At 44.0% G+C, this 144179-nt stretch overlaps 4 protein-coding genes, 1 long non-coding RNA gene and 1 other non-coding gene across 8 annotated transcripts; 5 read left to right on the forward strand and 1 right to left on the reverse strand.

Moving 5' to 3' along the window:
- Positions 1 to 39902: 39902 nt before the first annotated feature.
- LOC134396908 (uncharacterized) lies at positions 39903 to 43636 on the forward strand. The gene is made up of 3 exons (XR_010025303.1): positions 39903 to 39998; positions 41733 to 41945; positions 42799 to 43636. It is a non-coding gene; the product is annotated as an uncharacterized LOC134396908 (long non-coding RNA).
- Positions 43637 to 48018: 4382 nt separating this feature from the next.
- On the reverse strand, positions 48019 to 55622 carry LOC134396027 (butyrophilin subfamily 1 member A1-like). Its single transcript, XM_063122353.1, has 4 exons — positions 55461 to 55622; positions 51449 to 51538; positions 50279 to 50362; positions 48019 to 48840 (listed from the first exon to the last, which is right to left on the reverse strand). The coding sequence occupies exons 1-4, from the start codon at positions 55531 to 55533 to the stop codon at positions 48317 to 48319; spliced, it is 771 nt and encodes a 256-aa protein (XP_062978423.1). The 5' UTR covers positions 55534 to 55622; the 3' UTR covers positions 48019 to 48316.
- TRNAT-UGU (transfer RNA threonine (anticodon UGU)) lies at positions 52782 to 52849 on the forward strand. The gene has a single exon. It is a non-coding gene; the product is annotated as a tRNA-Thr (tRNA).
- A 10584-nt stretch (positions 55623 to 66206) lies between the features above and the next one.
- On the forward strand, positions 66207 to 101036 carry LOC134395523 (zinc finger protein 208-like). The gene is made up of 7 exons (XM_063121688.1): positions 66207 to 66292; positions 69524 to 69608; positions 71454 to 71580; positions 72384 to 72494; positions 74074 to 76412; positions 90123 to 90999; positions 100621 to 101036. The coding sequence occupies exons 2-7, from the start codon at positions 69534 to 69536 to the stop codon at positions 101034 to 101036; spliced, it is 3945 nt and encodes a 1314-aa protein (XP_062977758.1). The 5' UTR covers positions 66207 to 66292; positions 69524 to 69533.
- Positions 101037 to 127096: 26060 nt separating this feature from the next.
- LOC134396026 (zinc finger protein 300-like) lies at positions 127097 to 128263 on the forward strand. Its single transcript, XM_063122352.1, has one exon. It carries the CDS (start codon positions 127206 to 127208, stop codon positions 128145 to 128147), a length of 942 nt encoding a protein of 313 aa, XP_062978422.1. The 5' UTR covers positions 127097 to 127205; the 3' UTR covers positions 128148 to 128263.
- Positions 128264 to 132657: 4394 nt separating this feature from the next.
- Positions 132658 to 141428, forward strand: LOC134396024 (zinc finger protein 250-like). Of its 3 annotated transcripts, none has more exons than XM_063122347.1 (5): positions 132658 to 132768; positions 134919 to 135003; positions 136362 to 136488; positions 138272 to 138379; positions 139701 to 141428. In XM_063122347.1, the coding sequence occupies exons 2-5, from the start codon at positions 134929 to 134931 to the stop codon at positions 140696 to 140698; spliced, it is 1308 nt and encodes a 435-aa protein (XP_062978417.1). In that variant the 5' UTR covers positions 132658 to 132768; positions 134919 to 134928; the 3' UTR covers positions 140699 to 141428. The 3 variants fall into 3 exon arrangements, with proteins under 3 accessions (XP_062978417.1, XP_062978418.1, XP_062978419.1); XM_063122348.1 differs by having other exon boundaries at positions 139704 to 141428; XM_063122349.1 differs by lacking the exon at positions 138272 to 138379.
- Positions 141429 to 144179: the final 2751 nt, after the last annotated feature.

Below are 144179 nucleotides of genomic sequence, written 5' to 3' on the forward strand. Positions count from 1 at the left end.
TGAAGAAGTGATGTCTTATATACATCTTGAATAAAAGTGCTTGCCATTACCTTTTTTATAAATCGTTCTAGTTCATATGTATTTAGAACTGATTAAAAAATACTTAACGAGCAGTTTGAAAGGGGGCCTACATTTTCCATCTGGACCGAGCCTATTACCAGCTTTGCCCGGCCCTGCAGCCGCCACTTCTGCTTTGTAAATGGGTTTTGGGGGCAAGTTACTTGTTTCATTTCACCTCAGCTCTGCAAAATGAATACAAGAAAGCGACATCCTGGATGGCAAGGAGGACAGGCGAGATGTTGGAAGACAATGCTGGGCGTGTCATGCAGCTGGCCCTATAGACCCCCTCGCCCAAAGCTAGCCTGCTCCCCACACACGCAGTGGAAGATGTCACCATCCCCCTATCATTGAAGCGAGATTTAACTGACAGTGTAGACTATATGGAGCTGGGTGGGGTGGGGCCCTCCAATAGCTCTTACTTATCTATCTGGACAGGGATAACCTGGCTTCAGTTGGCTACGCTCTGGTAACCTCCAAGCTAGATTACTGCAAGGCACTCTAAATGGGGCTGCCTTTGAAGACTGTTTAGAAGCTGCAGCTTATGCAAAATGCAGCGGCCAGATTGGTAACAGGGACCAGAAGGTTTGATCATATAAGACCCACTCTGGCCCGCTTTCATTGGCTGCCTGTATGTTTCTGAACCTGATTCAAGGTGCTGGTCTTAACCTATGAAGCCTTACACGGCTTGGGACCGCAATACCTGACGAAATGCCTCTCCCGATATGAACCTAGCCGTACACGACACTCAACATCTAAGGTCCTACTCTGGATGCCTACTCTGAGGGAAGCTTGGATGGCAACAAGGGAGAGGGCCTTTTCAGTGGTGTCCCCCCCCCCCAAATTATGGAACGATCTCCCCGATGAGTCTCACCTGGCACCAACATTGTTATCTTTTTGGCACCAGGTCAAGACTTTTCTCTTCTCCCAGGCATTTAACTGTATATACTGAGGTGTGTGTTTTTTTCTTAACTGACTCCAGAATAGTCATTTTTGAATGGATATTGTCTGTTTTTATGCTTTTGTTGGTTTTAAATTTTGTATATTTGCTTTTAATGTTCACTGTTTTTAATCTTTGTAAACCACCCAGAGAGCTTTGGCTACTGGGTGGTTTATAAATGTAAATAATAATATTTCCAATGCCTGAGCTTTCAATATTAGCCAAGAGAACCTCCTCCTCCTTCCATTCAGTAAGAGGCAAGCCTCTAAGGACCAGGAGTAGAAGCGTCTGACCAATGGATACTGGAATCTCACCAGATAGTGCAGCATAGTGGTTAGAGCGTTGGACTGGGACTCATGAAACTAGTCCCCACCAAGCCAAGCAGCTCACTAGATGGGTGATGTTATCCTCCTGATACCAGTATGAGATTAACCTACCAGTCTAAATGGAGCTATCTGGGGTGGGAAGGCATCTTGTCCTTTCCCTCAAGCAATAATTTATTTCGGCTTCCAGCAAGTTGGCCATGTTAGTCCTTAGAGGCAACAGGAGTCTTGAGGCACCTTAAAGTCAACCAAAATTATGATGGCACAGACTTATCTGCACTGGAGTCCGTGGTTAAAACAGAAATCTAAATCCCACGCACCCCCCAAAGTAAATGCTACGCCAGTTTTCTCCCACCTCCAAATGTGGCTGCCTGTATTCCCCAGTCAGGATGCTGGGAGTTGTGGTCCAACATACCTGGAGGTCACCAGGTTGGGGAAGACTGTACTATGCTTTCTGATATGCATAAAAACTCAAAAAGGGCTAAAGCATTAGAATCTCTAATCCCAGAGAGATATTTAGGAGAAAAGGGTGGGGTGATGGTCTTTCATCAAAACTAGGTCATTGAGGTGTGCCCAATATTAGGGTGACCATATGGAAAGGAGGACAAGGCTCCTGTATCTTTTGACAGTTGTATTGAACAGGGAATTTCGAGGCAGTAATAATGAGAACCTTAAATCTCCCCAACTACCCTCATCGCTCTTGGCCAGCCTTAGGGAGGCCAAGCAGGGAGCTAAAAGAGCAGGAAGTGTCCTTAAATTTTTCTTCAAACTTCAATCATAGAATAGCAGAGTTGGAAGGGGCCTACAAGGCCATCAAGTCCAACCCCCTGCTCAATGCAGGAATCCACCTTTAAGCATCCCTGACAGATGGTTGTCCAGCTGCCTCTTGAATGACTTTAGTGTGGGAGAGCCCACAACCTCCCTAGGTAACTGATTCCATTGTCGTACTGCTCTAACAGTCAGGAAGTTTTTCCTGATGTCCAGCTGGAATCTGGCTTCCTTCAACTTGAGCCCGTTATTCCGTGTCCTGCACTCTGGGAGGATCGAGAAGAGAATCTTGCTATAAAATACTGGGAGGATCGAGAAGTTTTTCCTGATAAAGTGGTGGGCTTTTTTAATTTTTTAATTTCAAGTTTGATGTGATTGCTTGTAGATAGAAAATCAGCAGAATATGGCAACATTACCAAACACATTAATCACAAAAATAATGTACAGACTTTGAGCACATATATATATTATGGGGCAAGGACTTCCAATTCATCCTAGCACCAGCCCTGATTATGGGGCAAGGACCTCCAATTCGTCCTACAACCAGCCCTGATAGCACTGCAGTATCCACCACTTGATACGCAGCTGCCACATCTTGCCTAACGGTAGAGCCAGCCCTGGCTGGAGGTTGTTCTAGCACAGTATATCCATAATCAAGGGCACAAGCTCCTAAGTCAGCCCTGTTTGTTAGCAGATTGTGGAGAACCTCAGACTTGGGACCACAATACCTGACGGAATGCCTCTCCCGACGTGAATATACCCGGTCACTACGTTCAACATCTAAGGTCCTCCTCCGGGTGCTACTCCGAGAGAGGCTCGGAGTGCGGCAACGAGAGATAGGGCCTTTTCGGTGGTGGCCCCCAGACTATGGAATGATCTCCCTGACGAGGCTCGCCTGGCACCAACGCTGCTATCTTTCCCGCGCCAGGTTAAGACTTTCCTCTTTGCCCAGGCATATGGTGGCACATCTTAATCAGCCACATGTTTAGTTTTTTAACGGTTTTTAATGTTTTATGTGCGTATGTTCTGTGTTTTAGAATTTTAAATTTTGTATACTTGTTTTTATCTAAATTTTAGAATGTCTGTAAACTCCCCAGAGAGCCCTGGCTATGGGAGCAGTATATAAGTGCAATAAATAAATAAATAAACCTCAGACTCAGCTGTACCCTTTTAGGCACACTGGCAGCAAAAACATTAGGAGACTGTGTACAACTCATGCGACTTGTTTTATTGACAGCTTATTTTCCTGTTGGAACAGAGACACAAAAATGGAACTGATGAAGTTCAGTTAAACCTGATGACTCTGACTCTGAAGTCTCCTTCCACTGAGAGGAATGCTGCAGACTCCAATCCTAGTCGGTTGGGGAACGTGTAAGACTTATGTTCCGGCACAAACACATTCACGCTCTGGGCATCGAACAGGATGGTGATCTAACAAGAAGAGATCAAGGTTTAGCCCATGGCAGTTTCCTGGGAGACAAGATTCAATGCTTCCTGCAGCCTTGCTCGAGAAATCAAGCAAGCAGCATTAAGATTTAGCACAGGAGTGTTCATTGTTAAGCTTGTGGGACCAATGCATTAACAGACATAATATTAAAGAGACGAACCAATATCCCAGAATTCCCTGTACCCACTCCAGGTTCTGTGGGGAGCAACCAATACCTCCCAAAACCACAGCTCTGCCTTTTTCTCAGTCCAACTCTATCTGCTGGTAAAATGTCAGTCTACTTTTTGTTTTCTGTTTACACACATACCTGTATTATCCCATTCCTTAGCAGGGAGCAGGGAGAAGAAGTGTATCCCCTTTCCAGAACAGTCTCTCAGTCCATTTCATATTTTAACGGTCCCAAATGTTTTGAATTACTGGGCACAGTTGGAATTGAGAGAATGTCATGGACACTCACAAAATGGCTGCCATGAGGTGGGGGCTTTCACATTCACAACATGGCTGCCATTGGAGGTGCTTGCCCATTCATAAAATGGCTGCCATATTAAAAAAAATGGCGTGACACACAAATCACTCCGCTCCCAGACTGCAAACTGGTGAAACCAAATGAAAAGTTATTTATTTATTTGATTTGTACCCATGGCTTTCTACCAAGGAAAATGGCATTCGAAGTACCTTTCAAAAATTTAAGCACTCAGCAGAGGTGGGGGCTGAGCTCCAAAACACAAAACCACTGTTATGACCCTAAATAAAGATGGTCCTTGAGGACAGCACTTCACTTTGCAGCATGTCAGCCTCTAAGTTAAATTATTTTATAGATAGATATAATTTCCAATTTTAAAGAAAATCTTAATATAAAATAAATATCAGCAGGGGCAGGCAGCCTGGAAGGCTCAAAGAGAGGTTGGCACCCAGTGCTAGCAATTATTGAAAGCCATTAACTATTCTCCTCCCAACAAAGCCAGATAATGTCCAGAGCTTTGACCAGCTGTGCCTCAGGCAACTTACACCAATAGAATCTGTTCACAGAAATGTAGAGTGTCATCACACGGGGCGGGGGTTGGTGGGTGGGAACCATGTTTGCTAACTGTCGCTTCTCCACCTGCGCGTTTATCCCTCATTACTTCCTCTTCCGAAAAAGGAAGTAAACAACGTGCTCATGGCCCATTCAATGGACTGTTTTGATCACGCTGCTTCTCCTGCACACAGCAGGAGATAGTGGCAACTTCTGTCTTTAAAAATAAGTTGGATTTACTGGAGTGGGGTTTTTTTGTGGTGCGAAGAAGGCTAGAAGGGGCAGATGACGATGTGAGAGGGACCTGCGAAAATCCATGGGTGCCCAGTAACGAGTGTGCAATAAAACACTCATCTGATGGAGCTCCTAGAGTCAAGCATCACTGGGTTGAAATGGGGCCTGAGAAGTTATCAATCCCAACCCCCAACTCAGCACAGCTCCAGCCCTATGCACCAGGTTCTCTCAGCACCCAACTCCCCTTACTTACCCTCGCATTTTCTCCCTGCAGGAAAGGGAAATCAGTCACCTGCACCTTCTCACCCCATTCTCCATTTGCCCTGGAATTCATCTCAACGAGCTTTTTGCTAAAACCAGCATGACACATATAGCGAAACTTGAGATGAAGGATCAGATTGGAGTCATCCCGGCCTAGTTTGATGATAAAGCTGCCATGAAGACGGAGGCAAGGTATTAGGTTTGAGGTTTCCATTTAAGAGAACTACTATAACAGATGTCCCCATCCACATGTCTTCCACATGAGAGTCTCGCTCAATAATATCACCACTCCTCAATCTCAAATAATATCACCACCCCTCAATCTCAAGTTTTTATTTATTTCAGGTGTCTCCTCCCCAAGTACATTGTTGGTGCTATATAAAATAAAATAATAATAAATGTTCTACTCATTCCTCCCCTCCACCACATAACTCGCACTTCCATCAGTACACACCTTCTGCCAAATAATCTCACAACCCCCTTCACCGTGGTGAGATCCCCAGACTTCACTTTCAATTTGGAGATGATGATTGGCTGAAAGAAGAGCAAGCAAAAGTGGTTTAGAAAGTACAGTGTAGTCTCAGAATTGGGCCTGCATTTGCAGAATTCTGCAAATTTGCAGAGCTGCATGTTCCTGAGCTGAATTGGGGTTGTGCACACTTCCACATCCATACACAAACAATTTGAGGAATGTTTATTTTGGACCTGAAGTAACTCCCCACCTCACTGTCTTGTGTTTAAGGCCAACCTTCACTGCAAAGGCTTTTGTCCTCTAAAAGAGAGCAGAAGTAGGGTGTCCATATGAAAAGGAAGACAGGGCTCCTGTATCTTTAACAGTTGTATTGAAAAGGAAATTTCAGCAGGTGTCATTTGTATATATGGGGAACCTGGTGAAATTTCCTCTTCATCACAACAGTTAAAGCTGCAGGTGCCCTGCCCTCTTTTGAACCTGGTCACTCTAGTATAGCTCCTGCAGCTTTAACTGTTGTGATGAAGAGGGAATTTCACCGGGTTCTCCATATATACAAATGACACCTGCTGAAATCCCCTTTTCTATGCAACTGTTAAAGATACAGGAGCCCTGTCCTCCTTTTCATACGGTCACCCTAGCAGAAGTCACCTGGCTGTTTCCTACCACCTCCCTCTATACCATGCAGCATCTGACGCCTGAGACAACCACCTCACTCTATCTCCTGGTAGGGCTAACTTTGACTCATAGTTACCCCAAGCTTTCTTTGCCGATGTATTTAAAAGCAAGGAGGTTGATTTCAGCATTGTTCATTAATCTGGGAAGCAGAAATCCTGGCTACACTATTTCTAAATGCCTAGAGTTTTGCCAGCAGATCTAGACCAACCCTCCCACCATCCAAGTGCTAGATAGTACCCAGTCCTAGCATGTGAATCCTTTCATGCAGGACTGATTTTTAGGAAGGGTAGTAAGACGGTTTCTTGACCCTTGAGCTATTAGTAAAGTGCATTGTCACAACTACCACTTCATCCCTGCACCTGGAGTAGCAATGTGACCTCTAGTTATTATTTCTGACCACACCTAATGTAACAGGGATTAATTTGAGGACAGCCCCCCATTCTGTTCTTATTCCTGCACATTTCAGAACTAGTTATCTGCTTTATTTAACCAGCCTCCCCTAAGGAGTACCCAAAACCCCTCAAAACAGAACATTAAATAAATATACTACACCATTTTTCACATTCCAAGAAACTTACAGTTGTCATCATGCGATCTTCTTCAAGTCTCCTCCAAAAAAAACCCCAAACACATTAGCTCTTGTTTCCTCTGCCTGAGCTTTAAATAATAGTGGACAATAGCCCCTCCTCCTCCTCCTTCCTTCCATCCAATAAGAGACAAGCCTGTAAGCATCAATCAGAGTAGAGGGAGCTGATCAATAGAGACTGGAATCTCCCCAGGTGGGATGCGTTCCACCCAAGGGTGTTGTCTCCCTTGTCTCGCCAATTGCTAAGTGTGGTTAAAGTGCTAGACCGGGACTCATGGGTCTAGTAGTTCCCATATGAGGGTTCTAATCCCCCATTGGCCATGAAGACATGATCTGTCATCCACTTGGCACCAATATTGAAGTGAGATTGACCTACCAGTCTAGTCAGCTTCTGTAGGGAGTTATCTGGGGTGGGGTTGCATCTCCTCAGGCAATAAATCGTTTTGGGCTGGAACATAGGAGGCTGCCTTATAATGAGTCAGACCCTTGGTCCATCTAGCACAGTATTGTCAACACTGACCGGCAGCAGTTCTTGGGGTTTCAGGCAGGATACCTTGGGGTTTCAGGCAGGATACCTACATGGAGATGTCAGGGATCAAGCCTGGGCCCTTCTGCATGCAGACCAGGCACTCTGACCACTGGGCTATAGCTTCAGGGCCAAGCAGGGATTAACTACGGCCCCTTCCATAGCTTCCAGCAGTGTGGTCATGCTAAGTCTTTAGAGGCAACTGGAGCCTTGAGCCATCTTAATGGCAAACCAAATGATCATGGCATAACATTTTCTGCACTGGAGTCTGGGCTTATAACAGCAACCCAAGGTTCGGCAAGAAAAGTTGCTGCAGTGGCTTTCTCCAACCTGGTGCCCTCCAAAAGTGTTGGACTACAGCTCCCAGCATCCCCTAGTCAAGTTCAGGCTAGCTGCGCCATGTTCTGTAATCTGCATAAAACTCATGCGCTCCTCAAAAAGCGTTTAAGTGACAGAATCCCTAGGCCTAGAGAGGTATTTAGCAGAAGAGGGAACATGATCTGTCATTAAATATCGACTCTTGAAGCATGCCCAATGTGGAGGCAGTGGTGTTCACACATAGACTAGAGGAACTGGAGGGGCTGTAGTTCAGTGGAAGACCATGTGCAGGTCCTCATGCAGTTAACTAACACTTTCGAATTTTCACACAAATAAGGAACCAATAACCAACTGCAGCATCATGTGAGCCAGTGTGGTGTAGTGGCTAAAGTGTCAGACTGGGAGTTGGGAGATCCGGGTTCTAGTCTCCACTCAGCCATGGAAGCTCACTGGGTGACTTTGGACCAGTCACAGACTGTCAGCCCAACCCACCTCACAGGGTTGTTGTTGTGAAGATAAAATGGAGAGGAGGAGGAGGATTATGTACGCCGCCTTGGGTTCCTTGGAGGAAAAAAGGCAGGATATAAATGCAATAATAAATAAATAAATGTGTACATCACAGCCACATTTCCGCTGTATGACTCATTAACACACATAGCAGAATATGAGCCAGCAGTGCAATGCAGCAGCTAAGGAAGCTAATGTAATCTTGGGCTGCATTAACAAAAGTATGGTGCCCAGCTCATGGAAAGTCCTCATTCCACTCTATTCTGCATTTGTCAAGCCACATTTGGAGTGCTGCGTTCAGTTCTGGCTCCCTAATTTTAAGGAGGACATCGACAAGTTGGAACTCATCCAGAGAATAGCAACCAGGATGACAAGAGGTCTGAAACCATATGCTATGAGGAAAGGTTGAAAGAGCTGGGTGAGTTTAGCCTGGAGAAGATTGAGGGGAGACATGACAACAATGCTCAAATATCGGAAAGGCTGTCATATAGAACAGGGGTGGGCAGAGGGCGGATCTACAGAGGTTGGGACCTCAGCTCCCAGAAGCCCCAGCCAATTTGGCCAAGGGTCCGGAATACTCAGAGTTGAAGATCAAAACCTCTAGAGATCTACTTCTGTCCACCCCTGATTTAGACCACATTGGTTCTCTGTTGCTCCTGCAGGCCAGGCTAGAACGAATGGCTGGAAATTACAGGGAAGCAGATCTCAATTAAACACTAGGAGAAACTTTTTAACAGTTCAGCAATGTAACAGACTGCCTTGGGAAGTGATGAGTTATCCTTCACTGGAAGTATTTAAAACAGAGGCTGGGTGGCCCATCTGTCAGGCATGCTGCAGCTGCACCCTGCAAGACACAGATCTGCAATGGGAAGATCTCCAATGTCCCTTCCAATGCTATGATTCTATCAACCCTTCCTCACTTCTTAAATTCCACCCCATTATTCTTGTCACACAGGTGTTACATGATGTGCTCTAGGTGTTACATGATGCACAACACTCACACCTGTTCTAACGAGACCTTCACACCTGCTGATAAGGAACCTTCAGATATTGGCAATAGCGCATCTATGGTTAAGTGAGGTGATTCCCACCCAAAGAGATCCACACCCTTGAAGAGGCTTTATTGATGTTTATACAGATTCAAGTGCACAAGCTAGTTTGGGGAAAATTCGCTGAGCAAATGGAGGCTTAAAAGTATTTTCCAGACCGTGAGAAGGAGTCTTCTTGAGATTTTGTGCTTTTATACTATATTTGATATCATGTTTTTTTTATATACTGTTTGTTTTATACTTTGAATGGTTTTAATTTTTGTGAACTGCCCAGGGAGCTTCAGCTATTGGGCGATCTAGAAATGCAATAAATAAATAAATTAGAGCACACACACACACACACACACACACACACACACACACACACACAGCAGGGGAAAGAGGGGAGGCAATCTCTAAAAGCAATATACCTTTCCCTGGGCTGAAGCCCTCTCCTGTAGACAGCAACTACTGTGTGTTGCAGCTCCTGATTTCAGTGAAGAGGAAGGAGGAGAGACTCAGTGATTTCAGCAGCAGTGTGGGAACTCAACTTACCCCTGGGGTGGGGGGAGGTAAGACACCTAGTGATTTCAGCAGCATAGGTCATGCCTCTGGGAAGAGGGGGACTCCGGACTCTCTAAACCTGAGAGTGCTTATATAGTTTAGAGAAAAGCAGTGACATCACTGCTCGTAAGCACTGGAAATGGGGCTGCTTGCTATGGGATATTTATTTATTTAAAATATTTATATCCCGCCCTACATCACTAAGATCTCAGGGCGGCGTACAGATAAAAACATACAGTATAAAACAATAAATATACACAGTTAAAAACAAATTAAACCATAATCCAAGTTAAAACAATATATAATTTAAAAGCAATAGATGTAGTTAAAACAGTTAAAACAATGTGCCAGTGAGTTTAACCCTCAAAGGCTTTGTTTAAAAGCCATGTTTTTACTTGGCGTCGAAATGAAATCAATGTTGGCGCCAATCGGGCCTCCAAGGGGAGGGCATTCCACAGCCGGGGTGCCACCCCAGAGAAAGCCCTGTCCCGTGTCCCATCATAACGTCTATGTCGCATTGGTGGGATGCGGAGAAGGGCTCCTCCAACAGATCTAAGATCTCGGGCAGGCATATATAAGGAGAGGCGCTCTCTCAAGTATCAAGGTCCCAAGCCGTTTAGGGCTTTAAATGTCATCACCAGCACCTTGAATTCCAACTGGAAGCGTATAGGCAGCCAGTGCAGTTCCTTTAAAACCGGTGTTATGTGGGCTCTGTAAGATGTACCTGCCAGCAGTCTAGCTGCTGCATTTTGAACTAGCTGCAATTTCTGCGTCGTCTTCAAGGGCAGCCCCACGTAGAGTGCATTGCAGTAGTCAAATCAGGAAGTTACCAGTGCATGCACTACTGTGGCTAGGTTGTCCCTGTCCAGGAAAGGCCGTAGCTGGCGGATCAGCCGAAGCTGACCCCAAGTACTCCGTGTCACAGAGTCCACCTGGGCCTCCAGTGACAATGATGGATCAAGGAGTACTCCCAAGCTACGTACCTGCTTCTTCAGAGGGAGCGCCGTCTCATCCAGAACAGGCCGCTTACCCACTTCCCGGACTCGGGAACCACCAATCCACAGAGCTTCCATCTTATCAGGATTCAGCTTCAGTTTATTGGCCCTCATCCAGCCTATTACAGCCTCCAGGCACTGGTCCAACACCTTCACAGCCCAGCTGACTCCGACAACAAGGAGAAGTAGAGCTGAGTATCATCAGCATACTGATAGCACCCAACCCCCAAACCCCTAATGACCTCACCCAACGGCTTCATATAGATGTTGAACAGCATGGGGACAGAATAGAACCCTGTGGCACCCCATAGCTTAATTGCCATGGGGTGGAACAGGAATCCCCCAATGCCACTCTCTGGGATCGGTCCCACAAGTACGAGCAGAACCACTGTAACACAGTGCCTCCTACTCCCATCTCGCAGAGCTGACCCAGTAAGACCCATATAACAGGATGGCTGTACTTGCCAGAAACAAAAGTCTTCCTATTTCTATTCTTTTTTAAAAAGGGGGTGGGGGTGGAAGGATGATAATGACTGTCTTAAAAGACAGGTGTCCAGGCTGACCAGCAGCATGTCTACATGAAGGGTTTGCCCCAGGGTGGCTTCGCAGTAGTGGCACTTCACCTACATGACGCAGCTGCCATTGCAAAGCCATCCAGGGGCAAACCCTGGAAACTCCGCTCCAAAAAAGTCTGGCACTTACCCCGACTTTTTTGGCAGCGGAGCCCATGGCACCCCCTGATTGGTCGCCATGGGCAGCCCCATGCCTATAAAAGTTTTTTAAAAGATGGGGGAGGGAGGAGAGGAACAGGGCTGTTCCTCCCCCGTTTTTAATTTTATTATCTGTATCTCCGCAGCTGCGCAGATACAAATAATAAAAAGAAAAAGAAATGGGGGGGAGGAATGGGCAGCCAGGGGGAAGAGAGGTGGTTCGCCCCGAGTCCCTGCCCCCTCTCCTTGCCTCCTCCCTCAGGCTGCCCATTCCTCCCCCCCATTTCTTTTTATTATCTGTATCTGCGCAGCTGTTGAGATAGATAATAAGAGAGGGGAGAGGAACAGTCCCCTTCCTTTCCTCCCCCCCTCCCGGTTTTAATTTTTTTACTTTTAAAAACCGGGAAAGTTCGCATTTGCATTCCTTCCTGCGCAGATGATGTCGGGAAGGAATGCAAGTGAGGGCGCAAGGTGTCTCGCGGTGCCAAAGGGAAAGGAAAGGAACCTCTTGTGCAAGCACTGAGTCATTACTGATTCTTGGAGGGACACCAGCTTTCGCTGACGTTTTTTTGGCAGGCCTTATAGCTGGGTGGTTTGCCGTTGCCTTCCCCGGCCGTTATTACCTTTCTCCCAGCTAACTGGGTACTCAATTTTACCGACCTAGGCAGGATGGAAGGCTGAGTCGACCCAAGCCGCCTGCCTGAAACCAGCTTCCGCTGGGATCGAACTCAGGGCGTGGGGAGAGTTTCAGCTGCAGAAACTGCTGCTTGTAAAGACAGGGGCCAGGGCAGGATCTACACTACTGCTTTAAATTGGTTTATAACCGTAGTGACAACTGTCGGGGCGCAGGACACACTCCAGATACAGCTTGCAAACCATTTTCAAACTGTCATATCCTGTTTGGTGTGTGTTACTAAGTATCCCTCTTGCCAACCAGCATTCATACTCTGTTCAATTTTACCCCCACTTTTGCCTCTAGGGAATGCTGTTTGGGAGGTCTATTAGGAACTGAATAGCTTGGTTTTGCCTGATGCGATTGCTCTGAGCCCTGTGCCTTTCTCCCATCTTTGCTGGAGATGGGGGGAATGAGGACACCTTGGCTTTTTGGCTTCCTCAAAATGGAGTCATTACTGCTCACTCACAAGAGAGCTACACAAGGAGGTGCAGGGAACACTTATCAAATTTGCAGATGACACAAAATTGGATGGGATAGCTAATACCCCAGAAGACAGAAACAAACTTCAAAGTGATCTTGATAGGCTGGAGTGCTGAGCTGAAAACAACAGGATGAAATTTAATAGGGATAAATGCCAAGTTCTACATTTGGGAAATAGAAACCAAAGGCACAGTTACAGATGGGGGATACTTGGCTCAGCAATACTACAAACGAGAAGGATCTTGGAATTGTTGTAGATCCCAAGCTGAATATGAGCCAACAGTGTGAAGTGGCTGCAAGAAAGGCAAATGCTATTTTGGGCTGCATTAATAGAAGTATAGCTTCCAAATCACGTGAGGTACTGGTTCCTCTCTATTCGGCCCTGGTTAGGCCTCATCTAGAGTATTGCGTCTAGTTCTGGGCTCCACAATTCAAGAAGGACGCAGACAAGCTGGAGCATGTTCAGAGGAGGGCAACCAGGATGATCAGGGGTCTGGAAACAAAGCCCTATGAAGAGAGACTGAATGAACTGGGCATGTTTAGCCTGGAGAAGAGAAGATTGAGGGGAGACATGATAGCACTCTTCACATAATTAAAAGGTTGTCACACAGAGGAGGGCCGGGATCTCTTCTCGATCCTCCCAGGGTGCAGGACACGGAATAGCGGGCTCAAGTTAAAGGAAGCCAGATTCCAGCTGGACATCAGCAAAAACTTCCTGACTGAGCAGTACGACAATGGAATCAATTACCTAGGGAGGTTGTGGGCTCTCCCACACTAGAGGCCTTCAAGAGGCAGCTGGACAAGCATCTGTCAGGGATGCTTTAGGGTGGATTCCTGCATTGAGCAGGGGGTTGGACTCGATGGCCTTGAAGGCCCCTTCCAACTCTGCTATTCTATGATTCTATAGCATTCCTGCCTGTCTGCAGGGAGCTAGGTTGACCAAACGCAGGAAGTTTCCTTAACCTTTCCTTCAAACCCCATCAATGTGCTTCAGTTAATTTCAAGTTTGAAGTGATTCTTTCTAAATATAAAATCATCAGCATATGGCTTTCTTTTGATGCAACATTAACTATCACTAAAATACTATAATCCCTATTAGCACTATATACATACATAAACTACATCTCTAGTTTAGAGGTGAGGGTCTTGACTTATGGCCCTATTTATCTTAGGACCAGCCCTGATGCCACTAAAGCATCCACCACCTGAGGTAGCTTCCTCAACTTGGCTAACGGTTGGGCCAGCCCTGGCTGGAGGTTGTTTCGTTTATTTCATTTTTTTTTACATTTTTTAAACTGCCCAGCAGCCAAGGCCCTCTGGGCAATGCATAATTGTTCAAGCACAGAATATACATAATCAAGGACACTGGCTACTAAGAGCTTTATCACACCAGTGTTATACTGTGCAATCACTGCGAATTGTGTACAAACCACTCTGAAGTTTTCCAGCTTATAATCTGCTTTGACTGGGAAGTACTCCCATGCATCCTGCTTTAATTGTGCTATAAAGCCAAAAGACCCGAACTATTTTGGTACTACTTTTGGAGCGAATCATTTGTTGTTCTCCGAGCGGCCACTGGGGGCACAGGAGGAGGATTTGATGCTTTTAAGCTTCTAATTAAACAAATGCTTACATCTGCATAAGTTTTAAAGCTAAAGATATCAAAATTGGCACAGTAATAGATATTAAGGAGAGCTTTAAGCATACCAAATTTGAATATGATTGGGTCATCCGTTGATTTTTTTTAATGATTTTTTTACATTTCCCCCCTTAAACCCTTTTCCTTGTATGCAAAGGATCTTAGGAGTGCTGCTACCTGGGGTGTGATTTAGCTAGCAACAACAACAATGACAGCTAAATGCTGTAAGGGATAATTCGAGAGAAACAGGTATGTGGGATGAAGCTATAAGTCAACTCTGTTATGTGAACCGCCCAGAGAGCTTCAGCTATGGGGCAGTATACAAATGCAATAAAAAAATAAACTGATCGTAGAGAACCTCAGAAGACATGTATGTATACTTTTAGGCATGCTGACAGCAGAAACAGTTGGGAGATTGTGCACCATTCTTGCTACTTGTTTTATTGACATCTTATTTTCCTGTTGGAACAGGAACTGATGAAGTTCAGTAAAAATGTATGATGCTGACTCTGAGGTCTCCTTCCACAGAGAGGAATGCTGCAGACTCCAATCCTAGTCGGTTGGGGAACGTGTAACACTTCTCTTCCGACAAGTGCGCATTCACGTTCTGGGCATCGAACAGGATGGTGATCTAACAAGAAGAGATCAAGGTTTAGCCCATGGCAGTTTCCTGGGAGACAAGATTCGATGCCTCCTGCAGCCTTGCTCGAGAAATCAAGCAAGCAGCGTTAAGGTTTAGAACAGGAGTGTTCAATGTTAAGCTTGTGGGACCAATGCAGTTCAGTAAAACTCGATGGCTTTCACCACGAGGTCTCCTTCCACCAAGAGGAATGCTGCAGAATCTAATCCTAGTCGGTTGGGGAACGTGTAAGACTTCTTTTTCTGCTTTTCATGCATGTCCACATTCACGTTCTGGGCATCGAACAGGATGGTGATCTAACAAGAAGAGATCAAGGTTTAGTCCATGGCAGTTTCCTGAAAGAGAAGGTTAGAAGCTTCCAGCAACATTGCTGGAGAAATCAAGTAAGCAGCATTAAAATTTAGGACAGAAGCGTTCAATGTTCAGCCTGTGAGACCTATGCATTAACAGACAAATCGTGTTAACGAGTTGAACCAATATTTCGGACCTCGCTGCACCCACTCCGGGTTCCTTGGGGAACAACCAAAACGTCTAAAGCCGCCCAGAGAGCTTCGGCTATTGGGTGGTACAGAAATGCAATAAATAATTAAAAAAAAAAAAAACAACTCCCCAAACCGCAGCTTTGCCTTTTTCTCAGTCCAACTCTGTCTGCTGATAAAATGTCAGCATACTCTTGCTTCCCACTTACACACAAGCCTGGGGGTAACTTCATGGTGCTGAATTGGCACCGCATTCCTCCCAAATCCCATGCTTTTGCTCCTGCAGAGTTGCGCCCCATTATCCCCATGCAAAGGAGCAAGTGTAGGGTTTATATTAGGGTGACCATATTTTGGAAACCAAAAAGGAGGACAATTACAGGCTTTATATCCAGCACCAAGGGGGCGTGCCCACCCGAACATAGCCTTGGTCACATGGCTGATTTTACAGCACACATTTAAGACAAATCTGTTCTACATAGCATCTTAATGTTAAAATCACTGAAATAAAGAACAAGTGAGAGATTCAATGTATCTGAAATTAACTTCACTCACTCCTACTTTTGTAGGTTTTGCTGTACTTTGAAGCTTTTGCTATACTCTGTGTGTTACATTCTCCCTTTCCCTCAAATATCTTTTCTGACTGTATCTTCACTCATTGCAAGCTGCTATTGTTGTTAACAGGGTTTGCTGCTGGCCCCAGATCTGTTTCAAATTTGGTATGGCTAAAGTTCTACCTAAAAGCTATCATGGTGCCAACTTTCAGCTCCTTATCTTTAAAAATGTCAGTTTAAAAAATAATAATTTTAAAACCTCATTTTTAAAAAAATACCTAAAAAATCAATGGATGAACAGATCTGTTTCAAATTTGGTGTGGCTAAAGCTCTACCTAAATCCTATCATGGTACAAAGTTTCATCTCTTTAACTTTAGAAATGAAGATTTTAAAAATAATAATTTTAAAACCTTAATTTTTTAAAAATTCCTGAAAAATCAATGGATGAACAGATCTGTTTCAAATTTGGTATGACTAAAGCCCTTCCTAAGAGCTACCATTGTGCCAAGTTTCATGACTTTATCTTAAAAAATAACGGAGTTATAAGCATTTTTGTTAATTCCCATTAGAGCTGCTCTTTGGGGGGGAAATCCGGATTTCCCCTCCCACTCCCGGATTTGGCCTCAAAACCCAGCCAAATCCGGTCATGTGGTCACCCTAGTTTATATGAATCGGGGTGTGTGTGCCATCTCTCCCTGGCTTCCCCCCTTACCTCGAGGGGATTGAAGCCAGGGAAAGGGAGAACCTTCCCCCAGCAAAAGGTGCATTCTAGCTGCCATTCGGCTCACTGCCCCCCCTCCCACCTGCCCAGGAGGACAGCAACCAATTAGGGGGTGCCATCCACTTGGCCACGCCTCCATCATGACCCTGGAGAAGCAGAGACAGACAGCGATGTGCCATCCTTGCTGCGCTCCGGACAAAAAGGTTGGAGGAAATCCCCAACTTTTTTTGCTTTGGAGCTCTGCCTTTTTCTCAGTCCAACTCTGTCCTGCTGGTAAAATGTTCATACAGACCTGAATTACAGACCTGAATTAACACATTTCTTAGCAGGGAGAGGAAGAAAATCATCCCCTTTCCAGAACAGTCTCAGTCCATTCCATAGCTTAGGGGTCCCCAACCATTTGGATCATTGGGAACAGTTGGACAGTTGACAGAATGTGATGGACACTCACAAAATGGTTGCCACAAGGTGTGTGTGGGGAGAGAGGGCTTTGATGTTCACAGCATGGCTGCCATTGGAGGGGCTTCATCATTAGTAAAATGAACACAAAGGGATGGAATCATCTCAGGACACTGTAAATGATTTTATTGATATAAAGCCTGTAATTGTCTTTGGGACACTCCCTAGTGTCTATAGCTCAGTCCATGTACCAAAAGAACTTGAATTAATTGCCCTGGCATGGTAGTGCCTGTAAGAAACTCTAAGAAAAGACACGGCTACTAGTATAAAGAACAGAGCCTCCAGTATATCCATTCCAGTCAGTGTTTATAGCACAAGGCAATCCGTTGTAATAATGGCTGCAGGCATTATTACAAGTGAGTATGGAATACTTCAGCTGTTTTATAGTGATGAAATGTATGAATAGGCCTTGCCTGCAATGTGCCCTGTTGTCAGTCTTACAAAGCTATATGTGGAGTCTTGAAACTGAAATCGATTAACTGCATGCACAGGCCTTGCTTGCAATGCGTTCTTCTAATTGTCAAAAAAGATTTTACTTACGTGTTCTCTCATGCATGTTCCTTAAACATATTGTTACAGGCCTTTGAAGAAGGCCTAACAATAACAAAAGAGGCCGAAATGCATCAGTGGTTTTCATCAACAACGTGGCTTACAGCCTCCTGAAACTATTGTGTCCCTTTGTGCTCACCTTGAACGCTTGCACCTTCATTCATAAAATGGCTGCCATGTTAAAACTGGCACGACACACAGAACGCTCCATTGACAGAAGGCAAACTAGTGAGAATAGTCTGAAAAGTGATTTGAGTTGTACCCAAGCTTTCTACTAAGAAAAATGGCACTCAAAGTAACTTTCCAAGGAACTCAAGTCTGGAGCAGAAGTGATGTCTGAGCTCCAAAAGATAAAATCTTATGAGCCCAAATAAAGATGGTGCTGGAAAAAATAGATTATTGTAATTATAAAAATGTAATAAAATACAAATCAGAAGGGGCAGGAAGCCTAGTGGACACCAAGAGAGGTGCCCATAAGCATGTAGTCATGATTGAAAGCCATCAGCTATTCCCCCCACAACAAAGCCAGGTCTAGTAACAAATCCAGAGGCACAGCTGGTCAAATAGAACCCTTCACAGAAATGTCAAGCATCAGATTGGGAGGGACCCTAAGAAGATATTAAGCCCAACTCTACAAAGGAATCCACCCACACAGTTCCACCCGAATGCACCGGTCCTCTGAGCACCCAACTCCCCTTACTCACCATCACCTCTTTTCCTTGCAGGATAGGGAAGTCAAACACCCGCACCAGCTCACCCCATTCTCCATTTGCCCTGGAATTCATCTCCATGACCCTGGTATTATAACCACTGTGACACACATAGTAAAAGCAGAGTTGAAGGATCAGATTGGAGTCATCCTGGCCCAGTTTGATGATAAAGCTGCCATGAAAACGGAGGCAAGGTATTAGGTTTGAGGCTTCCACTTGATAGGAACAACTAGAGCAGACTTTCGCATCCAGGTGTCTTACAGATGTTTTGGACTATAATTCTCAGTTCTCCTGACTTATGCTGGTTATGCTGACTGGGACGAATAGGAGCTGAAGTCCAAAACATCTGGAAGGCAGCCATTTGGTGAAGGCTACACTGCACTGGAGTCTCACTCAGTAACATCATCATCCCTCAATCTCCGTTTTTGTTGGTGTTTCCTGTCTCTCCTTCCCCTTTCCACCCATTCCTTCCCCCATAATTCACTCTTCCACCAGTACACACCTTTTGGCATCTAACCTCACATCCGCCTTCACCGTGGTGAGGTCCCCAGACTTGATCTTCAAGCAGGAGAAGACCATCTGCTGAAAGAAGAACAACCAACAGTCCTTCAGAAAGTCCAGGATACTCTCACCAGTGGCCCTGCATTTGCAGAATTCACACCCAGAGTTGTATGTTCCTGATCCAAATTGGGGCTGTGCACTCTTACACCTCTGCACACTTAAAAACGAGTTGAAAAATGTTTAATTTGAACTTGCGGCAACCCCCTCACTGTCTCATGTTAAAGGCCAACCTTCACTTCAGGGGATGTTGTCCTCCAAAAGAGAGCGCCAGGCCTCTTGTTATTCCCCACAATCCCTTCCCTCCTATGCAGCATCTGACACAAGCCCCTCACTTTGCCTCATGTTAGGGCTAACCTTAACTCATGATTACCCTATGCTTTCATTGCCAGTATAATTAAGGGCAAGAGTGTGGGTGTGTTGCTACGGTTCATTAAGATGGGAAGCAGAAATCCTTGCTACACTTTTTCTAAATGCCCAGGGCTTTGAGAGCAGAACTACACCAACCTTTTGGCCATCCAAGCCCTAGGTCAGGTCTACACCATGCAGGATATGGCAGTTTGAAAACTGTATATGGAGTGTGTTCTGGGCCCCAACAGTTGCCTCTATTGTTATAAATAGGCTGACCATATGGAAAGGAGGACTCGGCTCCTGTATCTTTAATCATTGTATAGAGAAGGGAATTTCAGCAGGTGTCATTGTTATGCATGCAGCACCTGGTGAAATTCCCTCTTCATCACAACAGTTAAACCTGCAGGAGCCCTGCCCTCTTTTATCTGGTCACTCTAGTATAGCTCCTGCAGCTTGAACTGTTGTGATGAAGAGGGCATTTCACCAGGTGCTGCAGGCATACAAATGACACCTGCTGAAATTCCCTTTTCAATACAACTGTTAAAGATACAGTAGCCCTGTCCTCTTTTCCATATGGTCACACTAGTTTTAAACGATTTTAAAGCAGTAGGGTAGATCCTGCCCTTGATAGTACCAAATCCTAGCCAGTACCTAGGATGTGAATCCTTTCATGGAGGACTGATTTTTAGGGAGGGATAATAATCCTTATCTCGACCCTCAATGTATTAGTAAAGTTTGTTCTCACACATACCACTTCCTCCCTGCACCTGGACCAGCAGTGTGGCCTCTAGTTATAAGAACATAAGAAGAGCCCTGCTGGATCAGGCCAAGGGCCCATCTAGTCCAGCACTCTGTTCACACAGTGGCCAACCAGCCATCGGCCAGGGATGAACAAGCAGGACATGGTGCAACAGCACCCTCCCACCCATGTTCCCCAGCAAATGGTGCACACATGCTTACTGCCTCCAGTACTGGAGATAGCGCACAACCATCAGGGCTAGTACCCATTGATAGCCTTCGCCTCCAGGAATTTATCCAACCCCCTTTTAAAGCCATCCAGATTGGTGGCCATCACTACATCTTGTGGTAGTGAGTTCCATAATTGAACTATGCGCTGTGTGAAGAAGTATTTCCTTTTATCTGTCCTGGATCTCCCACCAATCAGTTTCATGGGATGACCCTGGGTTCTAGTATTTTGAGAGAGGGAGAAAAATATCTCCCTATCCACATTCTCCACACTATGCATAATTTTGTACACCTCTATCATGTCCCACCTTAGTCTTTTTTCCAAGCTAAACAATCTCAGTTGAGGTAGCCTTTCCTCATAGTTATATTATCCCTTACCATACCTGATATCATATGTATTAACATGAGAACAGCCTCTCACTCTGTTGTTATTGCTACACTTTTCAGAACTAGTTATCTGCTTTTTTATTTAACCAACCTCCCCTAAATAGTACACAAAACCCCTCAAACACAGAACACTGAACAGTTAGATAATTCTACATTACTATTACACTGTTTTTCACATTTCAAGTGACTTACCATTGCCATCATGCACTTTTCAAGTCAGTTCCAAAGAAACATGGCCCAGTAACTCTTGATTGCTCTACCTGAGATTTAAATAATAGCTGACAAAAGTTGCTCCTCCTCCCTTTCGTCCAATAAGAGGCAAGCCTGTAAGTACCAATCAGAGCAGAAGGGGCTGACCAATAGAGATTGGAATCTCACCAGGTGGGATACATTTTGCCCAATTGTGTTGTCTCCCCAATTACTAAGTGTGGCATAGCGGTTAGAGTGCTGGACTGGGACTCATGGGAGTAATCCCACATGGAGGTTCTAGTCCCCACTTGGCCATGAAGCTCACTGGATGGAGGATGTCATCCTCCTGACACCAATATTGAAGAAAGATTCACGTGTCAGCCTAGCCAGCTTTTGTATGGAGCTATCTGGGATGGGGATGCATCTTTCCCTTTGGACTCGACGGCCTCATAGGCTCCTTCCAACTCTACTGTTCTATGATTCTAGATAAAAAATCATCAGAGTAAGGCTGACACTAACATGTCTTGGCCTGAACCTACTTCCATCACTATGGCTTAGCAGCAGCAAGAAACAAATGGAATTATTACGGCACAAGCTTATCCATGCTTAAAACAGAAATCCAAGCTTGGCAAAAAACAGGTGCTGGGGAACGTGGGTGGGAGGGTGCTGATGCACCGTGTCCTGCTTGGGGAACCCTGGTTGGCCACTGTGTGAACTGAGTGCTGGACTAGATGGATCCTTGGTCTGATCCAGCAGGGCTCTTCCTATGTTCTTATAGCCGTCTCCTTCAGGAATTTAGCCAACCCCCTTTTAAAGCCATCCAGATTTCTGACTCAAATGGTTTAACGATAGCAGCAACATAATGGCTGTCCTGAAAGGCTGCCACCACGAGATCGTTACATTATACTGAATGAAGAAAGCTTGGGGCGAAAACCAAGCATGATTTTTGTGTGTGGAAGGACCATGTGATGGCTTTCAGTTCAGTGATGGCTTTCCCTACACTCTCAAATTGGTGCGCCCACATCAAGAATAGCGAAAATAGATGGGGAAAACAAGGAACTTGTGCTGCCCACCCCACAATAAGCTGTGGGCCTCCCCAAAACTTACACCCACACTTCCAGGAGAGTGCCCTCTCTTAGATGGCATGGTTTGCTCTGTTAGGTCCAACTCTTCTGGATCTGTGGGTTTATGATTTGGGGTAGCCCATGGAGAGCTTCAGCTATTGGGTGTATAGAAATGTAATCAATCAAATATGTTCAGGTGCACCACATCTGTTCTTTTTCTTTTTCTTTTAACCTATTTTAATCTTATATCAATTTTGCTACATGGTTTTATCCTGGTTGTGCTTTTTAGACTGTATTTTGTATTTGTGCTTTTAACCTGTTGGTTGTTTTATTATGGTTTTAATTTTTGTGAACCGCCCAGAGAGCTCTGGCTATTGGGCGGTATAAAAATGTAATAAATAAATAAATAATTTTTTGCTATGCACATCTGATAGTGCCTTATTAGTACAAAGAACTTTGGGCCCAATATTACTCACTACCATCCAACAGGGAACACTTTCCTAGTTTTGTGCAGATACGATTTACAGTAGACCAAAATTTATTTTGGGTGCACAGGACCAGGCCATCGTCTATACGACAGTGGGATAGCTCCTCATTAAATAAAAACCTGATTTTCATTGATTCAAATGTAGGCAAAGAGCGTCGCACTTCAGCAGCTACAGCGATTTATTTCCTGAATTATTATTTTTTGTAGTGAGTTATGAATGCGCATTATTGCATTATCCCATATACGATGATAAAGAGTAGAAGCCAACGAAGCTATAAATCTTATATGTGGAGCTCCACAGACTAATATAACACACAAACTGAGCAGGAGCAGAGGTGCGAGTACCAGGCTACAGAGGGAAAGGAAGGAGGCTGGCTGCCTTTTTCCTGCTTTGTTCCCATCATTGCTCCCTGTAAGGAAATTCAAAGAAGCAGCCTCCACGAACCAGGAGTGGAGGGATGGGGGACGAGGCTACAGAGGGAAAGGAAGAAGGCAGCAGAACACATCTCCTCGTGCCCGTTTCCCTCTCTCTCTTTTTGTGAACCGCCCAGAGACCTTCATATATTGGGCAGTACATAGGGTGACCAACTGTCAGGATTTCCCCGGATTTGTCCTGGTTTTTGTTCTTTCCATGGTGTCAGGGGGGATTTTCTATCATTTTCAATAATGTCATTCGTGGACATTATAGAAAAGGCCCCAATTGGAGTGGATGGTGGTGGTGCAGAATGAAATCCTTTCCCCTCCTCCACTCCAATCGGGTTCTTTAAGGTGGCGGGGGAATAACGTACTTTCTGCAGGACTCAGAAAGCTGCTTCCCCACACACACACACTAGGTGTCCTCTTTTTTGGTTTCCCAAATATGGTCACCCTAGCAGTACAGAAATGCAATAAATATATATATAAATAGAGGAATACATTTGTTTTAAGAAGCTTTCTCTGTGGAACTCCGCAGAGAGACTGCAAACTGAAATTGGGGTGAAGGAGGCAGCGGATTGATGCAAAATTGAGAAATGGGCCAATCATGCTATCCTACCCTCAAAGCTCCGCCCACATGTCAAAATCCGACATAACTCCCCCAAAGACACACAGCCATAATGTGGTGCATACTCGGGCTTTATCTAAAAGTTGCAGTAAATTGCAAATGCAAATATGTGCATTATTGCAGTTAAAACCCAATGCAGAGATGAATGGATGGCTGCGTCATGTAACCTAAAACACAAATATGCACATTTAGGTCGGGGTAAAGAAGCCGTATAGACAAGCCCCAGCTCCTTGCCCTTTTCTACTTCTTTTTGCTATTATCATAGCTGCACCAATTCCAGTGTGCCCTGGCCATACTGAAAGGTTTGGACTGGGCAGGTCTGTATTCTGCTGGGTAAAGAACACTCCCCTGGATGTGCAAATTATTGTACTTCAGCACTGGTGACAGGAGGACCGCACCTGAGGGCAGCGGACTAACTTGGTGGGAGGAAGTGCCAGGCAAGCCATGTGACACATACAGCGGACTCCAACATCTCACCACCAGGCCTTGTGTCACGACACAGGCCTCACACACCAGGCCTTGCCGCACACAAACCCTCCTCAAGCCCAACGCCACCACTTGAACAACCTGAGGGCAGGGTAAAACACAACCTTTCCCTCATATGAGAGGGTAAAGGCTAGAAACTGAAAAGGTTTTACTGTGTATGTAATAAGCTGAAGGTTATATATAAGGTGTTTACAAAAGTAACTATAGAGCAGGTGATAAAGCCAAGCAGACATGTGGTTTGAGGTAACAAAACAAAATGTTTATTTTTGTTTAACAGATCTTAGTTACTTCAAATTCAAGTTAACTTGCATAATCTACTAGTTTTAATAAAAACAGTGATCTTAAATCTCTTAAAATCTTATGTCCTTTCACTCTCCACACCACTGACAATCCTCACTCCCCACTCCCAGCCAACCAACTAACTACCACCCCCACTCTAGACATCCCCCATTTATACTCCTCCCCCTTTTCACAGCATCATCAGCCACACCCACTTAGTCCAACATTCTGCATCAGACATACCTAAGGGAACATAACTGTGGGGTAATGCCACACCTCGGCAGACAGGGTCAGCATTAGGGTTACCAAGCTGAGATCAGGGATGGTGTTTTTGTGTGTTTACTGTCTGTGGTGTGCTGGGTTGACCCAAAGCAAGGTGTGCCTTTAACCTTTCCCCCTGCAACATTCTATACGTTGTATCAGCATTAACTATAAAAATGAACTTTCATCAATTAGCTTAAACGTGTGTGTGTGTGTGTGTTTAAAAAATCCAGTTTAAAGTCATTCAGACAGAAGGGAGACATGGTAGCACTCTTTAAGAACTGGAAAGGTTGTCACAAAGAGGAGGGCCAAGATCTCTTCTCCATCATCCCAGAGTGCAGGGGGTTGTCTTTACACACTGATAGCTTCATCCGACATGCGTTTTAATGCACGCTCATTATTGGGCACTCACAAAATACTTACATGACGTCGTCCGCCTCTCGTGTGTCTTGAGCCCCTTCTGGCGGAAGATGCACAGCAAAAAGAACCAGTAAAAGTCCGGTTGGAGCTCTCCCCTACCTGACTCTATGGCACTAATTACTTCCTGTTTTCAGGAAGCGATGTTGCAGCAGCGACAGAAGAAACGACAGGAGCCACTCGTTGACGCTCATCAAGTTCTGCAGTGGCTGCAAATCTGTGCTGCGTCAGTTGTATGACACAGTTGCAGATTCACAGCCACCGTGGGGCTTTTATGTGAAGCAGCATGATAAAAAAGTTGGGGACTTGTCTTACCCCAACTTTTTCAGTGGGAACAAGGTCACCTGGCTCTTCCGCTGTCTTACCTGGGAGCAGTCCTGGCAGAAGGCAACCAGTGATTGGTCGCCCAAAGCCAGGAAGAGGGTAGACAGCTCCAGTACATGGGTGCCTGCTGGAAACCTCACACTCCCTCCTTGGCATGGGGATTACCCAATGCCACCCTGGGTACATGAAACCACCGGGTTTCAGGGGAACATAATGCCAATGCGGCGCTGTGAAGACAGCCCCAGGGGCACGGAACAATGGGCTCAAGTTACAGGAAGCCAGATTCCGGCTGGACATCAGAAAAAATGTCCTGCCTGTTAGAGCAGTGCAACAATGAAACCATTTCCCTAGGGAGGTTGTGGGCTCTCCCACATTAGAGGCACTCAAGAGGCAGCTGGACAACCATCTGTCAGGGATGCTTTAAGGTGCATTCCTGCATTAAGTAAGGGGTTGGACTCGATGGCCTTATAGGCTCCTTCCAACTCTACTGTTCTATGATTCTAGATAAAAATCATCAGAATAAGGTTTAACATTGGAGCAACATTACTAATTACTACAAGTAACAGAAATGCTACAAGCACTGTACATGTGTGTGTGCACATATAAGTTGAGGAGAGGTGTTCCTCATTCTCAGGCCTATTTATCCTAGGCCAACCCTGATGTCACCCCAGTATCTGCCACCAGAGGCAGCTACTTCAACATGACTATGGTAGGCCCAGCCCTGGCTGGAAGTTGTTCTAGTCTAGTACCGTATTTCTTTGATTGTAAGACGCACACTAATTTCAGTACCACCAACAGAAAAAAAACCCCCTAAGATACACTCAAGACTCTAAGACGCACCCCATTTTTAGAGATGTTTATATTGGGAAAAAAGTGTGTCTTAGAATCGAAGAAATAGGGTTCAGAGAAGCAGGAGCGAGGCAGCCTGATTTGCCTCCGGAAGAGGCGAAGAGAGTCGGGGGAGCTGCGGATCGAGGCAAAGAGGATCGCCTCAATCCGGGGGAAGTGGGACAACTGGCAACGGCGATGGAGCCAGGTAAGGGGGCAATGAGGAGGGAGCCTTACCTTCGTCTGTGGCGGGCTTCAATTGAGGCCCCAGCTTCAAGCGGAAGAGGCCGCAGCCTTCTCTTCTGCTTGAAGCCGGGGTCTCAATTGAAGCCCGCCACGGACGCAGGTAAGGGGGCGGGGGGGTTGGCCTACCTGGTGCTGCCAGCGCCGCCATCCATACAGCGGCGGCGGCACCAGGTAAGGGGGCAGGGAGGAGGGAGCCTTACCTGCGTCCGTGACGGACTTCAATTGAGGCCCCGGCTTCAAGCGGAAGACGCCGCGACTTTCTCTTCCGCTTTAAGCCGGGGCCTCAAATGAAGCCTGCAACAACGGACGCAGGTAAGGGGGTGGGGGGTGGCTTACCTCACGCTGCTGCCACCGCCGCCCATATGGCAACAGCGGCAGAGCGGGGAACCGGCAGAGCAGCGTGAAGAGGATCAGGCCCGATTCGAATTTTCCGGATCAGGCCACGAAGCGGTTTGGGGGGGGGTCCGTGCACAGCCCTAGTATATACATATTCAAGGATACAGTCTACTAGGTCAGCCTGTTTCTTAGTCATTTTGCAGAGCACCTCAGGAAGTCACAGATGTGTGCTATTTGGCATGCTGGCAGCGGAAACATTAGGAGGGAGCCCACAATTCATGTTACTGTTTTATTAACAAATATTTTCATTTCGGGAGCAAAGACACAAGCAGGGAAGCGATGTAGTTCAGTAAAACCTGACGCCGTAGATCATGAAGGCTCCTTCAATAGAGAGGAATTCTGCAGAATCCAATCCTAATCGGTTGGGGAACGTGATAACCTTCTCTCCCTGCATGTACACCCTCACCCTCTTTGCATTGAAGAGGATGGTCAACTAAGAAGGAAAGACCAAGGGTTAGCCCACAGCAGATATCTGGGAGGGGTTTGATACCTCCAGCAGCCCAGAGATAAGAAATCAAGCAAGCAAGCAGCCTTTAGAACAGGAGTTTTGAATGTCCTGCCTGCAGGCCCAATCCAGCCCACCTACGGTACTCAGATGGCCCACCCCAGTCCCTGACCCCATCCCTTCCTCTGGTTGTTTGGTGGTTTCCCCAATTTTGTTCAGCTTACTTAATGGCAGCAAGAGCTTTAGGCTAAAATATGCTGGTATTTCTGTCCCCACCCCTTTTGCCATAGCTCCACCCATCGCTGGAATGTAGCCCACTCAGCTTCTCCAAAATTGAAATCAGCTCTTGAGGTTGAAGGAGGTTCACACACCCTTGCTTTAGGACATCCTTCCCCCACAGGGTGCCCTGAAAAAAAGACTACAACTCCCATCCTTCCCAATGGCCATGCTGGTTGGGGATGACCAGAGTTGTAGCCAAACACATCTGCAGACCACCCAATTCGGGAAGAAAGCTTTAGGAAGGTGGTTATAGTGAAAAATAAAAGCTCTTTGGTATTAAAGGAGAGGTTCTTGTGCATACACATGCATACCCACAAGCACACTGTGTTGGAGTTTGACCACCATGTGCCCAAGAGCAGGTCTTTGGACCTTAGATCTCCCTCCCCAACCCCCTTTATATGTGCGTACACACAGACTTACAAAATTGTTGTACTCCTGGGATCCTCACAGCCTACATTTCCTTCACAGAAACTCACAGACCCCCCACCCCCACCCTGCCAAGATCTAAGTAGACCAACAATTAATTTAGAGACCTGAGTTTTGATAACACTTCAGTTTCTCAACTGAATGTGGCCATCTCTGGGGCCACAAATGTCCAGAAACAGATAAGCCACCACAGAGAGACAGGTCAGAGCAGCTCTTCCCTACTGCATTTGTTTGCCTGCTCCATATATGGTGGCGTTAACATGGGAAGCAGAACCAGTTGCTGTATGAAACTCTTGTCTTTCTGTTCTGTGTGCCCCCAATTCTCAGAGCAGGGAGAGATATGAGGGGCGCAGTGCTTACCCAGGTTTGGTTCTCTTCAGAAGGAGGTCACTGGGGGCTTACTGGCCTTTTGTAATATTTGTATTCATTTACAAATATGCAGGTTGAGCATAATAGTAACTACTACTACTATAACAACTCTATAAGACCCCATAGCTGAATACAGAACACAACATTATGATAAAAACAGACCAAAAAAATTAACACAAAAAATTAAAGTAAGCTAAGATACAATTGCAGTAAACAACATTTTCCATAATAGACCTGTTCAAAACAGCAGACAAAGATGTCCCATCACATGCCATTAAAAGCCTGGGAGTAGAGGGCAGTTTTAACAAATAACATTAAGCACTCCAGGAGCAAACTGCACCCACACCAGGTCTTCTAGGGAAACTACCAACACCTCCAAATCTCCCCAAATCCAAGGTCTGTTTTCTCAGTCCCACTTCATCTGCTGGAAGACATTGGTCTATTCTTTGTTTCATGCTCACACCTGGATTATGACATTCTTTTGCTGGGGCAGGAGGTGGGAAACATCCCCTTTCCACCACAGTCTCTTTATCTATTCCCTTGGTCAGAGGTTAGGGTGACCATATTTGGGAAACCAAAAAAGAGGACACCTAGTGTGTGTGTGGGAAAGCAGCTTTCTGAGTCCTGTATAAAGTACGTTATTCCCCCGCCACCTTAAAGAACCCGATTGGAGTGGAGGAGGGGAAAGGATTTCATTCTGCACCACCACCATCCACTCCAATTGGGGCCTTTTCTATAATGTCCACGAATGACCCACTTTCCCCTTTAAGACCTCAATTGGAGCTCAGGGTGGGGGAATGATGTACCTCAAGAAAGCATGTCACTCCCTCCTGCCATGCTAATGGCAGCCTTAAAGAGGAAGGTGTGTCATTCCTGGACATAATTGAAAATTATAGAAAATCCCCCCTGACACCATGGAAAGAACAAAAACCAGGACAAATCCGGGGAAATCCTGACAGTTGGTCACCCTATCAGAGGTCCTCAAATCTTTTGTGTTGGCAGACATGTTAGGAATGTTGAGGGAGTGTCACGGGTACTCACAAAATGGCTGCCATGGGCAGGGGTTGGACTTGAACACTTACAAAATACTAGGGTGACCAACTGTCAGGATTTCCCCAGATTTGTCCTGGTTTTTATTCTTTCCATGGTGTCAGGGGGGATTTTCTATCATTTTCAATAATGTCCTGGAATGACACACCTTCCCCTTTAAGGCTGCCATTAGCATGGCAGGAGGGAATGACATGCTTTCTTGAGGCACATCATTCCCCCACCCCGAGCTCCAATTGAAGTCTTAAAGGGGAAAGTGGGTCATTTGTGGACATTATAGAAAAGGCCCCAATTGGAGTGGATGGTGGTGGTGCAGAATGAAATCCTTTCCCCTCCTCCACTCCAATCGGGTTCTTTAAGGTGGCGGGGGAATAACGTACTTTCTGCAGGACTCAGAAAGCTGCTTCCCCACACACACACACTAGGTGTCCTCTTTTTTGGTTTCCCAAATATGGTCACCCTACAAAATACTCATTTGCCAGAAAGCAAAACTGATGAGATGAAAAGAAACGTAACTTGCCCAAGTACTCCGCAGAGGTGGGGGCTGAGCTCCAAAATACAAAACCATTCATGTTCCCAAATAGAAACGGGGCTGGAAGGCTTTGCAGAATGACATATTCCTATTAAAAATCAGGAGGGGCAGGAAGCCTGATGGGCACCAAGAGAGCTGTCCAAGGGCATATTGGCCATCGGTAGTCATTGTTGAAAGCCATCAAATATTCCCACCCCCACCCCAAGACAGCCAGGTCTAGTAACAAGTCCAGAGCTTTGACCAGCTGTGCTTCAGGCAACCTACATCAATAGAACACGTCCAAAAAAATGTAGAGTCAAGCATCCCTGGGTGGGAATGGGGCCCCAAGAAGTTCTCAAGCCCAATTCTACCAAAGAACCCACTTGCACAGCTCCAGCTGTTAGCACCAAGTTATCTCATCACCCTTTACTTACACGTGCCTCTTCTTCCTCTTGGAAAGGGAAGCCCAGCATCCGCACCATCTCACCCCATTTCCCATCTGTCATGGAATTCAGCTCAATGACTTTGGTTTTAAAACCACCATGACATACATAGCGAAACTTGAGATGAAGGATCAGATTGGAGTCATCTCGGCCCAGTTTGAGGATAAAGCTGCCATGGAAAAGGAGGCAAGGTATAAGCTTTGAGGTTTTCATTTGACAGGAACGACTGTTTGCCGCTCTGAGATCTTCATGATATTGTGAACCACCCAGAGAGCTTCAGCTATTGGGCGGTATAAAAATGTAATAAATAAATAAATAATAGGGCGGAATAGAAATGTTTTAAATAAATAAATAATAGAGTAGAATTTTTGCATCCAGGTGTCTTACAGATGTTTTGGACTATGAGCTTTATCACACCAGCGTTATACTGTGCAATCACTGCGAATTGCGTGCAAAAGACTCTGAAGTTTTCCAGTTCATAATCTGCTTTTATTGTGAAGTACTCCCAGGCATCCTGCTTTAATTGCGCTTCTTAGCCAAAAGAAGTGCAATATTTTGCTACTAGTTTTCGAGCGTGTCAAACAGAACGAACTTTAACTCTTATTACATGAAGGCAAATACGACTTGATAGGTATAACTGAAACTTGGTGGGATGACTCCCATGACTGGAATATAGCAATTGAAGGATATAACTTGTTCAAAAAGAACAGAAGAAATAGAAAGGGAGGTGGAGTTGCACTATATGTTAAAAATACCTATCCCTGCACAGAAATACAGGCGGATCAGACTGGGAGCCCCATCGAGAGCATCTGGATTAAAATAAATGGGGCTAGGAATAAAAAGAATATGATAATCGGAGTCTACTACCAACCACCCAATCAAGGACAAGACGAGGACGAAACTTTTGAGAAACAAATTGCCAGTGTTTCAAGGAAATGTGATGTAGTAGTGATGGGGGACTTCAATTACCCTGATATCTGTTGGGAGACCATTACTGCCAAAAGCGGCCCTTCCAAGAAATTCCTGACATGTATGGGTGATAACTTTCTCCTACAGAAAGTGGAGGAAGGAACTAGAGGATCGGCAATCCTTGACTTGATATTGACCAATAGGGATGACTTAGTGGATAAAGTGGCAGTTACGGGAACGCTGGGGGAAAGTGACCACGTCATACTTGAATTCTTGATTATGAAGGAGACAAAAGTTGAGCGTAGCCATACACGTACTCTGGATTTTAGCAAAGCTGATTTTAATAAACTCAGAACTATGATAAGTAAGGTCCCATGACAAATGAGCCTAATGAGAAAAGGAGTGCAGGATGGGTGGGAGTATTTAAAAAAGGAAATTTTAACGGCACAGTTACAAACAATTCCAACAAGGAGAAAAGATAGAAGACAACAGAGGAAACCAATGTGTCTCCACAAAAAGCTTAGAGATGACCTGAAAACAAAAAGGGACACATATAGGAAGTGGGAGGAAGGCCAGGCTACAAAAGAAGAGTACAGACAAGTGGCGCAGAAGTGCCGAAATGGCATCAGGAAGGCTAAAGCTGAGAATGAGCTGAGATTAGCGAGGGACGCTAAAAGCAATAAAAAGGCTTTCTCCAGATATGTGAGTAGTAAAAGACAGAGGAAAGAAATGGTGGTTCAACTGCTTAATGAGGATGGCAAATTGATAACAGATGACAAAGAAAAGGCTGAAGTGCTCAATTCCTACTTTGCCTCAGTCTTCTCCCAAAAGCGGGTCTATGACCCCCCTGGAAAAAGTGAAGTAGAAGTTGAGGGGGCAGGATTATAGTTTGAGATTGATAAACAAATGGTCAAAGAACACCTAATTTCCTTGAATGAGTTCAGATCTCCAGGGCCCGATGAACTGCATCCTAGAGTAATGAAAGAGCTAGCGGAAGAACTCTCAGAACTTTTGTCTACTATCTTTGCAAAATCATGGAAGACGGGTGAGGTGCCGGACGACTGGAGGAGGGCTAACGTTGTCCCTATCTTCAAAAAGGGCAAAAAGGAGGAACCTGGGAACTACAGACCAGTCAGTCTGACATCCATCTCTGGGAAAATTCTGGAGCAGATTATAAAGAAGTCAATTTGTAAACACTTTGAAATCAATGCGGTGATCACTAGAAGCCAACATGAATTTGTCAAGAACAAGTCCTGTCAGACAAATTTGATCTCATTTTTTGATAAGGTAACTTCCCTTGTGGACCGTGGGAACGCTGTGGACGTCATAAATCTTTATTTATTTATTACATTTCTATACCTCCCAATAGCTGGAGCTCTCTGGGCGGTTCACAAAAATTAAAACCATTCAAAGTATAAAACAACAGTATAAAACCATAATATAAAATACAATATAAAAGCTCAACCGGATAAAAACAGCAGCAATGCAAAATTACAAATTTAAAACCATGTTGACTTCAGCAAAGCTTTTGACAAAGTACCACATGACATTCTGATTAACAAACTAGCTAAAAGTGGGCTAGATGGAACAACTATTAGGTGGATTCACAGTTGGCTACAGAATCGGACTCAAAGAGTACTTATCAATGGAACCTTCTCAAACTGGGGAGAGGCAACGAGTGGGGTACCACAGGGCTCAGTCCTGGGCCCAGTGCTCTTCAACATTTTTATTAATGATTTGGACGAGGAGGTGCTGGGAATGCTGATCAAATTTGCAGATGACACAAAATTGGGTGGGATAGCTAATACCCTGGAAGACAGAAACAAACTTCAAAGTGATCTTGATAGGCTGGAGTGCTGGGCTGAAAACAACAGGATGAAATTTAATAGGGATAAATGCCAAGTTCTACATTTAGGAAATAGAAACCAAAGGCACAGTTACAAGATGGGGGATACTTGGCTCAGTAATACTACAAACGAGAAGGATCTTGGAATTGTTGTAGATTGCAAGCTGAATATGAGCCAACAGTGCGATATGGCTGCAAGAAAGGCAAATGCTATTTTGGGCTGCATTAACAGAAGTATAGCTTCCAAATCACGTGAGGTACTGGTTCCTCTCTATTCGGCCCTGGTTAGGCCTCATCTAGAGTATTGCATCCAGTTCTGGGCTCCACAATTCAAGAAGGACACAGACAAGCTGGAGCGTGTTCAGAGGAGGGCAACCAGGATGATCAGGGGTCTGGAAACAAAGCCCTATGAAGAGATACTGAAAGAACTGGGCATGTTTAGCCTGGAGAAGAGAAGATTGAGGGGAGACATGATAGCACTCTTCAATAGGGTGACCAACTGTCAGGATTTCCCCGGATTTGTCCTGGTTTTTGTTCTTTCCATGGTGTCAGGGGGGATTTTCTATAATTTTCAATAATGTCCTGGAATGACACACTTTCCTCTTTAAGGCTGCCATTAGCATGGCAGGAGGGAGTGACATGCTTTCTTGAGGCACATCATTCCCCCACCCTGAGCTCCAATTGAGGTCTTAAAGGGGAAAGTGGGTCATTCGTGGACATTATAGAAAAGGCCCCAATTGGAGTGGATGGTGGTGGTGCAGAATGAAATCCTTTCCCCTCCTCCACTCCAATCGCGTTCTTTGAGGTGGCGGGGGAATAACATACTTTCTGCAGGACTCAGAAAGCTGCTTCCCCCACACACACTAGGTGTCCTCTTTTTTGGTTTCCCAAATATGGTCACCCTACTCTTCAAATACTTAAAAGGTTGTCACACAGAGGAGGGCCAGGATTTCTTCTCGATCCTCCCAGAGTGCAGGACACGGAATAACGGGCTCAAGTTAAAGGAAGCCAGATTCCAGCTGGACATCAGGAAAAACTTCTTGACTGTTAGAGCAGTGCGACAATGGAATCAGTTACCTAGGGAGGTTGTGAGCTCTCCCACACTGGAGGCCTTCAAGAGGCAGCTGGACAACCATCTGTCAGGGATGCTTTAGGGTGGATTCCTGCATTGAGCAGGGGGTTGGACTCGATGGCCTTGTAGGCCCCTTCCAACTCTGCTATTTTATGATTCTATGATTTGTTGTTTACGTCTGCGTAAGCTTTAAAGATAAAAGTCATCAAAATTGGCACAGTAATAGATATTAAGGAGAGCTTTCAGCATACCAAATTTGAATCGGATTGAGTCATCTGTTGATTTTTAATGATTTTTTTACATTTCCCCCCTTAAACCCATTTCCTGGTATCCAAAGGATCTAGCAGCCCAGTAGCAACAACAACGGCGACAGCTTAGCGCTGTAGGGGATAATTCGAGGGGAACAGGTACGTGGATGAAGCTCTACAATTCTTAGCATTCCTGACCATTGGCTATGCTGGCTGGGGCTAATGGGAGCTGAAGTCCAAAACATCTGGAGGGCCCTAGGTTGAGGAAGGCAACGCTAGAGTCTCACACTCAGTTTTATTATTTCTGGACTCTCCTCCCTTTTTCCACTCATTACTCCCCCTCCGCCCCTTAAGTTGGTCTTCCATCAATACACACCTACTGGCATCGCTTCTCACTTTCCCCTTCACATTGGTGAGATCACCAGCCTTGATCTTCAATTTGGAGAAAACCATTGGCTGAAGGAAGAGTAAGCAACAGTGTTTTAGAAAGTACAAGGCATTCTTACCAGTGGCCCCACATGTGAGGAATTCACTTCCCCAGAGCTTCATGTGGTTACATCATTATCAATGTATCTTTTTTTAGAAAAACATGTTCAAGATTTCAAATTTCTATCAGTAGTTTATTAAGTGCAGCCTTGAAAATGTTTAGTATTAAGGGCTGAGTCATGGAGGAGCTGCTATCATCATCATCATCATCTCCCTTTGACAAATACACACTTTCCAAAACATTGGTCATTCCTCCATTACAGAATTCAAACTGGTTTTCTCACACCCTGTTCCCATTAAATTGTCCTGGGCAAATGACTCAATTTCTGTTGGTCTCATACCACTACTGTCAGGCCTCTGCAAGGAATTTTTTACAGTTTAGCAATGCCATTTGAGAAGGCTAACTCTATGGGATTCAAATTCCTATTTAGATATTACTTTACCTGAAGCAAGATACAAGCAATTCCCCTGTGGCTCATGGGTAGAAGACCACCTTGTTGCTGTCATTTCAACTGCTTCAACAAGAAGCACTGTAACCATTTTTAGGGTGATCCTTAAGAATATGTGAAGAGCCCTCCTGGATTAGACCAATGCTCCATCTAGTCCAGCACTCTGTTCACACAATGGCCAACAAGCTGTTGACCACGAACCCAGAAGTAAGACATGGGTGCAACAGCACCCTACCACCCATGTTACCCAGCAACTGGTGTATATAGGCTTACTCCCTTTGATTCTTCTAAAGAGGATCTCTGTAAAACCATAGTATACGGAGTTATGGCTTGTATTTTAGACTCATTCACATAGACCAGACCAGCCCTTCTCATCTCATCGCTACCCACTCCTGTTTAAAACAAGTGTCTAGCCTAGGGGTGGGCAGATTTCAGGATTACAGGGGCCACTTCATTTTTTATTAGAATCTCGAGTGCCGCCAGTGGGAGCCTGGTGGAAAAGGCCCATGCTCGGAATGAAAGAATTCTGAGACAGCTATTTGGCTTGAGTACCATAACAGCACAAGAATGTGCACAAGAATTCACTCCTAAGAGGACTATTCCAAAACGTTTTATTGCCTAAGATAAGAGGGCAACCCTTCACAGTTCCACATATGTAAGCCAGACTGGGCATTGGATCTTACTTTTACACTAGCAATGGGGCAGCATTCTCCCCTGCACCCAAGGGTTAGCTTAGGGGGTGTTTGTTCTCCAAAACAGAGCATCAGCCCCCATCTGTTCTCCACTACCCATTACATACCACCCAATATCTACTTCCTGAGGTGACCACCTCACTTTGGTCCATTTCACATGTAATAAACTTCTTGTTACATGCAACCCGGGCGAGTATGGGTCATTGGGTAGTTCACAAACCCATCACAACCTTAAAATAGCCCATGGGTTCTAGTGGGTCATCACAGTTGCCACACCAAAAAGCCCCATGAGGTAATTCACCCATGGTGACTTCTCATTATGTATGAACCAGGTCCCTGTCTCATGTTAAGACCAACCTTCACTCCTGGATACCCCAAGGTTTTTCATCATTTATTACTGTTCATTAATTTGGTTAACAGAAATCTTTGCTGTTCTATTTCGAAATGCTCAGAGCTCTACCAAGAGATCCAGATCTTCTGCCCACCCATGCCCTAGCCACTACATAGGATGTTAAACCTTTCCAGGAGGATTGATTTTTTGGAAGGAGTAGTAAGCCAGTATCTTCACCCTCAAGCGCCTAGTAAAGTCTGTTGTCAAAAATACCACTCCTTCCATACATGTAAACCAACTATGTGGCCTCCAGTTATTATTCCTGACCACAGCTGATTCATATGAATTAACATGAGAACACCCACCCATTGTTCTTATTACGAAGCTTTTCAGAATTAGTTATCTGCTTTTTTATTTAACCAGCCTCTCCAAAGGACGATACAAACCCCCCTCAGCATAGACCACTGGTCAGCTATAGATACTTCTACATTACTATTACACTGTTTCTCACATTCCAAATAACTTACCGCTGCCATCATCAACCCTTCTTCAAGTCAGCTCCAAAGAAACACAGCTCAGTAGTTCTTGCTTGCTCTGCCTGAGTTGAAATAGTAGCCAAGAGTAGCTCCTCCCCCTCCCTTCCATCCAATAAAAGCAAACACCAGAGCAGGAGGGGCTGATCAATGGAAACCAGAATCTTACCAGGTGGGATGCATTCCGCCAAACTGTGAAGTGACATACTTTAAACCACAGCTTTAACCATCGTGAACAAGGCTTTTTGCCATAGTCACCATGGTTAAAGCCATGGGTTAAGGTGTCTTCGGAACGGGACCAATTTTTTTTTTTTAAAAAAAAAACAGCATTTACGCATCTTATTTTACTTTCTAATGGGTCACAACATCATGAAGATACACAAAGCCATTTATGAGTGGTGTGTGTCCCACTATCCCCTAAGGCTACCATCCTAGGTACATTTCCTAGATAGTAAAGCCTGTTGATCTCAGTCAGATTTACAAAAAACAGATGAGGTTAAAGTATTTATATGGGCGGTATCCAACTGTGTCATTCCACAAACTCAAATAGTGCTAGCAGATCTCTGCTGAATCTTTCAGTCGTGCAAGCGGTTGCCCATTACGCTTCCACAACCAGTTGCGCAATGCATTGCACAATGCATTGTGTATGGCCTATTTGCTACAAATTGAAAATGGGTCTCACAAGAATTTTGCACAACAGGTTGCACGAGCATAACACACAACCTCTTACTCAATGTACCTTTAGTTGGGTTCTTCTCTTGTGCATAGTGCAGAACCTAGTTTCCGCTAGTGTGACGTCATTTGTGCTAAAGGGATAACACAGTTGGATACTTTCCATATAACAAAGACTTCAATATGAATACCAGTATCTCACTCAAACTGAAACCAATAAATAGCCAATACTACATCAAACTCCCCAGGCTGTAAATATTCACAATACTGATAAGCTAAACACATTTTGACCTATCTGGTCCTCTTCAATGGGAGAAAATACACGGACAAACAAACATTACTTATTTTTTATTGTCATAAGGTTAACTTTTTGGATGTGAGGTTAAGAACAGAGGACTATAGGCTATACATGGATGTGTATAGCAATTTCTCTGATGCCAGCCCTTTCTAGCATATGAATCTATCCTGGTCATCTAAGATGAAATTTACCTTAAGAATGTAGGAATTTCACTTCCAACAGGGACTTTTCCAGACACGCAAACACCTTAAGCAAATGGGATATTTGTCTTGGGTTTTGAAACAAGATTCCTGCATTGAGTAGGGGGTTGGCCTTATACGCCCCTTCCAACTCTACTATTCTATGATTCTATAAAACTTAAAACATGGACAGAATGTTATTAGAGCCTAAGCAAAATCAAGTAAATCAGGAAAGGCTTCTAGTATAGCACCTCTTACCTATGATAGCTAGACAATGCAAATCAGAACTGTGGTTTGCAAATATTGGAATCTTCTTGCAGAAATGCCACGATGCAGAGACAATCCTGTGTTTGCTTATGAACGTTCACAAAGTTTGAGAGAGAAATTGGTTCACAGTAAGGCTTCTCTACCGTCAGTATCTTTTAGTATTGGTGATAAAAGTATTACTGGCAATTACTCATGTTGTCATTGCAGTGTGTTTGGGACTTGTATTAAGCAATTTAACGTGCAATCCTAAGCAAATTTAGATTCTCCCCACCCCCCGGAAGAAAAAGGTACAATGACCAGCATGCCCCAGCCAGCCATTCTGCTGCCCCTTCTTCTGCTGCCCCTTACGCCTGGAACGCTCTTCCAGAACATTTGAGAACTACAAGTTCAATCGCAGCTTTTAAAGCTCAACTAAAAACTTTTCTTTTTCCTAAAGCTTTTAAAACTTGATGTTGTGCAGACTTTATACTGTTAGTTTTACCCTACCCTGTGCCTGCTTACCCTACCCTGTGCCTTTGCCTTCTCTTCCCCTCCTTATTGTTTTACTATGATTTTATTAGATTGTAAGCCTATGCGGCAGAGTCTTGCTATTTACTGTTTTACTCTGTACAGCACCATGTACATTGATGGTGCTATATAAATAATAATAATAATAATAATAATAATAATAATAATAATAATAATAATACCTTTTTCTGTCTAAACATGTGTGGGATTGTGCCCTTAGAAACCCTTTTGATAACCAGCATTACTATATTAGGGAATTAACATAATTAACAAAAGGAGAGCCATGCTGGATCAGACCAAGGGTCCATCCAATTGAGCATTGTTCACACAGTGGCTCGTTTTGGACAACACAATAAGCAATGCGGGGGTGGTGATAAAAGAGTCAACCATCCGTTGTGTTGCTTATTGTTTCATCTGGCGGGGAAGGAGGGGCGGCCAACCAACTCAAGGTGTGCTAATTTCTGGAATTAAGCAATGGAGAAAAACCGGTCTGGACTTGTTCCTTCCCTACTGGATATGGGGAAATTTCCCTGACGTTGTGTTATACATATACCTTGCCATTTTTACTTCTGTTCTCATACACAGTTGTACATGTATATGATAAATGAATAATTGTTCTTTTAATTGTGGATAGCAGTTCACCTTTTGTAATGTAATGGATGTTTCTTTAATGTTCTATTTCTGTTTTAAAGATCTTGAGAACAGCTTACTTACTCAGTAAGATAATTACAGACATCCCTTCCAAATTCATTAGATAACACACCTGCAGAATTCAGTTCTGATTAGGGTCTGTATGCAGCTGCCCGGCCCACAACAATAAGAGCACAATCCTATGGATGTTCAGTCAGAAAAAAATATATCTTACAATTCTTAGCATACCATGGCTTAGATGCTACGTTATACCTAGCATCGAAGCCCTTCTGGGGAGCCAGTTGGTGTATTTGCATTCAAAAGTTTTGGGGGATAGATACATTTCCTTCAACCGCTTGTGTTTTAATGGTTTTGTGTTTAAAGACAGAGCTGTTGGGTTGTTGTTTTCTGCTGGTTAGTCGCGTGTACTTTGTTTCTGGCGTTTTATTTTGCAAAACGCAACCCAAATACTGCGTTGCTTTGCTGTCCAGTCCGATGTTCTATAAGGGGTTAAACTAAGCGAGTCCCTTCCTAGATAGGCTAGGATGATGGTGTGTATGTTTGGGGAACGGGGAGGGAGCGGATAGGTGACATCACTTCCTGCTCCGCCCACCGTGGGAAAGAATTGTTAGAATTTCCCACGGGACAGGCGGAATTTCCGTGTGTTCGATGGAGAAATCTGGTGAATTAAATATGAAAGAAGAGTCGTAAATCTGGGAGGAAGGAGGTGTGCAATGAATGGGGGAGGTCAGAATTTCTGCCCAATTCCCCTTACTTAATGGGGTGGGGAAAGGCAAAGCAGGTGGCAGGAGCTTTGAGCTAGGCCAGGGGTTCTTAACCTGGGGCTTCAGGGGGTCCGTGAAAGTCAAACAAATTTATTCATACTTTGTGTATGCCATACACTGTATGAGACAATCAGTTTTCAATAAAATAAAGTATATTCATTGCATGCATAGTTGTGTTTATGTGCTTATGTGCATTTTTCTAGGGAGAGTGTCCATAGCTTTCACCAGATTTTCAAAGGAGTCCGTGACTCAAAAAAGGTTACAAACCACTGTCTTGCAGTGGGAGGTGCAGGCCAAATGTGGTGGCGGTACTAGGAGGGGGTGGGAAATGATAAATTAAAGTTGACGAGGAAAGCTCCATTTTGAATCTTGGGGAGGGAATGGGGGAGGGGAACTGTATTTATTTACTTGCTTCCTGTGGTTTTAACTGTATGTAGCGGTTGTCATGCAAATAGAATTTTGCCAGCTGGACAGCCATCTGTCAGGGATGCTTTAATGTGGATTCCTGCATTGAGCAGGGGGTTGGACTCGATGGCCTTAGAAGCCCCTTTCAACTCTACTATTCTATGATTCTAAGTGAGACCTGCAACAAAAATGTTGCAGTATGGGCTACTCCTATTCAGTGTGCCAGCCAGCCAGCCAAATATACCCTTCTTAGAGTACTCCATTTCCCCCCTCCATGAATACTCCATTCCAATTTCCCCTCAAAGGTGCTTGTTGTTCAGCAGCCATTGAGCATGTCCAGTCATGTGTTGTTTCTGCTTTTTGTTTGTGTAAGTCTTTTAGCCCCTCCGCCAAAAAATTTTTGTACTTCTGCAAATGTTTGGGTTCCCCTAAGCATACTGATGCTTCTAGGCTGTTTCTCAATGCCCCCATTTCAATTCCATTGCAATGATAGCCCAGCCCCATCTGTAACAAGCTCCTGAATGACTTTGTTATTTTCTCCCCGCAAAAACCACAAGATCCCTATTTCCTCAACACCATTTGTTGTAGGAACATAGGATTCAAGCCAAATACATACAGGAGCCTGGTGTGGTTGAAAGCTATTTTTATTCTGGGACGAAGGAGCGGGGATGGACCAGTTGTAGAGCATATGATCTGAACCCAGTTCGAGACCTGGCAGTAAAAAGGAGTAGGTAGCAATTGATTTTAGTATAGTATTTATTTACAATAAGGAATTTTACACCACCCTTCACTTACAAAACAATGAAAATAAAATAGTCAGCAGGATTAAAACTAACTGTAAATAAGATCTTTGCCTAGTGCCAAAGGACAAATGTGATATTCGTACAACAGTCCTAAGAATGGATTGATTTAAATTTGGTTTTCCTAGCAGCCCAGGAAAAAAGGAGGAAACAATGTGCTTCTGAAATGTTATGTTTTCATTTTGTGTCCTATTTTTAATGGCCCCAACCCTTTTAAGGTTGCAGCCCTACAGGAGTAGGAGTACCTGTGAGTAAGCCCCATTTATTTATTTTATTTAAAATGCTTCATGGCCAGCATTCAGGGCAGAAGCCTTCCCAAGGTAGCTTATAGCAATTATACACAGTGAGACTTGCAACTAAACATGCAGAGGATTGTGCTTGTTCTTCTATCTTTCTGTCACCTTGCTAGAGGATTCGAAATGCTTCCAGCATTTTTGAGATGGGCTGTGATCCCTTTTCTGAAGCCATTCCTTTCGACTTTGTCCCCACAGGTTGTGGCATGCTTGAACCTGAAGGAACATAAGAAGAGCCCTGCTGGAGCAGACCGAGGGTCCATCTAGTCCAGCGCTCTGTTCACACAGTGGCCAGCCAGCCATCGGCCAGGGATGAACAAGCAGGACATGGTGCAACAGTACCCTCCCACCCATGTTCCCCAGCAACTGGTGCACACAGGAAGAGAGATGGCTACCACGCAACTAGTTCAGGTAGGCGGGACGTTTATGGAGAACTGCTGGTGGGTTCGTGCTGCGGAGGGTTAAGCTCAGAAAAAGCACAGGGTGATCAATGCAGAACAAGAAGCGCCTGGCTAAACTACAGATTGAAGACGGCGGCGTCGAAGGCCCACTCAGAATCCTCCCCCAAATCAAATGGGGGTGGGGGTTTCCCAGTAAATTTAGTGGACTAGCATCAGAATCTTGTAGAAATATGCAACACGTGTTGCCACCTCCAGTCTGGCCCCGTTCAGACAACACGCAAAACCATGCTGCTTAACCACAAAATAGTTAACGGAATGCAAGTGAACCATGATGAGGCAGCTGTCAAAGATCTGACATGTATGGCTGAACCAACCCTTTGTTTTTCCTGGTTGGCTTAAGAACAAAAAACGTTCTTAATGATACCTACTTGAACAACATTTTTTTGGGGGGGGGGAAATACCTCAGGATTTTAACCGTTTCTCTTTAAGGCGTAAGGGAGAGAAACTGAATTGGTATTACATATATATTTGTATTATGTGCTGTTACATAAAGGAACGCCAGGCAGTACCCATGAGGTAGTCAGGTGGTCTCCCAACCAGGCTTTGGATAGATTCAGACTTGCTTAGCTACAGTAAGGTTGCTACATCATGTGCCTTTAGACCACACCATGGGAGATATGGGGTTGTATCCAATGTTAGTCTAACTTAAGCCCTATTTATTTCAATGGGTCTGCTCTAAATAGGACTAACATTGGATAGTGCCCATAATGTAAATCGCCTCATGGAAGTGCTGGGGAGGAATGGTATATGTGAAACTATTTAATAAGTAAAAGTAATGTTTTTTCTGCTCTTCATTCCGACAGATGACTTGGGGAAAATGTTTTCATGTCCAGAATGTGGGAAGATTTTTAACAAGAAAGCCAACATGTGGAGCCACCAGAAGAGGCACACGGCAGAGAGGCCCTTTGGGTGCCAGGACTGTGGGAAAACATTCAAAAATAAAGGGGACCTGGTGACACATCAGAACACCCACACGGGGGAGAAGCCCCACAAGTGCTTTGAATGTGGGAAAAGGTTTAGCACCATTAGAGTCCTCTCCCGACATCACAGAATTCACACCGGAGAAAAACCCTATACTTGCCCCACGTGTGGGAAACAATTCAACTTAAAAGGAAACCTTGATCGTTATCAAAGAATCCATGTTGAATAGACAAGAGGGTCTTTTAGAGAAACTCGCTCTTGGTGCCCAGAGTAAACTGTGGTAGAAAAAGTTTTGCAAGAAAATAACAGTTTCTTTTTTGCGGAATGATTCTTTTTATTAAGAACCTAAGTTCAATTTCAAGCTGGAGTTATCCATGCTTAGGGCAGTGGTTTTCATACTGAGATCTAGGGATGCTTGAGGATTCCTCAAGGCAAAGATCAGTGATGGTAAGCATTTGGGGAAAGGCTGAGCACACACTTTGTATGCAGGAGGTGCTGGATCCAGTTCCTGGTATCCCCAACTAACAGGATTGGATACCAAGTGATGGGGGAAAGACCATCTCTGCTGGAGAGGCACTAAAAGTCAGAGTAGACCAGGGATGGGCAGGAGATATATCTAGATTTCCTGGAATATCTCTGGGTGATTTGCTGTAGATCAGCAAAGATTCCTGACTCAAAAGTTGTTTAACAAAAGCAGCACTAAACTAACTCCACTTCCATCCCCTGCCACCATAAACTGTACTGCTGAAATGAAGAAAACTTGGTATTACCAGGAATGGATTTCGTGTGTGAACACCATTTGCAACTCAGAACAAATTCCTGGGCTCTGAATTCTTTCATTCTTATGGCTGCTTTCAGACAACACAATACTTAACGGTGGAGTAATAATCAACTTGACAGTTGTTTATTTAGGCAGTACACCTCACACAACATGATAATAATCAACAGTGGTGTGGATTAGGATCAGCGTTGAGTTGACTATTAGTCCACACTGAGTTGGCTCACTCATCCCCCACCCTCTCTTCCCCCTCAGTCCTCCCACTAGTATCCCATCAGCCATTGCTGCCAAAAATCTGTCCTGCCAGCTGGACTAAAGTGACAGTCACCGCTTTGACCACTCTTGCCTTGCAACTCTGTGGCTGACGAAATAACCAATAGTGCCCTCCAAACAACACGATAACCAATGGTGGTTCAAATAGCCAATTCTGCAAAGCATTGGCTATTTGCATTGGTTATTTTGGCCAAATAACCAACCGTTGGTTTAAGAAACTCCTTCCATACAACATGATGAATGGGTTCAGACGACACAATAGTCAGTGGTTGATTAAATAGATAATCATGCGCTTCCTGGGGCAGGCACATGCCCTCCTTGGGTGGGGTGCTGCCAATCATGCCACCTGACATGTTCCTGTGGAGAGAAAGTGCTGGGGGCGGGGGATGCTAGGAATTCCTACCGCTGCTTGAAAGTGGCAGGAGCTCTTAGCATCCCCCGTTGCCAGCCGCCACCACTCCGCCCTCAGCATAGCAACAAATGGGGAAGCAGGTGTTAGTATGGTGGTAGTTGAAGTCCAGAACATCTGGATATCTACTTTCTGCCTACTCCTGATATTTTATTCATTTATTTATTTATTGCATTTCTATACCGCCCAATAGCCGAAGTACTCAAGATACAGAGTGTAAGTCAGAGTTCCTGAACCTTTTTGGATCCATGGGCACAATTGGGAATTTGAGAAACGGCTGTGGGCGCCACCACAAAATGGCCTATCCAGTAGAATTTTAGGATGTTTTAACAATGTATATTATGTTCTTAATTCAGTGTTATGTATTTTATATTTATTATTGTTCCCTACCTTGATCAAAATGGAGAGGCAGCTCTCTCTCTCTCTCTCTCTCTCTCTCTCTCTCTCTCTCTCTCTCTCTCTCTCTCTCTCTCTCTCCAGTCTCAAACCCCCAGACAAACAGGTGAACCTCAAAAAGTGCTGAAGAGAAATTTCTCCTGCATTTGTACTCCAATTTTATAATAGCCCCCACCCCACCCCGTGTTTCGTGTATACTGTTCGATTCATCAGAAACAGTCATTTCTTGAATCATTTCTGTACAATTTGCTCTTACAATGAATGAATGAGGGCTGGCAGTTTCAGTTCCTCACAGCAGGGGAATGGGACCAATTCTGCTCCCTGCCTCCCCCCCCCCCCATGCATGTACACAGAGAGACCAGAGACGGATGGAACCCAATGGATCCTTGAATGATCTGGAGGATTTTCCAGTGGACACATGTGCCAGGGCCCTGTCTGGTCCTACTTTGGAATGGTGAGATGAACCAGGCCACTGATGCGATCACTCCTGAGTATCTGGCACTGTGGAACCTGCTCAGCTGCTTGGTATTTCAGGGAACTGAGGAGGATGAAACAAGCTTAAAGATGGCTTAGAGCACAGGGGGTGGAAATCGTTGGCCAAACAAATATTGTCTTTTGGGGGGAAGGTTCTCAACAGGGTCGTGACAGGGCAGTCATACCCTTGAATGGTGTTGATTGCAGTGTGCCATGCTTCCAGATGCTTAAAAGGATATGGACAGGAATCCCCTTTCCCCCACAATCACAAACCAGCAACCTAGTATTAACTTCAACTCCCAGAAGCCCTTGCCAGCATGGCCAGTGGTCAGGAGTGCGGTGAGCTGCGGTTCAAAACATCTGGAGAACCACTTTTGAGATGGGGAACCCATTCCCATTCCATCCAATTCAGCTTGTTTCTCTTCCCTGAGCAAGCGTGTCTGTAACTCACCTGACTGCAGCTATATGGACAGACACCATTCAGAAACAGATGTATGATTGCCAGCTGAGTGTTCTGGGATTGAAGAATTCTTATGGATTGTGGTCCCTGAGACACCTCTCAAGCCAAGCAACTCAAAGTGGTATAAAATCTTCATTTATTTCTCAAACAGTATTAGAAAATAACAAATCTTTGAATTAATAAACAAGCAAAACAAATTACTACATACAATGCAATTAGGATGATTAAAGCATAATGGAAATAGCGGATAGCATATTTCTTATTAAAATTAAAGTTCTCTATTCCTTTCAACCAACAAAGCAGTCCTCATTAAGGTCTTTTATTACTTAAATGGCAGGCATGGTTGGCAGAGCTTATGTAATCATGTTTGGTAGGCTTCTCCTTGTCCCAGGACCTCTTTTCCAAACAGATCAAACGTTTGCCTTTTATAACCTCTATATGGATGACCTCATCTTAAGTTTTGACCTGGTCATACTACTCCTCTTAGTTCTACTATTGAACTCTAATAAGAGTTTTAGCTCTCTTATCTTAAACACAGATCTGTGTACCTTGACTTTTTCGGACTTAGTTTAGCTTAGCTCTTTCACACTGTGAGTCCTGGCTCCACTGCACCACTTTGAACCCCCTTTCTTTACCTCAGTAGGCTTGTTAAAGCCACCATGTTATAAAATGGCTGGAATATTGGACTTGGACTAAGGAGACCTGGGTTTAAATCCCCATTCAGTCACAAAGCTCATTAAATGACCATCCTCTCAACCTAACCTACCTCACAAGTGGTTCCAAGATAAAATGTGGTAAATGCAACTATGTCAACCTGAGTGGCTTTCAGTAAGGGTGAGGTGAAAATATTTCCAAGGGTAAAATGAGCCTCAGCTTCATGGTTAAGATCATTTTAGAAGGGAAAAAACCCTGAAGGCAAGAGGTGGAACCAAAGATAGAAAATATTTAATGGATCAAGGCAGGGAAAAACATAAAATACAAAAACGTTATAAAATACATAAAACTAATACAGCATTAAAATAAGTCAGAATTCTTAAAATTTGACTGGGTAGGCTTGCTGGAAGAGATCAGTCTTTATTTTTTATATATATTCAGAAAGATTGTTGAGTTGGCGAATCTTTCCCGGCAAGCCATTCCACAGTCTGGGAGTGGTGGAAGAAAAGGTCCTCTGGGTAACAGTTGTCAACCTAGTTTTGCCTGGCTGAAGTAAATTCTTCCCAGAGGTTCTGAGTGTGCGGGGCGGATTGGACAGGAGAAGGCAATCCCACAGATAACCTGGACCCAAACCATGTAGGGCTTTAAAGGTAATAACCAACACTTTATACTTCGTCTGGAAACTAATTGACAGCCAGTGAAGTGATTTTAAAATTGGTGTAATATGGTCACGCCTAGGTGTACCAGTGACCAACCTGGCTGCCATATTTTGCACTACTTGAAGTTTCCGGGCTAGGCACAAAAGTAGCCCTATGTAGAGCGCATTGCAGAAGTCGAACCTCGAAGTTACCAGTGCATGCACTACCATCTTTAGGTCTTCCAACTCTAGGAAGGGGTGCAGCTGGCGTATCAGCCAAAGCTGACAGTAGGCACTCCTGGATGTCGCATCTATCTGAACTGTCGTTTGGCGCGACGGATCCAGGAGCACCCCCAAGCTGCGAACGCAGTCTTTCAGGGGGAATGTAACCCCATCCAGAACTGGTTGACACACCTCCAAACCCAGGTTAGGGCCTTTGACGGTAAGCACCTCCGTCTTGTCTGGATTCAGCTTCAGTTTGTTTTTCCTCATCCAGCCCATTACTGCCTCCAAGCATTCATTCAGAGGAGACACACTATCCTTAGCTGACGCTGTTGTCGAAGGCATAGAGAAGTATATTTGGGTGTCATCAGCATACTGATAGCACCCCGCCCCATGCCTCCAGATGATCTCTCCCAGCGGTTTCATGTAAATATTAAATAGCATTGGGGAAAGGATGGCACCTTGCTGTACACCACACAGCAGCTCCTTCTTTGAGGAGCAGCTATCCCCAAGCATCACCATCTGATGCTACCTGAGAGGTAGGACCGCAACCACTGAAGTGCATTTAAGGCTTTTGGTTAAGCAGCAGGCTTTAACGTGTCTTGTGCAATGTGTTTTGCTACAGTTTTACTAACCACAGAGCCTGAAATGTTGTCTAAACATGCCCTTAAGATTTCTATCTTAGTGCTCAAGGCAGGATAGAGAATTAGCACAGTATGCTGATGTTTCCTGGTTCCAATACCTCACACTCTCCAGTTATGCAAAACACCTCACTTTTGCAGAATGACTTTCAACACAAGAAGATCCTGTTTGTAACTATGGAAACGAACTAACCTCCCACAAAGTCCAGGCCTCTATTTTGGGGGAGGCTGTGGTGGCAAGTCTTTCTACAAAGAGGCAGGTCGGAGGAGTCCTCCAGGATCACAGAGCTTAGGATGGCAACTTGGTGCCCTACAGATGTTTTGGATTACAACTCCCATAAGCTCCAGCCACCATAGCCAGGGTTTGTGAGAACTGTAGTCCACAATATCTGAAGGGCAAGAAGTTGCCTTCTCCTGGCCCTAGAGACGAATCATTTTTGTTTCGATGCTAGTGCCTCAGGGGTGCAATATAAGTTCAGTATTTTCCCACACACGGAACCAGGGATAGACCATTTCCCCAGAAAATGAAACTGGATGGAAAGTGTAGATTGAAAGCTTAGTTTCAGCATTGAAAAATTCCACCAGCCCTTGGGTGTAATCTAGAAACACGCGAATCCTCCGGGGCTTCTTGTCAAAACGAAGTGGTGTGTGATGCGGAGAGGTGAAAGCCATGTAGTTCCCTGTTCCCCAATATTCTCCCACCCCCCAGATGCCTTCCTTGGTGCTAAAGTCAGTCGGTCCTTTTCTCCTCACAGACTGCTTGGCAACCCCCACAGCCCACTCCCCGTTGCCCTTCACTTCAGCCTCCCAGCAGTGTTTCCCTGAGTTGAATCCCTTCTGGCCCAGCACCCAAAGACGCGTATCGAATCTCTTGGTGTCGTTGGGGAGGTTCTGTTCCGTATCTCCCCATCTGACGCTTTTCTGATCCTGAGAGATGGCAAGCCGTCGATGAGCCGTGTCTCGATCCAGAGTCACATAGTCTGCTGGAGGAAAAGAAGATGGCAGGTTGATGATGATGATGATAAGAATAATAAATTTATTTATTTTTTAACCCCTCTCCCTCTGGATCGAGGCAGGGAACTGCATTTAATACAAAAATACCATATAAATCAGATGCATAAGACGATAAAATGTAATAACTTAAAATTCATCTGGGTAGGCCTGCAGGAAGCGACTAGTCTTTATAGCTGCCTTAAACTCAGAGGGCACATTCAGAAGAACCCTTAAACCATGGCTTTAACCAGGATGATTAAGGCTTTTTGCTTTATTCACCATGGTTAAAGTCATGGTTTAAGATGTCTTCTGAACACAACCCGGCTTTCTGGCTTAACCACCATGGTTAAAGCCATGGTTTAAGGTGTCTTCTGAATGGGGCCATTGAGAGCATTAAGTTGACGATTCTCTCCCAGCAGGCCATTCCACAGTCTGGGAGCAGCCGAAGAGATGATAATGGTAGACTCCTCCTCTAGAGGAGAGATTGGTGGCTCACAAAGTGACAGAATCAGTAATAGGTGGTAAGGTTCTTGTGTTTTCTAGATGTGGACAATCTGTTCCCCCCCCCCCCCAGCCAAAGGTGATGTCAAGGGTACGCACATGGTTGGGCATCTGGGGGCCTGCTGAGAGTTGCTCCTCCTATTCACCATTACAATGTTTGTTCACCTGATTCTCGCTCTGACCCAGACAGTGGTGGTGGTGAGAAAGAAGATCAGTAGATGCCCCTGCCTACTTGGTTACTCATTCTCTGTCCGGCAAGCAAGCAAGTGATAGTAACCATGAGAAAGAGGATGAGGAGCAAAATGACCTGGTGACCACGGCAGTGAGAAGGTACACCTACTCAGGAAGGTGTGTTTCCCAAGCTACTCCAAAATCTGGCATCAGCGCTGCTTCTAGCTGTTGCTAGATTCCAACTTCATTTGAATGTCTAGATTTTAATAGTTTTGCAGTGTATGTTGAATGTATAGAAAGCATAGGAAGCAGTCTCTAATATGGGTCTACTGTACCTTAGCTTGAACTTCTAAAATAGTACCTTGTGGCCTTCCGGATGTTATTGGACTCCAGCTCCCATCAGCCCCATCCAGCATTGTGCATGATCGGGGATGAGGGAAACTGTAGTCCAGCAACATCTGGAGGGTCACAGGTATCCAACCCCTGTTAGATCTTGAGGAGACACCTCCATCTTTGAGGGTCACACAAAGGATTATTTATATTTTATTTTTTTGCTGATGCAGCTTTTCCTACCACAGGGCTGCAGTAAACAATGAATCCAGCTTTATCTGCTGTTTCCATTGGCTTTATACCCTCCAACGTTTTGCAGATAAAAATTGGGGTGCCCTTGTAATACCCTAATTCTTGTTTCAAACTTTATTGTTGCAGGCCGTGAATTCAAGGAGCTGATAAACAGAAGGAGTTTAAAATTACCTGTTGAATTGCCTGGGACCCATCCACAGGAATTGGGTGATTTCAATGGGCAGGAACCATCTTCCACATTTCCATTCCGGAAAACTTAAAAAAAATATATACCTCAGGTTAGTGCAAGCCCATAGCCAGTTTAAAAGTTTTGGAGGTGGGGGTTGCCTAAAAAGTAAGACCATTCATCTGACTTGCTGCAGGCATTTTAAAGGCAAAAACAAGAAACTGGTTTTTAATTGTTTGTTTATTTAAAAAAAATGGGGGCAGAGAAAACTTAGAGGGGCAGCCACCCCCAGTCCACCCCTGGCTATTGGATCTGCCCCACTACTGGATCCACCCCTGATACTCGTAAGCTTCCAGCCTCAGAAGTTTACGCGTATCCAGTGCAAAGTGGGAGGTGTGGCAGAGGTAATCTTCGCCACCGCCATGCCTCCCATTCTGCAATTTAGCTAGATGGGCTTTTTCGCCCGTCTAGCTGTGGCGTCAGGCAAGGAGAGAGAAGGAGGTTGGGAAGGTCTGTCTGGGGATTCAGCATAAGCCATCCCTTCACCTCTCCTCCCTGCCCACCAGGATACATCCTTGCCCTTCCTTTCGAGATCGTCTTTGTGACTTTGGAGAGGTAGCCAGCAGAATTCTCTCCATGGCGTTAAGATGATTAAAGCATAACGGAAATAGTGAATAGCATATTTCTTATTAAAATTAAAGTTCTCTATTCCCAAGACCTCGTACTTCTGAGTCCAAGATCAGAGTGCTGTCTTTAACCTTGGATCCAAGGATTCGAAGTATCCTATGCCCCCACCCCAGACTCTGTCTAGCAGCCGTGGGATTGCTCTCTTAGTGTTTTGCAAAATCAGATATTAAAATACAACATCATAATTATTACAGATAAACACAACAATTAATAAACAAACAGGCATCAATTCCTTAAAATGGGGTTATTAGAATGCTGCTGCCACTCTTTTTTCTCCTCCCCACTTCACCAATTTCACATCCAGAAATGTCATAGATGGAGCTTTTCTGACATGGGGATAATTCAACAAGTGAAGCGTCATCTTCTATATTTTGCTATATTTCACCTGTAAATGACATGGGAGCAGCGCCAGGGAAATATGTAGCAATTCTCAACATCTTAAACTATGTGGCAACATGGAAACATCTTCGAATACAGTAGAAACCTACCTAGTAGAAGTGTGATTAGGACCACGTTCAGAACAATGCTTCCTGCCAGCAAAACTCCCAGGGTGATTTTCCAGCATTTTGAATGAGCATCTGTGAAATTTAAGTTGAATCATGAAATCACAGCTGTAGTTGCTTTGAGTTTACGAAAAGTACAAGTCAGACCTGCAACAAAATATTGCAGTGTGGAGCACTCCTCCTCAGGGTTACAGTTGGCTGTGCCTTTTTCCAGGATATAGCATTGCATTTAAACAATGGGTCCCAACTTCGGGCATTTTTTAAAAAATTATTTATTGCATTTTTATACCGCCCAATAGCCGAAGCTCCCTGGGCAGTTCACAAAAACTAAAACCATTCAAAGTATAAAACAAACAGTATAAAAACATGATATAAAATACACATTAAAAACATACCATACATGATTAAAACATCTTTAAAACATCCTTAAAACATTCTAAAATTTCACTGGATAGGCCTGCCAGAATAGATCAGTCTTTATTGCGTTTTTAAATTCTAAAAGACTGTCAAGTTGACGAATCTCCTCCGGCAGGCCATTCCACAGTCTGGGATGTGTGGCATCTGTTCAGACAGCACGTTAAGCCATGATTAGGCCCCTAACCCTTTTGTAGCAAATGGTTATTGAGTGTCTTTTAAACGATGCTTAGGTAGCCACCATGGTTAGGAATAGTTCACACAACATGCTGCTAAGCCATGGTTCACATAACACACCGAGCCATAATGTTTAGCTCAAAATGCTTAACCGCTGTGGCTTAGCGTGTCATCTGAAGAGGGCCAGCCATTCACCAGCATTCTGTGGCTTGTAATTAATTGCAATTAACCACATGCAGCTCCATCTTACTATTCCTTGTATTGCTTATATTATTGTTGTTATTGTATTTAGCAGTATATTTAAATGATTTTTGAATATTTATATGTAAACCACTTAGAGATTTTACTACATCCATTAGTATATAAGTATTATTAATTAATTAATTATTGCTGAGATGGGGGGAGCAATCTGTAGTAGGAATGGGGGGGGGGAAACGTGTGTGAGGGCGAGATGTCCACCTCTGTTAAAATGGCTCATAGTTGTTTATTCTAAATAACTTGGCTCATTTGCTACTTTCATTACTTTTTTCTGGTAATACTCCCCCTCCCACCATCCTGAACATTACTAATTGTTTTAGATATTTCTCTATATACCGTTAAACTTTGGGTTCATAGAAGTGTCAGGTATGCAGGACCGGCCCAAGACATTTTGCTGCCTAGGCAGAGAACAAGCCGGCACCTCCTTCATTCCGTATACAAAATCTGAATGGATTGGCAGTTGGATCTTGCATGGCTCAGTGGTAGAGCATCTGCTTTGTGTGCAGAAGGTCCCAGGTTTGATCCCTGGCATCTCCAGGTGGCGCAGGAAAAACTCCCGCCTGAAATCCTAGAGAGCCATTGCTGCCAGTCAGTGTTGACAGTACCAGGGTAGATGGACCAATGGTCTGACTCACTATAAGGCAACTTCCTATGTTCCTGTTCCCGAAATAACGCACGAGGTATTTGCCCAGACCCCGCAGTGAGGAAGTGCACTACAGTGACACAATTCCTGTTTGTAAAATAGGTCACGCTTACTTTTTTTTAAAAAAAGTTAGCGTGACATACTTTAAAAATAAGTTCCCAGAGCGTTGTGTCGTTGTGATGTACTTCCTTACCACAGCATGTGCTCATGGAGTGTAATCAGCATGATGTTGTCCCTTTACCGTTGCTTACAGTATATGATTATTATTTTATTTATTACATTTATATATCACCCCATAGCCGAAGCTCTCTGGGCAGTTTTTAAGCATCTTGCTTAAAAACTGAGGTGCAACCAATTGTTGAAGATTAGGCTGCATGCTGTTTTAGTTATAAATTGGACTTGGAACAAAGTGTGGAGCGCTCCTGTTAGGGACTACAACCACTCATGCCCTGTTTCAGGATACTCCATTACATTTCCTTCTCTCCCCGCCAGTTTTCTGGTTGGTCCGTCCCCCAACAGTCAGCAAGCATTCCACAGACACTGGACGTAATCAGTTCTCATCCGTCTGTTTGTGGGGTCCCCCTCCTTAGGTGTGTGTGTGAAAAATAGTGCTTTTACACTTGTGTAAACTTCGGGATTCCCTCAAGCCTGATGATAGCCTGCCTCTTGCATATGAATGGTACCATTCTGGCTACATACGGATCTACACTTATAGAATGTTGTGATTAGTATATGGCAGGGAACTGGTGGTCCTCCAGATGTTTTGGCAGAGAACTCTATCATCCCTCACCAATGGCTATGCTTGCTAGGGCTAATGGGAGTTGTAGGCCCAAACATCTGGAGAGCCACAAGTTGCCTCCCCCTCCCCCGGCATATACAATATATACAGGATAAAGTTTCTTATTGAACTGTTTTCATCTCATTCATTATATTTCTGTACCACCCCATCACCGAAGCTTTCTGGACAGTTCACAAAGATTAAAAACAAAGAGGAAAAACCATTTACATAAAACCAAATAAAGAGACAGCGCACACAGAGACAACACATACCTAAAAACAATTTTTAAGCAAGCAACCAAAGACAGTCTAGAATCCAGTGAAAAACTGATTAAATGCTGCCAAATGCCTGAGAGAAGAGGCCAGTTTTAACCTGCTGCTGAAAAGATAACAATGTTGGCGCCCAGCGGGCCTCATCAGGGAGATCTTTCCATAAATTATGGGCCACCCCTGAGAAGGCTCTCTCTCTCTTGTTGCCACCCTCCCAGTCTCCCTTAGAGGAGGCACCTTGGGGAGGTTCTTGGATGCTGAATGAAGTGTTCATGCTGGGAGAGGCACTCCATCTGGTATTGTGGTTCTGGGCTGTGCAATATTCATTATTCTGTTATATTGTTCCTATGATCATAGTATTAATAGCTGCTTTGAGTGGCCTGTTTCCATCCTCTAGCCTTGAATAGCGGTTTGTGGAGTTAGGAGAAGCGGTAAAATGGAACTTGGAAATACATTCTCTTCTTCCAATGCCTAAGTCCAGCAAAGGCACAGCTGGGCTTCAGTAGTTGAAGGAAGAGCAAGCCATCCTTGCAGGTGCCTGCCTGATCTTACACTGATGGTCCCTCCCAGCTCCACAAACACCTTTGGTCTGAGTCGAGTGGCTTTTTTGCAATACTGGTGCAGTCCAGCTTTGCGTAGCATCCCAGGATGGTTGTACGCCTGTTGAAATGAACTCGGGTGGTTGTAGGCCCACCTGAAAAGATGTAGGATGACATCCAACCCCAATCCGGGCACTGGAAACCCGTAGAAACAAGCCAGGCTTGCCCACTGTGGTCCATCCTGTTGGCCATTTTATTTCCCAATTCCCCCTTCATTGGCTGGTTTCCTGTCACAAAAGTTGCTAGGTTCTGTTGCAAGCATCTCCACTTGAGAAATGGGAACCCAGGTAGCACAGCTGGGGAAAAGTCACTACCTGAGACATTGGGAAGCCACTGCTACTCTAATTATTTTATTTTATTTTATTTTATTTAGAGAGTACTGGGTTGATGGATCAACACTCTGACTCCAGAATAAAACAGCTCCCGAAATATGTGAAGTTTAATTCTTGTCCCACTCTTCCTTCAAAGATCTCAGGCCAGCATGCTTTGTTTCTGCCTTTTAAACTCACAACAGCCCTGTGAGGTAGATTTGCTTGAAAGAGAATGGCTGCCCAGGGTGAGCTTTCCAGTTAAGCAGGGATTTGAATCTTTCCCCAGTCTTAATCCAACTTGCGGCCATCCAGATGTTTTGGCCGACAACTCCCACCAGCCCTAGCCAGTATAGCCAAGGGTTAGGGATCATGGGAGTTGTAGGCCAAAACATCTGGAGGGACACAAGTTGCCCACCCCTGGCTCTAACCCAGCACTCTTCACCTCTACGCTATGCTGACTCCCCTCATGATAGCAACAACTTCATTAGGAAATGTATTATTCAAGTATCCATAAACATCCAGCTAAACCTAACAATTCCAGTCAATACCTTGTGCCTTTGGGGGAAGAGGTAAGGTCCTCCTTGAAATGTCTATTGACATATATCCCTCTGCATCCTCCATTTTCTGGGATCTTTCTTCAGGGTTGCCTTCAAATAAATCTAGAGAGAAGCTGGCTTCATGAGAGAGCTAGATGTTGTGTCTTTGGAAGAGGAAACATAAACGCTTTTGAGACTACTCAAGCCACAGGGGGAAAAATACGCAAATGTCAGGGCAAGCCCTTTCCCTCCAATCCAGTGTAACTGGTTGTTCCTCAATTGCCAATGGAGTCATTCAAAACCAGCCTCATGAGATACGTTGAGCAATGCAACTGTTGTGACCATATCACTTACACAAGAACCACATCATACAGATCTGCTAAGCAGAACCAAGGAAGTCTTTGGATGCCAGAAAGCAATACAACAGCACATCTGTTCTCGTATTGTTCGATCAAATCGTTTCCAATATTCCCATTTACTGCAGATGGCCCCAATTTTCTCTTACTTGTTCCATAGCAAAGTGATGTTTTGAAAATGCTTCTGAAATGTTGTGTTGGTGTGAGTTACGAGAGCTGCCAACGGATGTGGCCTATTCTTGAAGAAAGGAATTTCAAAGATGTGAAATTGCTGAAACGTCATCAAGAGCTTCGCTTACATTTCTGTGATTTGAATGGGGATAAATTTTCTCTCTCTCTCTCTCTCTCACCTTACATTTATTTATTTTTATTTATTGCATTTGTATACTGCCTCATAGCCGAAGTTCACATAAGATAATTGGCATAATTCACATATGTTAACTGGCTCACCATCGCAATGATGCCTGTATAACAGCCAACAATGTTTGTGAAAGGTAAGGACTTTCTGCATTTCATTTCCCTCTATCAATACAGCTTACATCTCCCCTGCCCTCCCAGCGTGAGTCTATAGATCTACCAATCTGAGAGGAATACTTCACGCATTTGATGAAGTGTCCACAAAGAGCTTATGCCGAAATAGATGTTAGGCTTTAAGACACCACAAGGGTCTTTGTTGTTGTTATTATTAACAGTGGTCATTTATAGTGTAGCCAAAAACGTCCTGGCACTAGTTAAGCCAATTATGTACTGTGATAATCTGTTTTTCTGATTCAAGCCTCTGCAATAGAATTTTATCCTTGCGCTTTTTATACTGTATTTCGTAATTGTGTTTTAAACTGTTGGGTGTTTTACTGTGGTTTTAATTTTTGTGAACTGCCCAGAGAGCTTTGGCTATTGGGCGGTATAAAAATGTAATAAATAAATAAATAAAATAAATAAATAAATTAAACCTGTTGATGAATTCTAACTCAGCAGTCTCTCCTTCTAATCTCCCGTTTAAGCTCCTTTACTCCACAATAGCCACTTTAAGGTCAGTGACAGGGTATCCTATTCTTTCAATAGTTTCTGAAGATTGTAATTTCTCATGTCAGATTTCTGTCCATTTATTCTTTTCCAAACGGATTGGCCTGTTTGCCCAAGGCAAAATGCAGAGGAGCATTGCTGACAGAAGATGGCATATTTATTTATTTATTACATTTATATATCGCCCCATAGCCAAAGCTCTCTGGGTGCTTTACAGAAGTAAAAAACAGTGAACATTAAAAAGTATACAAATTTTTAAACCATCAAAAGCATAAAAACAACAAGAAGATGGCATATATCACATTGGAAGATGAGTGAATGAAGGAGCCCCTAATGTTGTGGGTGACATTATTAGGTGCTCTAGTTAGTGCTTCCAGAGTAGATGAGGATAGAGCTGGTTTGTTGCAGCTAGTTACTGACTTGGTAATGGTGGCAAATTGTGGGTTAATTAACCCAACAATTAGTAGTTAGGTTAACTGTGGGTTGTTTAGCCCATGATTAACCTATAGTGTCTGGGTTTGGACATCACTTAGCAACCCTAATTGGCCCAATTAGAGGTTGAATATTCAAAATGGCCATGCAATGTACCCGGCAAACACCAAGGTAAATTCTGGGTTAATTATCCCACAATTTGCCACTATTACCTCTTCGTAGTTTCCAGGTTTGGACATCAAGTAGCATCCGGCCCACCCGATCAGCCTGCTCAGGGGTTAAATATTTAAAAAGATTGTGGAATGCACCTGGTGCATAATTAACCCATGATTTGCTGTTATTATGTGCGAACAGCCCCAATGTGTTAGTATCCTTATTATGCAACTTGTTTACTAGTAAGTAGTTGTTTTAGGCTGGGGTGGGAGTTGAGTATAAGCAAGTCCAAGCCTTAACCCAAGGCCTGTGTAAGAGAAGTGTCATTGTCTAAGATGGGTTGTAGATTGTTATGATACACGTTACGATACACATCAGAGGCTCATTTTACTTGCTCATCTTCCAATGTGATATACGCTACCTTCTGTCAGCAATATTCTTCTTTTAAAATCTGAATTCTAATAGTATATTGGTTACAGTTTTGATTTTTTTTTAATCGATTGCTTCAGTTTTACAAAACATTTTATTTTCAGGCTTATTACGTTCAAAGTGATAACAGAATTGGTTTAAGAAATTCTCTGTCTTTTTAACAGCTGAAATTGATACATGTAATTCTATTAATGAGAAACAGCAGGAAAAGAGAAGTCCTTTATATATACTTTGGGAAATCAATTATATTTAGTCATCCATAGAAGCTAGGAGCTGTAAGCATTGTTTGGAAGTATTGAAGAAATTAAGTAAGGTTTGTGTTCTGGATGGTTTTATGACAATTAAGAAATTGGTGTCCTGTGTATTAGTTTGTAAGAGGAATATGTTATAGTTGTTCATAATTGTGGTATGTTTTTAATTGCTAATATAAGAACAAAAGAAGAGCCAAGCTGGATCAGACCAAGGATCCATTTAGTCCAGCATTGCGTTCACACAGAGGCCAAACAGCAGGAACCCAGAAGCAGGGCAGGAGCGCAACAGCAACTTCCAAACCATGTTCCCCAGCAACCTTCCCCGCCCCCTTCTCTGTCCACATCTGCAATATGGCACACGCAGGACTTGCCTCGGCTAGGCCTGGGCTTCTTCCCAGCGCCCGGGCCTGCAGCCGCACCCGGTGCACGGGGGGAGCTTGAATCAGATCGGCCCAGGCTTCCTGGAGGGACGCCTTCTCAGACATCTGAGAACAGCTCCCGACCCCTCCCTGCTTCGAGCGGAGCCCAGGTGGACAAAGCAGCAGCCCGGTTCAGGTCATCAGAAAACAAGGTACGTGGCTGTGGCGGGCTTGCTTCCTCCCTCCTGGCCAGGCGTTGTTTCGTCCCCGTCCCCCCCAGGCCTACAGCTGATACCTCTCTGTGTTGTTGTTGTTGTTGTTGTTGCATTTACATCTGCCTTTTTTCCTCCAAGGAACCCAAGGCGGCGTACATAAACCTCCTCCTCCTCCTCTCCGTTTTATTAGGGTGACCATATGAAAAGGAGGACAGGGCTCCTGTATCTTTAACAGTTGTATTGAAAAGGAAATTTCAGCAGGTGTCTTTTGTATATATGGAGAACCTGGTGAAAGTTCCAGTTAAAGCTGCAGGTGCCCTGCCCTCTTCTAAATCTGGTCACTCTAGTATAGCTCCTGCACCTTTAACTGTTGCAATGAAGAGGGAATTTCACCAGGTTTTCCATATATGCAAATGACACCTGCTGAAATTTCCTTTTCCATGCAACTGTTAAAGATAGAGGAGCCCTGTCCTCCTTTTCATATGGTCACCCTAGTTTTATCCTCTAGCCCTTCAGCTGTGGTATTGCGGTTACTGTAAATTACAGTCCAGGCAGGACTCATACCAACTGGACCCGTTTATTTTTCACTTGGCCTTTTCTGTGAGCTTGACCTCTCGGTAAAATCTGTTATTTGCTCATCTGCAAACCAGAAATTACCAGAGAGGATTTAGAGTAAAGAATGCTGCAGATACCTTGAACAGGCAGGTTGCAATAGGGAAGTTGAGCCATAATGAATGCCTAAAGCTGCAATCCTAAACACACGCTAGTGAGTAAGTGCCATTGTACACAACGGGGCTTACCTCTGAGTAAACATTTAATAACATATTGCTGAGTTTTTTTTAACTGACCCCAGAATAGTTGTTTTAAACAGATATTGTCTGTTTCTGTTTGTATTTTATGCTTTTTATGGTTTTAAATTTTGTATATTTGTTTTTACCATTCACTGTTTTTAACTTTTGTAAACCACCCAGAGAGTTGCGGCTACAGGGCAGTATATAAATGTAAATCATCATCATCATCATCATCATCAACAACAACAACCCTGTGAGGTGGGTTGGGGAGTGTGTGACTGGCCTAAAGTCACTCCATGGCTGAGTGGGGACTAGAACCCGAATCTCCCAGCTGCCAGTCCAACAACTTTAGCCACTACACCACACTATGATGATGATGCCTTGGGTGAGTAAGTATTGTATTTTTGATGTTATTTTATTGTTTGCCTTGGGGGGTGTTGCTGTAGATTATTATTATTTTGCATTTGGTGAGTGTGGGATGGATTTATATCCCCCCTCCCCAGTTAAGTATGTGTGGAGGTGTTTTTTTTTTAGATTGTCTTGGGGAGGGTGTGGAGTTTTTTCCATGCTGGGTGAGTGTGTAGGGGTGTGTGGATTTTAATTTTTATTGCCTTTGATGAGCATATGTGAGGTGTGTATTGCTGTTGTTATTTTACCTTGAGTGTGTGTGTGAATGAATTTTTATTTTTGACTTAAGGCTCATCTACACCAAGCAGGATATTCCACTAAGAAAGCGGTATGTAACATGCAGGATCTAGACTACTGCTTTATAGTGGTATTGAAGTGCACTGACAACTGTTGGGGCCCATTGACATGTACCATATACTGCTTTCATAACTGCTTTTATAATGTAATATCCTGCTTGGTATAGATGTGTCATGGGCCCCAACAGTTGTCAGTGCACTTCAGTACCACTATAAAGCAGTAGTGTGGCTCCTGCCTTTATATACCACTTCCATACCACTTTCATAGTGTTATATCCTGCTTATGTTCTGCAATGCAGAGCGGATACTCTGAAAAATCACATATGTAATGGTTCCTTGATTATGAGCAGCATGGCATATTCATATATTCGTTCACTTAAACTTGAGTAAATATGCAGGTATGTATCTCAAAAGCATAATTCAAGCTACTACCATGGTAACAAGAGCCAGTCTCAGTCAACCAATTAACACATGCAATAGCAACCAAAAGGTGACATTTTGTGTATTTTTTCAGGCTCATGTTCAACCAATGCTGTTGAACCAAGTACCAGTAGCACTTCTTCGGAGATGTGGGGTTTGCCTCAGCACAGTACTCCACAAAACAATGCAGGTAATGAGTTAATTTCTGGAGTTCATATATGGGGTTTATGGATCTCTGTCTTGGGTCTTATTCTGGATCGCTGTCTTTGGTGCTTATTTTGCTGTTAAGGAAACTTCCTTTTTTGTTTCTCAAGTAAATTTCTATATAGGTTTCGGCCCTTTTCAAACTCCAATCTACATTGTGATTTCAATGTCATATAAAATCAATCTCAATATAAAGTAATTTCAGATATGACCAGTGTACCTGATTTTAATAACAACCTCTACTCATATAAATGGGTATTTCTAGCCGCTGGTTTTGTTAATGTCTGTTAACATTATAAGCCAATGCGGTTAGCTTCCCCCTTGGTTTTGGCTTCCTCCTTCACACCCTCTTGCTAATATCCTAGGAGGTGCCAAACCCTTTACAATTGGTGTGTGTCTATGGGTGTCCGTTTGTGTCTGTGTTAAAAGAGCCTTTGGCAATAGATTTTGATTGCATATGCCTCTGGTCGGCGGCTTCCCTCCCTCCTCCCTTCCCCTTTTAATGTCTGCTTGTGGGTCCTGCGTGTTAAACGTGCTTAGCAACACGGCACCTGGCTCAATGGCTCCTCTTGCAGGACTTCTTCAAAATGCAGGATGTGCTTTCCTGCCGGCTTCATTGTCCTGGATTTTCATTTTTGGTGTCTGCACTTCACATTTGTCAAGTTTGCCCTTCTGTCTTTTTGTGTTTCTGTTTTGCAAGGCTCTCCTCCAGTAAGAGGAGGTTCCAATACATTGACATAGCTGGGAATTTCTTCCAAAATATGGTTCACAGACGGCTAATGCGAGAATCCAATCAATGCAAATTTGGCTTAGGCCTCAATTCCTCCATACAAGCACAGTTAAATATTGGCCTTCAGCACGATCATTTAAATTAGAAATGGAAACCGCTCTATGGCAATGGCATGGAGCTTGACTAGGGGACGGTATGAAGTGTCTTTTCTGAGAGTGGGTGTAACATTCTCCAACTCTGCCTGTCAATAAACCCCAAACAAGCATACTCATCCCTTTCCTTTCTGACTGCAGGGGTGGCGGCAGAGAGGACAAATCCCAACCCTACAGCAACTGCAACAAGGCTTCCTATGGCAAGGACAAGACGACCACCACACAGCCACGATATAGAGCTCATCCTCCAACACTCTTCAAGGCATAATGAACAGATAATATGCCAACAACAGTGGATGATTGACCTTTTTGAGCGTGACTCAGAGGCGTACGTGAGGCACAGTGCAGGAGGATGCTCATAACCAGCGACAGCAGGACGCCTTTCTGAAGATTTTGGACAGGCAGTGCACGCTGCTAGAGACACTGGTGGGGATTCTAGCAGTGGGAGGAGAGGGTCACCAAGCAACCCAAAACAGAGTTGTTTCCTGAAACTCAACGAATAACACCCAGGATTCAGGAGGAGGAAGTGGAGCCCATGGCATTGCCCACTCCATGCACCAGACCTCAGCTCAAATCAAAGCGGAAGCTTAAACTGCACAGTGTCGAAGGGCTGCCCACCACAACCATGGCTGTTGACAGGCAATCAGGAAAGGATCACACCAGGGTTCCAACAAACCCAAAACGGTTCAAGGAATGGGAGCAGGCGCAATCTATGCCAAGGCAGACAGTGTCCACCCTTCAGAAGCACCAAGACACGGTGCACTCATTGCAGCAGAACTGCTCAGTGGAAATCGATGCGACCCCAAACAGAGACAAGGGTGAAGAAACACTGTGGGAGGATTCCTGGAGCCTACTGCCAATGTGTTCATCCACTCCACGGGACTCCTGCATGAGCGTTAAGCGCCCACCACGACACGTAAAGAATCTGCAGAAATTTTCACCCTAACACCATCCATTCACTGCCACAACCAATTCTACGTGTTTCTGTAAGCCAAGTTTTCCACAGTTAATAAAGAGTACATTTTGAATAACTTGGTATGTATTTTGTTAGTTATGAAAGGGAGAAGCAAAGCGTAAATCGGGTTGGAAAGCAAACATCTTTCCAGTCAACACAGTAGGGGAATATTGAGCCATGTTCTGTTGTGGAAGACAGCACTATCTTGTTGGTGGTGTAAAAACTGAACAAATGGAATAATCAGGTTGGGTTACTTCTCTGGTGCTTTGTCTCCTTTCAATTACCCAAGTAGGAGTTTGACACAGAATTGCAGAATGCACAACTTGGTTTAGAGTGCATCTCGTGCATCAATTCCTGTGATTATGAATTAACCTTTCAAGCAAGCACATTTATATAAATTCCTGAGGGTAGCAGCAGGTCTTGGAGGGTAATGCTACATTTCTGGGGAAATTACAATTGATGTTGCATAGTGTAGGCTTTAGTAAACTAAATGTACACTGAACTCATATATGCATTTTCCCATATCACTCAATCTTAAAATTGAGGACTATTAAATGTTGGTACACATAAACTATGGCATATGCATTTCACATTGAGGATGGTTCCATTGACAAATGGAAAGCAACAAACTATGACCAGGTGTGACTATTGATATGCTAAACATTAGCGGACCAGGTATGGCGGACAGCTATTTCTTTGGTCATGCAAATTCAGTTACCTGGGCAACAGGGATTGGTTTGGGCCCATTAACATCCCTTCTCAGGAGCCCAGAAATGAATGGTTTCTGTTTTCAGTTACAAAGCACATGCATGAGGATGGAAGGCCTATCTGTGTTAGAAATTCATATTTAAACTGAGTAGTTAATGAATGATAGGTATTATACAAATCACTAGACACCTTTGTTGATTTAACACTTTTAGTTTCTAGGTTCCAATCATGAATCATTACCTTTGCAGGAAAAGCTCCCTTTTCTACAACATTACCTCAGTCGAGGGTGTAAGGTGACATGTAGGTGGTTAAAGAAATGAAGACAGTCAAGGTACTAGGGGTGAGAGTAGAAACATATCTTGTCTCCAGCATTCCCAAGCTAAAAGCTCCATCACACCAGCGTTATAGTCTGCTGTAGAGGTGAATTGCATGCAAAGGACTCAGATGATGTCAGCCATGTTCTGCTGTGATTGCAGTTGTCCACCACCACCCCTTAGCGACATATTTTGGCATGCGGAAAGTCCGGTTCTTTCAGTAATGTGAAAGCACACCGCTCAAACTTCAAAGTGAATTTTCATCCATCGTTTTCAATCCGATGTTCTGTGGACGTGTTTTCAAGGGGCGGTATTGCTGATGAAAGTGTGTTCAAGGGGCCAGGATTGAGTAGCTTCTCTCCCCTCCCCTTTCCTTCTCAATTGGAAGTGTGTGACAAGGGGAACACAGTGTCCCGTTGGAATGGCGGGTGGTGTTGCAACATGTCCTCCTTTGATTTTTCCTTGCAGATTGCTGTTTGGGCACTGTGTCAACAGAGTGCTGGTCTAGATGGACCATTGGGTTGATCCACCGTGGAACTTCTAGTGTTATAATCTTCTTCAGCATGCCTTCTCTATGTACAGTTGCTGTACTGTGTTTCTGTACGTTGAAGAGCTGTACTCTGAATCACCCTATGCAGCAGTGGATAATGTATTAGCAGTTAAGAACATAAGAATGTAAGAAGTTCCATGCTGGATCAGACCAAGGGTCCATCTAGTCCAGCACTCTGTTCACACAGTGGCCAACCAGCCATCGGCCAGGGACCAACAAAGCAGGACATGGTGCAACAGCACCCTCTTCACTGGCTGCCAATTAGTTTCCGATCGAAGTATGAAGTGTTGGTTATCACCATTTTTGTGAACCGCCCAGGGAATTTCAGCTGCTGAGCGGTATAAAAATGCTAATAATAATAATAATAATAATAACAACAACAACACATGGTTTGGGCCCAGGCTACCTGCAGGATCGCCTTCTCCCGTACAATCCACCCCGCACACTCAGGTCCTCTGGGAAAAATCTACTTCAGCTAGCAAAAACTAGATTAACAACTGTTACCCAGAGGACCTTCTCTTCCGCTGCTCCCAGACTGTGGAATGGCCTGCCGGAGGAGACTCATCAACTTAACAGTCTACTAGCATTCAAGAAAGCTATAAAGACTGATCTCTTCCAGCAGGCCTATCCAGTGGAATTTTAAGATGTTTTTAAAAAGTTTTTAGGATTTTTTTTACGATGTTTTTAACAATATATATTATGTTTTAATTGAGTATTATGTATTTTATCATTTATTGTTGTTCCCTGCCTCGATCAAAATGGAGAGGCTGGCAAGAAATAAATGTATTATTATTATGATGTTCCCCAGCAACTGTTGCACACAGGCATACTGCCTCGAATACTGGAGATGGCACACACTCATCAGGGCTAGTAGCCATTGATAGCTGTCGCCTCCAGGAATTCATCCAACTCCCTTTTAAAGCCATCCAAATTGGTGGCCATCACTACATCTTGTGGTAGGGAGTTCCATAATTTAACTATGCGCTGCGTGAAGAAGTACTTCCTTTTATTTGTCTTGGATCTCCCATCAATAAGCAGTTCGTCTCGAGTTATAAGAGCTCCCATTGAACTCTATGTTCTTACTCCTGAATAGGCATTTTCACCTTAAAAGAAATGGGGAAAATGCACCCTCCTTGCCAGCAGCACCCTCGTTTTTAAAGATAAATAGATCAAAATTTGCACAGTGATAGGTCTTAAGGGGGGCTTTCAGCATGCCCAATTTGAATCCGATTGGATCATCCCTCAATTTTAAGGCATTTTTAAAATGGAAATGCTTACATCTGCATAAGTTTTAAAGATAAAGAGATCAAAATCGGCACAGTGATAGCTCTTAGGGGTTTCAGCATACCAAATTTGTATCCGATTGGGTCATCCGTTGATTTTTTTAATTATTTTTTAAATTTCCTCCATCAAGGAGCTTATAGTCCACTAGTGTGAAGATCGTAGGATCACTGTTTCATTCCTTTGATCATGAAAAGCTGTGCATGTTCAAGTTCATGAACTACAGATATGTTGGTTCCCCTACTCAAAAGTAAATCCCATTGATTTCAACTGCTAACCTCACATGCTGGCTTACATTTGAGGAAACACCATTGAACAGAGAGAGTCTTACTTCTGAGTAAACACAGTCTGGGAGCAGCAGAAGAGAAGGTCGTCTGGGTAACAGTTTTTGCTAGCTGAAGTAGATTTTTAATCCTATCCCGCTCCAAGGAGCAAAAGAGCTATATTATCCTTTGTCTTCCACCCCCCTCACCATCATTTTTATCTTCCCCCCCAAAAAAAACCCCTCCTCTTTATTGTCCTCTCTACTAGCCTGAGAAAATGCATCCTTGACTATTTCTAATATATTGCAGGACCTGTATAAACTACATCTCCCAGCAGGCGCTGCGCATTCAAGTCGGCCTGCCGCTTGAGTATCCCGACGTTTCATTGGCTGAGATGGGGTGCAGAGGTGGGGAGAGATTAGACAATGGGTGCAGGGGCTGCATTCCCATAACAGCCCCAGGCCAGAAGCGGAGGAGCCTCGCGGGCGAGTTGTCAGAGCTAAGAAGCAAAACCTCTCCGGAGGAGATTCTGAATGAACCTCTCGCAGATACAGGTAAGGTGGAGAAACCTGTCTGACTCTTCGCTATGGCTGCTTGAGTTCCCCCTTTCAAAACAGACCTAAAGTGTGTAAATAAATAATTGGGCTTTGGATTTGGGAAGGGGAGTAGGAGAGCGGAAAAGGAACAGAAAAGCAGGAGGAAAGGTCGATTTACGAGCTCTTTAAATGGCAGAGGCCGGAGGGGGCGGGGGGAATATAGTTATTCACGAAGTAAAAAAAAACCCATGGATCCTCTTGATTTTTGCGTGGTTTGGGAGATTTCCCCCGTAAAAATCATGAGGATCTGTACCTCAGATCCACGTTTTTGTCCAGTAGCAGTGTGGCGATAACTATAGGGTGACCCTATTAAAAGGAGGACAGGGCTCCTGTATCTTTAACAGTTGTATTGAAAAATGAGGACAGTTGTATATAAATGGGGAACCTGGTGAAATTCCCTCTTCATCACAACAGTTAAAGCTGCAGGAGCTATACTAGAGTGACCAGGTTCAAAAGAGGGCAGGGCACCTGCATCTTCAACTGCGGTGATGAAGAGGAAATTTCACCAGGTTCTCCATATATACAAATGACATCTGCTGAAATTCCCTTTTCTATGCAATTGTTAAAGATACAGGAGCCCTGTCCTCCTTTTCATATGATCACTCTAGATAACTAGATCCAAGGTTTTTCTTGTGCAATCCCTGGTCACAGATATGGTTTGTGATTTGATCATGATTTTTGAGGTATCCACTGCAAAAATCATGGAGATCCAATCGGATCCATGCTCTGGATGCATGTTTTTGAACGGTGACAGCACCAAAAATGGTCAGATCCATGATTTTCAAGGTTCAGTCTATGGAGACTGATGTGATCTGTGACTGGATGGTGGTTTTAGGGGTATGATTTCATGGATCCAGCTTTTATTTTCTTTCTCATTATTAGTCCAGTTCCTCTCTAAAAGTGTGTGTCACGCAACTGATGACTGCTCTAGCAATGTACAGAGAGCCTTGTTGGGTCAGACCAAAGGCCATCTAGTCCAGGGTCCTTTACCCACCGAGGAATAAACACCTTCCTGCTTGGGTATACAGAGATACGCTGCCTCCAACACAGGAGGTAATACAGGAGCCATCATGGCAGGGGAGGCATCAATACAGGAGCCAAAAACAAAAGCAAGGGAAGAAAAGCATCCAATGAAGTGGAAAAAAGGTAGAAACAAATTATCGGGATGCTGAACTTTTTATTTGTATGTTGCTTTAATTTACAAGGCTGACAGATGTTCACAAACTGCTTTTTTAGTGTATAAAAGTTTCTTGTCTTTTCCTTCATTTAAAGCTTTCCCATCATAAAGCTAAGGAAATAGTAAAATGCATTTCTATGGCATTATTCCAACCGCGCAGCCATAAGCATGCTTTAGCTTTTTAAAATTCTGTTCATTGTTTATTATCGCATGTATATTTACGGTGCAGCATCAAATTCTGCTATTCTATTTCTGGTAGTCTCGGTTTGGATTTCAGCTTTTGTGCCACAGTAGTACCATGAGGGACTGGATCAGTTCTTTATAGTGCAATCTATCAACACAGCTGCATGTCTTTGGTGGTTCTTGTTAGATGTAATCAACATTGAGAGTGCAAGGAACCCAGCTTGTCATAAGGGAAGAGTGCAGCAGAGAATCAGATAGTTAATCCTCTAGAGACATGTTTGTATTATGTTGTTTATTTTGTTAGTATCTTTTTAACGGAAGGTTCTATGTGTGTCCTATAATGCAATTTTTAGGCATGCTTCCTGGTTCTGACTGCTCTCTCTGGGAGACAGCACACATCTATCAGAGCTACTAGCCATTGATAGCTTTCACCTCCAGGAATTTATCCAACCCCCTTTTAAAGCCATCCTAATTGGTGGCCATCACTACATCTTGTGATAGTGAGTTCCATAATTTAACTATGCACAGTGTGAAGAAGTACTTCCTTTTATTTGTCCTGGATCTCCCACGAATCAGCTTCATGGGATGACCCCGGGTTCTAGTATTTTGAGAGAGGGACAAAAATGTCTCCCTATCCACATTCTCCAGACCATGCATAATTTTGTACACCTCTATCATGTCTCCCCTTAGCCTCCTTTTTTCCAAGCTAAACAATCCCAGTGGATGTAACCTTCCCTCATAGGGGAGATGCTCCAGCCCCTTAATCATTTTAGTTGCCCCTTTCTGCACTTTTTCCAGCTCCATAATATCCTTTTTTAGGTGTGGTGACCAGAACTGTACACAGTATTCTAAGTGTGGTCGCACCATGTATAAAGGCAGTATGATACCGGCCGTTTTATTCTCAATTCCTTTTCTTATAATGCCTAACATGGAGTTTGCCTTCTTTACAGCAGCCACACACTGGGTGGACATTTTCATCGAGCTGTCCCCCACAATCCCAAGATCTCTTTTCTCTCCAGGTGAAAGGAGCTCAGGCAGTAGGGTTGATGGCTCTCCAAAGACTCTCTACCTGAGTCTTTGGAGAGCCATCACCAGCTTCTGTAAACACTCTGGGCTAGATTGTTTGACTCAGCAGAAGGGTGTTTCCTAGCTGCGTAATACTTGAGACCCTTCCTTTCCTCTGATCATGACATGTGTTCAATAAGTGCAGAAAGGGCCTCATGGCATGTTGGAAACAGAATGTGGTTTAAAAGGTTTAATGGTTTAATTTGTTTTTAGCTGTGTATATTTATTGTTTTATACTGTATGCTTTTATCTGTACGCTGCCCTGAGATCTTAATGATAATAATAATAATAATAATAATAATAACAACAACAATAATAAATTTGTTACCTGCCTCTCCCTCTGGATCGAGGCGGGGTACAACACAAATTCGAACATCATATAACTAATTAAAATGTTTAAAACTAATACATTACTAAAAGCACCACATTATTAAAAGGCAAATTTAAAATTCAACTGGGTAGGCCTGCCGGAAGAGATCAGTCTTTATGGCTTTCTTAAATTCCGGAAGACTGTTAGGTTGACAAATCTCTCCCAGCAAGCCATTCCACAAACTGAGAGCAGCAGGAAAAAAGGTCCTCTGGGTAATAGTTGTCAGCCTTGTTTTTGTTGGCTGGAGCAAATTCTTCCCAGAAGACCTGAGTGTGCGGGGTGGATTGTACAGATCTTAATGATATGGGGTGGGATACAAATGTTTAAAATAAATAAATAATAAATAAATAAAAGCCCTGCATTTCTGAGATGTTCCCCCTTTGCTCTCCCCCAGACAATGAAGAATGACGTCTGGGTTTCAACCAAAATCGCAGCCTCCTTCTAGGACAAGGCGAGAGGTTGCAGTGGAACCAAGCCAGGTAGGAGATCCTCTGGAAGCTAATGAGGAGCGAGATGGACAGAAAGAAAGAAGGATCTGAATAAGGAGAGTGAAGCCAGCTGGAAACATCCTTTTCTTCCTTCCCTTCCACTTTGTGAACATAAAAGGGATCAGAATAAAAGGTCCATCTAGTGTAGGAATCCCAGAAGACCAGCATGAAAGCAATGAGCCTTCCTTCCCTCCCTGCACCCAGTATTGAGAGGTGCCTTGTAGGTGTAATACCTAATACAGTGGTGGTCAAAATTGTGGACGCTTTTTGAATTTTTCATGTTTTGCAACTTTGCATGCTTATAGAAAATGTTCTGTTTCACGAAATTAAAATTTTTATATATCAATTGAAAGAGAATTTTATGCTGAATTCGTTACAAAAAACAGAATGCAAATAACTGCAGTACAAAAAAAGTTATGCGTACTTTAGTCTAAAAACAAACACAGGTGTGATTGAGTGAAGAAGCGGATTGGAATTGCAAACCCTACTGGCCAGTCACAGTCCTTGTTCTGGGGACCAATCACATGGCAGTAGCTGCGATACATCATGTTTCAAGTTGGGGAAAGTCAGTTTTGCTGTTTGTTCTGTAACTGAAGCGCAATTGGAGATTGTGTGAATATCTGAAGTATTTCTTAAATTAAAAGTGTACATCATAAATAGAGCAATGGCACCAAAGAAAAGAGTTGATTGGACACCCAGGAAAAGAAGCAGGATTGTTTTATTATGTGAATCAGGACTTTCAATTGATATATAAACATTTGAATTTCATGAAACAACATTTTCTATAAGCGTGCAAAGTTGCAAAACATGAACATTTCAAAAAGTGTCCTCGATTGTGGCCACCACTGTAGTTACGGTTACACTTGCATGCCATGAATTGTCTAATTAAAGGCTATCTAAGCTCACAACCATCTCCACAACCTGTGGTGGTGATGTGCTGTAGAAGAGCCTTACTACCGTGTCCAAAGACTAGAGAAGAGGCAGGTTCCTAGTGTGCCCAAGACCCTGTAAAGAAGTTTTCATGATGTATGCGAACATGAGCAGGGGGTTGGACTCGATGGCCTAGTAGGCCCCTTCCAACTCTGCTATTCTATGATTCTATGAATCTCCCACACCATGCGGTCTGCGTGGGGATTGCACATTTCAGTACAAATCCTGCTTCTGCAGGTGAAGCTGAAACAATCTATGCAAACAGCAGGTGATGGTAAAATTGTTTGTGTACTAGAGCGGTCACATCTTTGAGTGCTCTCCCTGTAGGAAAATGATCTTTTCAGAGAGAAGGTTGGGCTGGAACCAATCCGTCCAGTATCAGTCACTGTATTTGTATATCACCTTTCTATATACGGTACGTTCAAAGCCGTTCACAGCAAAGTACGATGAAACACAATTATATGCCTATCTGTATTCAAGAAGAGTGAGAACAATTTCTTAACAAGCAAGTCAGTAGCAAGACAAGAATTCCATTGGCAGCAACAACACTGTGAACTCCCTGGTCTTACTAGTTAGCATCAGCAGTGGAGTGTGACCTTTTAAACCGCTTCAGAGGGGAGGCAGGAACAGTTGACTGTCCCAGGTGCCAATAGGAACAGGGCAAAGCACCCTCTGGCCTAGACAGCAGGCAGCAAAGCTGAGCTGTTCTCCAGCAATGACAACAGGTAAAGGAGGGAGAGACAGGATTTGTCCCAGCTATTAGTACAAACAGGGATGTGACAGTAGGTAGCAGAGTTACCTGTCATTGGTTCCTTCCAAGAGGGCTGCTTTCTATTTCTTGGGTGCAACCGAAACTGTAGCAGGGCTTCTTGAGTTGTGGAGGCTGAAGTCTCTCCATTTTTGCAGGGGCCAGTGGTCTTCGAAGATGTGGCCGTGTATTTCACGGAGGGCCAGGGGGCTCTGCTGGATCCGGATCAGAGGGCCTTGTACAGGGAGGTCATGGTGGACAATTATGGCAACGTGGCCTCGTTGGGTAAGGAACGTGGTTCCCCATTTCATAAGAGCCTGAATGTTCCTCTCTCTCTCATTGCATTTTCCAGTATTTTCTATTTTTTGAATGATGACTCTGTTTATTAATGTTTTGATTTCTTTGCCTGGACTTTTCTCAACCTATCCCAGCAGGTCCAGGTTACATAAAATGGTTACATCGTGTTCTCCACACAACAATAAAACCTAGTTAATTTAGAACATTATTCATGGGCCTACCGAAAGTGGCAATTTGGGGAAGTAAAGTTAAGGGGAAACCAGAGAGAGCTGCTTCCCCACCCCACCCCATTTTCATTTATTCTTTCATTCGTTACATTTCTATATCTCCCAATAGCCAAAGCTCTCTGGGAAGTTCATAAAAAATTACAACCCTATAATACAATATAATAAAACATAATATAAAAAACTTTAACATACAAAGCTGTGAAACAATTTAATTCAGTGTGAAACAATTCAACAACAATATTCCAGGACCCAATGAATGACGAATATTAAAAAGCACCGTTGTAGGCCATCAAATGCCTAGACGAAAGTCTTAATCTAGCACTGCAAAGACGACAAAGTTGGCAGTAGGCAGACCTGGATGGGGAGAGCATTCCACAGTTCGGGGGCCACCACTAATTGCCCCCTGCAACTGATTGCTCAGGTCCGTCTCTCCCTTCCTGGTGACATTACTGGAAATGAACAGGAATGGCCTATGGCTAGGGTGGGCAACTGATAGACCACAGGCCAAATGTGGAGGCCTCAGGATGAGTGATGATATTCTTTGTTCTCTTCTTTCCTGAGCAGGCTTTCCAGGTGCCAAGCCTGAGCTCATCTCTCGGCTGGAACAAGGGGAAGAGCTGTGGATGCCGGATTCTCCGGGCTTGGATGGAATGGAGAACTCCAAGGCCCACTTAGGTGAGCGGTCTGGGTGACCCAAAGACTTGTTGATTTCTTGATCCCTCGGAACCCTGGTCTCCCCACCACCGCCATCACTCCCATTTTATTATATTGAAGTCTTTTCTTTTTTTAATTCTTCAAATTATTTTTCCGTTAAACAGATAAATACATCTTTTAACAATACTTTAGGGTACAAGTGCTTATTATACTGTATAAATATCCACATTCAGTTCTGTAGTGTCAGAGTTACCCTAGACCAGCCTTCCTCAACCTGGGGTGCTCCAGATGTGTTGGACTACAACTCCCAGAATGCCCCAGCCAGCTGGCTGGGGCATTCTGGGAGATGTAGTCCAACACATCTGGAGCGCCCCAGTTTGAGGAAGGCTGCTCTAGACAGAAAGAATTGCGCAAGGTATATATTCAAATCTTAAGAGATCACATCTTTCCAAAATGATCTCCATATGTCTTGAGGACTGAAGGAATGTTCTCTTTTGTTAACAAAAGTAAAAAAAAAGGAAGCTGTATCTTTATGAAACTGTGTTGTTCAGTCAGCCCCCTAATTCAGGAGTCCCCAGTGTGGCACCCTTGGACTCCTGTAAAACTTTTGGTTTGTTTGTTTTTAATGTTTTTTAATGTGTGTGTGTGTGTGTGTGTGTGTGTATATGGATTTTTTTATATATCCATAGCAATGAATACAGATGAAATATATACAGCTTTCTAGAATTATACATAGGCTTCAACGAAAGCAGAGACAATTTCCAAATAAGTATCCATTTGAAGTTGGTCTCTGCATGACACCCATTCAAATATTGTAAGCGTTGTAAGGTCCTCAATCCATTGTATTATAAGAAGTGAGTATTTATCCTTCCAGTGTTGTAATATCAGTCTTTTAGTTGTCAAAAGTGGACAAAGATTCCATTTAAGCTGACCATTTCAGTGTTCTCAGAACAGAGCAGGAGGCAGCTTCCTGTGAGAACACTGACAGACTGAGTAGGCCCAAACACGTCCAGACTACTTCTAACTTGGGTGACCATATGAAAAGGAGGACAGGGCTCCTGTATCTTTAACAGTTACCGTATTTCTTCGATTCTAACACACACTTTTCCCCCATATATAAACATCTCTAAAAACAGGGTGCATCTTAGAATCGCGGGTGCGTTCATTATTTCTTAGAATCAAAGCTTTTTTTCCTGTTGGTGGTACTGAAATTAGTGTGCGTCTTACAATCGATGGCATCTTAGAATCGAAGAAATACGGTACATAGAAAAGGGAATTTCAGCAATTGTCATTTGTATTATATATAGAGAACCTGGTGAAATTCCCTCTTCATCACAACAGTTAAATCTGCAGGAGCCCTGTCCTCCTTTTCATATGGTCACCCTAGAACTTCTAACTAACCCTTACTACAAACTACTAGGCCCACTGCAGTGCTGAAACTGTTCCCTGACGAAAGAAGGAGAGCATGAACAACTCCTTCTGTACTTGATCTTGCAGAATGAGCCCAGCCTTAATGGATTTTCCCCTTCAGCCTCCTTCCAAGATTTCTGTCTTTCCCATTCTCAAAATCAATATTGTTTCTGTTTTCTCATTGTTCCAGCAGGGGAGTGTAGGACAAAGCACTCAAGAACCGTGTGTGGGGGAAATTGTGACATTTGGCAACACTTGATTTCTGACTACAAAAGCCAGACAGGAGAGAAACTGTATAAATGCTTTGAGTGTGAGAAGTGTTTTTATTGGAAATCACAGCTCATCACCCACCAGAGAGTCCACACAGGAGAGAAGCCATACAAATGCTTGGAGTGTGGAAAATGTTTTTCTGTTAAATCAAATCTAATGATCCATCAGAGATGCCACACAAAAGAAAAGCCACACACATGCTTGGCATGTGGGAAATGTTTTGGTCATCTATCATCCCTTGCAATACACCAGAGAGTCCACACAGGAGAGAAACCTTATAAATGCTTGGAGTGTGGGAAGTGTTTTGCTCTGAAATCGCACCTCATGAACCACCAGAGAGTCCACACAGGAGAGAAGCCATATAAATGCTTGGAGTGTGGGAAATGTTTTGCTCATCTATCATCCATTGCAATACACCAAAGAGTCCACACAGGAGAGAAACCTTATAAATGCTTGGAGTGTGGGAAGTGTTTTGCTCGGAAATCACATCTCATGAGCCACCAGAAAATCCACACAAGAGCGAAGCCATATAAACGCTCGAACTGTGGGAAGGGTTTTACTCAGAAATCAGTTCTTGTGGCCCGCAAAAGCATCCGCACAGGAGAGAAGTTGTATAAATGTTTGGAACGTAGGAAGTGTTTTGCTCTGAAATCGCATCTCATGATCCACCAGGCAACCCATAAAGGGGGGAAATACCACAAATGCTTTAAATGTCAGATAAGTTTTGTTCAGCACTCGGCCCTTCTGCGACATCAGAGAACCCACACAGGGACAACATCATATAGAGGCTTGGAACGTGGGAAGAGTTCTTCTCTGAAATTATATTTAATGATCCAGCAGAGAGTCCACACAGGAAAGACACCACATAAATGCTTGGAATGTGGGAAGTGTTTTGCAAAAAAGACAAATCTTAAGACCCACCAGACAGTGCACACAAGGGAAACATTGCATAAATCTTTGGAGGGTAAGAAATCTTTTGCTCAGAAATCAGTGCTCATAAAATACCAGATAGTCCACAAAGGAAAGAAATCCTATAAATGTTTGGAATGTGGGAAGTATTATGCTACTCGCTCTTCTTTTGTGGTACACCAGAGATTCCACACAAGTGAAAAACCCTATAAATGCTTGCAGTGTGGAAACTTTTTTTCTGATCCATCAGCCTTTACAAAACACCAGAGAATTCACACAGGAGAGAAGCCCTATAAATGCTTGGAATGTGGGAAGCATTTTGCACGGCAGTCACATCTGAGGAAACACAAGAGAGTCCACAAAGGTGAGAAACAGTTTAAATGCTCGGAATGTGAGAAGTGTTTTGCTCAGAAAATAGATCTTATGACCCATCGGATAGTCCACACAGAGGAGAAAGGCAAAAAACATCACCAATGCTTTAAATGTCAGATATGTTTTATTCAGACCTCAGCCATTCTAAGTCATCAGAGAACTGACACAGAGTCAAAACCACTGAAATGCTTGGCATGTGGGAAGTGTTTTGCTCAGAAATCACATCTCTTGATACATGAGAGAGTCCACACAGGAGAAAGGCCCTATAAATGCTTGGAGTGTGGGAAGAGTTTTGCTCAGAAATCATCTCTCAAGACCCACCAGACAGTCCACAAAGGGGAGAAACCCTACAAATGTTTGGAATGTGGGAAGTACTATGCTAATCGCTCTTCCTTTGCAGTACACCAGAAAGTCCACACAGGTGAGAAACCATATAAATGTTTGGAGTGTGGGAAATGTTATGCTCAGAAAGCAGTACTCATGAAGCACCAGAGAGTCCACACAGTAGAGAAGCCATATAAATGCTCGGAGTGTGGGAAGTTTTTTTCTGCCCAATCAGCCTTTGCAAAACACCAAAGAGTCCACACAGGAGAGAAACCCTATAAATGCTTGGAGTGTGGGAAGTGTTTTGCTCAAAAATCCCCATTTGTGGGTCACCAGAGAATCCATACAGGCGAGAAACCCTATAAATGCTTAGAGTGTGGGAAGTGTTTTGCACAGCAGCCACATCTAAGGAGTCACCAGAAAGTCCACAAAGGAGAGAAACCGTTTAAATGCTTGGAATGTGAGAAATGTTTTACTCATAAATCGGTGCTCATGAACCACCAGAGAGTCCACACAGGAGAGAGACCCTATAAATGCATGGAGTGTGGGAAGGGTTTTGCTCAAAAATCAAATCTCTTGATTCACCAGAGAATCCACACAGGCGAGAGACCATATGAATGCATGGAGTGTGGGAAGAGCTTTGCTTATAAATCAGTCCTTCAAACACACTGGAAAAAACATGTGGATAAGAAACTCTCTAAATCTTCCAAGGCATTTCCCATTCAGTAGGAGATGAAGGATATTTTGTTATCAAAGAACGTGCAGGTGAGAAGTTTTATTTTATCTCAAAATTAGTAAAAGCATGTCTGTCAGAAAAAAAGAAATCGTTCTTACCCAGTAAAAGGAGTGCCTGATTAGCTCAGGCTGAGGGAGCTGCTGAATTTTCTGGTTCTTGTCCTAAGGTAGCAAGAGTTAATAGAATCCCAACAACTCTTCTTCGTCCTTTTCATTTCACTAAATTCTTTAGTGAGCCCAAATATATAGTAATTAAGTAAGGTGGGAATTAGTAATTTGTGACTTTTTTTCATTATTATTGTTGTTTCTTACCAGAAAAGTTTTAACTTTACTTAGAATCCCCCCATATGTGAATAAATTTTGCGTTTCCTCAGCTATTCCTCCAATATATACTGGTACAGAGTGTGTGCATGTGTGTGTGTTTGTGCATGTCTGTGGGTGTAGATGTGTGTTTGTGTAGGGTTTTTAAGTATACCACAAGCATTGCATGTATTAAGTTAAATTGACTTTCTCTCTGATTGGCTAATTTGTTATATATAGGGACATCTTTCAATTGTGAAAAGCATTCAATTATATCTTCCTCATTCCCTCCCCTCCTGCAGTCTGAAGGAGTTCGAATCCTCTTTCTGTGTAATGTGGAGTTCAGCTCTTAATAGCTAATTTTCTTTCTCTTTCTGATCCCAGCTTTTTATCCCAGAGACCTGGAGCCCTGTGTAGCCAATGGAAGAACTGAGAACTAGGAGACCTCAGAGAAGCCACTCAGCAAAGGAAATCTTATTAATGGCTTCCTTGGGAATGGGCCTGTAGCCAGGAGGGGCTCTAGGGGGATATAGCCCCCCCTAATTTTTTCTGTCCTTCCACCCAAATTTTTACAAGCAAATAAATACATTTATTTCAGAAATTTTAAGAAACCAATAGGAAATGTTTTATTTTTCTTTTTAAAAGTACATGTACCATTATTTTGGGATAATGCCATGGTGGATTCCGCTTACATATTCCTAATAGTACATACAATTGAGGGTATACCTTAGATGGAGGAATATTTTGACTTACATGGTCAGTTGTACATATTTTTTGAAGAAGGAGCGTTTTGCTCAGATTTATAAAGGCCGCTCTTGAAAATGCCTGTTAGTTCAACCATGGACTGGACACTTGGATTCAGTTATAAATTCAAATGAAGGATTCACTCTTTCCATATTCAAATTAATCAGTGCATCTTCCCCTTGTGAAAAACGTTGTCACCTAAATACTGAAGTTATTGGATTGCTCAATCAGATCAGTAGACTTTTCCCTTTCTTACTGAAATTAAGCTAAAAGTACCGGGCAATCTTAAACCTGTAACATCACTGCTGCAACAGAAGAATGTGGGTATTGAAGCAGCTTTTAACTTATTGACTGTGTTGCGAGGCAGTTGCAAGAAATGCAAACTGATTCTGTTTTAACAATACTTTTGAAGCATGTAAACCTGCTGACAACGAAGCATCATCAAAACGTCTTTGGAACCACCCTTGGACTTCAGGAAAGCTGATTTTAACCAACTGAGAGCACTGGTAAGTAGGATTCCATGGCAGGAAACCCAACAGGAAGAGGAGTTCATTATCGAATTTGAGGATGACACAAAATTGGGTGGGATAGTTAAAACCTTATAAGACAGAAACAAAATTCAAAATGATCTTGATAGATTAAAAAACTGGGCAGAAAATAATTGAATGAAATTTAAAAGAGACAAGTGCAAAATCCATTCATTAAGGGGGGAAATTATTTATTTTATTATTTCATTTCTATACCGCCCAATAGCTGAAGCTGCCTGGGCAGTTTAGAACAATAAAATGCACAGTATAAGATGGTGGGGATACTTGGCTTGACAATAGTACGTGTAAAAAGGATCTTGGAGTTGTAGTCGATCACAAGCTGAATATGAGTCAGCAGTGTGATGTGGCTGCAAAAAAGGCAAATGCAACTTTAGGTTGCATTAATAGAAGTATAGTTTCAAAATTGTGGGATGTCATAATTCCAGTCTACTCTGCACTGGTCAAAGCTCACCTTGAATACTGTGTCCAGTTCTAGACAGCCACTTTTAAGAAGGATTGAGATAAATTGGAATGAGAGAAGGGCAACTAAGTGTCATAAATTACGGGAGTTGAGAGATAAGCAGCAGCTAGACTAGGTTATTAAACAGTCCCAAGTTCAATAAGCCAAAGATATCCATCTGAAACCAAGGAAAACAAAACCAGATATAGGGACATGTGGAAGAATAGCCGAAGTCATTCCAGGTTCAAGAATAATCCAAGCCAGGTCCAAGATATGACAGGAATGCTACTGCTATGAATAAGCAGAAACAACAGTTGCTTCCAGCCCATTTACGGGATTTGAGGCTTGTCTTTTATGCAGAGGCTGATGGATGAGTGAGGCCAGCTGAGTTGAGCTGCAGCTATCTTCTTGTCCATGTGCTGGGCCCCTTCCCAAACACTCTCAGGCTCAGTTGTTCTGTGTCCTCCATCCTAAACAGGCACAACACAAAGATCATCGAGGGACTAGAAACTGGCCATGTTCGGATGACACTTTAGGTGACGGAGGAGGGAATAGGCAACGCACAGGACCTTATTTCAGAGGTACTCCCCACATGACATGTCCCCCCGTCACATGGCTGAAAGTTCTGGTGTCCTGGGTGGCTGGTGCTCCTCCCCCCTCGGTCCTCCTGGCCGTATCCCATCATGCATTGCAAGTTCTGCCAGCTGTTCCCAGAGAACTCTATAATCTTCCGGAATAGTGCACTCAACGGGGGGAGATTATGCAACGGAGCTGGCCACATGACATTTTAATCAACTGGTCTTCAGATAAGCAACGGAGCACCCCGTTATTTTTCTTTGTTGTTTAATTCCAGAAAATAACACTGTTGAGTTGTGTGCCCGTTGTGGATTGTCCCCCAGATGACACAATAATCAACACAACAGAGGATTGCCTCTTTACCCCACCGTTGATTATCGTGTCGTCCGAAGGCAGCCACCAAGTCCTATAAGGAAAGATTGAGGGAACTGAGGAAGTTTAGCCTTCAGAAGAGCAGACTGAGGAATGATGTGACAACACTTTTCAAGAACCTAAAGGGTTGTCACACAGAAGAGGGCCACCACCTTTTATCTATCATCCAAGACTGTGGAGCACAAAATAAGAGGCTTGTTGCAGGAAGGCAGATTTCGTTGAACATCAGGGAAAACTTCCTAAAAGTCAGAGCACTCAGACAATGGAGCCAACTAACTGGGGAGGGAGGTGTTGGGCTCTCCCTCGCTGGACGTATTCAAGCAGAGACTGGACAGCCATCTGGAAGGGATGCTTTAAAATGGATTCCTGGACTGAGCAGGGGGGTGGACTCAATGGGGTAAAAATCCCCTTCCAGCTCTATGATAAGAATATTGTAGCTTATTCTTGATTTTCTATTGGTGAGGTATTCTTGATCTTTTAACTTTTTTGTTAATTAGTGGTAACTGTTGGATAATAGGAACAGCTCCGCATGCTTCCAGACACTAGGGCCAAATAGAGAATGTTTGCATCAATTGTCTTATTGTACTGTAGTTTGAGCAGTTCCTTTTTCCTGCTCCCTCCCCTTTCTCTGCCTTTATCTTCTCCCCCTGCAACAAGTGCCATGCAGCTCTCTCCCTGAAAGAAAGAAACAACCATATCTTATGCCTTTGCGTACTTACATTTACACACCCGGTGTTTGTAGTTAAACCATGTTAGATAGCCTTCTTTGACAGTGTGTATAAAAGCACTAATAAAGTAAGTTGATTTGAACTCCTAAAGTGGCTCTAGCCTGCATTTATTCTCTCTAAAACTAAATGCTGTGTTGCCACGCTTTCTTCAGGTAAGGCAACTCTGCTGTAAGTCACACCAGGCTTTCCAACAGCAAGAACTGTAACATTTGTTGAAGTTTCTTAGTGAAATTTTTTGAATGTATATAAATTGCAGCATGGCTGCAAAATTAAGGGTTTGCATGTCACACTCAACAACCTACGACTCAAGACAATTGTAGGTTGTTGATTCAAAGCAGAAGTGAGGAGTGTGCAGGAACCCACAATTTGCTGTTATGTGTGAACTGGGCAATTGATGAACAAGCAGGAGGTCCCAAGACCTTTCTGGGGAGATCCTGAGTTACACCACACATACCCCAAAGTCTGAATGGCTGGGGAGGAGGGAGATGCTGGCTAACCGTGAGAGAGGCATCAAAGTGAACCACAGGAGAAGGAGCTGATTGCTTATAGACTAACCCCAGTGGTTCCACATGGTCCTATGGCCCGATTGGAGTCCACCAGAAGAAGAGCCTTTAGTGTGGTAGCCCCCTTCTTATGGAATTCCTTACCTTTGGGGGTCAGGCAGGCACCAACGTTGTGTTGCGTTGCTTCTGGCATCTCCTGAAAACTTTGTTAACTCAGTTTTATTAGAACTCTGTTTCTGTTTCCTTTTTAAAAAAAGATAGCAGTGATTTTATTTTGTTCACTGCTCTGAAATCTTTGGATGTGGAACAGTATACAACTATTGTAAATACATACTGAGAGCCAGTGTGGTGTAGTGGCTTGAGTGTTGGACTGGGAGTTGGGAGATCTGGGTTCTAATCCCCCAATCAGCCATGAAAGCTCACTGGGGGATTTGGGGCCAGACAGACTCTCAGCCCAACCTACTTCACAGGGTTGTGAGGATAAAGTGGAGAGGATTGTGTGTCTGCCGCACAGCCTGCAGGCTTCAGTTACTGTGCTTACACAAGAAAGAGGTTCTCTGCACAAGTAAAGGATTTATTTATTTTTTGCTCAGATGAGGCTTCTTTATTGGCTAAGGAAGTGTATTTCACTAAAAAAGTTTGGGTCCCTACACAACAAAGATACAGTAGCCCAGTCCTCCTTTCCATATGGTCACCTTAGCGTAGACAATATTGCTGAATCGGATTTTAATGCAGCCCTCTGGGGATCATACGAAGTTAAAACATCTAAGGCAGGGATAGATATCCAGGTGCCCTCCAGAAGTTTTGGACTACAACTCCCATAATTTCTGTCTGTTGCCTGGGGCTGATGGGAATTGTAGTCCAAAACATCTGGAAGGCACAGATTGCCTCCCCCTGAACTAGAGGGACGGTCCTAGTTTCAACCTGTTCTAGGAGTTTACAGTGTATTTGCAACTTTGATTGTGAACAAACAAAAATGGTGTGCCTATTTGAAAAGATACAACTCCAGTAGCTGTGAGAGCCGTAGATTACCACAGGAGAAGTTATCTCGCTAGCGGAAATTCTGCAGACACAATCTTCTAACGACCTCCTGAGGAAGGCCTTTGAATAAAGTACAGGCTGAAACAAGTTGGGCTTTGTGAAAATGAATTATTTGCATCCTGAGAAACCGTTACCCCTTTTTTTCTGACCTGGCTTGGATGCTTTCCTTTTTGTTTTTAATAATAATAATAATAATATACCGGCAGATGCTGCCCTGGCCCTGAACGACTGAGAGCAGCATTAGCAGCAGCAATACTACTAGGATAACCTGATGCTGCTTTCCTCCTCTCTGCAGCCCAGAGAGGAGGCAGGGAAGGAAGAGAGATTGAGGGAGACATTTACAAAGCATTGATCCTTCCCACATTTCAAGCCTCAGTTTGCCGCTCCCTATTTCAAAGCATGATTACCCAGTGCTCAATGAACATTTAAAGCAAGAGGCAGCGATTGATCCCACATTCCCAACATAGTTTGAAATGAAAAAGCACTGTCAAAGGAATGCTCCAGACCCCTCTGCTCCTGTACTCCCAAAGTACCAATTGAAGGCAACAACTTACGTCTGGGTAGACACGGTTAGATCTTTGCTCTCCCCCACACCCGACTTTCCCAATGACATGTGCACAGAGAGCCATGGTGACAGCTGAACAAAGTTAAAATACATGGTAAAAACAGAACTGAGACAACTTCAGGACGGAAACCATGACAGGGCTGCGAATTGTCAGCTGCCTCATATAAACCAAGGTGTCGCAGCCACAGCAGAGTAAATACCCCCTGTAGACATGCCCCAGGCTTCATTAGGTATTCTATTTATTTATTAATAGCCATTTTTCTGTGCTTCTTGGAAATGTCTCCTTGGCTCCCCAGGCCTTGGGAGAAGTGGCTCCTCGGGCAAAAGCCATGCTGAAATCCTGAACTTCTCCACTGAGTTCTCTGGGCAGGCACCAGAACTTTAGAAGAGGCTTTTCAAAGCAAAGCGAGCATGAAATGGCATAGGGGATGGCGCCTTCCCTCCAGCAAGCCGTTTCAAGACCCATCAGAAGCCTATTTGCGCCACCTACTGGCTTCAGGTAGCATTTCTCTAGATGTAAGCGATGATGTCAGAAATCCATACGAGGGCGGGGCTCCGTCTGAGGATTTCACCCTTCTAGGCGTTCTACGGGTGTCTGATTGGCTGCGAGGGGAGCGCAGCCTTTGGTGATTGGACGCCTCTGGGAAAGAGCTCCGGCAGCCTCTTTGAATGGGAATCATTCTCTCGCGGGACTGTGTCGCAGGCTCAAACAACCACCTAGAAGAGCGTCTGAACCCAGCAGCCTGCACGTGAGGGGTGGAGGGAAGGCCACCATTGCGCGTGTGTCGGAATCAACTTCAGAAAGCTGTGCCGTGTGCTCGCGCGTCTTCCCACCGATGGCGAAGGGTATGTGTGTATATTTATGTGTATGTTTATGAAAGAAATGCTTTGGATCTGCTTTGGCTTTGCACGTTTCATTATGGTGTGCCGCGGGGTGGAGAGCAAGTTGCTTACATCGTTTCTGTGGCCCTTTGTGGGGAGAGATTTGGGATGATGATGAGCAGAAGGAGAAGAAGAAAAAGGAGGATTAGGAGGAGGAGTTTGGAGGAGCCAGCATCGCGCCCACAGGCAAGACCCCCCCTCCCACCAATCGGATCCCCCATCGTTTCCTTCCCTCCCCCTCCAACCTCCAGTTTGAGGGAGGGGAGAGAGAGACCTACTGGAGGCATTTTACTACCTTCCAGCAAGATTCATGTTTGTGGGCTCCTCGCTCTCCATTCTGGCCGAAATGTTGCCATGACCTATCACAAATGGGGAAGGGAAGAACACCCTACACACCCCAATAATCTATGTGACTCTGCCACAGAGCTGTAGTAGTTGGTTAACTGCAGCCTCAATGGGAACCATTTTATGCTGGTGTCCTCAGCACTTTCAGAAACCCTCAAATGGGCCTGTGGGGAAAAAAAGGGGTTTGGGGACCACTGAGATGCAGCTACTCTGTACATATTTGAGACAGAACATGAACATTTCATCCTTTCCTTTCCCCTTCTTGCTCCCAGAGAGTGAAGCAAGGATGTCTGAGTCTCAGCTGAGATTGCTGTCTCCTTCTGGGAAATGGCGAGAGGCTGCAGTGGACCGAAGCACGGTAAGGAGATCTTCTGGAAGCTGATGGTGACAGAGGGAGAGGAAGGATGGGGAAACAGAAAGCAGGAGCGGTACAAGAAGACTGATGCCAGCATGGAACACAAAGCAGGACTTCAGTTCTTTCTCCTCCTGAATGTAAAAAAAAAAAAGGCTCTCTCGGGTCAGAACAAAATGACCATCTTGCCTAGCAAACCCACAAGCAGGCCATAAATACAGTGATACCGCTCTTATTGTTTGTCCCTGGGATTCAAGGGTTCGATTTGGCTGTTTGGGCTCATAGCAATTCTTAGTTTTTTATGCTGTTTAAGTGCTCTGGAAGGGCCTTTAAGCTAATGGCTAGCACCATTAGAGGAGACTTTATTTTCTTCTTTTTAAGCCCACTCCCCATGTGAGGATGTGGAATTTCATGATGAAACGGGGCAGAAGCTTAAATCCTCCCCTCCTAGATGCCCACGATGTAAATCCGAATTGGGACTGCATGTTTGTACCTTGAAGTACATGAGTCCATTTGAAGAATATTTAGCCTTGAAAGAAAAGGTTAGGCTAGAATCCTTCTGCCAGATATGCAGTTATATGTGGATAGGTGGGCAGGGGAGTGAGGTTTTGCTTTGTTTTGTTTTTTTGTACAGGGGAACAGTCCAATATTTGCCTACCCCACGTGGCATATTCTAACAGCAATTTAATCCAGTGATCTGCTGCTTGCGTTGACCAATTGGCCAGTCTTTTGGGCTTCTAATCTGGCATGCCAAGGACCTAGGAGGCTATTGATCAGTTGAGAGCCAGTGTGGTGTAGTGGCTAAAGTGTCAGACTGGAAGTCAGGAGATCTGGGTTCTAGTCCCCACTTGACTATGGAAACCCACTTGGCTAGACACAGACCCTCCGCCCAACCCACCTCACAGGGTTGTTGTTGTGAGGATAAAAGAGAGAAGAGGAGGATTGGGTTCCTTGGAGGAAAAAAGGCAGGATATAAATCTCTCTGTTCTTACAGAGTCTGATGACCTTTGAAGACGTGGCCGTGTATTTCACAGAAGACCAGGGGGCTCTGCTGGATCCAGATCAGAGGGCCTTGTACAAGGAGGTCATGATGGAGAATTATGGGAACATGGCCTCATTGGGTAAGGGATTTGAATCCTTATTTGGTAAGAACTGTAAGTCTTGGTGATCCCCTGTCTGTAGTTGAATTTTGGAAATGATGACCTCAATTATTCATGTCTTTAATTCTGCAGTTGCATGCTTCTTAACCTAGCTGAGAAGATCAGGTTCAGTTGCATGATATCCTGATGTGGGGGGATTTGGAAACCCGTATCCCCCTTTGTTAGGATCTTTCAGTGGGGGTCAAGATGTCTCAAGACAGCGTCTCCATCTCAATAGGGAACGTTTTATTGCAAGCAATAAAGTGAGTCAGCACTCAGAGTGAGCTCCAGGTGAGACAGGTCTGTCATATAACAGCACATAATTTTATAGACACTTCATACTGATATAAGTATTGCATACAGTTTCGTCATTACAATTCATTTATTAGTAATTCGTATTGATTGATTAAACTTTAACTTTGATTGGCATAAACAACTCTCAGTGTTTTTAGCCAAAAGGCCAAATTCTACTATGGGCTCATCTACACCAAGCAAGATATTCCACTATGAAAGTGGTATATAAAAGGCAGGAGCCACACCAAGCAGGATATAGCAGTATATGGTATGTGTCAATGAGCCCCAACAGTTGTCAGTGCACTTCAATACCGCTATAAAACAGTAGTGTGGCTCCTGCCTTTTATATACTGCTTTCATAGTGGAATATCCTGCTTGGTGTAGATGAGCCCTCTGTGTCTACATGTCTGTCTCAGACCTGAGCAAGATGGAGGGAGTCAGGTTAAGCTCACGATCTTGATTTCTTCAACACCTGAGCTCATTGCTTCCGGCAGCAACAGTCGGTGGCACCCTAGGCTGAAGGTGGTCCCAGACATTACAGTGATATCGTTCATGTGGCTACCTCATTCATATATGAAGTTGACAGTTGTGGGGAGTAACAGTAACAGTAAAGAAGTAGAGGAGAGAGAGTCTACCGTGCACGTATCCATTTCAGCCATTTTGGCCAGGTGAATTTTCTCCTTTCCTGGTTTCGATGCTTGGAGTGAGCTAGGGACCGCAGCCTAAAGGGACATCAGGCACGAAGAGCAAGAAAGATTTAGTGCTCCTCTCCTGCACACACCCTGTTACCATTGAAGACTTTTCCATCTCTTGCTGCAAATATGAATATGTGAAAGGAAATAGGTCTCAGCCACCATTACATCAGGGCACAGTTGTTAGTGGTTGGCCCGTCATTGGCCCAGGGAAGTATTCGTGTATTCAGATGTTTGCAGTCTTCTGCCGGGATCTCCCAAGTTCTGTATTCAAATATGTTGCTAATCCCACCTCCCGACTCACTCAATCCTATTACATGGCCAGTGAGAGGACCAAGAAAAGGTAGAAGGACGAGCCGACTCAGCTCAGGAAATAATCTTGTGAATGTTGACCTCTCCAGTCGAATGTTGGCCTCCCTTGTCTCTCAAATGGAAATTTAGATTTGGGAACAGAATGAATCCTATATTTGTTGTGTACATCAACCCAATTGCTCAGGATTGCCCTCCTAGCCATGCTTCTGATGATAAATCATGTTACAAAAGGTAGTTGTGGGGTTCTTTGTTTGGTAGTTTATTAGAGGCCATGGGATGAATGATAATATTTCCTGCTCTCTTCTTTCCTGAGGAGGCCTTCCAGTTGCCAGACCTGACCTCATCTCCCGGCTAGAACGAGGGGAGGAGCCGTGGGTGCCAGATCGTCCAGGCTTGGATGGAATTGAGACCTCCAGGTCCCACTCAGGTGAGGGATCTGGGTGATCCAGTTGACCAAAGACTCATGGGTGATCATTTGACTTCTTGGAACTCTGATCCCTCTGCTTTAAAATATTGAGACCTCCTCTTATGCTTCAGGAGGCAGGAGGGAGTGTTGCCCTGCAGGATTCACATATCATGAGCTTTCATAAGATTAGTTTTCATTGGACTTTCTGCCCTTAGAGGGAACCCATTTTTCATTGGTTCCGCTTCTCAAGAACTCCTACAGGTTTGTTGTAGAACACGAGCAGCTTGCAAAGGGTTCTGGGATATTTTCTAATGCATCTTCTGATGGGGCAGGCTTTGATGGAGTTTCTTTCCTCTTCTGTTTCTATTGTGGTGTTCCTGGGAAGGTGCGTCAGGGCAGGCATTTCCCTTTTGCTTCACTCTAGAATAGAAGGAATGGTGCAGCTGGGGACATCTTATTAAAATAGGGATGTGTAAAACTGTGCAAGTCTTGACCAGGGTTGGGGTACTGAACTAAGAGGTCCCCCATGAACAAGTCAATGTCAAAAAATGTTCCCCAAAAGGTGGAACATGGGTGGAGGCATATGTGCCCCTGGATCCTGCAAAAGTATGCCATCTCTATTTTACCAAACAAACCCCTCCAAATGGACATGGATTTGTCAGGAACAAATCCTGTCAGACTAATTTGATCTCATTTTTTGATCGGGAAACCTCCCTTGTGGACTGTGGGAATGCTGTGGACGTCATATATCTTGACTTCAGCAAAGCTTTTGACAAAGTGCCACATGATATTCTGATTAATAAACTAGCTAAAAGTGGGCAAGACGGAACAACTATTAGGTGGATTCACAGTTGGCTACAGAATCGGACTCAAAGAGTGCTTATCAATGGAACCTTCTCAAACTGGGGAGAGGCAACGAGTGGGGTACCGCAGGGCTCAGTCCTGGGCCCAGTGCTCTTCAACATTTTTATTAATGATTTGGATGAGGAGGTGCAGGGAATGCTGATCAAATTTGCAGATGACACAAAATTGGGTGGGATAGCTAATACCCTGGAAGACAGAAACAAACTTCAACGTGATCTTGATAGGCTGGAGTGCTGGGCTGAAAAAAACAGAATGAAATTTAATAGGGATAAATGCCAAGTTCTACATTTAGGAAATAGAAACCAAATGCACAGTTACAATTGTGAACTGCCCAGAGAGCTTCAGCTATTGGGCGGTATAGAAATGTAATAAATAAATAAATAAATAAATACAAGATGGGGGATACTTCGCTCAGCAATAATACAAACGAGAAGGATCTAGGAACTGTTGTAGATCGCAAGCTGAATATGAGCCAACAGTGCGATATGGCTGCAAGAAAGGCAAATGCTATTTTGGGCTGCATTAATAGAAGTATAGCTTCCAAATCACGTGAGGTACTGGTTCCTCTATTTGGCCCTGGTTAGGCCTCATCTAGAGTATTGTGTCCAGTTCTGGGCTCCACAATTCAAGAAGGACGCAGACAAGCTGGAACGTGTTCAGAGGAGGGCAACCAGGATGATCAGAGGTCTGGAAACAAAGCCCTGTGAAGAGAGACTGAAAGAACTGGGCATGTTTAGCCTGGAGAAGAGAAGATTGAGGGGAGACATGATAACACTCTTCAAATACTTAAAAGGTTGTCACACAGAGGAGGGCCAGGATCTCTTCTCAATCCTCCCAGAGTGCAGGACACGGAATAACGGGCTCAAGTTAAAGGAAGCCAGATTCCAGCTGGGCATCAGGAAAAATGTCCTGACTGTTAGAGCAGTACGACAATGGAATCAGTTACCTAGGGAGGTTGTGGGCTCTCCCACACTAGAGGCCTTCAAGAGGCAGCTGGACAAGCATCTGTCAGGTGTGCTTTAGGGTGGATTCCTGCATTGAGCAGGGGGTTGGACTCGATGGCCTTGTAGGCCCCTTCCAACTCTGCTATTCTATGATTCTATGAAATGCCTGCTTTATTCTCTTTGCTGTTCCTGGCTTGACTACTGTACTTTTTGTCCTTTTGGGTCTTTTTGTCAGCTTCACCTTCTCTCATCCATTCTGAACTCTTCTTGTCTTTGGCCTTGATCTTTTCTTTTGTCCATGTTTCTTTTGTGAGATTACATTTGTTTGCCTCCGTTTCCTGTCACATCCACTTTAACCTACTCATTTTAATCTCCGCCTCTTCTCCCCCTTTCCCACCTTCCTTTAGTGTCCTTTCTACATTGTATTACGTCTTTCAGAATGTCAACCAGAAGGCAGGTTTGTGCCCCCTTATTATCCAGCACTTGACTCTTAAGATGTTTTCTGTTATCATTGTTAGTCTTTGGAGCAAATGCACATGCATGGGGGCTTTCAGTGAAGTCTGTGAAGCAACCTGAGCTGCCATTGCGGAGTCACTTCCCCCAGATGCCACCAAATTTGCCTGCAAGCATGTAACCACAAACCCGCCACTTAGGTGACTGGCACACTGGGGGGCGGGATTGCAAGTACTCCCTGGACTGACCAACTTAGGATGCAATCCTGTGCATGTTTAGACAGAAAGAAATTGTACGACTCCCAGCTTGCCCCACCAAGTCATGCTGTGTGTTTGACAGGGTGTTTGTCTTGGAGCTCCATCAGATGAACATTTTATTGCACACTCATTACTGGGCACTCACGGATTTTCGTGGGTCCCTCTCATGATGTTGTCCGCCTCCCGTCCCTTCTAACCTTCATGCCACAAAAAAACTCCCCAGTAAGTCTGACTTATTTTTAAAGACTGAACTTGCTTCTGTCTCCTGCTGCGTGCAGGAGAAGCAGCGGGATCAAAACAGCCCACTGAATGGGCCATGTGCATGTTGTTTACTCCCTCTTTCAAAAGAGGAAGTAATGAGGGACAAACGTGCGGGTGGAGAAGCGACGGCAAGCAAACATGATTTCTCCCCCCCCCCCCCATGTGATGCTGCTCTTGGTGTGTGTGAGGGGAGGCCATTGAGCTACATGGACCATCATGTGGCTCTCAATATATTGCCTGCTGCTGCCTACAAACCTTCAAGGCAAAAGGGTAGGACAACTCTGAGGTAATGGCATGATAGGAGAGAGAGGGAAATACCACGTATTTACTGGCTCCTTCCTTTCTTCCCATCTCCCAAAGTAATGTTATTTCTCTTTGTCCTTTATATCAGCAGGTGAGTGTAGGAAAAAGCACTCAAGCACCATTTGTGAAATATATACTCAGAAATCAAGTGTTGCCAAAGTTCACAAAATTCGCACAGGAGAGAGACCGTATAAATGCTTGGCATGTGGGAAGTGTTTTTATTGGAAATCACATCTCTTGATCCACCAGAGAGTTCACACTGGCAAGAAGCCATTTAAGTGTTTGGAGTGTGAGAAGTATTTTGCTCAGAAATCACATCTCGTGACCCACCAGAGAGTCCACACACGAGAGAGACCCTATAAGTGCTTGGAGTGTGGGAAGGGTTTTGCTCAGAAATCTCAACTCATGAGGCACCAGAGAGACCACACGGGCAAGAAACCGTTTATGTGTTCGGAGTGTGGGAAGGATTTTGATTGGAAATCACAACTTTTGATCCACCAGAGAGTCCACACAGTGGAAAAACCATATCAATGCTTGGAGTGTGGGAAGGGTTTTGCTTACTCCTCAGCCTGTGTCAAACATCAGCGCGTTCACAATGGCATGAAACCCTATCAATGCTTGGACTGTGGAAAGTGTTTTTCTTGGAAAACAAACTTCATGAGCCACCAGAGAGTCCACACAGGAGAGAAACCATTTAATTGTTTGGAGTGTGGGAAGTGTTTCGCTTGGAAATCGCATCTCACGACTCACCAGAGAATCCACACAGGAGAGAAACCCTATAAATGTTTGGAGTGTGGGAAGTGTTTTGCTCGGAAATCGCATCTCATGAACCACCAAAATGTCCACACAGGAGAAAAACCGTATAAATGTTTGGAATGTGGGAAGTGTTTTCCTCTGAAATCACAGCTCCCAAGGCACCAGACAGTCCATACAGGAGAAAAACCCTATAAATGTTTGGAATGTGGGAAGTGTTTTGCATGGAAATCAAATTGTATGACCCACCAGAGAATCCATACAGGAGAGAAACCTTATAAATGCTTGGAGTGTGGGAAATGTTTTGCTCAGCAATCACAACTTCCAAGACACCAGAGAGTCCACACAGGAGAAAAACCCTATAGATGTTTGGACTGTGGAAAATGTTTTGCTTTTAAATCACACCTCTTGAAACACCAGCAAGTTCACGTAGGCAAAAAAACATTTTAAGTGTTTGGAGTGTGGGAAGTCTTTTGCTCATTCCTCAGCCTTTGCAAAACATCAGGGTGTTCACAAAGCATTATAAGAAAAGGAATTGAGAATAAAACTGCCAGTATCATACTGCCTTTATACAAATCTACGGTGTGACCACATTTAGAATACTGTGTACAGTTCTGGTCACCACACCTAAGAAAAGATACTATAAAGCTGGAAAAATGTGCATAAAAGGGCAACTAAAATGATTAAGGGGCTGGAGCATCTCCCCTGTGAGGAAGTGTTAAAACAGCTGGGATTGTTTAGTTTGGGGGAAAAGGAGGCTAAGGGGAGACATGATAGAGGTGTACAAAATTACGCATGGTGTGAAGAATGTGGACAGGGAGACATTTTTCTCCCTCTCTCAAAATACTAGAATCCTGCGTCATCCCATGAAGCTGATTGGTGCGAGATTCAGGACAAATAAAAGGAAGGACTTCTTTACACTGCACATAGTTAAATTATGGAACTCACTACCTCAAGATGTAGTGATGGCCACTGTGGCGTTACCCCACAATTGATTGTATTGTATATGTCTGGATTAGTATGTCTGGTAAGTATGGAATGTTAGAACTGAGTGGGTGTGGTTTATGATGTAACAGGTGAGGGGGAAGGAGTATATAAGGAGAGTGTTAGGAGTTTGTGCAGTAGTGCGTGTGAGGGGGAGTTGTTTATTTGTAGAGTAAGAAGAGTTTGGATTCTAGGGACAGGATTGGTGTAAAAAGAGTGAGGTAGTTGGTGTGTGGAGAGTTTAGATTAGGCAGGATTGAAAGTATTATATTTTTATTTAAAGCTTTTAAATAACAATAAACTTACTATTTTGTTAGTTACCAAATACCATGTGTCAGCTTGGCATTATTTATCTGCCTTACAGTTATTAAACACCCACACCAGATTATACCCACAGTATTTAGAGCAGATCCTATATTTAACCTATTTCCCTCAAAGCTAGGGGAAAGGTTTTAATTAACCCTCCCTCAGGTTTTCAAGTGGAGGTGCTTGGCCTGAGAAGGATTTATGCGATGGGCCTAGTGTAAGGGCCTATTACGTCGCAGCCACCAATTTCGATGGCTTCGAAAGGGGGTTGGATAAATCCCTGAAGGAGAAGGCTACTAGCCCTGATGGTTATGTGCTTCCTCCAGTATCCGAGGCAGTAAGCCTGTGTGCACCAGTTGCTGGGGAACATGGGCAGAAGGGTGCTGTTGCACCATGTCCTGCTTTGTTGTTACCTGGTCGACAGCTGGTTGGCCACTGTGTGAACAGGGTGCTGGACTAGATGGACCCTCTGTCTGATCCAGCATGGCACTTGTGTTCTTATAAATGCTTGGAATGTGGGAAATGTTTTTCTTGGAAATCAAATCTCATCATCCACCAGAAAATACATGCAGAAGAGAAACCACTAAACTGTTTGGAATGTGTAAATGGTTTTGCTCAGAAATCAAATCTCTTAATTCACCAGAGAGTACACACACATGAGAAGCCATATAAATGCTTAGATTGTGAGCAGTCTTTTGCTCGTAAGTCACATCTTATGACCCACCAGAAAATTCACAGGAGAGAAATACTTTAGATGCTTGGATTGTGGGAAGTGTTTTGCTCCTTCTGAGGCCCTGGAAAGGACATGTGGATGAGGAACCCCCTGAATGAAGGATACTTTGACATCAATGACTTGTTCAAGTGAGAAAGGTTTTTAATTTCAAAATTAGTAGAATTGTTGATGGGAGTAGGACATTTCCTGGTATGCATCTGGACCGAGGTGGTATATTCATGAGTTAGATAGACTTCTTTAAAAAATTTAAACCTTGACCAGATACAAAAGAGGGCAGGGCTCCTGCAGCTTTATCTGCTGTGATGAAGAGGGAATTTCACCAGGTGCTGCATGCATACAAGTGACACCTGCTGAAATTCCCTTTTCTATGCAACTGCTAAAGATAAAGAAGCCGTGTCTTTTCCATACGTTCACCCTACTAGCCCAGCACTTCCTCGATCATGATGTTACATAGACCCAACCCTCCTTTTGGAATAATCTCAGGTCTGCACCTACTTAGGAGGTTCCAAAAGCAATACATATAGAGTATGTTAAAAATAAATCAATCTGTGTATGATTCTTGAAGGACTACAAGAAGACAAATGTGTGCCCCAAGGAGCTCACAGTGTAAAATTCCATGGAGAGGGAATAATTGGGGGACGGGACGGCAACAAGCAGTTGTTTCAGTTGTAGGCTGAATACACAAAGTTTTGTCTAGCTAGAGCCTAAGTGTGTCTAAATTAAAACAAAACAAAACTATTTTTACCCGGCCTTGGGTCTTTTCGTGGTCAAAATGGGCTCCCTCAGGTTGTGAACAACAGTGGTTTTGAATGGAAAAGGAATGCTATTGCATCCTATTCTTATAAATGAAACAGCGCCAATGAGTGGCAGAATAATCCAGTCATAAATTAGAGACTGTGTTTTTAGATCTCTGTATTTTTAAAACAAGGGACTATGGAGGAACCATGTCCTGGCTGTTGACCACAGAATACAATCAACGTGCAAACTTCTGTGAATGGCCAGTCACAAGCATGCTATCAATTGCTCCTTTAGAGAATAATTATTATTATTTCAAAGAATAGTAGAGTTGGAAGGGGCCTAAAAGGCCATTGAGTCCAACCCCCTGCTCAATGCAGGAATCCACCCTAAAGCATACCTGACAGATGGTTGTCCAGCTGCCTCTTGAAGGCCTCTAATGTGGGAGAGCCCACAACCTCCCTAGGTAACTGGTTCTTACACAAAACTGAATTAAGAACATAATATACATTGTTAAAACATTCTAAAAACATCCTACTCAGAAGCCCTTGCTCTGTTGCTGTTAAAGGTACAAAGCCAAGCCAGTGAGATGGATAATAATAGGTGAGAGTGTACCTCTTCTTTCTTTTACTGTGCCACTTTCTGAATGTCTTTCCCCACCACCACTGGTTTGATTTTCTTATTTGTTCAAATGTAAAAGACGAAAAATTGTACAAGGGATCTAGTGCAGAGGAACCTTCCCCGGGCTCGGTTGCTGTTGCACACTTTGTTACAGGGAACTGCTCTCGGGCTGCAGATTTAGTTAGGTTGGAAATGTTGAATGTCTCCATTGAATTCTATGGGCAGCTCTCAGTTTCTGCCACAAAAAGCTCCATGCGAGACGTTCTGCGGCGTCTGATTGGCTGAGACGGGAGCACAGCCTTTGGTGATTGGACGCCTCCGGGAAAGATCTCAAGCAGCCTGTTTGAATGGGAGTGAGTCATTCTCCCGCGGCTGCAGGATCGAGAGGGTGGAAGAGCTGACTGCGTCGCAGCTGTAAACAAAAACCTGGGAGAGCTTCACAGACTTCTGCCGTGTTTCCGTGCAGGTGGGACATTGCACGTGCCTCTTCTCACCCTTGGACAACGGTGTGGGTGGATTTATACCTTGATGAAATAAACGCCGTGGGTCTGCTTCCAGTTTGCACATTTCATTATGGTGTGCGGAAGCGGGTGAAGAGCAAATTGCTTGTTGGATCTCAGTTTGCCCTTTTGGGGCGGGGGAGGGGGGCGAAAGGGGAAATGAAAACAAGCACGTGAAAGAGAAGGAGCCGGTTGTGGGTGGCAATGGGGATGAGATCTATTCCGGGGGAGGGAGATGGGGATCTCCCCATTTTTTGAAACGTGGGGTGCATATCTCTGTAAGATGTGGTGGTTTGTATGGCGAGAGAAGTTAGGATGTTCCAGAAGAAGAAGAAGACGACCCATCGTTTCCTTCCCCTCTCCCAACCTCCAGTTTCAAATCACAGTGAGGGAAGGGAGAGAGAGACTTCTGGTTTGTAGGCAACCTGCTGGAGGCATTTTGTTACCTTCCAAGATTCATGTTTGTGGACTTCTCGCTCCCCATTCTGACCAAAATGTCGTGTTGAAATATCACCTCCCAGTTGCATTCCCTGATAATCTGGAGGGAAGGGAAATCGCCCCAAGATCGGAAAAAGCAGCTTTCCCTGACTGGAGGAGGCTGGATCAGGCTCCAGAATGAAAAGTTATTGTGAAGTTCCTTCCATGATTTTCACATCCTTTGCCTAGTTGTGTAGGTTGTCACAAGACAAGCACTTCTGTAAACCCCTCCATCCAGTTTTCTGGCCCATCGTCTCTCAGCGTTCATTGCCTGCTTTGACTGTGAGTGGTGTTCAAGCCCTGCTGATGTGATCGCTTTTGATTTCAGATGGGAGGGATTCATCCTGTGAATGTTTGTGTGCAAAGCTAGCTATCTGCCACGAAGCTACAGCCGTTTTGTGACTGGCCATGTCCCCCAAGAGAGCCATTTTGTGGTGGTGTCAACTGGACTAAAAGGGTTGGGGATCACTGAAATAGAATCATAGAATGGTAGAGTTGGAAGGAGTCTATAAGGCCGTTGAGTGCAACCCCCTGCTCAGTGCAGGAATTCACCTTAAAGCATCCCTGACAGATGGCTGTCAAGCTGCCTCTTGAGTGCCTCTAGTGTGGGAGAGCCCACAACCTCCCTAGGTAACTGATTCCATTGTCATACTGCTCTAACAGTCAGAACATTTTTCCTGATGTCCAGCCGGAATCTGGCTTCCTGTAACTTGAGCCCATTATTCCGTGTCCTGCACTCTGGGATGATCGAGAAGAGATCCTGGGCCTCCTCTATGTGACCACCTTTCAAGTACGCAAAGAGTGCTATCATGTCTCCCCTCAGTCTTCTCTTCTCAAGGTGTGTTTTAGACAGAATGTGAGAGTGAAGATTTGTTTGCTGAACATTTCAATCTTTGCTTTGTTGTTCTTTCCCGCAGAGAGTGAAGCAGGATGTCTGAATCTCAGCTGAGATTGCTGTCTTCTTCTGGGAAAAGGCTAGAGGTTGCAATGTTGCCGAGGCTGGTAAGGAGATCTTCTGAAAGCTGATGGCGATCGAGGGGGATGGAGAAGGGGAGACAGAAAGCAGAAGCTCTACAAGGAGAGTGATGCCAGCAGAGAACAGACAGCATGATTTCTGTTCTTGAATCAGAACAAAAGGACCGTCTGTCCATTTGAAGAATGTTTAGTTGGGCTCTGAAGGAAAAGATTAGCAACCTCCCCAGTCACTGAGGTCATCTGAGGGCATGCTCCTGGTGGTTCCACATAGACCCACCCTCCGACTGGAGTCCACCATAGGAAGAGCCTTCAGTGTGGTGGCCCCCCTCCTATGGAACTCCCTGCCTCTGGAGGTCAGGCAGGCGCCAACTTTGTATTCCTTTCGGTGCTTCCTGAAAACATCATTGTTCAAGGAAGCCTTTCCTTAATGACCAGCCACGGTTCACAGTTCACCTTTAATTTTGCTTTTAAAAATTATTTTAAGGTATTTTATTCTGTTTTATGTATTTTATTTATTTATTTATTACATTTATATACTGCCCCACAGCCGAAGCTCTCTGGGCAGTTCACAAAAGTTAAAACAGTAAACATTAAAAAGCATACAAAATTTAAAAACCATCAGAAACATAAAAATAACAGTACAAAAACAAGAGTATTCAATTAAAAACAACAATTCTGGGGTCCATTAAAAAACAAACTTAGCGTTGTTAAATGCTGTTAAATGCTTGGGAGAAGAGAAAAGTCTTGACCTGGTGCCAAAAAGATAACAGTGTTGGTGCCAGGCGAGCCTCATCAGAGAGATCATTCCACAGTCAGGGGGCCACCACTGAAAAGGCCCTCTCCCTTGCTGCCATCCTCCGAGCTTCCCTCGGAGTAGGCACTCGTAGGAGGCCCTTAGATGTTGAGTGCAGTGTACGGGTAGGTTCATGTCGGGAGAGGCGTTCCGTCAGATATTGTGGTCCCAAGCCATGTAGGGTTTTATAGGTTAAAACCAGCACCTTGAATTGGGCTTGGAAATGTATAGGCAGCCAATGCAAGTGGGCCAGAATCGGTGTTATATGCTCAAACCTCCCTGTTCCAGCTATCAATCTGGCCGCCGCATTCTGCACAAGCTGCAGCTTCCGAACCGTCTTCAAAGGCTGCCCCATGTAGAGGGCATTGCAGTAATCTAATTTGGAGGTTAACAGAGTATGGACAACTGAAGCTAGGTTATCCCTGTCAAGATAGGGACGTAGCTGGGCCACCAACCGGAGTTGGTAAAAAGCTGTCCGTGCCACCGAGGCCACCTGCACCTCAAGTGACAGAGATGGTTCTAGGAGAACTCCCAACCTACGAACCTGCTCCTTCAGGGGGAGTGCAACCCCATCCAGACCCGGTAGAACACCCCCCATCCGGTCAGAAGAACCACCCACCAGCAGCATCTCAGTCTTGTCTGGATTGAGTTTCAGTTTATTAGCCCTCATCCGGTCCATTGTTGCGGTCAGACAATTTTATCTTGTACACCGCTCCGAAATTTTGAATGGGGAGCAGTACATTCATATTGTAAATAAAATAAATAATAATTAAAAGATTAGTCTAGATTAGTCTTCTGCCAGATCTGCAAAGTTCTGTGTGGATATGTGGACAGCGGAGGGAGGTTGGGCTTTGTTTTGTTGTTTGTACATCCTACCTGCAGGTTGAAGTGGTATGTTCCAGCAACAATTTAATTCGATGACCTGGGGGGAATCCGCACGTCGTTCCGAGATCGCTTTTAAGCGACCCCAGTGCGGCGTGAAAGCCAGCGTGTAACTTGCCTTTTGAAGAGCTGACGAAGAGACGTCCTTGCCGCCGCTGCCACCCGCAGACCTCCTCACCGAGTGGCGAGGAGAGCTCGGCTGAAGAAGGCGGGGTTGAGAGCGGAAGAAGCTCTCCACCCCGCCTTCTTCCCCCGAGCTCTCCGTCCCAGCCGGCGAGGAGGGAGTTGGGTGGCAGCGATGGCGGGAAGGACGTCTCTTCGTTGGCTCTTCAAAAGGCAAGTTACACGCTCGCTTTCACGCCGCACTGGGGTTGCTTAGAAGCGATCTCGGAACGACGTGCGGATTCCCCCAGCTGTTTAGTTGACCAGTCTTGGGGCTTCTAATCTGCCATGCCAAGGGTCTAAGGGGCTACAAATCAGTCCATGTGGCAAAATCACAACTTTGTTGAGCTGGCTATGGCTTCTTCTGGGATGGCTGTTTTCTATTCCGTGCCTGCCACGGAGTCCCTGAAAGGATTTCCAGAACTGAGGAGGCTGAGCTGGGGTCTCTTGTGGGTGATATTTTGAGTCTTTGGAATTCTGATTCCTCTGCTTTCCAACACCCTGTGGGTTTCACATATCAGCCATTCCCACACGAGCTTTTCCAACGATCATCAGCCTTTCTGCTCTTTGAGGGAACCATTTTGTCATTGGTTCCTCTTCTCAGGAACCCCTGCAGCTTTGTCATGGAATACGAGCACCTTGCAGAAGATTCTGGGACACCTTCTAAGGCATCTTCTTAAGGGCGGGTGTCTGAGCTGTAAGCAAGGATGTTTCTTTCCACTTCTGTTTCTCTTGTGGCATTCTTGGGAAAGTGCATCAGGGCAGGTGTTTCCATTTTGCTTCAACCCTTTCCCCTTTCCTTTATCGTCCTTTCGACATTGTATCACGTCTTTCAGAATGTCAACCAGAAGGCAGGTTTGTGCCCCCTTACTATCCAGCACTTGACTCTTAAGATGTTTTCTGTTATCATTGTTAGTCTTTGGAGCAAATGCAATGGCAATCAGAGGGCAGGTTTGTGGCCACGTATCACACAGTACTTGGCTCTTAAGGTGCTTTCTGTTGTCATTGTGGAACGATTTAAATAAATCATGAATAAAAAAATAAATTTAAGCCTTAGCTAGAGCTACCTGTTATTGCATGACGGAGGGGTGAAGATCTCGCAATGGTTTTATCGCAAGATCCCCCCTCTGTTTACACATGGCACGCGACGACCTCAGAGGGAGAGGCGTTGCGCCCGCCATTTTGTTTAACGGGAAGATGCACACAAGCGCTTGTGTGCAAAAGGCGATATATATATATATATATATATATATATATATATATATATTCCCCGCTCCCCCCACCCCACCCCTGATGAGCACAGTGCTCCTGAGGAGCTCTGCGCCCTGTGCTGCGAGTCTCGGCACCTTGAGAGGAACCGGGACAAACCGTGATGCCCAGCCACATATTCCAAGGTCTCGAGCTCAGCCCGGGAACGTGGAAAAACCAGGCTCAAATGGTAGGGCGAGATCCTGGGGCAAGGGAGGGATCATCCCTCCCTGATCCTGGGATCCTCTATGTGTCATGTGGATGCACAGGGACGATCCCAGGGATTGCTCTAGGATTTTGCCCCGTCTAGCTATGACCTATGTCTTTGGAGCAAATGCAAATGTAGAAACGGGGCGTTCTGTGCAGTTGCCCGAGGCGCTACTCCTGAGTCACTTCCCCCAGCCACCGGATGCCGTCAATTCCCCTTCAAATCATGCAACCCCAAATCCGACACTTAGGTGACTGGCCCATAGGGGGTGGAGTTGCAAGTACTCCATGTGGCAACCAGGATGATCAGGGGTCTGGAAACAAAGCCCTAGGAGTGACTGAAACAACTGGGCATGTTTAGCCTGGAGAAGAGAAGGCTGAGGGGAGACATGATCGCACTCTTTAAATACTGGAAAGGTTGTCACACAGAAGAGGGCCAGGATCTCTTCTCGATCCTCCCAGAGTGCAGGACACGGAATAACGGGCTCAAGTTACAGGAAGCCAGATTTTGGCTAGACATCAGGAAAAACTTTCTGACTGTTAGAGCAGTACGACAATGGAACCAGTTACCTAGGGAGGTTGTGGGCTCTCCCACACTAGAGGCCTTCAAGATGCAGCTGGACAAGCATCTGTCAGGGATGCTTTAGGGTGGATTCCTGCATTGAGCAGGGGGTTGGACTTGATGACCTTATAGGTCCCTTCCAACTCTACTATTCTACGATTCTATGTACTGACTGACTTAAGGCGCACTCCTATGCACGTTTAGACCGGAAAAACCCATACAACTCCCATCAGGCCTCAGACAGTCATGCTGGCTGGGGCATGCTGGGAATGGTTCTTTTTCTTTCTAAATATGCACAGTGTTGTGTCCTTAAAGTGTGACTGACTGTGTGTTTGTATTTGTGTGTCTAAGGAGGAGGCCAACCATCCACACCCACCATCATGTGGCCCTCAATACATTTGTTGCTGCTGCTCACAGGGCAAAAGAGTAGGTCACCTCCATCTGAGGTAATGGGATGGCAGGAGAGAGAGGGGAACCCTGCATCTTTACTTGGTGTTTCTAAATTGCCACAGTCTTAATGTCTCAATCACTCCCTTCAAACAAACAATCTTTCTTTCTTATCCTCCAAAATGAATAATGTTTCTCTTTGTCCTATATGGCAGCAGGTGAGAGTAGACAAAACCACTCAAGCACCATGGGGGGGGGGGGGGATTATTACACTCAGAAATCAAGTGCTGTCAAAGATCACGAAACTCACACAGGAGAGAAAGTATATAAATTCTTGGAATGTGGGAACAGTTTTGCTCAGAAATCTAAACTTGTGAAGCACCAGAGAGGCCATTCAGCCAAGAAACCGTTTCAGTGTTTGGAGTACGGGAAGAGTTTCAGATGGAAATCAGAATACAAGAACCACTACATAATCCACACAGGAGAGAAACCTTATAAATGCTTGGAGTGTGGGGCACGTTTTGCCTGGAAACCAAAACTCACGGTCCACCAGAGAATCCACACAGGAGAGAAACCCTATAAATGCTTGGAATGTGGGAAGGGCTTTGCTGACTCATCAACCTTTAGACAACATCAGAAAATTCACACAGGAGAGAAACCCTATAAAAGCTCAGGATGTGGGAAATGTTTTGCTTGGAAAAGAACTCTCATGGCCCACCAGAGAATCCACACAGGAGAGAGACCCTATAAATGCTTGGAGTGTGGGAAGTGTTTTTCTCACCAAGCAAGCCTTCAGAGGCACTGTAAAAGTCATGTAGATCAGAAACCCACTGCATTAGTAACATTTGTGGCGGTCATAAAAATGATTTACTCTTTAACTAATCCATCTGGACTCTAAACCACAGTAGAGGTGAGTGATGGGAATAGAACCATTGCAGGCAGGCATCAAGGCAGAGGGGGAATATAGATGGAGTGTTCCTTCCCTCTGCTCCCAGCAGTTTTTATGTTCATGAAATATATAGACTTCTTTTAAAATTTAAAACTTTGATATGCTGCTTTCTATAATGGAATGCTTGGAGCTATAGAACTTTTTGCTGGCTAAGCTTAAAGGATTGCACCCTAATTGTGTTAGGAACAGGTGATCCGTGAGCTTTTTCAGTCTTATTATTTCTTGCAAGATTGTCATTTTAGTAGAGGTCCTCCATAGGTTGATAACTGTTTCATTATCAAAGTGATAGCTCCAACACATATCGGTAAGGATAATATATCGCCTCCACTATTTCTCTTATTGTTATAGGACCATTCATAATCTGTCTCTGTTCCTCCGTAATTTTGGGTAGTTTTTGCCTTCCAAATTCAAAATTCCTTTGTTTTGAATAATTTAATTTAATTTCCATATCTCTTATTGTTAATAGAGATAATTGTTGTAATATTTTAATTTGTCGAAGAATGTTTATCTTTCCAAGAGAATTCTTTAGTTCTTTTTTAATCTCTTTCAGAATATTTTGTTTTTTCTTGTCTTTTTCTCTTAAACTGGGTATTTTGTTGTTTAAAGTAACCTCTAATGAAAGCTTTACTTGCATCCCAAACCATTCTGTTATCTGTACCCTTATTTAAATTCATCTCGAATTTTTTTAAAATTTCCTTTTACAGTCCTCCACGATAGTTTCATTTTGTAATAAAGCTTCGTTTAATCTCCATCTAAAAGTATTAGCTTTTCTTTTATAGACCATACATATAGGGTTGTGGTCTGAAAAAGACTTAGGTAGAACCTCTATTTTATGAACCTTAGTAACAAATTCTCTAGTTGTCAAAATCATATCTGTTCTTAAGAAAGACCGACGTCTCTCTGAGAAATAGGTATATTCCTTTGAATTGCCATTTTTCTGCCTCCATAAATCTACCAGTCCCAAATTGTCCATAAAATCAAAAGAACTTTTTGGAAGTTTCCTTAGTGACTTTTAATATTTCCCCCCAAGATCCTGTCTATTTGCAGTGAAATGACTGTGTTCCAATCTCCCATAAAGCACCAACTGTCATAGGATAAACCAGTTAAACTATCCATAAACCTTTTGTAAAATTCCGCTTAATTCAGCCCGAGCTTCCAAGTTCTTCATAAGGGTAATGTATCAAATGTTTAAGCAAGCACAATTCGTGACATTGCACAACCTCATCAGTGACCATGAGACACCTATGTTTAGGCATCAGCCTGAGCTTCTAAGTTCTTGGCCCTGTGGAGCTTGAGGCGACATTTATTTATTTATTAAACCCAGAGATTTTTCCATCACTGAATATGTGTAGGTGTTTTAAGTACACCATGTAGCAAACTCATGTAATTTCAGGGAGGGAGGGGGATGCTTTAAATTGACTTTCTCCCTAATTGGCTAGTTTACTACACAGGAAGAGAATTTTGATCTGGGGAAGTATTGAATTATATCTGCCTTATTCCCTTCCCCTCCTGCAGTCCGATGTAAGGCAGTCCAGAGAATCCTCATTCTGTGTAATGTGGAGATCAGCTCTTAATTGTGGATTCTTCTCGATAGCCATTGATAGTGAAAGCTATCAATGGCTACTAGCCCTGATGGTTGTGTGTTCTCTCCAATATTCGAGACAGTAAGCCTGTGTGCACCAGTTGCTGGGGAACATGGGTGGGAGGGTGCTGTTCCATCATGTCCTGCTTGTTCATCCCTGGCCAATGGCTGGTTGGCCACTGTGGGAACAGAGTGCTGGACTAGATGGACCCTTGGTCTGACCCTGTGATGGAATTCCCACCCTGGGGACGTGAGACTGACCCATCCTATCGCTGCAAAACATTCCGCCTGACATTGAATGGATTTTAATATGTGATGGAAGATTTTTTACTCTTGCTTCTTCTGATTGTAAAGTTTTTGTTTTTGGATGACGTTTAGTTTGGTTTTGTTCTTTGGTGTCTATCGCTTTAGGAGACCTTCTTAAGGTAGAACAGCAGCAGAAAACTTTTTGCAAATAGTTACTGTTTTGTAATTGCTTAAACACGATCTTCACAAGAAGCAGGAGTACATTAACGCCTCCAGATTTTGCAGAACCAATCAAAGTCTCTTCATTACTTTAGAGGCTTCATACGCCCTCATCCACCGCATGCTGAGAGAACATTTGAAGGAGGCAGCTCAGATTAGCCTCATCTACAGCCTCTGCACTTCTGTAACTTTGACCAAACATTTGAACCTTGGAAAGAGATCTACTGTTTATACTGTGTGAGATTTTGCGTGTTAATGCTTTTATCACATTGTTGTATTATGTAATGCTGTTTTGCATTTTTTATTAATTGTTGCGAACTCCCCAGAGCTTCAGCGATGGGGCGGTATAGAAATGAAATAAATAAAGCCTATGTTCACTGGGACCTCTGTATTATTCCTCTGCATTCTTCTGAGGGAACCAATCAGAGATCCTCTTCACGTGGAGGAATTTTTATTCCCTTAAGAATTCCTTCTGCCATCTGTTAAACATGCCCACCCCAGGACAGTGCAGAGGTAGCACATAATGTGGTGGGGAAGCCACACACCCCCTTCCACATGTTCTGTCAGTGTGTGGTGCAGGTTATGTGAACCTTGTCAACTCCTCCCCCCACCAAAAAAACCAAAACCCATGTCCTTCACGTGATTCCATTGGTGATGCATGGGGAAAGAGGCGGGAATTAATATTATGAAGTTCTGTAGCATGAGTATCTTACACACCTATTGAAGGAAAGCACAAGAGAGGACCCACATGATAACTCCCTGCAAAGAAAAGTGGATATTTGACACTTAGCTGAAGCTTCCCGTGGAGAAAGATATATAGGAAAGAGGGAAACAACCCCCAGTGGATCATCACTGTAAGCAACGTTGATCCAGTCAAATGCTAGGCATCCTCAGCGGCTCTTTGTGTCCTTCAATTCTCTCCTGAAGCCTAATCCACCGTCTCTCCCCGCCTCTCTGACTGCTAATAATTTTGCCTCTTTTTTCAATGCTAAAATCCAAACTATTCGCTCTGATCTGGCCAGCTCTACTCCTCTTCCAGTTCCTGTTCTTCATCTGTCAGTTCCTCCTGCAAATTTCTCTGCGTTTCCTTCGGTCTCAGCGGATGAACTGTCTACAATACTACGCTCCGCGAAGCCTTCCACCTGCTCCCGTGATCCGATTCCCTCTCGCGTCTTTATAAATCTTATTCCCGCTATCCTCCCTTCCTTGCTTCATATTATTAATTTTTCTCTGTCCTCTGGCTCATTTCCCACTGCTTTTAAACATGCTACAGTCTCTCCCATTCTCAAGAAACCTACTCTTGATAGGCTATCTCTGTCTAACTACCGACCTGTCTCTTTGTTGCCTTTTGTTTCAAAGATCCTGGAGCGTGTGGTCTACTCTCGCTGTCTTGACTTTCTTACTAGTAACTCTGCTCTAGATCCTTTTCAATCCGGATTCCGTCCTTTGCATTCCACTGAAACAGCCCTTACTAAGATCACCAATGATCTTCTTACTGCCAAGTCTAAAGGCCTTTATTCCATTCTTATTCTCCTTGACCTAACTGCAGCCTTTGACACGGATGATCATGATCTTCTCTTAGATTCCCTTCATGACCTTGGACTTCGTGGCTCTGTCTATAACTGGTTTGCCTCCTATCTAGCGGGTCGCTCTTTCAGCGTGTTGGCTAATGGCAGCTCGTCTTCCTCCTTTCCCCTTTCAGTAGGGGTTCCGCAAGGCTCGGTGCTTGGCCCGTTGTTGTTTTCTTTATACATGTTGCCCTTGGGTAAGCTTATTCAATCTCATGGCCTCCAATATCATCTGTATGCCGATGATACACAATTATATCTTTCATCTCCGGAACTTTCTCCTGATGTTCACGATCGTATCTCGGCATGTCTCTCAGATATCTCAGCCTGGCTGCTTCATCATCGTCTGAAACTAAATATGGCAAAGACTGAATTGCTTGTTTTTCCGCCTAAACCTTCTCCTCATCTTTCATTCTCTCACTGTCAATGATGTTACGCTTACTCCAGTCAAGGAAGCTCACAGTCTTGGCTTCATATTTGACTCATCGCTCTCCTTTATTCCTCATATTGAGGCAGTAGCTAAATCCTGTCGTTTCTTCCTGTATAATATTGCCAGGATTCGACCATCTCTGTCTCTTCTGCCAAGACGCTTGTTCATGCACTGGTTATTTCTCGGTCGGACTACTGCAACCTTCTTCTCTCTGGCCTTCCTTCTTCTCACATCAGTCCCTTGGTTTCTGTCCACCACTCTGCCGCTAAGATCATCTTCCTGGCTCGCCGCTCTGACCATGTTACTCCACTTCTGAAATCTCTTCATTGGCTTCCAATTCACTTCAGAATCCAATATAAACTTCTCCTGTCGACCTTCAAAGCTTTTCATGGTCTAGCTCCTTCCTATCTCTCCTCTCTCATCTCACACTATTGCCCCGCTCGTGCTCTTCGCTCCTCTGATGCCATGTTTCTCGCCTGCCCAAGGGTCTCTACTTCCCTTGCTCGGCTTCGTCCATTTTCCTCTGCTGCCCCTTACGCCTGGAACGCTCTTCCAGAACATCTGAGATCCACAAGTTCAATCGCAGCTTTTAAAGCTCAGCTAAAAACTTTTCTTTTTCCTAAAGCATTTAAAACTTGATGTTGCTTGGACTTTATACTGTTAATTCTACCCTACCCTGTGCCTGTTTACCCTACCCAGTGCTTGTTTGCATTCTCTTCCCCTTCTCATTGCTTTACTATGATTTTATTAGATTGTAAGCCTATGCGGCAGGGTCTTGCGATTTACTGTTTTACTCTGTACAGCACCATGTACATTGATGGTGCTATATAAATAAATAAATAAATAAATAAATAAATAAATAAATAATAATAATAATAGAGGCCTTTACTTGCATGCAGACAACCTGCCAATCTCAAACAGCTACTCATATACAACAATGAACTACCCCAAATGGATAGCAACTCTGGAACCTAGCCTTGCAAGAAACACTGTTGCCAGCTGTGCCCCCACATCTACCCAGAAATACAGACACACCATCACAGGATCATGCAATCCTGTCGTTTCTTCCTGTATAATATTGCCAGGATTCGACCATTTTTGTATGTCTCTTCTGCTAAGACTCTTGTTCACACACTGGTTATCTCTCGGTTGGACTACTGCAACCTTCTTCTCTCTGGCCTTCCTTAGTCTCACATCAGTCCGCTGGTCTCTGTCCACCACTCTGCCACCAAGATCATCTTCTTGGCCCGCCGCTCTGACCATGTCACTCCACTTCTGAAATCTCTTCATTGGCTTCCAATTCACTCCAGAATCCAATATAAACTTCTCCTGTTGACCTTCAAAGCTTTTCACGGTCTAGCTCCTTCTTATCTCTCCTCTCTCATCACACTATTGCCCCGCTTGTGCTCTCCGCTCCTCTGATGCCATGTTTCTCGCCTGCCCCAGGACCTCCACTTCCCTTACTCGGCTTCGTCCTTTTTCTTCTGCTGCCCCTTACGCCTGGAAAGCTCTTCCAGAACACTTGAGAACTACAAACTCAATCACAGCTTTTAAAACTCAGCTAAAAACTTTTCTTTTCCCTATAGCTTTTAAACATTGAGTTTGTTCTGACCCAATACTGTCAGCTTCACCCTACCCGGTGCCTGTTTACACTTCCCTGTACCTGTTTGCATTCTCTTTCCCTCCTTATTGTTTACTATAACTTTATTAGATTGTAAGCCTATGCGGCAGGGTCTTGCTATTTACTGTGTAATCTGTACAGCACCATGTACATTGATGGTGCTATAGAAATAAATAATAATAATAATAATAATAAAGAATCAAGTGGCAGTATAGTAATTCAAACCTTGCATGCCTGAAGTAAAATTACATTGCTTAAGTCCAGCAATGAACAAGCATTTCTCTCTGTTCCCAAAGGTGGCACAGCCGCTGTGAGCAGCTGACACATGCTGTACAGGAGAACTTTACCCCCAGTGCGCACTCAACACAAAGTACATTCATTTGGAGAGTAACACAAGTGAAGAGTCACTCCACCTGTGGATGAAAAGATGTTGAGAGGTGGCCATTTGGGTCTGGACTCTCAGAAGAAATACTGAGTCCTGCCTGCCCTCCAAAAAGTTAGGTGTGGGTGAGCATCTTCAAGAGAAGGCTCCTAGTCACAAAGAGTCGGAAGCGACTGAACGAATAAACAACAAATTACATTTATATCTTGCCTTTTTTCCTCCAAGGAACACAAGGCAGTGTACATAGCCCTTCTCCTCCATTTGTATCCTCACAACAGCCCTGTGAGGTAGGTTGGGCTAAGAGTCTGTGACTGGCCCAAAGTCACCCATGGCCAAGTGGGGGATTAGAACTCGGATCGCCTGACTCCCAGTCCAACACTTAAATCACTACACCACACTGGCACTGTTCCTACACAGTGACAGTTCCTATAACTCAAGACCCCAACCCCATGGACGACACCCAGGAAGCCACCTCTCCAGTGCCCAGACGTATGAATGCTGGAACGCAAACTGTCAGTGATGAGGTTCTGGCAGCAATCCTCCCGGTCCAAGCACAGTCACCAGAACAAGTAATTAGTTGGAAGCTCCATGCTTCGCTGAAAGACAGCACTCAAGGTTATCTGAAAACCATATTCTCCCTTATGAGCCTACCTGTGCCCTGAGATCTTAAGGGGAGGCCCTGCTTTCGCTCCTGCCATCATCACAGGCACACCCAGTGGGAATGCAGGAGGGCCTTCTCAGTAGCTGCTCCAAGACTCTTGAACTCCCTTCCCAGGGAGGCTAGGCTAGCTCCTTCCTTGATATTATTATTATTTATTGCATTTTTATACCGCTCAATAGCCAAAGCTCCCTGGGTGGTTTCCGGAGGCAGGCATAAACTTTTATTGTTTCAGCAGATTTTTTGGGAAAAGTCTGGAACCTCTGTTAATGCCCTGGATTTGGTATTGTCATCTGCCTTTAAATATTTGTTTACGTGTTTTAAGATTACACCTGGTTTCATTATATTTTTATTTTTTGCATATTTCTATTTATATGTTTTAACTGCATGTTTTAATTTTGTAAAAATTGCCTTGAGTCCCAGGATTAATACTATTAATAAATATTATTCTTATTACAACTGATTTTCTATTTACTGTCAATAGAGCGCTCCCTGAAAAAGCACATTTCACGTTTGGAGCGGCGGGTGTATGGGCAGAAGAGCTGTTGGCAGGCACACAGCCGGCCCTAAACAGGAGGCTGAATCAGAGCTTTTAAGTGTGTGTTACTATTCCTTATGGTTTTATTTAGAATTTATTTATTTAGAATATTTATATACCGCTCCGCATTGAAAAATTTCGGAGCGGTGTACAAGGTAAAATGAAAATAAAAACAGAATAAATCAGTTAAAACAAAATTTAAAAAGAAGCAAAAGAGAAAAAACCACAGAAATCCAAGGCTGCATGTTAAAGAAAGGCTTCTTGGAATAAAGATGTTTTCAGGAGGCGCCGAAAGGAGTACAAGGTTGGCGCCTGCCTGACCTCCAGAGGCAGGGAATTCCACAGGAGGGGCGCCACCACGCTGAAGGCTCTTCCCCTGGTGGATTCCAATCGGAGGATGGATCTAGGTGGAACCACCAGGAGCAGGCCCTTGGATGACCTCAGTGACCGGGCAGGTTGGTAAGGGAGAAGGCTTTTAAGTGTGTTACTATTCCTTATGGTTTTGAGTTTTGATGTGTTCATGTTAAGTCTACTGCACTGTAAGGGCTACCTTAGTTACCTCAATGGCTTGATGACTTCAGTATTTACCTGCTTATACTATTTCAATGAAAACTGGCAATCTGTGGAAGTTCAAAAATAAATGTTTATTTTTAACATAAACTGCAGGAACAGCTGTTCCTTAATTATCAATCTGGTAACATTGAGTGAGTGAGAAGTTGCGTTACTGTCTGCAGTGGAAGTCATACAATCATGCAAAACAGTGACAGAACAGATCGTTGCACGGCAGACAGAGAGAACAGATCTCTTGCTTATAGCTGTGATGAAAATCAGTGAATTTAGACAGCACAATCATCTTTTTGGACTAAAACATACCTTGTGCTCTCGACTCTTCCTTAGTGTTGGACTCAGCAAATGAGGTGTTGGCCAACTGTGAATCTGAAAGAAAAATAAGCAACCATCTGTGGCACACAGTGGTTACCCATCCAGAGGATCCTGCCCTTGCAGGAGTCCCCAGATATGCCTGTGTCTACTCCACCTTCTAGGAAAGCATTTCCTGTAAGCAATAGATCTGTGCATCAGTATACGCTAGGTATTGCACTTAGCCTAACATTGTACTATATGTCCAGCACTGCTCTCCTATCTCTGTGCCATCTTGCGTATTATTATTTATTTATTTACAATATTTATATACCGCTCCCCATTGAAAATTTCAGAGCGGTGTACAAGGTAAAATGAAAATAAAAACAGAATAAAACACTTAAAACAGACCTTAAAAGAAGCAAATACAGTGACTCATGGCTGGACATTAAGGAAAGGCTTTCTTGAATAAGGAGTAGAGCTGGAGCCTGCCCGACCTCCAGAGGCAGGGAATTCCACAGGAGGGGAGCCACCACACTGAAGGCTCTTCCCCTGGTGGACTCCAAATGGAGGATGGATTTATGTGGAGTGCCACTACTCACCATAAAGTTCGACAGCAAGATTTTGTTCTTCTTTGTCTATTGCTCCCACAGATCCTGATATCATAGGTGTCAGATCGGCTGAATCTGCTGGAGAAAAGGGCACATTAACAAGGAAATAGTCTGTGGTCAGTAATTGCTGAATTTGTGCAGGATCAGCATAGAGAAATCTCATTCTGGAGAGAGGGTATCCAGCAACAGACTAACCGCAAAGGAAGAAAAAATAGAGAAGGGAATTTAACGACAGATATTTTTAGGGGGGGGGGGGGAGAGGGAATGCACCCCTTCACATTGCATTACTTACCTGAAAGAGTATCATCATTTCCAAAATATTCCCTGGCATTTATAGAGTGAAGGTCCTGCAAGAGATTCTGGGAAACATCTAACGCTGTCTCTTGGGCAGGAGTTTCCTCTCTTATCTCTGTATGTGCGGGGATCCTAATTTTCCAGATGCTACTGGAAGCCTGTTTTGGCCTTACGGTGCCATCCCCACGCAGAATACTGTGCAGCTCTGTGTAGTATGCACATGTTGCCACATTCTTGCCAGACTTTGCGTTGTGGTTCACCACTTTGCGGTATTCAAAACGCATGCACTTCGTCTTCGAACGGCATTGTGTAGCACTGCGGTTGTGTCCACGCCTGCACATCTCTTGGGCAATTAGCTCAAAACACTCTATGTTGCGGTAGCTAGTACATAGATAGTCTTGAATGTCCTGCTTGCCCCAAATATCCAGCAGATCCAATATTTCTCGATGACGCCAAGACAACCCTCTACCCTTTGCGTGACCTGACATGACAGAAGCTCAGAAGATTAATTGCAGTCAGCATTCATCTGTGAAGGCCTGCAGGAGTAGAAATAAAATAATGTTAAGAATTGTGATGTCTCTCATAAGCCTTGACATTGGGTAGAGAATAAATATTAGGGTAACCATCATACCCTGAAAGCAATGGATATTGTGCACAAGGAAAGGTTCCTTCCCCACCCACCCCAGGTGTTCTAAAATATCACCAAGAAGTCTTCCTATGCTCAGAAATTGTAAAGCAATGCTCAGGGGCGCCACTCACAAAACACTTAGGATGCCTTTACCTACTCAATTTTATTTATTAATTTATTGCATTTGCATTTATATACCGCCCAACAGCCAAAGCTCTCTGGGCAGTTTACAAAAGTTAAAAACAGTAAACATTAAAAACAAATATACAAAGTTTAAAAACATAAAAACAACAGTATCCTTATAAAAACAGTTATTCTGGGGTCCGTTAAAAACAAACAAACTCAGCTCATGTTGTTAAATGCCTGGGAGAAGAGAAAGGTCTTAACCTGGCGCCGAAAATATGACAATGTTGGCGCCAGGTGAGCCTCGTTGGGGAGATTATTCCAAAATTGGGGGGCCACCACTGAAAAGGCCCTCTCCCTCGTTTGAAGGAAGCATCACCGTTGGGATCAATGTTACACACATATTGTAGCTACATCACAATAAATTGCCATGGACAGAGAGAGAGAAGAGGGGGCAGGTCGCCATTTTCCACAACTCCCTGCAGAGCAATTCAGACAATGGCAAATGCCACTGCTTCCCACTATGGTGTGTGAGACATGCGGAGAAAGTAACCCTTACTTAAGATAGAGAAGCATGTATTGCAAAGCAAGGCTAGATCCTAAAAAATTAAGGATCTCAAAATAAGGCTAGAAAAAAGAAACCAAAGAAGGGAAAATGAGAAATGTGTGTAGGAGGAAAACATCTAGGAAACGTCACAGAAAGACGAGCAACTGGAGCAAGATTAGGTTGGAGCGGGGAAAAACAACTCCAACACTTAACAGAGGGGTTAAAGGTAGATTGTGGCCACTCTCCAGGTGAACGGTGGGACATACTGCAATACAGTCACGATCCACGGACACCGTTTAAAACATACCTTTGAGAAAGTCTTTCTTCAAGTGGAATCATTCCCTTGCTCCAGCAGTGATGCACAGAAAAACAGCATTTTTAACCCTCCCGCCCCCAAACTCTCAGCGAACACAAGAGCGTGGAGCGCAGGCGAGAAGCACGAGGAGAAACTCCTTGAGAAGCGCGGATCTATCTACCCGCCGAAATATATTCGCCACACCCCCAGCGCTGCAATTGGTTACTGGGGTGGTTTGAATTGAGGGACGCGCCCCGGGCCCGGCAGCTGAATAGTAGGGAGAGGTGGCATAGTAGCTCATTTATTTAATGTTGTGATTGAGTAAAAATACCCGGGGATTTCGCCGTGCATAACAAGCATTCACAACCGCTATAAAAGCAACATATAACGTTGCAATGAGAGCATTTTTTTTTCTTATTTGATGGGATTTTTTGCTGGGGCTTTGTTATTTTACCTAATCTGCTTTGGGGAGCTTCATTAGGGAAGAAAAAAAGGTATAATAATGCTTTTATAAATAAACAAATGTTCTCCCGGTCTGTCATTACAATGCTCTGTGCTTCAATATTACCTTCAACGTAATAATATTATTGCTCTGTGCTTCAATATTACAGTGACACCTGGTGGCTGAGGTATACCTTGTATGGGGAAAAAAATCAACATCTTAGCACATGGGGTGGAGGGTTGGGTTCAAACAGCCCTTTCCACGTGTTGAAGGAACGTGTGGAGGGAGCCGCGTGAGCTAGTCTCACCCAAAGCCACCTCTATGCACACGAGACATCTGCGTGTTCTGTGGATGTTGAAAAGAGTTCCGGAGTCAAGAAGAACTTCATCTGACATCTATCAAACGGGCAAAGCTCAGTCCTAACCTGTCACCAACCTGCCATTTTTAAGCTAAACTACACTGCGGGGCTGTTGTGAGACACTCTCGTCCAGCTAGAGTCCCTTCTCATACGGGGATAATGAGCTGTGTTTGCATTGGCAGGGTTGTTTTTTAAAAGTTGAAATACTAATCCCCCCCCCCCCCCATGCGTTCACATGAAATAAAAACTTGAGTTAGAAATAACATGGGCTGCGCTCTTTACTGATTAGGTGATTGCGGGGACGGGACCTAGTATCCATTTACATTTACACTGAAATCTTGAATTTCCCCCAATGTCCTTTGGGCAGCTCTCACTTCCGGATTCTGCGGGTACATGATTGGTTGAGGCGGGAGTGCAGCGTTTGCTGATTGGGTGGCTCGGGGAGAAAACCCAGGAAACCTCTTTGAATGGGGACAGGTGGCAAAGGAGGAGGAAGACACGTGAAGACGACGCACCAGCAAACAGGAGCAACGTCTGAACCTTGCAGTCTAGGAATGGTGGTGAGGTGGGGGGAAAGGGACGGGCATTATGCGTGCCAGCGTCCCCTTCTCAGAGCTTTCTGCAGTCCCTCAGGGCACAGAGAGCTTCTTAAGAACAGTCCTGCTGGGTTTGGCCACTGGGCTCCCTAGTCCAACGTTTGGTTGTCAATAGTGGCCAACCAAATGCCCCCAGAAAGCCCAGCGGCTGGTACTGTTCTGTGAGAAGCTAGGTAAAAACATAGGAAGGGGCTATGTCAAAGCCATCCACGTTTTTCTTATGGTTTATTTCTCAACTTTAAGATATATGTTGTCTCTGTGTATACTGTCGGTTTGTGTGTTTTTATGTAAATGGTTTTAAAATTTAGTATACTGTATTTTTCAGGTTTTTTTTTAATCTTTGTAAACCAGCCAGAGAGCTTTGTCTATGGAGCAGTATAGAAATGATAATAATAATAATAATAATAATAATAATAATACCGCAAGGGGTAATCCCACAAAGGGTAACAGAGGTATGGCATACCTGCAGACCCTAGCTAACCACTATTAGTCAGGGCTAACCACCCTGTTAGTGTTCCAGAAATGGTTCCAGAAAGTAGAAAAAAAGCCTTGAACAGGCAGCGTCAAGGCAGAGAATGCTACACGAACCTAACTGTTGGCCAAAATGGAAGTGAACAGGCAATGAATAAGGAAAAGGACAACTATCCAAACTCCCCTATATGTGTTTTGCCCTTTTTACAGGCAATCACCGAGACGGAACACCCAAGACAACGCTTAGTATGGTCAGATGAAATGAACCATAGTGTTATGCATTGTTGCTATAAAAACACACAACTTGTAACAATAGCATCAGTATACTGAACAGAACTTCATATTTCTGAAAATCTACTCCCACCTCATGGACACTATAACATTACAAAATAACATCACAAAAGAGTTATAATCAAAAAAAGGCTAACAGAACATGACATTCCAAAATTTAAAGAAGAAATAGCACAACAGAATACCAACATGAAAAGCCCAGTTGCACGAACAACAAGCACATAAACATCCATAGAAGAAACAGCAACCCTAGACACAACAACCCCACCAGACGATTTCCAGACAACGACACAACCCAAAACACACAATGACACAACAAACATGAACATAGAACAGCAACTGACAAAAGAAATTGAGACAAATCTAAATGGAGAGAAATTGGCCTGGTGAAAAGAAACCCACTACCTAGACTAAAGTTTAACAAGGACACGCAGAAACTCATAAACACAATGAACAGCAAACTCACGACATACATTAATAACTTAGAAGAAATCCACACAGTCATCTATGCAGTAACCACAACAGTCCTCTTCTGTAACAAACAGGAACTCCTCACAAACAACAACACACTCAGAAGATAAGAGACAAAACCAAAATGGCAAATCAGAATTGAAAACAAAATTGAAAAACTACGAAAGGATATAGGAGAAATGACACAATACCTGAATGGACATCGTTAGAAAAATATCCTCAGAAATACCCAACACATCATAGCAAGCAATAAAGAAACACCAATAGTAGCTCTCGACACACTGAAACAAAAACTTGCAGTCCAGATCACCAGGCTAAGAAGATACAAAGAATCAAATGGGGAAAAAAGCCCATCTCTTTAAAAGAAATGAGAAATTATTATACCAAAGGGAGGTTGTGGGCTCTCCCACACTAGAGGCCTTCAAGAGGCAGCTGGACAACCATCTGTCAGGGATGCTTTAGGGTGGATTAATGCATTGAGCAGGGGGTTGGACTCAATGGCCTTGTAGGCCCCTTCCAACTCTGCTATTCTATGATTCTATGAAGAATAAGCAAGAAAAAAGAAAACACTACACACCAAACTAAAGAAGAAATAACCACATTCTGGAACAACATCTGGTCTGAACCGGTACAACACAAAGAAAGCACAAACTGGATAAGACAAGAAGAAAGACAGCAATCAGGATATATAATAAACCTGGATGAATTGAAGGAAATAATACAAAGGATACACAACTGGAAAGCACCCAGCCCGGCCCAAATTCAAAATTTTTGGTACTATTTTTGTGCCAAAATTTGGTACAAATCAATACACAAATACCTTGCTCAACAGATCACCTATTCCCTATATTTCTTACCGAAGGCAAAACCTACATTAAACCAAAAACTCCAGATACACAAAACCCAGCGAACTACAGACCCATAACATGCCTCCCAACACTCTACAAAATTATAACTACCACACTCACACAGAAAATTGAAGCACATCTCAACCGATATAATATACTCACACAAAAAAAGAACAGCAGAGGATGCAAAGAACAATAAAATAGACAGTGTAATCATGAAGCAAACAGAAAAACAGCAAAGAAACGTCCACCCGCCCTGCATGGACTATAAAAAGGCTTTCGACTCCGTCCACACAGTTGGCTAAAAAAAGTACTCAAAATATACAAAAAAAACCATCCCTCGATCCAAAACTTTCTGACAACAATCATGGAGAATGACAATACACCTAACAACAGACAAGAATCAGACTTACTTCTGAGTAAACACATATAGAACTGACTTTTAATAGTGTGGTAACTCAGAAGCTTTTTTTTTTAAGTCTAAAACAGCAAATTGGAAGAAGTGCTCTGCAACCCTATACTTACTTCTGAGGTCTTACTTCTGTTTACTCAGTAAGTCTCTCTCTGTTTACTCTGTTTACTCAGTAAGTCTCTCTCTGTTCAATGGGGTTTACTCAAAGGGAAGCATGCATCTGATTTTAGTATGACTTGGATGTAAATGCATTTGAAATCAATGGGATTTACCAGGTTAGGAATGTGCTGCCTTTGATATGGACTGCCCTGTGGCTGATTTCTATTATTATTATTATTATTATTTATTTATTTATATAGCACCATCAATGTACATGGTGCTGTACAGAGTAAAACAGTAAATAGCAAGACTCTGCCGCATAGGCTTACAATCTAATAAAATCATAGTAAAACAATAAGGAGGGGAAGAGAATGCAAACAGGCACAGGGTAGGGTAAGCCGGCACAGGGTAGGGTAAAACTAACAGTATAAAGTCTGCGCAACATCAAGTTTTAAAAGCTTTAGGAAAAAGAAAAGTTTTTAGTTGAGCTTTAAAAGCTGTGGTTGAATTTGTAGTTCTCAAATGTTCTGGAAGAGCGTTCCAGGCGTAAGGGGCAGCAGAAGAAAATGGACGGAGCCGAGCAAGGGAAGTAGAGGCCCTTGGGCAGGCGAGAAACATGGCATCAGAGGAGCGAAGAGCACGAGCGGGGCAATAGTGTGAGATGAGAGAGGTTAGGGACTGGTTCTACTCCATGCAATGGTGACTGGATTCCAAAAGAGACTGGAGGGGCAAAGTCTAGATCACCAGAGGCAGAGGAGGATTATGTAAACGACCTTGGGTTCCTTGCAAGAGGAATAAAGGTGGGATATAAGTGTAATAATAATCTGTTTCTGAAAGGGAATTCAACATTTTAAAACAACTTAAAGGGTGTTTTTGTTGGTTACCACCCAAATTGTTTATTTATTTTTCAAAATGCCCTATTTTATTTATAATTTCAGTCACAAATGCTACTACTTCATTATTGACAGATAAACAATGAAAAACCAAAGTAAACCACTGATATTTGCATCGTCTACTGTTGTTCTGCACTGTTGTATATAGACAGCATACATGTTGGGTTATTGTGCCAGAACTTTTCTCTCTCTGGAACTCTGTTTGTGCTCAGAAACAAACACACATCACACAGGTCTTACACAGCAGAGCTGGTTTATTTCCTTCAGGCTTCTGTGCAGTTCAATTTAGATCAGTTCAGATCAGCACACTGAGGCATACACAGAGAGCAGTGATCATAGAGCAGTGATCAGTAAGCAGTGATCAGTTCCATTTTACACAAGTGAGAAACTATATACAGATCTACACAATTCTTATCTACATTACATACAGCTGTGATGAGGCTAACTTAGAATCTTGGCAAGGTTCCCAGAACAGCCTCTATCTCAAGGTAATTGCCCACAGATACTTTCTCTGTTTAACCCTGAGATAGCCATACACACACAATTTTAATGACTAAGCAAGTATTTCTTTTCGTATACTTAACAGTCCTCCTCTTGCGCATGTTGTTTAAATTGTGTTACAATCTGAGACCTAGCTTTAAAGCATCTCTTTGTGTTTTACCATTGAACCTTCCACCTGTCCTTTCTCATTTTGTTTTACTTTGAATACCCATTTACAGGTAATGACTTTACGACCTTCAGGTAAAGATACTAGCTCCCACGTTTCATTTTTTTCCATTGCTCTGATTTCCTCTGACATTGCTTCATGCCAGCCCTGAGCTTCTGTAGGTTCCATTTCCTGAATTTCCTCAAATGAAGTAGGTTCATAGGCTATTAGTAAAGCTCTATGAGAAACCTGTTTGCTTTGGTATTCATCTGAATAACGAATTGGAGCTTTGCGTTCCCTTTCTGGTCGCTTTGGCATAGTTACAGGCATAGTTTCCTCCTCTACAGTTTCTTCCCCCTCCCTCTCTTGCTGAGATTGTTCAGGAATTTCTTCTGTTTCTACAGCTTTCTGTTCTACAGGCAAACTTACATACTGTTTTGTTTCCTGCATTTGTTCATGAAAAACTACATCTCTGCTCACAATTACACTTTTGTGATATGGAGACCACAAACGATAGCCTTTTGTTTGTGTATCATATCCCAACAGTTTACATTCCAAACCTCTTTGAGCTAGCTTTCCTGGTCTGTTTTCTTTCTGAATATGAGCAAAACATTTACTTCCAAAAACCCTTATATGTGACACTCTAGGTTTTCTTTTGTAAAACATTTCATATGGGGTTTTTTCATGTACAGAGTGGTAAAGCCTGTTTAACAAATAATTTGAGGTGGACAAAGCTTCTGCCCAGAACAGATTAGACAATCCTGACTCTTTCAATAGAGCTCTTAACATGTTCTGCAAGGTTCTGTTTTTCCTTTCTGCAACTCCATTTTGAAATGGTGAATATGGAGCAGTAAGGTCATGTTGTATACCTTCATCACTGAGGAATTTTTTTAATTGGTTGCTGAGAAATTCACCTCCCCGGTCCGTTCTTAGATTAGCTATAGGTTCTTTAAATCTATTTTTACTCCACTTAACAAACGCTTTGAACTTTCCAAAAGTTTCACTCTTCTGTTTTAACACATACACAAATCCAAATCTACTGTAATCATCAACAATAGACAAGAAAAATCTGTTTCCTCCTTGACTTGTCTCAAAAGGACCTGCAAGATCTGCATGTATTAATTCAAAAATTCTTTTTGTTGTTCTCTCACTATGTTTTGGAATGTTTGACTTATGACACTTGGTTTCACTGCATACATTACATTCTACATAGTTAGAACATGGTTTGATTTTCACCCCTTCACACAATTCTGGAATCTTAGAAATTGTTTTATAGTTAGCATGACCAAACCTTTTATGAGTTAAATGGATACACTCTTGGTGTGGTTTGCAATTGGCTATTGTTTTTGTTGTGACTTTGCTGGCTACAACTTCATTTTCTGTACAAGTATTAATCACATACAAAGAATCTTTCATTATTCCCTGCACACACACCTTGTTTCCCTGTTTTATAGTACAATTTTCTTTAGTAAAACAAACCTCATACCCCATTTCTGTTAACTGAAACACACTTAGAAGGTTTGTTTCTAATTCTGGTACATATAAAACACTTTGTAGTTCAACTCCCAGACAATCAAAATATACATTACCCACACCACAAATCTGGATTTTTGTTCCATTTGCAAGGGTAACACACTTTTGCTCTGAAGTAGAAGTTTCCAAGGTTACAAATGAAAGTTTGTCTTTTGCCATACTTATTGAAGCCCCAGAGTCCAAAAACCAAGGATTCATTGTCTCTTTGACTCTTGCTAGAAGACACTTCTTTGTTGATTCAGCTTCATTCATGTTGTTTTCTTCTCTCCACTTTGCTGTCGACTGCTTTTTCTTCTTCTTGTTGCAATCCCGCCGTAAATGTTCTGTGGAACCACAATTAAAGCATTTCCTTGCCTTTAATGCAGCCACCACGTCAGAAGATTTATGGCTTTGTTGAAATTCAGCCACAGGATGTTTAAGGCTCTGTTGTTTTGAAGCTTGTCTTCTTTCATAGGTTTCCAGTAGTTTTCCAGCTACATACTCGAGGGTTAAATTTTTCTCCTCTTGACTTTCCATCATGGTGACAACCGCGTCGTACGATGAATCAAGACTTGACAAAATCACATAGACTTGGTGTATAGTTGTAAACTCCATCCCTCGTGCCCTGAGTTGATTGAAGATTTCTCTCATGCTTTTCAAATGGTTTGACATAGACTCCCCTAGTTTCAGCTTCATTCCATACAGTTTCCGGGTTAGAATTACTTTACTGCCCGCTGTTTCTCTTTGATATACAGCTTGTAGCGCATTCCAGCACTCTTTTGAGGTATTCAAAAACTGAATGAAGGAAATTTGAGAGTCTTCCACAGCTAATGCAATAACTGCCATTGCTTTTGCATCGTCCTTAAACCATTTAGCATTCTGTGGATCTGCTCTATCTGGTGGATCCTCTGTGACTACATACCACAGTTCAGCCTGAATCAGATACATTTGCATTTTGTAAGACCATAATGCATAGTTAGAGTCATTCAGCTTTTCTAACAATTGATGCAAACCAGACATATTAGCTCCTGCCATTTCCTCTGCTTTAGGAATTTGTATCTCACCGTCCTCCTGCTCAGAGTCCTCCTCAGAGTCAGCCGACTGAGATTATTCCTCACTTTGCAGCACTGGCTTTAGCTTGATGTCTTCCTCCATCAACAGTCTTCTGTTTTAGCAGACTCCTGGTTCTGGTTCCGATACTGCACCGTTCCCATCAAGTTCTGGTTCTTCTGCCTGGGTTAGGCTGGCGTAGACTTGCCTGGACTGGACTGGGCTGGGCCCATAACCTTTGTTGGGTTATTGTGCCAGAACTTTTCTCTCTCTGGAACTCTGTTTGTGCTCAGAAACAAACACACATCACACAGGTCTTACACAGCAGAGCTGGTTTATTTCCTTCAGGCTTCTGTGCAGTTCAATTTAGATCAGTTCAGATCAGCACACTGAGGCATACACAGAGAGCAGTGATCATAGAGCAGTGATCAGTAAGCAGTGATCAGTTCCATTTTACACAAGTGAGAAACTATATACAGATCTACACAATTCTTATCTACATTACATACAGCTGTGATGAGGCTAACTTAGAATCTTGGCAAGGTTCCCAGAACAGCCTCTATCTCAAGGTAATTGCCCACAGATACTTTCTCTGTTTAACCCTGAGATAGCCATACACACACAATTTTAATGACTAAGCAAGTATTTCTTTTCGTATACTTAACAATACATGCATGCCAGCCTTCAAGCTTTTACAAGGGACTCCTGAGTGATTGGTAGACGCTCTCAGTCCCTACTGGATAACATAGTAGTGATTATGCATCAGGTTGATTATCCCCAACCTGCAATAGGGTTATAATAAGGGGACAACACTGGAGGGTGGTCGTAAGATACTTTTAGCCCAACTGGCATTGTAAGAATAACAGCACTGGGCAACCCTACACTCTCTGACCGACAACCCCAACCTGCAATTTTTAAGCTGGACTACATTGTAGGCCTGTTGTAAGCCACTTTCCCCAGCCAGGGCCACCTCTAATGTTTGCTGTGGTGATTGTTTTTACTGCTTTTAAATTATATATTTAACTTGATTAATGCTTTGTTTTTAGCTGTGTATATTTATTGTTATATATTGTATGATTTTATCTGCACACCACCCTGAGATCTTAGTGATATTGGACAGGATACAAATGTTTTAAATATAAAAAATATAATAGGCTGTGGTTGTATTCACAGGGCTGTTTTTTTAAAAATGTGGATTTTTTTTTTAAAAAAAATCATACTTTATTTTCATACCACTTTTCCGCCTACAGTATTTTCAAAGCGATTCACAAAGCAGGGGGGCGGGCAGGACAGAAAATAATGCCTCCTATCTCTATTAAAGAAAATTCAGAGCAATTTCGTGAGAACTAAACCATGCAGAAATAGAGGCATCAAAACAGTTTGCAATACCACTGTCAGGGAGGGAAGACAAATAACTGAACCACCTGTTGGCCTAGCTAGAAGGAGCAACTCTACTCGTGCAGCTTTACACAGGGGCAAGGCTGGTCTCAGAGACCAGCAGGAAGAGGCAAAACACCCCCAAGCGCTGTTCTGGGTGGGTCCCTGGCGATGAAATGTTTCTGAGAGAAGGGGCTAGTGCCCAATCACAGCTAAGCTGAAATGTCGAACTTCTCCATTGAATTATATGGGCAGCACTCACTTCCGCACCAAGAGGGGAGGCATTTCGAAAAGACTTCCAATGGGAACCGGAAATGGCCAGTCCTGACAATGGGGTGTTCCGTCCGAGGGATGTTACATTTCTATGCGTTCTGCGAGCGTCTGATTGGCTGAGAGCGGAGCGTCGTGTTTGGCGATTGGGCGCCTCCGGGAAAGGCGCCGTGCAGTCTCTATGAATGGGAATCATTCTCCGGTTTGGGCTTCAGGACGGAAGGTGGCGGAGGACAAGGAAGAAGACACGTGAATGCATCACGGCAGGAAAGGACGGGCGGGAGGAACGTCTGAATCCAGCGGTATGCGAATGCTGGTGAGGTTGGGGAAAGGGGCAACCATTGTGCAGGTCCATGTCCCCTTTTCAGAGATGGAAGATGTGCGTGTTTGTGTGGGTGGGAGGGGATATATATCTTCTCCGCCTTCAGAGACTGAAGTCGGAGTAGGGACCTGCAAATTTATTAAATGCATGAAATAAAACTCGAGTCTGCCTTAGCTGTGCATAGTTCATTATGTGGTGGGAGGAGGAATGGAAGTGGCTGCATGTTAGATTTGTTTTCTGATGGGGAAAATGAAAACAAACCGATGACGATGGAGGAGAAACGATGCGATCTCTTTCCATGGGAGATGGAAGAAAGGGGGTGGATGGAGATGGTGTGGGAATCCGCCTTGGGAACTGGATCGGGGTCTCCATCTCGTTGATAGGCCGGGGGTGGATGGGCAGGAGATGGATATAATGAGAGCAACAGGAGAAGCAATTCCGTTTCTCCCCTTTCACATAATTTCCGGAGCATTTTGCAAAGAGCTTCGAAAGGATGCGAGTTGGGAGGGGCCCATTTCCTGCCCCAAGACTAGATCCCCATCCCCAGCCTTCAGTTAGAGATCACAACGCAGTGGGGACAGGAGGGAGTTCAGGTTTCCAGGTGACCTGCTGAAGATATCTTGCTAACCCCCTTTAAGATTAATTTTTATATGCTCCCCCTGCCCATTCTGATCAAAATGTTGCCAGGAAACTCACATTAAGGAAGGGATTCTATGCAGAACAAAATCCTACATTGCGATATGGCTGCAAGAAAGACAACTGCTATTTTGGGCTGCATTAATAGAAGTATAGCTTCCAAATCACGTGAGGTACTGGTTCCTCTCTATTCGGCCCTGGTTAGGCCTCATCTAGAGTATTGCGTCCAGTTCTGGGCTCCACAATTCAAGAAGCATGCAGACAAGCTGGAGGGGGTTCAGAGGAGGGCAACGAGGATGATCAGGGGTCTGGAAACAAAGCCCTTTGAAGAGAGACTGAAAGAACTGGGCATGTTTAGCCTGGAGAAGAGAAGATTAAGGGGAGACATGATAGCACTCTTCAAATACTTAAAAGGTTGTCACACAGAGGAGGGCCAGGATCTCTTCTCGATCCTCCCAGAGTGCAGGACATGGAATAACGGGCTCAAGTTAAAGGAAGCCAGATTCCAGCTGGACATCAGGAAAAACTTCCTGACTGTTAGAGCAGTATGACAATGGAATCAGTGACCTAGGGGGGTTGTGGGCTCTCCCACACTAGAGGCCTTCAAGAGGCAGCTGGACAACCATCTGTCAGGGATGCTTTAGGGTGGATTCCTGCATTGAGCAGGGGGTTGGAGTTGATGGTCTTGTAGACCCCTTCCAACTCTGCTATTCTATGAACTCCCAGCATTCCCAGCGAGTATGGCTGGCTGGAGCACGCTGGGAGCGGTAGAACTTTTTTTCTATCAAAACATGCATAGGATTGCACCCTAAGTATATTATTTCCAGAGGGTTAGCCTATTGCAGCAAAACCAGCAAAAAGTCTTGTGGAACTTTAAAGACGAACACATTTATTCTGGGCCACAGTCCACTTCATTTGATGCTATGGAAGTGACCTGGCGCCGAAAAGATAACAACGTCGGCGCTAGGTGGACCTCGTCAGGGAGATTGTTCCACAATTGGGGGGCCACCACAGAAAAGGCCCTCTCTCTTGTTGCCGTCCTCTGAGCTTCCCTCGGAGTAGGCACCCGGAAGAGGACCTTGGATGTTGAGCGCAGTGTACGGGTAGGTTCATGTTGGGAGAGGCGTTCCATAAGGTATTGTGGTCCCAAGCCGTGTAAGGCTTTATAGGTTAAAACCAGCACCTTGAATCGGGCTCGGAAACATACAGGCAGCCAAAGCAAGCAGGCCAGAATCGGTCTTATATGTTCAAACCTTCTGGTCCCTGTTATCACTCTGGCCGCTGCATTTTGCACAAGCTGCAGCTTCCGAAGCATCTTCAAAGGCAAATACTTGTAAACATATAGAGATAATGGCATGTGCTTCCCTTAAATTGTATTAATATAGTGTATTATATTTGTGTACTGGAAAATTACCTATCACACATTGTTGCCCACCGTATGCAGTCCGTACTGGGACCACACATCGCAGTGCAAATCCTGCTTCGGGGGGGGGGGGGGCTTCGTCGTTGGGGAGGGGCAGCTGCAGTAGTTTCTGCAAGCAACAGGTCCTGGTAAAACTGTTCCTGGATGGAGCAGTCAAATCTTTGAATGCCCTCCCCACAGGAAAACTATATTCCCTGCATTCAGAAAATGATGTCAAAGAGAAGGTCAGGTTAGAACCCTTCTGCCTGAGTTAGGTCGGGACCCTTCTAAAGTGCTATAAATGAAAAGCAATTTTATTATTTTAATTCCGTATTTTAATCTATATCAATTTCTGCTGTGTGGTTTTATCCTGGTTGTGCTTTTTATATTGTATTTTATTTTTGTGTTTTTAGCCGGTTGTTTTATTATGCTTTTCACGGTTTTAATTTTTGTGAACCGCGAACAGAGAGCTTTGGCTATTGGGCGGTATAAAAATGTAATAATAAATAAATAAAATTATCTGAAAAGCATTAGTCTGCATGCCATGAGCCTAGAGAGGAGCAGACTGGCACACGTTGCAAGCTGAGCTGTGTCTAAATGGACCTGGGAGAGATTCTCTCCAGAGTAGCTGTTTTCTCTTCCTTGTCTTATGACTGAAACTCCGAGAGGGTTTCTCAAGTTGTGGAGACTGAGCTGGGGTCTCTCTGTTCTTGCAGATGTCATTGACCTTTGAAGATGTGGCCGTGTATTTCACGGAGGGCCAGGGGGCTCTGCTGGATCCGGGTCAGCGGGCCTTGTACAGGGACATCATGATGGAGAATTATGGAAACATGGCCTCGTTGGGTAAGGAATGTGTATGCAGATCAGGGAATAGGGATTCAAGCCCTATGAAGAGAAACTGGAACAACTGGGCATGTTTAGCCTGGAGAAGAGAAGATTGAGGGGAGACATGATAGCACTCTTCAAGGACTTGAAAGGTTGTCACACAGAGGAGGGCCAGGATCTCTTCTCGATCCTCCCAGAGTGCAGGACACGGAATAACGGGCTCAAGTTAAAGGAAGCCAGATTCCGGCTGGACATCAGGAAAAACTTCCTGACTGTTAGAGCAGTACGACAATGGAACCAGTTACCTAGGGAGGTTGTGGCCTCTCCCACCCTAGAAGCCTTCAAGAGGCGGCTGGACAGCTATCTGTCAGGGATGTTTTAGGGTAGATTCCTGCATTGAGCAGGGGGTTGGACTCGATGGCCTTGTAGGCCCCTTCCAACTACTATGGTTCTATGATTCTATGTATGTATCAACCCAAGAGGTTTTTTTACATAACAAGAAGTAAACAACTAATTAAGAATAATGAATTTGATTTTCTGCATTTCCCTCCTTTCACTCTGATTGTGAAACCTAAGTAGATGTGTCTGAGTTGGTTTCTGGGATTGTCCTCCTAACCTTAATTCTGAAGATAAATAATGTTTTGAAAGATTGTTGCAAAGTCTCTTTCTGGGTGGTGGGAGACATGCTTCTATCCCCTCTTCTCTTCTTTCCTGGGCAGGCTTTCCGGTTGCCAAGCCAGAGCTCATTTCCCGGCTGGAACGTGAGGAAGAGCCGTGGGTGCCGGATTCTCTGGGCTTGGATGGAATGGAGAACAGCAGTGACTCAGGTGAGGGGTCCGGGAGAACCACTTGAACAATCTCACCTGCTCTTGGTCCAATCTGAGGTCCTCTTGGCTTTGGGGTTTCTTTTGCCCATTTTTCTCCTTTTTAGGCTACGTTTCTTAGCATTCATTTCGTTATCATAAACTGTTATCTGATGTCTAGGTGAGGGAAAACAAATTGAATCTTAATCCAAACAAGACTGAGGTGCTCCTAGTTAGTCAAAAGGCAGATCAGATAAAAGGTATTCAGCCTGTGATGGATGGAGCTAAACTCACAGGCTTACAGTTTGGGTGCAGTCCTGGACTTGTGCTTAAATTTGGATGCCCAGGTTTTGGAAGTGGCCAGAAGTAAACTCGCACATCTAAGGCTAATGCACCAACAGTACCCGTTCCTAGAGATAATCTGATCCGGCCACAATCACACCATTAGCTACACTCCATTTGGACTACTGTAGCATGCTGTGTGATGTTACAGGTTTATCTATTATGAATTTGTGGTTATGTATGTGTAGCAATATTGTCTCTATGTATTTATTTATTTATTACATTTCTATACCGCCCCATAGCCGAAGCTCTCTGGGCGGTTTACAAAAGTTAAAAACAGTGAACATTAAAAACAAATATACAAAAATTTAAAAGTATAAAAACAGCAATATCATTTAAAACAACTATTCTGGGGTCAGTTAAAAAAAACTCAGCCTATGTTGTTAACTGCCTGGGAGAAGAGAAAAGTCTTAAACTGGTGCTGAAAAGATAACAATGTTGGCGCCAGGAGAGCCTCATTGGGGAGATCATTCCATAATTGGGGGGCCACCACTGAAAAGGCCCTCTCCCTATTTATGGTCAGTAGATCAGTGGGATGAGTGACAAGAGGTGTCGGGATGAATCTTTTGGGCTTATGCAGACATAGGTCACACGCAGGTCACAGGTAGTTTGCACAGGTGCGCAAATGACCCAAGTTGTTGCCCCTGCCACCCCACCTCAGCTGCTGCGAAATTCTCCTACAAATTGTGCCCCCGTAACTCTCCCCACCTCAAGCAGCCGGTATGCCAGGAGGATCACTATTTTCTGGCAGAAGACCCTTCCTACGTTTCAGCTGTCTGATGGGCTGGTAGAAGTGCAGCTTATGTGGAAAGGAAGACACGGTGGACAGGAGAGTTAACTGTGCCTTCCTCTCCCCATGCTTCATGACTTCCGATGACTGTACGGGCCTGTTCAGACAACACGCTAAGCCACAGTTAGGCTGCTAACCCTTTGGCAGCAAATGATTAGTGAGCATGTTTAAACAGTGGTTATGTAGCCACCATGGTTAGGAATGGTTCACACAAAATGCTCAGCCATAGTGTTTACCTCAAAATGCTTAACCACCATGACTTAGCGTGTTGTCTGAACAAGATCTCATGCCTGACTGTAAGGAGGGAGGTAGACACCAGCCCTACCCAGCTTCCTGGCACCTCCAGATGTGCCCACCAACATCTGGCCACCAACCCAGCACCAACAGTTCCATGCAGCCCTTGGGGACAAAAAGGTAGGCCAGTCTTGAGCTAATGGGATGAACGAGAGAGCGGGTCATGAAGGGGAACAGCTTCTGTACTTTGTGGTTCAATATTGCTACAGTGATAATAATGCCATTTCCCCCTTCAGCCTGCTTTCTGGGTTTCTTTCCCTCTAATCCTCCAAAGTAAATCTTGTATCTTGTGTTTTTTCTTTATCCCAGCAGGTGAGGGTAGAAGAAAGCAGTCATGTGGAGCACAATTTAGTCAGAAACCAGTTTTCATGACCCATGAGAGAATCCAAGCAGAAGAGAAAGCATATAAATGTGTTGCATGTGGGAAGTGTTTTTCTCGGAAGTCACGTCTCGTGAGCCACCAGAGAGTTCACACAGGAGAGAAACCTTATGAATGCTTGGAGTGTGGGAAATGTTTTGCTCAGAAATCAGTTCTCGTGACCCACGAGAGAGTCCACACAGGAGAGAAACCGTACGAATGCTTGGAGTGTGGGAAGGGTTTTGCTGATTCTTCAGCCTTTGCAAAACACCAGAGAGTCCACACAGGAGTGAAACCTTATAAATGCTTGGAGTGTGGGAAATGTTTTGCTCTGAAACCCCAACTTATGGTCCACCAAAGAGTCCACACAGGGGAAAAACCCTATAAATGCTTGGAGTGTGAGAAATGCTTTGCTTTGAAATCAAAACTCATGGTGCACCAGAGAGTTCACACAGGGGAGAAACCTTATAAATGCTTGGAATGTGGGAAGAGTTTTGCTGATTCATCAGCCTTTACAAGACATCGGAGAGTTCACACAGGAGAGAAACGCTATAAATGCTTAGAATGTGGGAAAAGTTTTGCTCTGAAATCACATCTTATGAACCACCAGAGAGTCCACACAGGAGTGAAGCCATATAAATGCTTGGAGTGTGGGAAGTGTTTGGGTGATCCATCATCTTTTGCAAGACACCAGAGAATCCACACAGGGGAGAAACCCTATAAATGCTTGGAGTGTGGGAAAAGTTTTGCTCGAAAATCATACCTTATGAATCACCAGGGCGTCCACACAGACAATACACTGGGGGCTAAATCCTACCCCTTTGGTGCCCAAATCCAGCCCTCCAGAGTTTCCCAGATGGGCCCATCTCTTCCCCTGGACCCACCACCTTTGCTCCAACCACTGATGATTTTGTGGCTTCCTGGCTTTTCTACAGTTTCTCACCCGTTGTAAAAGGGTGAAATTCCTTTTCTGAGACTTGGTTCTTGGCAGCAAGATTTTTAAGATACAATATGTTGATATCAAAGACTCGTAGAACAGTTGAATTGGAAGGGGCCTATAAGGCCATCGAGTCCAACTCTCCGCTCAGTGCAGGAATCCACCTTAAAGCACCCCTGGCAGATGGCTGTCCTTGCCCCTCCTGGCTAATAAAAGCTAGCCAAGGGGGTATGACTGGGTGAGTCCAGGGTGTGATGAATGCTTCTCTACGGGAAGGGGTGGCTTCTGCTGTCCTTGAGGGGGCAGTAGTGCAATCACTTTTGAAGAGGAACCAGTGGTGTTAGACAATAACCTACCAGTTGCAATACCCCTTTCTTAGGGAAGGTACTGGAGAGGGTCATGTTGGAGCAATTGCAGGCACTTTGTGGGGGTACTAATCACGTAGACCCATTGTAGTCTGGATTTCAATGTGATTACGGGACTGAATCATGCCTGGTCACCCTGATGGATGATTTTTATTGAGAAAGGGACAACCCTACTATTTCTTCTTGATCTCTCATCGGTTTTCGATACCATCAACCATGGTATTCTTCTGGATCAACTTCGTTGGATGGGTACTGGAGGCACAGTGTTAAAGGGGTTCCAGTCTTACCTGTGGGGTGAATTTCAGAGAGTAACATTGTGTGACCATTCCTCAACCTCTTAGCAATAGAGCTATTGGTATCTGCAGTGTACCATCCTGTCCCCAGTGTTTAACATGTATATGAAGCCGTTGGGAGTGGTCAGTAGGGGATCATTTATGCTGATGACACACAGCTCTATTTCCCTGTGACATCTGAATCAGGAGAGGCCGTGCAAGTCCTGGATCAGTGCCTAAATTCAGTAATGGGCTGGATGAAGGCCAATAAACTGAAGCTGGATCCTGGCAAGATGGAAGTGGGTGAGTGGTTCCTGAGTCCAGGAGATAGGCTGATTGCCTTTTCTGGATGGGATTGCACTCCCTCTGAGAAATCAGGTTTGTAGTTTGGGGGTATTCCTAGATCCATCACTGTTGCTGGAGGCCCAAGAGTGCCTTTTACCAGCTTCAGCTGATTTGCCAGCTGTTTATTTATTTTATTTTATTTATTACATTTTTATCTCCTGGATAGGGATAGCTTGGCCACTGTGATATAGGCATTAGTAATCTCAAGATTGGATTACTGCCCTTAAGGCTGTTCTGAAAGCTGAAGCTAGTGCATAATGCAGCAGCTTGGCTGTTGTCATGAGCTGCCCCTTTTCAGCATGCAACTCCTTTTGCTGAGGAAACTGCGCTGGCTACCTATTAGTGTTGCTATTAGCATACTAAGCCGTAAACAACTTGGGACCAAGTTGATCATCCTTACTGACCTGCCCTGTCACAGAGGTCATCAGAAGGCACGCTTCTGGTGGTTTCGCATGGGCCTATAGCCCAATTATAATCTACCTGGAGAACAGCCTTCAGTGTGCTCTCCCCCTTTCTATAGAACTCTCTGCCTTTGGAAATCAGGCTGATGACAACACTGGTGTTTCTGGCACCTCTTGAAAAATGCGCTACTCCAGTAAGTGTTCCTTAACTGACTAGCTACAGTTTTTAATGGTATTCTCTTTTAAAATGAACAATTTTAATATACTGTTGTTAATCTTTTTACTGTTTTATTGTTTTTATACTCATCATTCCGGAATCTATTTTAGATATGGAGTGGTATATAAATATTGCAAATAAATAAATAAAAGTGTTCAACTGACAGTCATGGTTTTATTGGCACTCTGTTTTTAAAAAGAATAGTTTTAATATTGTGTTTTATTCATTTTATCTTTTCAGCGTTTTATCTCCAGAATCTGCTTAGATGTGTAGCGGTATACAATGCTATCCTATCAATAAATGAATAATAAACAAATTGATGTTTCCTGCTTACTAGATACCACAGAAGCTTGCTAAGAAGACGCTGAGATCTGTTAGATAAACTCAGGTCTTAATTATTATTTTTCAGACAATGAGTTCAGATAAAGTAAATTATTGTTATACCCGTATTGCAGGAAGCAGGGCTGTGGCACAGAAAGTGTGGGTTAATCATTGACCAGATTCACACAATCATGGAGAGAAAATAAGCCACAATTACCCTTGCCGGTCTTGGGTTATGACATCCAACCCTGGAGAGGGTGGGTGACTGGGATGGTTGTTCTGTGGTTTGAGGGGGGTTATAAACCATCCCAAATGCCCACGCTTCTTGGTTTTGGACATCATACCGTCTTTCCCCGAAAGTAAGATATCCCCCGAAAATAAGACCTACTTCCAGTTTTGCCTCTCGCTGTAATATAAGGCATCCCCCCGAAAATAAGACCTTTTTTTTTGTTCAACAATAAATGTGTACCGTATTCCTATTCATGGAAAAATAAGACATCCCCTGAAAATAAGACCTAGCGCATCTTTGGGAGCAAAAATTAATATAAGACACTGTCTTATTTTCGGGGAAACGGTAACAACCCATGCCTGGAGAGGGTAATTGTGCTAATTTGCTGGCTTGCAGTAGGCACACAAGGAGCAAAAATAAGCCACTTTAGTTTATTTTCTATCCCTTGGGCAGACCCACCCAGTGAGGAATAACAATGGGGTAGAGCTGGTACACCAATTTCTCAGAGGCCAAGCCTATCTATCTTGAAATGGTTGGCATGTTTTCTGATGCTATCAGGGCTTTTCTTCTTCTTCTTCCAAAATCTCTGGAGTGGTTTCCCTCATTTTGGAAAGATGGGCGAACACTCTCTAGAGCAGTTTCCTGCAACCAGGTGCCCTCCAGGTGTAGCCCTATATTGTGATTCTCATGTCGCCGTGATGATGGGTAATGTAAGACCACTCTGCAATGTAGTCCAATGTTGTAATTTAATCTCCTGAGTGTTGATTTTCAAAATGTTATATTTTTCTGTTATCAGCTGTGATAAACAATGAAATATCGAAGTAAACCACTGATAACTTGAATGATCTGCTGCCGTTCTGCACTGTGGTATAAAGGCAGCAGACACGCACATCATTTCTCAAGCTTTTGTAAGAAACTTGTAAGAGATTGGTAGATCCTGTCAGCCCCCACTGGATAACGGGGTTTTGTATCCAGTGGATTATCCCCCTCTCCATTGGCAGTAGGGCTATAATAGCAGGACAGCCCTGGAGAGGTGGTGAGCTGCTTTTAGCCCAACCAGCATTGTGAGAATAACAGCACTGAGCAACGCTACACTCTCTCACCCTTCACCCCTGCAATTTTTAAACTGTAGTGCATTGCAGGCCCGTTTTAAGTAATTTCTCCCAGCCAGAACTGCCTCTAATTTTTGCTATGGAAATAATGGGCTATATTTGTATTCACGGGGCTCTTTTTAAATGCTTAAAAATGTATTCACTTTATTTTATAGCATTTTTCACCTACAGTGGCCAGATGGTACACCAAGCAGGATATAGCAGTATGAAAGTAGTATATTAAAGGCAGGAGCCACACCAAGCAAGATATACTTCAATCACAGCTTTTAAAGCTCAACTAAAAACTTCTTTTTCCTAAAGCTTTTAAAACTTGATGTTGTGCAGACTTTATACTGTTAGTTTTACCCTACCCTGTGCCTGCTTACCCTACCCTGTGCCTGTTTGCATTCTCTTCCCCTCCTTATTGTTTTACTATGATTTTATTAGATTGTAAGCCTATGCGGCAGAGTCTTGCTATTTACTGTTTTACTCTGTACAGCACCATGTACATTGATGGTGCTATATAAATAAATAAATAAATAAATAAATAAATAAATAATAATAATAATAATAATAATAATAATAATAATAGTACATGTCAATGGGCCCCAACAGTTGTCAGTGCACTTCAATACCACTATAAAGCAGTAGTGTGGCTCCTGCCTCTTATATACCTCTTCCATAGCGCTATATCCTGCTTGGTGTACATCTGGCCAGTATATTCACAGTGTGATAAACGAGCAAGCACAAACAAACTGCCTCCTATCTTTATAAAGAAAACGCAGAATTAATTCATGAAAACAAAACCATAACTTGTGGCCTTTTACAGAGGCGAAGCTAATCCCAAGTGCCAGCAGGAAGTGGCAGAACACCTAGCATGAATCTGAATGGGCCCCTGACGACTAAATGTTCCACACAAAATAAGGCCAGAGCTAAAAAGAGCCAAATCTCCGTCCGTTTGCTGATATAACATTTGTTGAGGGTGTGGGGGGAGTGTCCAATCACAGCTTGCGCGGAACTGTCGAACTTCTCCACTGAATTCTGTGGGCAGCTCTCACGTCCGCACCAAGAGGGGACGCATTTCGAAAAGGCTTCCAATGGGAACCGGAAATGGCCAGTCCTGACAATGGGATGGTTCGTCCGAAGGATGTTACATTTCTATGCGTTCTGCGAGCGTCTGATTGGCTGAGAGCGGAGCGCCGCTTTGGGTGATTGGGCGTCTCTGGGAAAGGCGTTGCGCGGACTCTCGGAATGGGAATCATAAACCGCTTGACCTCCAGGACGGAAGGTGGCAGAGGAGGAGCAAGACACGTGACTGCATGGCCGCAGCAAAGAACGGGCAGGCAGGCAGGCAGGAGGAACGTCTGAATCCAGCGGTGTGCGAAAAGCGGTGAGGTAGGGGAAAAGGACAAAGCTTGTGCAGGTCCCCTTCTCAAAGCGGTGTTTGCGTGGGTGGGAGGTGCTTTGCATATACTTCTTCCCCATCTTTGGAGACCGGGGTGAGAGAAGAGTGCTGCAAATTTATTAAATACACGAAATAAAACTCGAGTCTGCCTTAGCTTTGCAAAGTTCACTATGTGGTGGGAGGGGGATGGAAGTGGCAGCATGTTAGATTTTATTGAAGGAAAGGGAAACAAACCGATGACGATGGAGGAGAAACGATGCGATCTCTTTCCATGGGAAATAGAAGGCGGGTGTGGGTGGGTGGGTGAGTGAGTGGGTCGGTAGCGATGGGGTGGGAATCTGCCTTGGGATCGGCATCTCCCATCTTGTAGGTAGGCCGGGTGGTATGCGCTCAAGAGGAGATGGTGTGTGATCAGAGCAACAAGAGAAGCAATTCCGTTTGCTCCCCTTTCGCACAATTTCCAGAGCATTTTGCAAAGAGCTTTGAAAGGATGAAAATTGGGAGGGGCCCATATCCTGCCCCAAGTAAAAATCTCCCCCACCTTCACATCCTCCCCCTCCCCCAAACTCCCCCACACTAGGGGGAAGGGAGGAAAGAGTTCAGGTTTCCAAAAAGTCCAAAGCGCCAAATGCACAGTCTCACATTTAACATGAAGAATAAACAGCTCCTCACATTGGACGGCTAAAAAAACAGCACATCCTGGTACAACCGGTGCTGCACATAAAACCTCAGAGTAACCTTTTCTCTTCATAGTTTTCTTCTCCTTCAAGTAAGAGCAGGCGGACCAGGATGGTGTCTTGTTATATGCAATTTGTGGACACAGATGCCTTTCGGCCGTGATTCTGTGGTGGTTTTGAGGCCTCTTCCTGTGTAAATCATGAATATTGATGTGGATACCATTTTACCCTCCCCCTCTTCTAAAACTCCCTTGAACTGAAACAGGAGAAAGCAGCCCTTGATGTCCCTAAACCTGTTTGGCCTTTGAAGTCTGTTTTTAGAAGCTTAGCCTTTTATGGTACCATTCATGGTAAAAAGGGATCTTCAGTCCTTCTATCCTGATTGGCATCTCTGTTCGGAAGGGGAGCTCAGGGCTAGACCAGATGCTCTGAAGACAGGATGAGGTCTGTCAGGTTCAATTCTAGACATCTCCAGTTGAAAGAAGTTTTGGCATTAGGCCTGGAGAGGACCTCTCTCTGCCTGGGACCTCTTAGAGCCATCACCAGCATTAGTAAACAGCTCTGGGCTAGATGGCCTAATTGTGTGATTCAACACAAGGCAGCTTTATAGATGCATAATTATTGAGACACTTATGGATCTTGTCCCTTCCTTTCCTCTGATCATGTGCTGAGGAAGATAAGAAACATTGTCTCTGTTGTGCGTGGAACATGATGTTGAAGAACTATGTATGAGAGCCTATGTGGTGTAATGGTTCAACTTTCGGACAGGGACTCGGGAAATCCAGATTTATTATTGTATTAAAGATATTTGTATCCCACCTGATACCATTGGGATCTCAGGGCAGCGTACAGGTAAAATAAATTCAAATGGTGTAAAACAATAAATTATTTGCACAGCTAAAACGTATTAAACCATTAACAAGCTAATGCCAGTAAAAATTTAAAACAATAAAAGAAGTCAACTATGTGCAGCGTTAGGCAAATTTAGCCTTCAAAGGCTTTGGTAAAAAGCTGTGTTTTAACTTGGTGCTGAAATGAAGCCAGTGTCTGCTCCAGTCAGGCCTCCAAGGGGAGGGCATTCCACAACCAGGGTGCCACAACAGAGAAAGCCCTCTCCCACGTCCCACTATAATGGATGTCTTTTACTGGTGGGACACAGAGGAGGGCTCCTCCAACTGATTTCAAATCTTGGGCAGGCGTATAATGGGGGAGGTGCTCCCTCAAGTATCGAGGTTCCAAGTAGTTCAGGGCTTTAAAGTAGGGTTCTAATCCCCACTCATCCATGAAGATCCCTGAGTAACTTTGGGCCAGTCACTGACTCTCATCCTAACCTACCTCACATGATGGTTGGGAGGATAAAGTGGAGAGGAGGAGGGGGAGCATGTAAGCTGTCTTGGGTTCCTTGGAAGATGAGAAAGGTGGAAAAATATATTTCTGAAATATCACCCTTTTTTTGCCCCCAGAGAGTGAAGAATGATGTCTGAGTGTGGACTGAAATTGCCCCCTCCTTCCGGCATCAAGCAAGAGTTTTCCATAGAGTCAAACCAGGTAGGAGATTTCCGGAAATGGTTGGGGAGGGATTAATATGGAAATAAGGACAGAAGGTCAAAGGAGAGTGAAGCCAGAGGGATCATGAAGCATCTTTGTGGGTTTTCTGGTGTGGGTTTTCTGGAAAACTGTGAATGGGAGACTTTTCTGGAAAATGTTCCCACGCAAATTTGGGTGATTTGCATTGGAGAATTTACTGATCCTCTAGAGAGTTATCTAATTTAACGTGTTTATTTTGGTTGGATTTAATTTTAGTTTATTTGTGTAGTAGAAGCCATTACAGTAAAACAGAACACATAAAAGCAAGAGTAAAATATATCTCAATTTAAAATTATAGTAAAACCTAATGTTAAGGGATTACTCATCAAGACAGTTCGACTCATCGCAAACTTTCCTCCTTAAAATTGCTGCTCTGAAAGCAAAGCAAACCACTTTTTCAGAAACCTGATGTGACCTATCGCCAATAAAAAATTGATCAAATACCCATCAGATCTGCCTGCTGGCAGATCTAACTCCCTAAACAAGGCTGTTCTTCATAAATTGGGCAAACAAGCAGATAATGAGGGTTGGATTTAGTAAACAACGAAGATTAAAAAAAAAACCCTATGTTAATTTTTATCCCAATAAACCACAAGTATCTGACCGAAGATATTTGAGGGGAAGAATTAAAACACGCTTAGGGAGCAATCCTGTTGGGATAGTCGGACCACTTCTACTAAGGTTGTTGAGGCACCTTCTGTTTCACTGTCGCTGCTTATAAATTCCATTTCACAATGATACATTAATATTTATTTATTTATTAAATTTATATACCGCCCCATAGCTGAAGCTCTCTGGGCGGTTTACAGAAGTTAAAAACAGTGGACATTAAAAAAGTATACAAAATTCAAAACATCAAAAAATATAAAAACAACAGTATAAAACAGTCTCCATTTTAAACAACAACAGTTCTGGGGTCTATTAAAAAAAACAAACTTAGGATATGTTGTTAAATGCCTGGGAGAAGAGAAAGAGAACAGTGTTGGTGCCAGGCGAGCCTCATTGGAGAGATCATTCCATAATTGGAATGATTAATGTATTTCTAACACACACACGCACACACACGTTAATGTATTTCTAACACACACACACACACACATATACTTGTTAGGGATAATCACCTGAAAAACATTACAACTATATGTCAGAAGCATTCTAATATCCAAGTACTCCCCTGAAATCTGAAGTGGTACATTCAAGAAGCAATTTTACTGCCTAAAAACCATTAACCTGTATGCTAAGGACCTAGAGAGGAACAGACCAGCAGATGTGGCAAGATCAGTTGTGGAGACGGAGATGTGGTCTCTCTGTTTTCACAGATGTCGGTGACCTTTGAAGATGTGGCCGTGTATTTCACGGAGGGCCAGGGGGCTCTGTTGGATCCAGATCAAAGGGCCTTCTACAAGGACGTCATGATGGAGAATTATGGGAACGTGGCTTCGTTGGGTAAGGCACTTGGTTCCTCTTTTGGTAATGGCTGGAACTCTGGCTGTTTTCCTATCTGTAGCTTCATTTTTTGAAATTATGACTTTGATTGTTTGTCGATGTCATCCTAACCCAACAGCTCAGGGCAAGTTCCATGCTATACGTACCTCACTTCCTTGTCTGGCAGGCTAGGCTCAGGGAAAGACCTAGACTTTAGAGGCCCATCTTTCATATTTCTTTCCCTTTCACGTGTAAAGTGGCAAGTTGTGAAGACTAATATTAAAGAAGTAAAATACAGAAGCTTCTCTCCCTCCCTCTTCACCTCCTCCCCCCCACACTCACACGCATGCCTGCACTCAAGCACACATCTCCCTACACCTGAGTGCCCAGGTACATTTCTCCATGTCTGGTCCTGATGCTGAGGGAGGTAAGACATCAGAGGTGGAAAACGTTCACTGCTTCTCTGCTGCATGCTCCTCTTTCTGATAAATGAAGACCCTTCAACCTCTCCAGTATGTATTTAAACAGCGGGTCAGAGATGTGGAAAGAAATGCACCTTTGCCCCCTCAGATCAGGCCCTAAGTGGTGGCGGCCCAGCTTTGGCCTAGTGAGGTGTTCAGCTGTTTGTGGATTACAGCCAGGATCTCTAAAGTCCCTGTTCCTCATCCCTGTCCCCTCCTCCTCCTGCACGGCCAGTGAGAGGACCGACAAGATCAAAAGCAAACCTTTTCTATCCTACTGTGCCTGCTTAGTTCTGAAAGTAATCTTGTGAGTGGAGCTTTATTAATGACCCCAGATGGATCACATTTTTGTTTTTTTACATAGCAAGATTTATTTATTTTTACATTATCAACCCAAGAGGTTTTTTTACATACCAAGAACTGAGCAATTAATAAAAAATAATTAGTTTAATTTTCTATATTTGGCTGGACTCCCTCCCTTTACTGAAATCGGATGGGTTCACACATCATTTTTAAGCCAAGGTGGCTAGCCAGCTATGCACAGTAGTTTATTTTTCCAAGAGCTTACTGTGCTGTAACAGACAGTCGGACAAATAATCTACTTTGCATAGTTATCCTTCCGGCTCCTTCCCTCTCCAGCCTGCATCCCATCTTGTCTGCCATCAAGTCCCCCTTCCCGGCTCCAATCACAATTGGCTCCCTTTTTGTTTGTTTGTTCCCAGTTCCGTTTTTCTTATGTCTTGCACAAGATTGGAATGGAAACATTAAAAAAAAAACTATAAAGGAGGGGCGGGGGACCCCCAAGTACCCTAGGGGGTCTCCCAGTTGGGGGATCTACTCCCCCCGTCCCACACCCCCTCCCCCCCAAGAAGTCATCACCCCACCCCCGTCTAGGTAGAAGATCCTTCTCGTGCCGCCAGAAGGATCCTTCATCCAGACCTCTGTGTGTGTGTGTGTGTGTGTGTGTGTGTGTGTGTGTGTATGTAGGGAGTGGATCCCCAGTTTTTGGTACCGACCCACCCCGTCATGAATGGTGAACCCTTTTGAGAGCTAGTGGGCCATGTCTGGGAACCCCTGAGGGGGGCCCCCTCCCTGGCACAAATGGAAAACACAGAAGGAAGTGGGGTTTTTTGAAGGGACATTATAGTTACTCACTTCCCTGCACGTTTCTCATTCGTGCCAAGCAGGGAAACTTGGGGTGTCCCACACATGGCTGACTACTTCCCCTTGGCAGCCCCCCCCAAAAAACCGGGTTTGTCCATTTAACCCATCCCAGCTGGGATGGACCTTTAGAGGCCCCAGAGTGCATACTTCTATGCCCTCTTCTCTTCTTTCCTGGGCAGGCTTTCCGGTTGCCAAGCCAGAGCTCATTTCCCAGCTGGAACGTGGGGAAGAGCCGTGGGTGCCGGATTCTCCGGGCTTGGATGGAATGGAGAACAGCAGTGACTCAGGTGAGGGGTCCGGGAGAACCACTTGAACAATCTCACCTGCTCTTGGTCCACTCTGAGGTCCTCTTGGCTTTGGGGTTTCTTTTGCTCATGTTACTCCTTTCTAAGCTATATTTGTTAGCATTCCTTATCATAAACTGGTGTCTGATGTCAGTAATGGACTAGATGACAGGAAACAAATTGAAGCTTAATCCAGACACGACTGAGGTGCTCCTGGTTAGTCAAAAGGCAGATCAGGGAATAGGGATTCAAGCCCGATGAAGAGAAACTGGAACAACTGGGCATGTTTAGCCTGGAGAAGAGAAGGCTGAGGGAAGACGTGATAGCACTCTTCAAGGACTTCAAAGGTTGTCACACAGAGGAGGGCCAGGATCTCTTCTCGATCCTCCCAGAGTGCAGGACACGGACTAAAGGGCTCAAGTTACAGGAAGCCAGATTCCAGCTGGACATCAGGAAAAACTTCCTGACTGTTAGTGCAGTATGACCACCTTGTGTCCCAGTACTGGGGAAAAGGCAGGATGATGATGATAATAATAATAATAATAATAATAATAATAATAATAATAATAATAATGGTGATTAACAAGTTACCTAGGGAGATCATGGGCTCTCCCACACTAGAGACATTCAAGAGGCAGCTGGACAGCCATCTGTCAGGGATGCTTTAAGGTGGATTCTTGCATGGAGCAGGGGGTTGAACTCGATGGCCTTATAGGCCCCTTCCAACTCTAATATTCTATGATTCTATGAACCTATGTTGGACGGGGTTAAACTCACTCGAAAGACTCAAGTTGTCGCCCCACCTCAGCTGCTGCATAATTCTCCTACAAATCGTGCCCCATAAACCCACCCCTGAGGCAACCAGTACACCAGGAGGATCGCAGCTTTATTGCAGAAGACCCTTCCCACAAATCAGCTGTCCTGTGGGCTGGTGGAAGTGCGGTTTACGTGGAGAGGAAAATACGGTGGATGGGAAGATTAGCTGCCCCTTCCCCACCCCATGCTTCATGCCTCACGATGACTGTATGTGACTGATCTTACATTTGGCTGTGGGGGAGGAGGTAGACACCAGCCTGTTGACACCTATCCACCAACCCAGCACCAGCAGTTCCATGCAGCCCTTGTGGGAAAAAAGGTAGGCCGCTCTTGGGCTAATGGGATGAAAAGAGAGAGCAGGACATGATGAGAGGCGGCTCCTTTACTCAGTGGTTCAGTATTGCCACTTCAATATTGCTACTCCATTTTGCCCTTCAACCTGCTTCCTGGGTTTCTTTCTTTCCTATCCTCAAAAGTAAATCTTGTTTCTGTTTTCCCTTTATCCCAGCAGGTGAAGGTAGAAAAAAGCAGTCATGTGGGTTACAATTTATTCAGAAATCAGCTCTCGTGTCCCATGAGAGAATCCACACAGAAGAGAAAGTGTATAAATGTGCTGCCTGTGAGAAGTGTTTTTCTCGGAAATCACGTCTCGTGAGCCACCAGAGAGTCCACACAGGAGAGAAGCCCTATGAATGCTTGGAGTGTGGGAAATGTTTTGCTCAGAAATCAGTTCTCGTGACCCACGAGAGAGTCCACACAGGAGAGAAACCGTACGAATGCTTGGAGTGTGGGAAGGGTTTTGCTGATCCATCAGCTTTCTCAAAGCACCGGAGAGTCCACACAGGAGAAAAACCCTATACATGCTTGGAGTGTGGGAAATGTTTTTCTCTGAAATCCCAACTCATGGTTCACCACAGAGCTCACACGGGCGAGAAACCCTATAAATGCTTGGAGTGTGAGAAATGCTTTGCTTGGAAACCAAAACTCATGGTCCATCGAAGAGTCCACACCGGGGAGAAACCTTATAAATGCTTGGTATGTGGGCAGTGTTTTGCTAATCCGTCAGCCTTTTCAAAACACCGGAGAGTTCACACAGGAGAGAAACCCTATAAATGCTTGGAATGTGGGACATTTTTTGCTCGGAAATCGCATCTTATGAACCACCAGAGAGTCCACACAGGAGTGAAGCCCTATAAATGTTCAGATTGTGGGAAGTGTTTGTCCGATCCATCATCTCTTGCAAGACACCAGAGAATCCACACAGGAGAGAAACCCTATAAATGCTTGGAGTGTGGGAAATGTTTTGCTCGAAAATCGTACCTTATGAATCACCAGAGAGTCCACACAGAAGATAAACTGGAGGTCAAATCCTGCCCTCTTGGTGCCCAAATCCAACCCTCCACAGTTTCCCAAGTGGGCCCATCCCTTCCCCTGGACCCACCGCCTTTGCTCCAACCACTGATGATTTTGTGGTTTCCTGACATTACTACAGCTCTAAAAAGTTGAAATTCCTCTTCTAAGACTTAGTTCCTGGCAGTAATAGTTTTAAGCTATAATAGGTTGCCATTCTTGGTTCCACCTCCTTTGCTTTAGGCTTCCACCCTTTTGCCTTCAGGCCCGTCCATCACTGGAATGTAGCCCCTGAGAACTTGTCTGAAATTGAATTTGGCCCTCGGTCTGGAAGATGTCCCCCACCCCTGACTTGCATCCTAAGCCACAGTAGAGGTGCATGATGGAAACGGTAGTGTTGTAGATGTGTATTGTCATGACTAGGCCTGTTCCCCTTAGGCTGGGGGAAGAAGTTTCAGGCAATCAATCAGAATCAGATTCTGAAGCAGAAGAGACAGCGCCAGAAACATACCAACCTACACGGGGATTGGGGGAGGTGACTCTCACGGGCTCTTTACCAGCTGGGAATGAACCTGCACCATACCTTATCTCTGAAAATGTTAACAGCACAGTCTGTGGGAAATCAGTGTTCTTCCAAGGGGGAGGGCACTTCAGGGCTAGCTGATCCTAGTGTCCTCCGCAGACTCAAATGAGTGAAGCTAAAAGAAGGCGAGAGAAGGTCGGCCCGGCTAGCTTCTCACCAAAGGCTTCTTCAGACCCAGCCTCCTTGAAGTTAAAGCATTTTGGGAAAAGGCTTTCCGTTATTCCTGAAAGGACAATTGTCTTGCTTAGTTTTCATAGTTTTGCCTAGAAGAAAGTTCCTAGAGATTAGACTCTCGAGGTAGGAAGAGATGTTTATTGCCTGAATAAAGTTTTGTGGGTTACATGGCAGGCCTCTTTATTGTCTCCCAATAAGTTGGGAGGTTTTGGGAAACAACATGTATCAAGACGGAGGTGGAATTTAGGAGGATGTCTTTCTTATCTCTGATTTCAGTAGTTCCATGTATATGAAATATATATACTTTTTTTAAAAAGGGTGGGAAGAAGAATCAAAACACTGATTTGCAACAACAGTTCTTGTTCTTTTAATTTCACTCATTTCTTCAGGGTGCCCAAATGTATATTCAGTAAGTAAAGTGGAAATTGATAATCCATGATGTTTTTCAATTTTCTTATTTCTTCTTAGAAACATTTTAAGAGGCCAATCCTGTAGCCCCTAGACAGCCTCTGGAGGGCATGGGATTTTTTTGGATTGCTAGATCAAGCCAGAATCAGCTTTCCGACCTCGGACCCAGGAGTCCAAGCTCCCCGCCACCTCGCAGCAAGGATAGGGAGAACATGCCAGCTGCTTCTACAAGCTTGCAAACACAAGCTTGGAGAGGAGGGAAAGGAGACTGGGGCAGCCGACTTACGAAGAATCCTACTGTCCCGGCCTCCTTTCCTCCCGCTCCACAGAGCCCTAGCCAGATTTTCAAAATGGCCCATCTCCTGAAAATGCAGAGCGAGAGGGATTGCTCCCATTCAGCATAGGATTCCTATCAGCTTCCAATAGGACTGGGCCCTGATTTTACTAGAACTCCCTTATATGTGAAAAACATTTGGATTTTCAGAGCTATACCTCTGGCACATACTTAGCATGTGCTTCTGTGTTGGTGTTACAGGCTCTGTGCCCCGGATCTTTTAAGAACCTAGAAATACCCCTGCTTATGTGAGAATCTGGTTTTGAAAATAGACTTTAGATGTGGAGGAGTTGGTGTGATGCCCAGCCCCCTTGTGTTGTCTCAACCTGAGACACCCACAAGCTACCTGACGGGACTGTCCACGCCACTAGCACCCAGGACCACTTCAATCCGCCCTGTGCTAGTGATGTATTTGAGGGTTTAGGCCTACTGCTGCTGCTCCTGTCTTGCCTCTTCTTCAGGCTCCCCAGCCCAGCAACCAAGCCCTCAGTTTCCCACCTCCACAGACCATACCAGATGGCTGTAAATATAATTGGAATTTATTAACTCAAGTAAATGCGTGTATAAGCTTAATGGTTTCCTCTGTGCAAATGCGTATGGTTACAAGGTTCAAAGAGTATTGGTTTCAGTCACTTATTTACTAGGTTCCACTATATATATCCTAAAATCTCTCTCTACCTCACAGAATTCTAACCTACACACTATCTCATAACACACAAGCTCATCTCCCTCTGACACTTCTACAGACACATCTCATACCCCCTCCTCTCACTCACTTAACTATATACAGATACATCTCTCCAGCTCCTCCCACTCTAGGGTGACCATATGAAAAGGAGGACAGGGCTCCTGTATCTTTAACAGTGGCATAGAAAAGGGAATTTCAGCAAGTGTCATTTGTATAAAGGGAGCACCTGGTGAAATCCCCTCTTCATCACAACAGTTACAGCTGCAGGAGCCCTACCCTCTTAAATCTGGTCACTCTAGTATAGCTCCTGCAGCTTTAACTGTTGTGACAAAGAGGAAATTTCCCCAGGTTCCCCATATATACAAATGGCATCTGCTGAAATTCCCTTTTCAATACAACTGTTAAAGATACAGGAGCCCTGTCCTCCTTTTCATATGGTCACCCTATACCACTCATACTCAGCCAATCTGCACTTCCCCTTAACCATCCAATCCACATGCAGGCATTCAACCCCCCCCCCCCTACTAATTGTAAGTACCTTGAGGCCTACTTGTTTCCTGAACCTTATACATAACATAAACAATAACTTTGTGTGTGTGTGTGTGTGTGTGTGTGTGTGTGTGTGTGTGTGTATATATATATATATATATATATATATATATATATATATATATATTTACATACACACATATACATACTAGCTGTAGCTGGCATAACATACGCCATTGTATCATATCTTAAAGGTTATTAATTAAATGTCATTGCATTTTATTTCTTTGTTCAGTCATATATTTCTTTGTAAACACAATTAACAATCTCGTTCTTCGCTGAGGCGAAGGCTGGAGAGCCGCTCCCGGCTCAAGTGCGAAGAGGGCAGGAAAAGAGCGCAAGGGTGGGGGGGGGTGGAGCGTGGGTTTGTTTTTGTTTTTCCTGCCTCAGCTCGGTCGCTGATTGGCTGCTGGGTCTTGGAGTCCCAACTGTCATCCCTCCCGCCTCCCACCACTCCCCACCTGCATTTGAGTTACTGAGCTGTAACAGTGGGGGGGGGGGGGCAGGGCCACGGTCGCTTAGCAATGCTGGAATCTTCACGGAAACATACCTACATACCCAAGCATTTTATATATAGAGAGAGATTTACAGTCGGGCTGACAGTGGATTTGATACCTTAGATCAGTTAGTAGGCTTGGATAATGAATCCCTACCATTTTCCCTATCATGGATTAGATATCCTATACCACCTAGTTCTAGTTGGCAATACATTCAGCTTCAGCATTTGTTGGGAGTCTATATGTGGCCGAGCCCCAAAGAGTGCTTCAGCGTCACCTGCATTGTTGGAGGAATTAATTGGTTCCTTACAGAAAGCTCAGCTGGTTGTTTTATTACGCTTTTCATGGTTTTAATTTTTGTGAACCGCCCAGAGAGCTTTGGCTATTGGGCAGTATAAAAATAA

This window comes from Elgaria multicarinata, chromosome 3, assembly GCF_023053635.1.
Source record: "Elgaria multicarinata webbii isolate HBS135686 ecotype San Diego chromosome 3, rElgMul1.1.pri, whole genome shotgun sequence".
Classification (NCBI taxonomy): Eukaryota; Metazoa; Chordata; class Lepidosauria; order Squamata; family Anguidae; genus Elgaria; species Elgaria multicarinata.

Excerpts from the sequence above, each read along its gene's own strand:
- LOC134396027 (XM_063122353.1), bottom strand. The coding sequence starts at position 55,533 with ATGGAGGATGCAGAGGGATATATGTCAATAGACATTTCAAGGAGGACC. Across the intron at positions 51,539-55,460 it reads TCTTCCCCCAAAGGCACAAG|ATGCTCATTCAAAATGCTGG; the intron begins GTATTGACTGGA and ends TAAATTTCACAG. Across the intron at positions 50,363-51,448 it reads CCTAATCACACTTCTACTAG|TTTTCCGGAATGGAAATGTG; the intron begins GTAGGTTTCTAC and ends ATTTTTTTTAAG.
- LOC134395523 (XM_063121688.1), top strand. The coding sequence starts at position 69,534 with ATGACGTCTGGGTTTCAACCAAAATCGCAGCCTCCTTCTAGGACAAGG. Across the intron at positions 72,495-74,073 it reads GAACTCCAAGGCCCACTTAG|CAGGGGAGTGTAGGACAAAG; the intron begins GTGAGCGGTCTG and ends TCATTGTTCCAG. Across the intron at positions 76,413-90,122 it reads AGAGCTTTGCTTATAAATCA|AAATCACATCTCGTGACCCA; the intron begins GTCCTTCAAACA and ends TATTTTGCTCAG.
- LOC134396024 (XM_063122347.1), top strand. The coding sequence starts at position 134,929 with ATGATGTCTGAGTGTGGACTGAAATTGCCCCCTCCTTCCGGCATCAAG. Across the intron at positions 135,004-136,361 it reads TTTCCATAGAGTCAAACCAG|ATGTCGGTGACCTTTGAAGA; the intron begins GTAGGAGATTTC and ends CTGTTTTCACAG. Across the intron at positions 138,380-139,700 it reads GGAGAACAGCAGTGACTCAG|CAGGTGAAGGTAGAAAAAAG; the intron begins GTGAGGGGTCCG and ends CCTTTATCCCAG.
- LOC134396026 (XM_063122352.1), top strand. The coding sequence starts at position 127,206 with ATGACCCATGAGAGAATCCAAGCAGAAGAGAAAGCATATAAATGTGTT.